This window comes from Manis pentadactyla, chromosome 17 (assembly GCF_030020395.1).
Source record: "Manis pentadactyla isolate mManPen7 chromosome 17, mManPen7.hap1, whole genome shotgun sequence".
Lineage (NCBI taxonomy): Eukaryota > Metazoa > Chordata > Mammalia > Pholidota > Manidae > Manis > Manis pentadactyla.
Window position 1 is genome coordinate 43,058,267 of NC_080035.1, and position 144,179 is coordinate 43,202,445.

Genomic DNA, 144,179 nt, shown 5'->3' on the forward strand with positions numbered 1-144,179 from the left:
CAAGTGTAATATCATTTTCATATGACTGTTTAAATTTAGAATCAGTGCCCCCCCCATTCAAATTAATCAATTGTCAAAGTGAAATCTTTCTCTGCTGCCTTTCTATTTAATCCTAATAAAGAATCAAAGTGAATAGCACAATTTCTACACTGTTAAACTCTAATCTGAGCTTTTGAGAATTTTGTATGGCAAGGTCTTCATAGTTTTCTATTCTCAGCCATAATACTCCTTTTTTAAAGAATGAATATGAACTATATTATCAGTACAACTATACAATTATATTTGAACATGTGTTTTTTCTGGGTATCCATTCTTGCCTGTCATCAGTATTAATTTGTATGATTTAAACACATTTTACATTACTTAGGGCCTTGAAAATCAACTGCGCATGCTAAAATATGGCTACTTGTAGAGATTTTTCAAGCACTTCCTTTGCTCTTATCTGGCTCTTTGATTTATCTTTGATGCATTCTACCATTTATATAAAATTTAGAAATTGATTCATCTGTTAAATTTCTGAAGGTGGTAAAGGCAGCTCATTTTTCTTTTGCTTAAATGTGTTAGATCCACATTAAGATCATTTTCCATTTCTCCTGGGCCTTTTAAACTTGTATTCTAAGGTGAGAACAGTGAATTACCTGACAGAGAAAGGTTTTACCTGTCCTGACAACCTTCTACGCATGATAAAAGGATCACACGCAGTTTTTATGCACCCATAATGTCTGCTGGCAGGCAACTGTGACAGACCTGGGCCAGACATCACCTTTTCTTCACATATCACACAAGAGCTAGTGAATCAGAGAAAGGGATGAAGTGAAGGATGAGAACTGCAACTTACTTCATTCAGAAGGGAGATGGCTTACATTTGTCTTTCCACCTTTGAAAACTGCAGGGTTGCAGTAAGCCAAATTTTCCAAAAGTGGAAATGATTTGAAAAATTACTCAAACCAGCAAGAACTGTGTTGGAAGATTAAGAATCTTGCTCTATATAATGAGTTTAGAATGGGCCTTAAAAACATGGGACTAAATGAAAGAAGCCAGATAAAAGGTCATATATTCTATGATTCCACTTATATGAAATTCCCAGAATAGGCAAGTTAATATAGAGAAGAAATAGATTTAGTGGTAGCCAAGAATTTGGAGGTTACTGATGAGTATACGTTTCTTTTTGGATTGGTGAAATTTTTTTAGATTTATGCAGTGGTGGTTGATTGTATAACTTTAGTGAAACCAAATGAATTGGACACCTCAAAAGACTGTATGTTATGAAATGCAAATTACTTTTTTTCTTTTAATTGGCCTTAGATACACTTTGAAGATGTTAGAAGCTAAAAAGTCTGGATGAAAGAAAATACTGATTTGACCAAATACTAGGTAGTCTAAATTTAATAAGAGCATATATTCTGAGGTTAATTATTTTCAGAAACATGAAATACCCTTAAAGTACAATGTAAAATATTTCAAACAATAGGCAAGGCACGAGTCCGACAGTTTTCAAATATATTTCTTTTTATAGTGAGCATGAGATTGGAAATCCAGGAGTCCCTAAGCTTGTAGCCTTGAGGTACTAAGGAATTTGCCTTCATAAGACACACATAAAACACAGCAAGAGATTAAAATATAAAAAAGAAAAAGCAAACTGGATCAGGATCACAGGTTAGTATTTCCCTTTATTCTAATTTTACTTTCTAGTATAGAGATATATTTCTATGCTAATTGTGAAGTAGAAAAATCTGTGAGAGAAAGAATTTAACTTTTTTCGCCCTCTCTTTCTCTCTTTTTTGGAGATATGCAGTATAAGTAACTTTGTTTTAATGAAATTAAACATTAAAATAGCTTTTTGCAAAATAAAACCATTAAGTTTATTTGCTAATATTCTAGCAACTTAAATGTACTGTAGTTAAATATAATGCTTACTGAAAAGCAATTGTGTATATGGCTTACTGAAAACTTAATTTTTCCCCCCGTACACATTCGTATGCAACTGAAGGCACAGAAAAATTTCGGCAATGTAGGGAGTCTGGCCAAAAATGCATAATGCTTATACAAATTCCTACATCATATATTTCTCAGTAGTAAAGAATGTTTCAGTTCAAACAAAGGCATCTCATCTTCCGGACTTGCATTAAATACAAGTTGAATTGCATATGAACAAATGTTTTACATTTTGATTTTCAGTTACTTATTATTTGCTGAACTATCTCTTTAACAACTTAAAGTGGAAATGTGATTCATTATCATGCAGTTAACAATTTAACATTAATAATGAAGTCAGTGTCCAAGTTGGTGACATGAGAAGACCCTGAACTCATCCCCTCCCACAGATATACCAACTCTACACCTACATATAGCACAATTCCTCTTGAAGAAGAACTGAGGCTGATTGAATAGCTTCTGCACAAAATTAGTATAGAAAGGCCACAGAGAGAACAGCAGGAGAGATGGAGACATGGTAACAGCAGGAACCCTACTCCTAATGCTGTCAGCTGCAGTAGGGCGGTATATCACTGAGGTGCCCATGTGCAGATTCACCCCTGCTGCAACACAGAAAACAAACAAACAAACATGGTTTGAAGAGCAGCTAGAATATAAGTGAATTAAAACCTATTTCCTAACTCTAGCACACTCACCAAACAGTGGTGGAACTGCTAGAACTCTCTCCAGAGTTGGAAGTGTTGGCAAACACCATTATTTACATACCCCCTCTACCTTGACAAATGCAGACAGGAGCCTGGTCTTAGTATTCAGGCTGACCTGTCACTTCAACAAAGCCCAGGCCGCTACACCACACCAGTTCTGGCTGCCCCCACTGCCACTCTCACCCAAGCTCTAGTTGTCTCATCAAGGCAGCACCTGAATGGCACACACAGAGACACCTCCAACCTCTGACCATTACAGCTCCAGCTGTCTTGCCAAGGTGCCCACTGCACAGAACACCTCAGGATCCCCTGGCCCATGCCCACTTCATCTCTAGCCAGCCAGACACATTCAGTCTACATGGGGAATGTTTCCACATGAGGCCACAAGTTCAAGACTAAGAGGTGTAGCTGTTTTGCCTAATTCATAGAAACAGACACAAAAAGTCAAATAAAAAGTAGACAGAGAAATATTCTCTAAATGAAAAAACAAGGCAAAACATCAGAAAAAAATAAATGAAATGAAGATAAGCAACCTACCTGAAAAAAAGCTCAAAGTAATAGTTACGAAAATGCTCACTAGACTCTAGAGAAGAGTGAATGAACTCAATGGGGACAAGAAAGGAGATAGAAAAGATAAAAGGGAACCCAGTCAGAGTTCAAGAATGCAATAATTGCAATGAAAAGTCCATAAGAAGGAATCAACCCCAGATAAGAGGATGAAGAAGACAGATCAGTGATCTGGAAGACTGGGTAACAGAAGGCACCCAAGTCGAACAGCAGGAAGAAACGTGAATATTAAAATGAAGATAGGTTAAGGGACCTCTGAGACAACAACAAGTGCAGTAACATTAACATTACAGGAGTCCCAGAAGGAGACAAGAAAGAGGGGCAGAAAATTTATTTGAAGAAACAATAGCTGCAATCTCCCCTAAGCTGGGAAGGAAACAGACATTCAGGTCCAGGAATCACAGCCCCAAACAGATGAACCCAAAGAAGTCCACACCAAGACACATAATAATTAACATGTAAAAAGTAGAGAGAATCTTAGATGCAGCAAGAGAAAAGTACCACATTACACACAACGGAAACCTCATAAAGGCTATGATCTAATTTTTCAGTGAGCTGGAGAGGAGTAACATGATCTATTCAAAGTGCTGAAAGAAAAAAAAAGCAAGCAATATTCTACCCCATGAGGTTATCATTCAGAATTGAATGAAAGAGAGTTTCTTAAACAAAAGGTAAGAGAATTCATCACCACTAAGCAGGCCTTACAAGAAATATTAAGTGACTTCTTTAAGTAGAAAAAAAAGGCCATAACTAGAAGAAAATTATAAAAGGAAAAATTTCACTGTTAAAAACAAACATGTAGCAAAGGCAGCAGATCGGTTGCTTAAAAGCTAGTGTGAAGGTTAAAAGACAAAATTAGTAAATTACATGTAAAAATGAAGGGATTCACAAAATAAGACATAAAATATGACATATGTATATAAAATATGGAAACAGAGAGTAAAGATGTAGTGTTTTTAATGTGTTCAAACTTAAATGACCACCAACTTAATATAGACTTGCTATGTTAGGATGTTATATATGAACCTCATGGTAACCACAAACCAAAAACTTGTAATAGATATACAAAAAATAATAATAAATATAAAGGATTACAAGCATAACACTATATAAAAAGATAGTCCATGCAAATGAAAGCAAAAACAAAAGCTGGGGTAGCAATACTAACATCAGACAAAATAGACTCTAAAACAATGACTTTAACAAGAGACAACGGAGAGAATTACATAATGATAAAGGGATTGATCCAACATGCCTATGATCTAACAATTATAAATATCTATGCACCAAACAGAAGGTCACCTAAATACATAAAGCATATATTAACAGAGATAATGGGAGAAATTGACAGTAAACAGAAATTGCAGGGAACTTTAACAACCCACTTATATGAATGGGTAGATCATCCAGACAGAAAAATCACTAAGAAAACCATTGGCTTTGAATGACGCATTGCATCGGATGCACTTAACAGATATATACAGAACATTCCATCCTAAAACATCAGAATATGCATCCTTCTCAAGTGCACATAGAATGTTCTACAGGATAGATCACATGTTAGGTCACAAAATTATTCTCAGTAAATTTAAGAAGATTGAAATCATATTAAGCATCTTTTATGACAACAGTATGAAACTAGGAATTCTAACTAAATTAAAAAATAGCCATAGATTCATAGACACCAAGAAGTGACTGGTGGTTACTATGGGGGAGGGTTTGGGTAGGGGAAGGGTTGAGGGAGGGGATAAAGAGGTACAAAAATTCTCAGTCATAATGTAAGTTGGTCATGGGGATGACAGTACAGCAAGGAGAATACAGCCAATAAGTCTGTAATGTCTTTCTATGCTGACAGATAGTAAGTGAACTAGTTGGAGTGAGGATTTAATGATGTGGGTAACTGTTGAACCACTGTGTTGTATACTTGAAACTAATATGAGATTGTATTTCAACTATACTTCAATACAAGAAGAAATTATGAGTAAAAATTGAACAACACAAACATGCAGAGGCTAAACAATATGCAACTAACCAAACAATGGGCCAATGAAAAATCAAAGAAGAAATAAAAAACCTGGAGACAAATGAAAATATAAACAACTCAAAATCTTTGTGACACAGCAAAAGCAATCCTAAGAGGGAAGTATGTACTTATACAAGCCTTCCTTGAAAAACAAGAAACATCTAAGTTATACCTAAAGGACAAAGAGTAATAAACAAAATGCTGAAGTTAGTAGAAGGAAGGAAATATTGAAGATCAGAGAGAAAATAAAGACTAAAAAGTAAAAAAACAAAGCAGCAGAAAAGAGCAATGAAACTAAGAGCTGGCTCTTTTAAAAGATAAACAAAATTGGTAAACCTTTACTTTGACTCATCGAGAGAAAAGAGAGGGCTCAAATCAGAAATGAAAGAGAAGTTACAACCAACACCACAGAAATACAAAGGATTATGAGACTACTAGGAAAAATTATAGACCAACAAATTCTTCCTAAAAAAATGGATAAATACCTATAAACATACAATCTTACAAGACTGAATTAGGAACAAAATCTGAACAGACTGATTACTAAAAGCAAAATTGAATTGGTAATCAAAAAGCTCTCAACAAACAAAAGTCCAGGCCAGATAGCTTCAGAGGTGAATTATAACAAACAGTTAAAGAAGAGTTAATACTCTTCCTTGTCAAACTGTTCCAAAAAAATAGAAGAGGAAGGACTTTTTCTAAATACTTTCTATCAGGTCAGCATTACCCTAATTCCAGATACCAGACAAAGACACTACAATAGAAGAAAATTACAGACTAATATCACTGATGAACAGAGATGTAAAAAACTCCTCAACAGAATATTACCAAACCAAATTCAAAAATAGATTAGAAGCATCATTCACCATGACCAAGTGGAATTTGTTCCAGGGATGCACAAGTCAATGTTATATACCACATTAACAAAAGGAAAGATAAAAATCTTATGATTACCTTGATAAATGCAGAAAAATCATTTGACAAAAGCCAACATTTATTCATGAGAAAAAACTCTTAACAAAGGTGACTACAGAGGGAACATATCTCAACATAACAAAGGCCAATCAATGTATGACAAACTCACAGCTAACAGCATACTCAATGGCAAAAAATGGGAAGCTTTTCATCTACGATCAGGAACACAACAAGGATGCCCACTCTCACCACTTTTATTCAACATAGTACTGGAAGTCTTAGCCACAGCAATCAGCTGAGAAAAAGAAATAGAAGGCATCTAAACTGGTAAAGGAGAATTAAAATTGTCACTATTTGCAGATGACATAATAGTATGTATAGTAAACCCTAAAGAAAGACAAAAAAACTACTAGAGTAAATGAATTCAATGAAGTTGCAGGATACAAAATCAGTATACAGAAGTCTACTGTGTTTCTATGTAGGAATAACAAAGTAGAAGAGAAATCAAGAAAACAATCCCATTTACAATTGCATCAAAAAGAGTAAAATACCTAGGAATAAATTTCACCAAGGAGGTAAAAGATGTGTATTCTAAAAACTATAAGATGTTGAGAGAAACTAAAGATGCAAATGGAAAGCTTTTCCATGCTCATGGATTAGAAGAATATTGTTCAAGGGTCCATACTACCCAAAGCAATCTATAGGTTTAATGTAATCCCTATCAAAATATCAATAATATTTTTTACAGAATTAAAACAAATAATTCTAAATACATATAGGAACCACAAAAGACCCCAAATAGCCAAGGCAATTTTGAGAAAAAGCAAACTTGGTAGTACCACTGTCCTAGATTTCTAACTGCACTACAAAGCTACAGTAATCAAAATGTATTGTACTGGCACAAAAATGGACATATATCAATGGAACAGAATAGACAGACAAGAAATAAACCCACACTTACATGGTCAATTAATATACAATAAAGATGATGAGAATATACAATGGGGAAAAGACAGTTTCTTCACTAAATAGTGTTGGTAAAACTCAACAGGTACATGCAAAGAATGAAACTGAACTACTTTATTTATAGAAAACAAACAAAAATAAACTCCAAATGGATTAAAGACCTAACTGTGAGACCTGAAACCATCAAATTCCTAAAAGAAAACATAAGCAGTAATTTTTGCACACCAGACTTAGCAATGTTTTTCTCAATCTGTCTTCTCAAAGGAAATAAAAGCAAAGACAAACAATTGGGACTACATCAGACTAAAATGCTTTTGTGCTATGAAGGAACCCATCAACAAAGTGAAAAGCAACCTACTGAATGGGAGAAGATATTTGCCAACAATATATCTGATAAGGGGCTAATATCCAAAATATATTAAAATACTCATACAACTCGACAGTAAAAAATTAATCTAGTTAAGAAAAATGGACAGAGGACCTGAATAGACATTTTTTTTCCAAAGAAGACTTACAGATGGCCAACAGGCACATGAAAAGATGCTCAACATAATTAATCCTCAGAGAAATGCAAATGAAAACCACAATGAGATATTGCACCAGTCATAATGACTAGTATCAAAAAGACAAGAGCTAAGTGTTGCAAGGAAATTTAACAAGCAGAACTCTTATGTGCTTTTGTTGGGAATGTAAGTGGACCTGCACAGTTCAAACCCATGTTGTTCAAGGGTCAACTATACAGTGGAATATGAGTTATAAAAAAGAATGAAATACTGTCATTTGTAACAACAGACATGCACTCAGAGGGTATTATTCTACATGGAATAAGTCAGAAAGAAAAAAGACAAATGCCATATGATTTCACTGATATGTGGAATCTGAAAAACAAATGAACAAACAGAAACAGAATCATAAGTACAGAGAACAAGCTGGTTTTTACCAGAGAGCATGGCGGTGGGAGGATGGGTGAAATAGGTGGAAGGAGTAGAGAGGTACAGACTTCCAATTATAGAATAAATAAGTCACAAGGATGAAAAGTGCAGCATAGGAAATGTAGTCAGTAATATTGTAATCATTTTGTATGGTTATAAATGGTAACTACACTTAAGATAGTGAGAATTTCTTAATATCTATATAATTGTTAAATCACTATGTTGTACACATGGAATTAATATAATGTGGTATGTCAACTATACTTCAATTAAAAATCAAAAATAATAGTAAAAACTAAAGAGTGAAACATCAAAGGAGAATAACAGAATGTCACTATTTTCACCTTGAAAATATAGAAATGGTTTTAGTACCATTTACTGAGCAAGCATCTATTAGAAACTAAATTCTGCTTTTCACAATATAACGTAATCCTTTCATCTTACCTCCAGCTCATCAAAAAAACCCAAAATTAAACAAAAATCAAAAAACCTGAATTATAAATTAGTTAAACTTTCCCCAACTCACACAATTTAATAAGTTAACATTTAACATCTTTTTACGTTAACATTTAATGAGATTAGAACACATCAGTCTGAATATATTCCACAACATACAACTGATTATAGCACATTCACAAAATAAAAAATAAGAAACGTAAGGCATTAAAATAGCAAAAAAATCCTTGTGACCATCTAAATGGTACAACTATTTGTAAAACATTCTCTGTGAAATGGTTATATAACATTATTTTGGAGCTATTTTGTAATCACTATATTAACTGACACATATTTAAATTACCCATCTGTTAAGAATAAATAATTATGTTCAAGTCATCTATTACCTACAAAGTTGGTGGAATGTAAAGGAAGTTACCATAACAATGACACAAACCACCATGAAACACCATGGGTGGAACATAGTTACACAGCAGGTTAACATTAAAGCCACTTACTTCAGGTGAGGTAGCTATAGACATGCTGTTATCATAATTTTTGTGAAAGGGACAATATTATATAATAAGCCATTCATTAATGAGAATGATGGTAGTGTTATGTAGAATGTACTCATCAAAACTGAAGGAAAAAATTCCATCTTTTCTAGAAGTAAATGTATTTCTTTGCAAATATACTGTTTAGAAGCACATTTTGATGACATGTAGATTCTAGGTATGTATACATATTCTGCCTTAATATTATTTGTGGTAAAATATAGTATCCAACATTCTATAAAAAGATGCCCTATAAATTAAATATATTACACCTTCCTCACAATCTGTGTAAAGTGTAGATATTGACAGCAAGTTTTGTGTGTGTGTTTTAATATATTCTTTCATTATTATTCTTAGGACATTAATGGTACATTCTGCCATGGTATGGTTTCTTTAAATATCCATTAAAATACTAAGAAAATTTCTTTTTCTGTGTATATTACCATTAAAAAGTTTTGCTACATCACTACTTTCAATGTATTTGTTATACAAAGCCATTCCAGAGTAAAGAATGCTAATGGGGTTTTGATATTAAGTTAAAGTTACCTATATCAGATTTTGCATGACTATAGTACAATCTTTATAGGCAGAAAAGAAGCAAAGCCAAACTAGTCTCAAAGCCTGGTAAACATAGTGTTCTTTATGTAATTGTAGATAGATTAATGATACCAAAAAAAAAGAACACACACAAATCAGCAACTGGATAATATAATACAGGAAAAAAAATTTAAGAAAATATGTCTTTAAATTGTACATATATATATAAACCTGTGGAAGTGAAATGGTAAATGCCATTTCTTTCAAAATGTCATTTGTTTTTAAAATTGATTGCTGTGATTTGATCTAATAATGGAGACATTGACTTACTCTAGGATTATATCTTTATGGACAAAATGGAGGGCAGAACATTTACTTATTGTGATGTTGGATTTATTGGATGTAAATCATATTTAGTTTATGTCTACATTGGTTGACTAAATTTTAGTCAAATGAATGTATTCTTATTTCACCATGAGAAAGAGAGGTAAAAAGGCTAAGAGAAAGGACAGAGAAAAAAAAAGGAATTAAAATTTTAATAAATTCCATTGAGCTAAACCTAGAGACCTTATTGTAAACTATGTATTTTTCTCCCAATTTAACTCAAAGAAACTAGTCAAGATTTGCTCTTTATTCAAGGAAACCTAGAAAATTAGAATAACAATGTCCTTCATGTTTATAATAAGGGTAAATAATAAGCTCAACTAATACAAATCAAAGGTAATCAGGAAATGTTACAATAATTTTTATTGATTTGTTATTTTTGTCTCCTGGGAACGAATTCTCCAAGCCTGTAAGATATAACCTTTAACCGAAGAAAGCAGCTAAAACATGGAATAGAAAAGAATTTTCTTAATTTATTTGCCTTTTCCAGTTCCAGCAAGGAGCTGCTTGTCCCTGGTCCTTTGCAACTTTAATCACAGTAAGAGGGACTACATGTGAAAGAGTTGCCAATGATGGCGAAGAAGCCATCCTTACTGAGATGGGCCAGAACGTTAAGTGCATTCAACAATGAACCTCAGAGGGCACTCCTTAAGTGAATGTGAAATAAGTCCTGGGGCTCCTTATCAAAATTTGGTACACTGTTGTCAAATTACACTTGTCTAATTCTCTCAGCTGTTCACTTAAACAGTTTTGTAAGAGTACAGTATATGTAGACATAAATTTTAATATTTATTTAAATAGTATAGGAATTTTGAAATTCACTAATATATATCTCTATTTTTGTTATATAATATTTATATAAAACTTTTAAATTCCCAATTCTGAGCCAGACTAACATTTTAAATATTTGACATATCATTTTATAGTTTAAGTTAAAATACTCTTTGTTTTTATACCTTCTATTTAGTTAAATAGAATTGCCTATTGTAGTATCAGAAGTTTATTTAATATGAAAAGGTTATTTTATTTTGTTACTGGCACTATTTCTGTTTCTTTTTATATTTGACCATTTCTTTTCTAGCTTACTTTCTCTTAGCAATTTTCATTTAATACACTGTTGGCTTGATCTCCAACATGAGCCTGATGTTCAAATTTACTCACGCACTTCATAGGCTAGCCTTAAGAAAATTCCACGTCATTTAGAGCCAGTTTAGTTGTTAATGGAATCTCAGGGAGTGATAGAGATGAATTCTCTAGATAACATGATTTCAAGAATAGTTATTTCCGTACAAGAATGCATTGTGTCTAAGGAGAAACATCAAGATAAGAAGGAATTCCATGACTGCCTGCTTTGCTACACACAATGATTTGCATTCCTGAAGATAGCATCTTTTTCCCATACCTTGATAAAAGATTGATTAATGGTGACTTTGGTAGAGCAGCTGCCAAATGTTGTCCACTACCTTCAAGTAACCTCATAGTAAAACTCACTGACTCACCAAGCTGGACTTCTCTGGGTCATTCTTTGACTTGTAGGGTTCCCCCACAATTCAAGGGATGGCATTTCTTTTATGTCTTTCCAAAATTCATTTAACAAAAGACCTAATATAAGACATGAAACCATAAAACTCCAAAAGAAAATATAGGCAGTAAAGTCTTGAACATTAACGTTAGTAATTTTTTTTCTGGATATGTTCCCCCAGGCAAGGGAAACAAAAGCAAGAATAAACAAATAGGACTGCATCAAATGAAAAACCTTCTTTATGGCAAAGGGAACCATCAGCAAAATTAAAAGGCAACCTACTGAATGGAAGATTCTATTTGCAATATTATAAACTATAAGGGGCAAATATCTAAAATATATAAAGAACTTATACAATTCAACACCAAAAAACAAAATGTGCAGAGGACCTGAATGGACATTTTTCCAAAGACATACAGATGGCCAACAGACACATGAAAAGATACTCACCATCACTAATCATCAGGGAAATGCAAATCCAAACCACAATGAGCTAACACCTCGTACCAGTCAGAATGGCTAATATCAACAAGACAAGAAATAAAAAGTGTTGACAGGGATGTGGGGAAAGTGGAACTCCTATACATTGTTGGTGGGAATGTAAACCAGTATAGCCACTGAGGAAAGCAGTATGTAAATTCATTAAAAAACTAACAACAGAAATACTATTATGACCCAACAATTCTTCCTATAGTAATTTATTAAAAGAAAGTAAAATCACTAATCCAAAAATATATATGCATTCCTATGTTTTATCACAGCATCATTTACAATAGCTAAAATATGGAAACAACCTAAATGTCCATCAATAGCTAAATAGGCAAAAAAGAAACGGTATGTATTTGCAATGGAATATTAATCAGCCAGGAAAAAAGAATGAAATCTTGCCATTTATGACATGGATGGACCTAGAGATTATTATGCTAAGAGAAATAAGACAGAGAAGGAATACCATATGATTTCACTTATATGTGGATTCTAAGAAACAAAATAAATGAACAGACACAACTAAGATAGACTCAGACACAGAGTAGAGACTGGTAGTTGTCACTGAATGGGGAATGGGGTGTTTGGTGAAACAGGTGAAATAGGTGAGAGAGAAAAAATAGTAAACATATTTGATATCTTGATCTGGTTGATGTTTACATGAGTGTATACATTTGTCAAAATTCATTAACTTGTACACTGAGATTTGTATTTTATTGTATGTCCCTTAACGTAAAATAAAATATGAAAAAATTAATAAAAATGTTGGAAACAGAGTAATATGACTTTTAAATAATCCTAAAAGAAAGCAGTCCAATGACTTTTTGAACTTCTTTATAAAAGAAACAAAAATAATTGTTTTATGTAATGAAAACAGTCAATTTATGGATTTTACCAGATGGCATATTGGACATACTAAAAGCACATCTTATTAAAATACATGAAGGATTGTAAGAAATTTTTCATTCACCTTTTAATAAAGGGATACTAAGCAAATTAAAAAACATTATGCAATAAAATGAAAAATAATAAATTGTTAAAAGGCACTGTCTTCATATTATGTTAAGATGGCTGATTTTTCTTTTCTACTTTATGCTTTTTTTAACCTTTAAATTTTGTAAAATTAATATGACTTATAACCTAAAAGCCATATCATAAAATGCCCATTTCTATTTACTCCATGATTCTGGGACTGGATTTTATTGTGTATAAAAAACCTAATACCTGTTTTTTACCATGGTATATTTATAATAGAGAAATCTGATGAACAATCAAGGAGTACACGATATGCATCAAAAGAGTGCCATTGCAGTGATTTTTTACAAAGGGTTTATAGTAACATAGTATCACAACCTAAAATGAGCTTAAAAATTGTAATTTTTCTTTCACCATACTTTTTACCAGTGTTGTGTGTCCTGAAATGATAGCTTGTTATAAATGAACATTTTAAATGAATAATATATACTTTTTTTGAGAAACATTCATGAAATATCAAGTAACTCATATGCTGATGGTCTATAAAAGCCCACATCAGAATAATGTATTCATTGTTCCATAGGAAGGTACATAAAGTTTTACTTTCAGGGTAAGAATATGTAGGAAAGGTAAAGACATTCCAAAGTCTCAAGCTAGAAAAAGGTAGGGATTAAAGGATGCTGTGTACTATTTAATGAAACTGCTTCCAAGCTACTTATAGTTATTACTTTTTTGGAAGGTAACACATCTCTGTCATAAGGGAATGGAGCTTGGGAAAGTTACTTTTTATGTTTAATTAGCTAACAGTATCCTTGAAGTGGATATCTCTTGATTCCTTATTAGATATAAAATCAGTCCTAATTCTGTTCCCCATATCTTCTTTATGATAACAAACAGAGGCATGCAATCGCCAGGTGGATGGCCTTGGTCTGGAATCTTGGTGTACTAACTATTGTTCCTACATCAGAACACTCACAATATGGGAAAAATTTTCATAATGAAAACCCCATGCTTGAATAAGTTCAGGAAAGGAGAAGAATCTATGCCTCTTTGACTGCTGTACTCCAATTTATAGACTTCTGTTTGTAACAGCTCCTAGCTAGGTTGGGATGATCCAGATACACAGTACTTATTAGTTACACAGTAGATGTTTCCTATTGAATGCTGAAAGTGTCTGGATTGATTATTTGGTGAGATGACCTAGCACAGAGGCCCTGGGTGAAAGTATGTAATTCCAGTCATTTTGCCTTTCAGTTCTGATTCATCTGGGTATGGTTTTGACAAGGCATTGAGAAACACTACTTCTATCGCAGTGAAACTTGGTTCTTGTTTCTGAGGAATGCCTCAGGGCAATGAAATGGCTGTGTCTGGGGATAAAGCCAGGCAGTTTCTATGGATGTTAAAATCTGAAAACCCTGCTAGAACAGTGGTTTTCAGCATGCTGCATGGAGGTCACCTGGGACTTACAGGAAATGCAAAACAAAGGTCCACCTGCTCCATCAGAAACTCTGGAGGTGGTCCTCAGGAATCTGTGTGTCAGCGAACTCTGGAGCTCGTTTGCTCCATAGGAAAGTCTGAGAATGGCAAGTATAGCTAGAACATAAAGGGGTGACTCAGTGTAGTTGATATGAATGTTGGACTTAAACTTACCATAACAGTAAATAAAATGAGTAACTGAATGGGATGTTAAGTTCATCATAGTAATTCTGCCTAGATGAATTTTGTCTACAAATAAAAAAACTAGTAACCAGTCCTTACAGGATCCTCTATTAATAAAGGTCTACAGCACTGCTATAACTAGGCTAGAGAACAAAAAATGGCTATTTTAAATTTATCTGATGCTTTTCATATTATTTAAGCTTCTCTAAAGTTACTATTAAATTTTATCCTCAAATTTATCAAGAAACTTATCTAAAAATATATGCACTTTTTATGGACTAGAAAGCAGATTGAGGCTTATGGTGAAATGACTTGCTTAAAATACCATGGCTAAGAATAAGTGGAGCCAGAAATTATGACTTTGAATTTTGTGTTCTAATATGTGTATTTTAAGAAAAAATGGAGGGAAAATGATTTTTGCTTGACAGACATAATCATTCATGAATTTTAGCATGTATTTGTGTGTGCCATTAGATTTCCCACCATTACAGAAAAGGAAACAGCTTTTACATGGAATTCAGAGTTATAATTAAAACAATCAAATCCAAGATCTCTAAAAAGATTCTGAAAAGAATGTAGATTGCTTAAAAGCAGACTATAATCAAGCAAATCCAGAGAAGATCTAATAGAAAATTCTCCTGTCTTATTATAGGTACTACTTCAATAGAAAGCCTATAATAAATGGGGATCTTTTTCTTTTGTTTTCAGGAGATACTCATTACCTTGCCATTTGTCATAAATATTTATCTAAAAATTTGTATGTGACAACCTTATAACATTTCTTCCTGTGCAAACTATCTAAATTTGAATTGTCCTTTAACAACAATAAAATGGGTAATCCAAGGTTCATGACTATCTACGTTTAGGTCTGTATCAAATAGTAGGTGATATAGACTGCTCCCTTAATTACCACCACTTGACCCCCACAAAAACAAATCCAATTTGTTTCAACTATATAGATATAGAAATATGTGAGCCAGGTTATAAATTAACTGCACTGACCATAAATTATTCATCCCTCTATTCACATATTACCTTGCATATGTTTGATTCTCTTTTCAATTTAGCTCCAGTGTCCACATCAAAGTATATAGAATTTTCATGAAAGAAAAAGAAATTTAATTGACCTGGGTATCTATTATGCCCGTCATCATGCTAGATCCTAGGAACTCCATGGTAATAATAAAGATATTGCTCTCCTTGGGAAAGAGAAGCAATTAACAAAAAACTTTAAGTGTAATAAATGTTGTGGATGTCAAAATAAAAGAGGACTATGATTTAACCTAAAAAGAGAAAGAGGTAAGTTCTCCCAGAGCATGTTGCATTGGAACTGAGACCTAAAAGTGAGACTGTTAGAAAATCAAATGGAGTGGAGTTATCAAGGAAAGATTTCATTCAAAGAGAAAAGCATGTCCAAAAGCATAGATAACATGCCTTATTCTCAGAAGAGATTAAAAATAAACAGGTGGGAGTGAGACATGCTAACAAGGAGGTGACTTAGCACTACATATGACAGGGATCTTAGGGATAGAGCTCAGTGGGCAAGTTCAAGAAAGACACTAAATCGTGAAGTGGGAAGGTCTTGATGATTGCCTAGAATTAAAGAATTAAAGATTTTGACTAGTTACTAGAGTGTTAAGGAGAATGAATTATTAAGGAGGAGTCCTGGTATGAGGCTTGAAAAGTGTGGTAGATAGATGGTTATGTTAACTGCAACAGGAAACTAGTGAAAAAGCAGGTTTTGTGTGAAATGCAGAGTAATCCCATTAGGTACATACTGAATTTGAGATGCTTGTGATGAGAGAATAAGTACTCCGTTCTAAAGTGGGGTATCTGAGAAAGGAAGTTCCAGGGTAGTTATTTCCATTTAGAAGTAGATGATAACAGAAGTAAGTGTAGGATAAATTTAGGAAAAGAGAGAAGTCAACCTGTCAGAGTCATGAGGACATCCGTCATTTAAGGGGAAGAATTAGCAAAGGATAAAGAGGAGAAAGAGCCCTAAAGACAGCTGGAAAGCCAGAAGAGGGCAGTATCTTGCTATTGAAGTGTATGTTAAGAAGGGAGGGACTGTGACTGGGTCATTTACTTCTGAGAAATCAAATAATTCTCATAATTATCTGTTTAACTGATGTGGGGGACATCCATGACCTCAGCAAAAGTTAGTTGCTCAGTGAGAACAAATTGAGGAGAAATAGAAAGTTGAGGACTAAAGACAAATACAAATATTTCAGAGAATTTTGTTATAAAGGTAAATTTACATTGGATGGAAGGGAAAATCATACAGAGTTAAAAACAAATGCTTATGTTAGACTAATAGAGAATCATATAAGGTGAAGACCAGTGAGGAAAAAGGGCTGAAGATACAGGGGAGAGAGTGGATATGATTCAGGTTCCCAAAGAAGTAGCTTAGGAGGGAGGTGAGATTTGGGCTGAGGTACTTGACAAGGATATTTAAACTGACAAGGTTAAAAAAGTGAAAAGAGAGGCAAATAGGAAGAGAGAAGGAGAAAAGGAATGTTAAAATGTATTTTGAATAAACAGAATATACATTGAAAAAAAAAACACTGAACAGGGATAAGAGAATAGAAAAAAGTTGACAGGTTCTGTGGGATAAATGAAAACAACTATGAAAACTTGAAGAGGAAGAAAATCAGGCCTGGGAAAAGTGGGGAATGTAGATATCAGTATGGGAAAGTCCTCACTAAGGTTTCTGGAAACAATGGCAATAATGCAATAATGTGTTGCACGTAATATGCAAAGAAGAGTTGTGCATGTGTCTCTCTTTCTATATATTATGAAATCATCTGTAATAGTAACTTCAAACTTAATTAAAGGAACATGTTTGGTCTTTTCTCCTTGTTTCTATTCTTTTCTGTTTTCTCATCCCATAAAGGATAGGATCTCTTTCTACTCTTTCTAATATTGATCTACAACTGTTTTCAATTTGCAAACTTTTTCTTCTTGTGAAAGTAGTCCATGCATCCTAATTTAGTAGAATTGAAAATACATTTCTTGATAGTTACTATCATACATTTTGGAACCATTTCTATTATATTTAGAAATGTCTTTTGATCAGAATCACAAAAGCAAGATATTAAAGGGATTAATGGGGGAGATTCTAATTCATTACCCTTCACCTGTACAAATACAGAAATGCTGCATTGCAGTAGATGGAATTTGGAGCCAAAGAAACCTGAGCCTAAATTCCAGCTTTATCAACTTGGGCAGGTTATTTACACTTCTTATCTCTCAGTGACTATATGAAAAATAAAGAAAACAATACCTTCTTTTAAGATAACATATACAAAGTATATATCATGTAACAATGCTCAATGCATGTTGTTTTTCTATACAGTATATTTTGAACTAAGTTTCTATTGTTAGTTGTTCAATACTATTTGAGAAAATTATTAAATTTCAAACAATATGTCCCAAAACATTAATAATATTAATTATTGTCATTAATCATTAATTAATAACAAAGGATCACCAGATTCAAGAATAGAATACCAAACATTGGGCTATTTTGCAGACATCATTGTGTGTAATTTAGTGACTTGAAATGCATTTTAAGAAGTTAAAGAAGTCTTACTAAAAGGGGGAGTGATATGATATTCCTGGAGTGTCTGGTATGTGCACTGTATGGGGCAATATGTGCTCATTATCTTCTCTAAATCAGAAGTAACTATTATTATAGCAAGCCACAGAGAAGTAACTAATACCTCTAGGGTTTGAACTGCCCATCCAAGCTCAATCACCTCAGACTTACTGGAAAGGAATTTTAGACCGAGGCCTATCTGGTGCGTTAGCCCATCCTCCTACATTTCACAATATCATAAATAAAGAAAATTAATTATGCAAAGTTTTTCAATTCAAGAGAAGATGCAGAAACAGGAACTGTGTACCAGAAACTTAAGAGATACCCTTCCAGGAAATATAGCATGCTAAGTTACTTTGCCCACAAGTCTATTAATGAAGTTTCTGTTGTCCAAAACCTCAAGATCCTTGTGACTGATTTTTATCAGTAGAAAATGAACTTATTTACATGCCTAATTAAGTCTAATAATTTTTCCTCAAAAATTATACATATTATTTAGAAGATGAAGAAGCCCTAGATTGTGGTGATGTTCCCACTGTGTTCTAGGAGAACTGGGAACAGATATCTAGGCTGTAGAGTCTATATTTCAGAAAATACTCAACATAAAATAAATTGACTACCCACCAAATTAATATGCTGCAGTAGTAGTCAGGGAAAGAATCAATGGCACATTTGATACTACTGGTTCTCACTGAATTACATGCAATACTCAAAACTCAGTATTGAAGATCTCATATGTTCCAGATGGCTCTCAGACATCACTAGCAAGTTACAAAACCAATATACTGAGCTGATATAGAATATTTCTGGCATGTTAGACATAAGGGAAAGTAGTTTCCATTTCACTGTTATCTCTCTGGAAACTATCAAAATGATAAAATATAACTTTCATCTCAATTATTCTGTGACCTACTTGCTTTATTCAATAAAGAAGTGTAAAAATCATTACATATATTTTATAATCTAGTGTTTGAACACAGTTGCAACACCACCAAAATAGCAGATGAAGTAGACTGGAAAATCCATGAAGAATCCTATATACTTTCCCTCTCATTTGGGGCTGTGTCTATATTATGTATGAGAGAAGCAGGTGTTTGCAAGACCCAAGTTCACATACACACATGAATTTTTATTGGTATTAAATAATTAAATGGTTACGTTTGGTATGCAGAACATAGAGCACAGATGAGTTTGCAACATTTAGCATTTGGACTGTAGAATTACATTATGGTATTCATGGTGTTGATGGATTTTAGTTGGGGAACAGGGAAGAGTTGACTATACTGATGATTTTCAGAGTTGCACACCCCTGCTATTTCTCATCTGCTCAAGTGAAAATCATAATACTGCAATGAAGTTGAATATTAAATTCTTCAGTTCATTTGCATTCACCTCTCCCTTGGGGCCTATTGTCCTATTTTTATTTTATTGCACATGATTAATTTATCCACTCACATTTATACTTGAAACAAAGTATAAATTTAGGAGAGAAAAGTTGTTTGAAGAAGTGAAATGACTGACTCTAGATGATGTGCTCAGCCTGATATTTAGTGAACAGTAAGAATTTTATGGTATTTGAGTCTTGCATATTGTAGAGTATCTACAAGACCATTTGTTGATTGTGTTTGCGTGTATATTTCTATAAAGAAAGACATTATTTGATCATATTTCTAAATACATGACAACTATATGTTTGACTAGGAATTACATGATTTTTCTAAAGCTTTAGCACTTTACCCAAATTTTTCATAATGTATTTGCTGTTAATTTGAAGATTCTAGCTCCTATATTATTACTTGATCATTATAAGCACCATTCAATAAATATGATTTTTAGTTGAAAATAACAGCATATAAAAGTTAAACCTTTGTAAAATATTATTTTTAGGAAAACAAATCTGAAATGAATTTTTACTACAGCAAAATAATTTAATAATCATATTTAAACTGAATGATAAGTGACAAAATTATAAAGTAAGTGTCTTCATGTAGTTCTGAATGTTTTATGAAGTTTATCTGGGACTCAAGAGATCCTGTTATTAATAATGTTTATCATTCTTCATTCCAATATATGAAAATGTGTGTGAAAATTCAGAAGAGTGAAGGTTTATATATCAGAGACATACATATATACTTGTACTTAATATAATTTATAGCTAAGTATATATACATTTACATATATTTTTTGAATATATATATATATGCATTTCTTAATGTCTTTCACAGAATGCATATTATAGCAATCACACATAAAAATCACAGCCAAATAATTCCAAAATGAGTACCTTGATTATAACTTTCATCCAGACTTATTCATTGGTATATATTCTGCTGTCTTTCAGATAGTATAGATTCTGGGAATACTAAGTTATTCTGAGATGTATTTCTTACTAGGGTTTTAATATTCTCCTGAAATCCATCTCTAATGAATTCTACCATTTTTGTGCTTTCTGACTAATGTTCTTTTTCTTCTTTTTTTTTCTTTTTTATAACTAGAGTGACTCATCATTCCTGTACTATTTCAAATAGCATTCAAAGTAGACAAACCTATTGGCATCTTGCTGGTAGTGTCATCTACATTGTGAATTCTATGGTTTTACTGACAAATATTAAAATAGAATTGTCAGGTTGTCATGTAGTAAAGCATTTTGATTTTCCTCATAACATAGCACTTCCTTCTGATAGGACTCCTAAGGACCACTACTTACTGCTGCTTATCTCTGCTTGCAGTTATTATATACAAGTACAGAGATTAAGTATAGTTGCTACTGAACAACTATCACCCTCTTCAAAAAGGTCATTTGTCAAAGAGCAGTTTCTAAATAACCACTATGCTGGAAATGTCAGTGGAGGAAACATCTTGTGCATGCCTCTAAATGTCAGCAAGAACATGTGCGGTGGCAGGAAGGTAGAGGGCATCAGGGAATTCTTCAAATCAGGCTCATTTGCTCCTTTTAATGTTCTTTCTGTAGTGTTCCTTTTTGGGTTTTCTGTCTAAAACTATTGGATATCTGTTTTCCCACTAAAGTCCTCCAGAATTAAAGGGAATTCTCAGGATTTGGAATTACAGAAGCAAAAAAAAAAAAGATTTTTTTACAGAATTTCTGAAATCCTAAAACAATCATTTAAAGTAGTAAATTTCCCCTCAAATGGAACTTTTTTCCTTTTCCTTTCCCAGTTTGAGCAATACTTGGGTGCAAAAATTTTCCAAATTCCTGCAATAATGCTTTTTGCTTGTTTGGTTCATTTCCACTGTTGAGTGTGGTGCCACTCACTTGATGTATGCAAGAACTATATCTGATTACATATTTCAGAAACAAAACATCATGGAGCAGTCAGAAACTTTTAATCAGGAAGTACTAAAATCCAATGTGTGGTTTTACGCTCTTAATTTTTGACGGTGTGCTGATTTTGTAAGTGAAGGAGTTTACCTTACAAGAAGCATCTCTCTGTTGATAGATATTTTAGCACAGAAGACACATACATCCTTATTTATTCATTTATATACAAATATAAGATTATTATGTAATATGAATTCAATACATGTTTTAAACACATAAGATTTTCTAATGGGAGAAACAGTTTCTCTACATAACAAACAAAACTCCTTGTATTTCTTTTCATTTTTCATGGTACCATTGAATACAATCTTAGCATTAAATAGGATTTAGATTAAATTAATCCCAAGAACCCATTTAACATTTGTCTACTAATAGATACCCTTGTTTGGAGAAGGCAAGGCTTGTGACATTTTTATTTATCTGTACTCAATATATGCATTGAGCATCTATTTTGATCCAGGCACAGTACTGGTGATTTAGACATGGATAAAACAGACAGATGCTCCTCCCCTCATGGAATTTGCTACATGTTCCCTGTGAAGTTCAGAGGGTGTCCTCTGCCAAGATAGTGACCTCTCTGTGGTTCTAGCAGAGCGTCCTTTACCCGCCCTTGCTCCAAACCTTTTGCATTTTAGAGACAATTTTTGTTATGTTGTTTTCTATAATAAATAGAAATAATTAAATTAAAGTATTAGAAAATGTGAGATTGTAAAATGTGCCTTTTTATTATCTGCTCCTACCATATTATATTTAGCCAGGAAATTTCAGAAGAGTGAAGGTTTATATATCAAAGTAAGGAAAATGTACAATTCTCCTGGCAACCATTGATAACCACTTATATAATTTCCCCAGACTGATTTATAATGTAACAAACTATAGGAAAACTTTTCTAGACAAAAGTTTTGAAGAACACTTTTCTAAGACTTATTTTCTCTTTTGACAACAAATGCTAATTGCATTTGCTAGTTAGGTTAACTATTAACCTACTGATGTCATTAACTGACATCAGTACAAACAGAAAACTTTTTCCTATTCCCACTGAAATCCATGCATTTCCTAGGACTAAAGTTATCTGGTCTTTACTTAAAAGTCTTAAATTGCACCATTTTCATCAGCAACAAATTGCTCAGCGGCAGTGTTCCCAGTAGTCTCTTTACCATATATCAATCAACATGATTAATCCTGCCATAACTCAAAAGTAAGAAAGAAAAGAGCAAAAATATGACTGCCCTGCCTGGCTTAACTTTGTAGTTCAAATTATTTGAAATCTCCGTATTAGCAATCATTGTCACCCTAGGAATATTTAGAGAAAAGTAGCCTTGAAGTTAAATTTATTAAAAAAAAATTCTGTTAAGAAAAATCTACTTTCATTTTCCTAAGTACCATTTTCTACAGCAAGTTAAATAGATGGTGATGAGCTGCTGAACTTCAATTTCTAATAATGTAGACAATGCATAAGTGATTACACATGATATTTAAGAAAAAATACACAGGCAAGCTGCCCCAAACTTTTACTTTTTTCTGTATTCACTCTCATTAAACATTCTCTCTCTGTAATTTGCATAAAATGAGATCATTTTCTAACTTGTAAGGATAATAAATGATTTGCATAAATACCATAATGTCTTACAGATAACTGTTCTAGATGATTATCTTAAATTTCTTCCAGCTTTCTTCATTAGTACTATGGTACTAATACTTAATAATGCTGAAAGAATACAGTGAAATAATACTTTGCCATTTTTACCTAATATTTATTTTTAGTTCATCAGTAGACAATAGTTTTTAGTATAATTTAAAATTTATGGCTTAAAACTTGGTGTAGCACTGGAGGCCATACTTAGATTTTTTCAAGATCAGATGACGTCATGGGGAACAATGAACACAGGGGGACTCTTTCTAAAGAGAACTCTGCAAATGGCTCAAAGAATTTTCCTTTCCAACACGGTGTGATATGTGAATGAATGAAGTACATAGTCTTCTCTATTCAAAGTTTTAAAAATGAGATTACAGCTTTTAAAAGTTCTCTATAGTATACACATATATTGGGGATGAGTAAGCTAAATGTACATAGAAGGCCATAAAGAAAGATCTCTGTATCTGAAGAAGAGGGATGTATATTACATTAAGATCTTGGACATGAGACTCATTTGTCTCCTAGGGAGATTAGAGTAAGCATTTTTGAAAGTAAGAAGTATATGTCAGGTGACTACAGCAGTAAACAATAGAAGATATTTTCATTGAACTCCACAGACATTCCTTCTCCAACTACTCACCCACACTGCTCCTATTCCCTGCTTTAATATAGATGTTGGATGGGTTATGTATAGTCTAAGACTCTAATGACTATCTCATGCTCCTTACCATTTACTGCTCCAAGGACCCCAGCCTATATCAGTGAGCACAAAGTATTCTCATAGTGAAAGAAATGATTACAGCAGAAGCTAGTGAGAGTTTATCCCTGACTTTCCAGAGAAGTTTTACACTTTAAAATTCTAGGGAACAGTCATCCCTTTCCTACTAAATAAAATTGCTAATGCTTCCAGAAATCATTCTAAATCTATCATGACTGCCAAAGGGTGACTTACTGGTCCTATGGAAAGAATATGCATACATTTTGATATTACGGCATATATTTTGATATTACAGTGCCATTAAATCATCAGACCTGAATCCTATGTTAGCTGTAGCCTTCTGTTATATGGTTAAATATATATTAATATTATTCAAGCAATTTGAATTTTCCACACCTTGCACCTGAAAACATTTTAAATAAAACATTGTCTAAAGGTTTGATTGAATATCAGCTTGATCTTGATTTAATAATTTAGTCACCCTTAGTAGATATTTAATAAATGTCTAGTTTCAGTAAAGACTACATTTGGCTGCAAATAAGTGTCTTCTATGTTTATTTCTCTATTGCATAACACTCTGCCAAGTAAGTGGTCCAGAACTGGCTATTCTGTTCTAAAATCTTTCCAGGGAACCAAGGACTTTCATGTTCAGAAGGTGGCCCTCCAAACTCATGTTCCAAATTGGAGCATACACATGCCAATAAGTGACAAGGAGGAAGGGATGGAAAGAAGGCCAAAGTATGTCTGACAGCTCCCTTTTAAGGAAGATTCCTGGAAGCTTCCAGCTGACGTTTTTGCCCATATCACATTAGACCTTAACTCAGCCAGAGTCACACCTGACTTCTTAAAGTCATGTGCATTCTGAATTGGCTTATACAATTTTGAGAGAATGGGAGATAGATACTGAGGACAACTAATAAACACTGCCACATCACTGTGTTTCAGAAAATGTGTTAGATATTGGATATTAACAAAATGCATAATTTACAGTAATATCATGATGAATATATTACCAACAGATAGGATGACCATGAACTTTATTGTAAAAACCACAAGAGTTGTAAGAATGAGAGCAGACACAATTAAAAATTATGCTAGGAAAATCAATATGCTTTGAAAGGGCCATGGACATTTTATATATTTATATTTATGTTTATGTTTATATTTATACTATTATTTATTTATTTATTTATTTATTTGTATAAAGAATTTCATTTAGTTATCAGAGCCCTACATTTTCTACTTAATTAAAACGTTTTACATTTCTTCTGTAATTTGGCCTATACAAAAACATACTCCTGGTGTTTTAGAATTTAAAATCTAAAATAAAGTATCTTTTATTAATGACTAAATGTTATAAGGAAATTGATTTTAGACATTGGGGACATTTTGAAAGCTATAAGTGAATATGTCTCTACATGTTTTATTCTGTATGATTATATTTTAATAGTTCCTATGTTTCTCTTTTTGAGTACTTATTTTCCCTCTATGGTTAAGCTTTTATTAATCTTGGTTTCTACCACTGTGTTTTTAGGAGTCATTGTAACACCCCATATAAATTATTGTTCCTGCACTATACAAAGAGAAGGTGGTAGAGTAGGAAAGCAAGGCATAAGCCTCCTCCCGCGCACACACACACCAAGGAAGCAACTACAGCAAATACAACTAACCCTGAAAATGACCTGAAGACCACAGAACAGAGAACCTGTACCTGGTGAAGAAGAGAAAACTGCACAGAGAAGGGTCAAGTGGCATAGCCACAATCAATCAGGGACTCCAGGCCTTCTCTAATCACAGCCCACTAGAAGGAGGAATAGGAACAGAACAGTGAGCGGATAAGTGTTCAGGAACTTTGCACACCTGACCCTGAAATCTGTTCTGGGAATGTGAGTCCACACTGCATCAGGCTTTGATGATTGGTGGGGCTGGACACCAGGCCGAGTTTGAGCACTCTGGGAGTCTGAGACTCCTAGCTCTTGTGGAGAACAGGCACACTCCGTGGGCCTCACTGAGACCCAAAACAGAGGAGGCAGTTTGAAAGATTTAACAGCAGTGAGAATGATGCAAGAGGGGCAAAGGCTGGATGGAGCTCTCTCTGCAGGAGAAAGGGCAGGTAGATGACACTTTACCAGCCCTCTCTCAGCCCTCCCTTAGCCCAACAGTTCAGGCACTCATGGGAACCCCAAATGCTCCATCCCCCTTGCCGGTGGCTCAGTCCCAAGGCACTTCTCTGCCCACCTGCCTGCCCCCCCCACATAGCCAGCTCAGCCCAGCAGAGTCAGACTTCGCTGCCTGACAGGCAAAGGGAGGCTTTACCAGCTATCTCAGCTCTATCACAGCCCAACTGGGGAGGCAACTGTCAGAGCCAGCTCCAAGCACTTCTATCCCCTCGCAGGTGGCCTATCCCACCCAATACTATGTGTCCCTCAGTTGCCACAAGACCACAAGCCAACTAACACAACACACAGTGCCACCCCATGACCATACGACCACATGCCCTGCTATTGCTCACCTGTGTACCAAGCCCCTAGATGCAGGGTGCCTGCTCCAGAGCATTGTGACTGCCCTGCATCTTGCTTTAGCTCAGCAGCACTGCCAACTGCATAGGCAGGTAGAGGACAGCCCCACCCACAATGATCCCAGCAGAAGCATAGCTGTTCTGCTCACAGAAGGCTGGCTGAGGGGAACTACCATACATGGCTGACTGAGACAGACCACTGATGGCAACAGACAGAAAGGCAGCCCTGCCCACAGCTTATCAACAACAACTGAGGCTCCACTGCAAAGGGGAACCAGGAAATGGAGAGTAAAGAGTCTAGCTTCTGGGCACCACAGGATGCCTTCTTCATAAAGCCATTATGCACAAAACCAGGAAGCATAACATATTCATTTAATACAAAGAAAGAAACATATAAACTCTGGCTAAAAAAAGGAGGCAGAAGAATATGTTCCAAACACAAGAACAGGATAAGACACTAGAAAGAGACCTAAATGAAACAGAGATCATCTGTTTTCTTCATAAAGATTTCAAAGGAACAGTCATAAATATGCTCATTGATCTGCAGAAAGTATCCAAGATCTTAGGGAGGACTTCAGAAAAGATAAGGAAGAGTTGGAAAAGAGCCACTTAGAGTTGAAGAATACAGTAACTAAGATGAAATATACAATGTAGGGAATGAACAACAGATTGCTGCAAGTAGAGGAGACAATGAAATGGAAATTAGAGAAAAGGAAAATAACCAAGCTGAGGAACAGAGAGAAAAATGTATCTCTAGGAATGAAAGAATGCATAACTCCAAATGAAACAGTATTTGCATAATAGGGGTACCAGAAGGAGAACAGAGACAAAATGGCATAGAAAATCTCTTTGAATATTTGCTGAAAACTTTTTCAATCTGGGGAAAGAAATAGACACACAGTTCCTGGAAGCACAGAGAACCTCTAACAAAAAGGAACCATAGGAAGACAACACCAAGACATATAATAATTAAAATGACAAACATTAAGGATCGGGAGAGGGTTTTGAAAGCAGCCAGAAAGAAAAAAAATACTTTTAAGGGAAACTTTATATCAGGCTATCAGCATAGTTCTTAGCAGAACAATTAAAGGCCAGAAAGGAGTGGCATGAAACATTTAATGCATTGAGATATAAGGAACTTCAACCAAGAATCCTCTACTCAATAAAGTTATCATTCAAATTTGAAGGAGAAATTAAACATTTCCCAAATAAATGAAGACTGAAGAAACTCATCACCATTAAATTGGCCTTAAAGGATATGTTAAAGTCCTTACAGGACTTCTGTGGATGGAAATGTATTTAAGCTTAAATAGTTTCCAACAGTGAAAATAAACCCACAGTAAAGGTAGTATACAAATTACTTATCAAGCAAGTAAGATATTAAAACAGAACAAAAGCTATACAACCAAATATACACAAAAGCAGTCAAGGGATACATAAAAATGCAGATTATGACATCTGATACATACAGTGGAGGAGAAAAAAGAAAAAGGAAATACTTTTTGATTGAAGTAGAGTGATCATCAATTTAACATAGACTGCTATATAGTTAGTAAACTATCCTTAAACCTTCTGGTAACCACAAACCTAAAGCCTATAATTGATACACGGAAAATTAAAAAAGAGAAATCAAATTACAACACTAAAGAAACCCATCAAATAACAAGAGAACACTTATATTATAAGAGAGGAAGAAGGGAACAGAGAGGAACTGCAAAAACAACCAGAAAACAGTTAAGTAAATGTCAATATGTGCATACCTATCAAAAACTACCTTGAATGCATCAATCAAAAGACATAGTGTGGCAGAATGGATAAAAAAACAATACCCATCTACAGGAGATTCATTTCAGACCTAAAGACATACACAGACTGAAAGTGAAGGGATGGAAACAAAAGCAGGATTAGCAGTACTCACATCAGACAAAATAGACTTAAAAAAAAAATGTAAGAGACCAAGAAAAACTGCATAATGATAAAGGGATCAGCCCAACAAGCATATATAACAGTTATAAACATCTATACACTTAACATAGGAGTAACTAAATAGGTAAAACAAATACTAACAAAACTAACAAGGGAAATAGACAGCAAATCATCATATTAGAGAACTTAACACAGCACTCAAATCAAAAGACAGGTAAACCAGAAATAAAATAAACAAGGAAACAGAGGCACTGAGCAACACACTAGATTAGATGGACTTAACAGATATCTACAGAACATTCCACCAAAAAGAAGGATATACATTTTTCTTAAGTGCACATAGAACATTCTCCAGAGGAGATCACATACTAGGACACAAAAAGATCCTCATCAATTCAAGAAGGTTGATACTGTATCAAACAACTTCTCAGATGACAATGGTATGAAGATATAAATTACATAAAGAAAACAAAACAAAAAATGTATAAACACATAGAGGCTAAACAAGATGCTTCTAAATAAACAATGGATCAATGAACAAAAAAAACACAGAAATCAAGCACTACATTGAGAGAAATGAAAATAAAAATAAAACAGTCCAAAATTTGTGGGAAGCCACAAAAGTGATTCTAAGAGGGAAGTATAGGCCTGCCTCAGAAACCACAGCAAACAAGAACAATCACCATTAGACTAAATTCAAAATTAAAGAAACTAGAAAAAGAAGTATAAATGAAACCCAAAGTGAGTAGAAGGAGGGACATAATAAAGATCAGAGCAGAAATAAATAAAATAGAGAAAAGAATAAAATAGAAAAAAATCAATGACTCCAAGGGCTGGTTTATTGAGAAGATAAACACAATACACAAACCCCTAGCCAGACTTATCAGGAAAAACAGAGTATACAAATAAATAAAATCTGAAATGAAAAAGGAATAGTCACAATGGATACCACAGAAATACAAAAAAAAATTAGAGAATTCTATGAAAATTGATATGCCAATAAATTGGATAACCTAGAAGAAATGGACAAATTCTTAGAAAAGTAAACCTTCCAAGATTGACCCAGGAAGAAACAGAAAGTCTGACCAGACTAATTCCAGTAATGAAATTGCTAATTTAAAAACTTCCAAGAAACAAAATTACAGAACCAGATGGCTTCACAGCTGAATTCTACCAAGCATTTAAATAGCTAATACCCGTACTTAATAAAGTATTTGAAAAAGTAGGAGAATCCTACCAGACTAATTCTATAAGGCCTGCATCATTTTAATACCAAAGCCAGACAAAGACACTACAGGAAAAGAATTATAGACCAATATTGCTGATAAACAGAGATGAAAGTATCATCCACCACAACCAAACGGGATGTATTCCAGGGATTGCAAGGGTGGACAATCTTCATAAATTAATCAATACAACATACCACATTAACAAAAAGAAAGATAAAAAGCACATGATCATCTTAGATGCCAAAACAGCATTTGACAAAAATCAACATTTTTTCATGATAAAAACTCTCAACAAAATGTGTAGAGAGTGTACACACCTCAACATAATAAAGGTCATATATGAAAAATCCACAGCTAACATCATACTTAACGGTGAAAAGCTGAAAGCTTTTCCTCTAAGATCAGGAACAAGACAAGGATACTCCTCTCATTGCTTATATTCAACAAAGTACTGGAGGACCTAGCCACAGTAATCAGACAAGACACAGAGTTAAAGGTATCCAAATTAGTAAGGAAGAAGTTAAACTGCCACTATTTGCAGATGACATGATATTATACATAGAAAACCGTAAAGACTCCTCTGAAAAACTATTAGAACTAATTAACTGGATTCAACTAAGTTGCAGGATACAAAATTAATACATATAAATATTTTGCATTCTTATATACTAATAACAAACTAGCAAAAAGAGAGATCAGGAAAAAAATTCCATTTACAAATGAATCAAAAAGAATAAAATACCTAGGAATAAACCTAACCAAGGAGATGAAAGACATGTATTCTGAAAACGATAAGACACTCAAGAGAGAAATGAAGACAAAAATAAATAGAAATCTATCCTATGTTCATGGATAGGAAGAATGTTGTCAAAATGGCTAGCCTACCTAAAGCAATTACAGATTTGATGCAATCCCTATCAAAATACCAATGACATTTTTCAATGAATTAGAGTGAATAATCCTAAAATTCATATGGAACCAAAACAGACCCTGAATAGCCAAAGAAATCCTAAGAAGAACAAAGCTGGGGGGATTATGCTCCCTGACTTCAAGCTATACTACAAAGCTACAGCAATCAAAGCAGGATGGTACTGACATGAGAATAGACCCATAGATCAGTGGAACAGAATAGACAGCCCATATATAAACCCACACATATGTGATCAATTGATATATGATAAAGGAGCCATGAATATGCAATGGGGAAGGGACAGCCTCTTGAACAACTGGTGTTTGCAAAACTGGACAACCACATGTTAGAGAATGAAACTGGATTACTGTCTAACTCCATATGCAAAGTAAACTCTAAATGGATCAAAAACCTGAATGTAATTCATGAAACCATAAACTGATAGAAGAAAACATAGGCAAACATCTCTTGAACATAAATATGACCAACTTTTTCCTGGACATATCTCCTCAGGCAAGGGAAACAAAATAAAAAATGAACAAGTGGGACTATATCAAACTAAAACACTCTATACAGCAAAGGACACCATCAACAGAACAAAAAAATCAATGTACAATATGGGAGAATATGTTCATAAGTAATTTATCCATAAGGGGTTAATATCCAAAGATATATAAAGAACTCATACTTCTCTACAATAAAAAATAATAATGACCTGAATAAAAAGTGGGCAGAGGACCTAAACAGTCATTTTTCCAAAGAAGAAATGCAGATGGCCAATAGGCCATTGAAAAGATGTGACTTTGTTAATCATCAGGGAAATGCAAATCAAAACCACAATGAGATATCACCTCACATCATTTAAAATGGACATTATCCAAAATACAAGAAATAGTAAGTGTTGGTGATGATGTGGGGAAAAGTGAACCCTCTTACACTGTTGGTGGGAATGGAATTTGGTGTAGCCACTGTGGAAAACAGTATGGAGGTTCCTCAAAAAACTACAAATAGAAATACCATACAACCCAGTAATTACACTTCTAGGAATTTACCCAAGGAAAACAAAATCCCTGATTCTAAAAGATATATGCACCCCTATGTTTATTGCTACATTATTTACAATAGCTATAACATGGAAGCAAGAAAAGTCCATCACTAGATGAATGGATAAAGAAGAGGTAGCACATATACACAATGAAATATTATTCAGCCATAAAAAAATAAATCCTGCCATTTTCAACAACATGGATGGACCTAGAGACTATTATGGTAACTGAAATAAGTCAAGTAGAGAAAGAAAAATACTGTATGATTTCACTTCTTTGTGGAATATAAAAACAAAACAAAATGAATAAAATAGGAGACTTATAGAAAATGATAAGTGACTGATGGTTAACATAGGGGAGGGGTTCAGGTGGGTGGTTGGGTAGGGTGTGGAGGATAAAAGGGTACAAAAGTTCTCAATCATAAGTTGGTCATGGGGATAATAATACAGCATAGAGAATATAGTCAATGATTCTGTAATAACTCTCTATGTTGACAGAGAGTAACTGCACTAGTGGGGATGATAATATGGGTAACTGTTGAACCACTGTGTCGTATACTTGAAACCAATATAAGATTGGGTATCAGTGATACTTCAATAAAAAAAATAAAAATAAACCTTGTGAGGAATCAAGGATGCAGCAGGTTTATTTCTTCCACACATGCTTTTGGAAGAAAATTATTATAGCATTAAATCAATGTGTCAAAAATCTTAACACTGTAAGATTCACTAATGTAGAAAAATTATAATAGGTATTGCTATTAGTGAAAAATACTCGATTTGCAAAAATATGCAAATAGCTATTTGCCATATAATTTATATTAAATAATCACACCACTATCTAGTAATAGTTCATATTAATTGCTCTACCATGTGTTGTGCCTTTAAACATATTCTTTTATTCAGTCCTCATAGTTTCATAAAATTAGTATTTTTTCCCTATTTTATAATGAGTAAATTGGGTTTTGATGTAGTTAATTTTGAGAAATAGAATTCAAATACAAGTAGTCTAATACCAGTGTCATCTTAATCAGTATGTTATGAGATTGTTTCTAAAAAAGGTGGGAAAGCATTTAATATCTTCAATATTAAATAATAGGGGTAACATCAATAAAAATCATAAAGGGAGAGGTCCTATAGATAGCATTAGGAATGGCTCTAGTTTTTAAAAGTTAAAAAGAACAAAGACACTAAAAAGCAAAGGATTATCAAAATTTTATAAGGACATAAAGTAATTAGTGCATGATATATTTAATAAATGTGTATATATATATAGAAGCAGAAGAGAAAAAATCTAAAAGAAGGTGAGCATATATGGGAAAGTAATTGAGTTACATAAGTAATCTAAACTATAATATATCTAAAATAGGTAACATTTTTGATTGCTTAATGTATCCAAATGCTTCTACTTCTGTGAAAGAGTAAAATAACACTTTATTGCACATGTGAAAATAAGTTTGAGAACTCAGTTAAGATGCCTTGGCAATTGCCTGTAACTTTTTTAATTCTCCAATTTCTGGTGTAGCTCTTAACACCTTTTATCCCATTCTCTTTCTTTTTCCCACATCCCTGTATTGCCATGCCCTTACTGCAGGTGACAATTAGGTTAGAGTTTGCAAAGACATGTCAGAAGGATGTTGTTGTTCTGTGGCTAATTGGTCACTTCACCTAAGAAAAGTATTGTTATTTTTATGATGATAAAGAGAACCATCAATAGAAGGCTAGGTGTGGGAAGCCCATCTAAAGGAGAATACATAATCCTGTCACATTCAAAACTTTTTCTTGCTAATGACTCTTTTTCATCCTTTTCTCCAGAAATTGCCTCTCCACGAATTCTCTAAACTCAGAGTTTAGGTAATAGTTCTTTGTTCTTCTTATGTGTACCAGAGAAAAGTTCTCAACCTTTAGACTACCTTAGAATCATGAAAGATGTCCATCAAAAAAAATTGCAAACCTCTAGACCCTTCTGTAGAATCTGATTCAGAAGATCTAGCTCAAATATTTGCATGTTTAATACCCTCTCTGGGAGACTCCTAGGTAGGTGGTCTTCTGGCTGCATTTTGCTCCATAGTCTCACTAGGAGTTTCCTGCTATTAATTATTTAAATATTTCTGATTCAAAGCTTTTAGTGATGTCTTATTTTTTTTAACAGTTAAAATATTAAATGCCTTAGCTTGGTATTCAATGTTGTATGTATTTAGCACCATAAAGTTAGTAATTCAATTGTTCATTCATCCATCTACCAATTCTTGTATTCATTAAACAAAGAAGTAATAGGATTTTACTATCTGATGCTTTATTGTAGGTTCTGGAAATACAGTGATGAGTAAGACAAGGCTCTTGACCATGAGGAACTCTGTTGGCGACTATATTGTTTTTTTCAAAGATTCACTGCCCCCATTTCTGTGACATCTCTTCAGTATGCCTCCCTAGGGGATGAATATACCCACCCTGCTCCACTGACATCAGGGTAGGCCACAGAATTTTCTCTGGACAACAGGATGTAGGAAGAAGTGACATATCACATTCAACCAGAAGCTTTAAGAACCATTGCGTGGTTTTGACACTGCTTATTCTACCCTCTGCCACAAAGCAGTATATTCCAGATACAGGCTGCTGCGTTAGCCTGCGTTCTGGAATAATAAGACACAGAGCAGAGCCACTGTGGAGGACATAAAACATGAGTGAAAAAAACCTCTGTTGTAAAAAGAGAGTGGAACTTTTGGTGATTAAAAAAAAACGTTTCACTTATAAGCTAGAGAAATTCATTTCTGACCATTCTGGAGGCTGGTAGTCAAGGCACCAGCATGGTTGCACTACGTGGCATAGGCCCTCCTCCTGGCTCTTGGCTGGCACTTTCTCACTGAGTCCTCACATGGTAGAAGGTGATATCCTTGTTTTTAAACAGCAGGAAAAAAAACCACAGTAAAGTTAATAGGGCAAGTCTATATTTTAAAAAGTCAAGAAAATGTAGGGATAGGAGTTAAAAGATAGGCTCACAAAAAAGACTATAATGGAATCAGATTTGAGGCACCTGTCCTTGGCTCTAGGAATGGGGTTGATGGAGACATGAAATCTGCTGAGCTGGTCAGAGAAGGATCACAAGGGATGTCATATTTAAGGTAACATTGGAATAGATATCATTTATAAGATATTTCTCTTTTTGATAGAATATATCAGTTATTATATCACAGATAGCATTTCCCTTTTTCTTCTTTATCCTCTTCCTGAAATACTTTAGGCAAGAGATAATTTATGTTTAGACAAATTATGTCCAATTTTGGCTTAAAATCTTTCTCCTTTCTAAAACTTCCAAACAATTGCAAAGGGAATCGGGTTTTCCATTTTATAATTCTTAGAACACCCATATTTGTAGAATTTAATTTTCTGTTTTGCCTAGCTTTATTTTCTTAATATTTCAAGGTTGTCTCTTCATGTATATTTTATATTTGGGGAACATGGGCACCAAATATTAGGCCTGGCTATATCACAAATGCAGAGCAGATGCAGAACAATGCTTGCTGGTTTCTAGGAGATTAGAGTATAGCGTCTTGCCTCTTCCCATTTATTACTTCACCCACCCACCCACACAAACAAAGGTGCTGATGTAGCTTAGGGTTTGGTAAGCTTTTTCTGTAAAATGCCAAAAGTAAATCATTCTTTGCAGGCCAAACAATCTCCGTGTATTCTGAACTCTTTCATTATAACATAAAAGCAGCCAAGGGAAATAGATGATTAAGTGCAGTTGTGTTCCAACACATTTTATTTAGGGATACATTTGAATTTCACATAGTTTTCACATGGCATGAAACTTTTTTTTTCAGTCTTTTGAAATATTAAAACTATTCTTACCTTGTGAATTTACAAAAACGTACAGCGGGCCTTAGTTTGCCAACCCCAGCTACAGCTGATTCAAGTTCAAGACAGTCACTAAGGTATGATTGTTAGAGTGGAACTTTCTATGTAATGATGGAAAGGGAGTAAATGATGGAGAGGGAGTACAGCTCTGCTTTCATTCGGCAGATAACACTCTGTTGAGAATTTAGCTAAGCTAGTCCATGGTCTTGTTGTCTCAGGATCCATTTTGTATGGCCAAGCAGCCTGCAGGGGCCTTAAACTGACACGAGCTCCCTCATCTAAGCACATGTCCCAGAGAGCAGCCCACAGAATCACAAGCACATCTTAGTTCCTGATAACAACTTTTCCAGCAACTCTTTTGATCAATTGACCAATCCAGCCCTAGCCTGGGAACCTCAAAGTACTCTACGTACAAACACTTAAAATCATGTGCTCCAGGTCCTTTCTCTCTTTGTGTCTGTATTTTGTTTTGACCCTTCTTTATTGCCCATCGAGGCCTGTCATGTACTTCCTCAAGGATGTGTTAGTAATAAACTTCTCTGTTTCAGTTTCTCTTGTGGTCTGCTGTTGAACCTTGGCCCGCTATCTGGCACTCTCTGTTCCACTTAACAAATGTTAATTTAACAAAGTCATCACACCTTCTGGGTCTTTGGAGCACTAGGACAATTTCCTCTTCAGAGATCATGACTCCTCTTTAATGGCTGATATGGAAGGTTAGAAGGTGTCGTTCTACTCTTACTTGGTATAGGGCAAACATTGTTCAGTTTTGCATGTGGCAGTCCTTATATTTTTATGTTACCTGACCAAATGTGTTCTTCTTGGTACCTCCTAATCCACTAGAGAACTACACTGGGATTAGCAGAAACAGCCATTTAGTAATTGTGCGCATTTCCAGGTATGATTGCTTCCTAGTTCATTAAGACCCTTACTTAAATCAGTGAAAAATGCTTACAGGTATAGGAGTTTAGAAAGTTTAATTTCTGACCAAATAATCACATTTATATGAACATATCTTACTACATTTTTAATTTACTAACCTATATAAATATTCTATACCAACAGAGTATTAAGACATTACATATTTTCAGCGTATCAAGACATTTAACAAAGTTTATCATTATAGTTTATGGCAAAATGAAGAAATTTGTGTGAATTATAATACTTTGTTATATAGCTATATGAAAATGTATATCCCTAAAATGTTGAGTAATAGATTGTTTCAGACTCAGGGCAGGAGGTGTTGGGAACTGTCTTAAGGGTATGTGACAGAGTCCTATCTTTGGTCCTTTTCGCTTCTCATCTTTAATGATAAAAATAATTCATTTTTATCAATGTCTTTGATAGAGTTATATTTGTTCTTGATGACGCAGATCGACCAAAGCCAGAGAAAAAATTAATATCCTATGAGTGTTGCATTTCAAACAAATTGAATAAGAAGGTCCATCTCAAAAACAAAGTAAAATGAAACACATACAATTACACATGTGCATATACACACACAGGGATAAACACATTCTACATAGATTGCATTTCTAATTTAGTTATCTAAGGAAATAAAATCATAATGTAAATGAATTTTCCAGTCCTAAAGAGATGTAGCCAGATTCCTAATAGGAGAAGATAGTTGTCTACAGCACACTCTCCGAACAATGTAGGATTTTGTTAGCCTCCAAAATGTCAATTTGCATCATAATTATGACCGTTTATGCATGGAACTTTAGCTGACATTTTGGAGGATCTTAAATTTCAATCAATGTGTTGCTCTCAAGGAAATGTGTAGAGGTCTTGAACCAAACTCTGCATCAACAAAACCATACCTTCCTACATGGAGAAATCATAGTTAGTGTCCGAATGACTCTGGAAAATATCTCTGCCTCCAGCTTTCTCAAGAAATTTATTTTTTCTTTTATTTTTACATTAGTACAACTAGATCTTCAAAAGCTGATGAAAAATGTGAAATAAAATGAACAACCTAAAATTTAGCCACGATAAAAGTAATGTCCATGTTTAGACTTAAAGCTCTACTATAAAGATATAAGATAGATAAAGAGACAGGAATAACTTTGGTTTTATCATGGTGAAATGTTCATCTCAAATATATATGATCTTGTATTAATGTTTGCTAACTTACTAAGCATCTACAATATTAAATAACCATACAGTACTATACTTCATTAGAGTTATTATAGAGTAATACAAAAGTCAAAGAAAATATTATAAAAGGAATGTAGGAATATTCCCATTGGAAAAGTACATATCATAACCACCTTCAAATACTTGAAGAGCTTACAGATGGAAAAAAATTACAGAATTTATTTCATGTGTGTAGGACCAGAGAAAATTATAGGAAAGTTGATTTTTAATGAATCCAAGTGAAGAAACTAAAACTAGAAGAATCCATAAATAGGTATAGACTGTGTCACAAGAGAAACACAGTGACTTTTTCAAATAGTTTAAATATCTGCAAACAATTTTTTGAATAAGGGATTAAAATGACAAAATCACAAAACCATGTCCAAATCTAGTAATGAGAAATAGATTTTAAAATGTAGGTCTGAACATTATGAAAAATGTGTAACATTATTGTGTAGTGGAAGAGTGCCCAGGAAATAGATCCATATTACCTACATTATAGGCTAACTTTATCAACATCCAGCTCATTGATGTCTTGGCCTAATTTGTAAATGCGTATGATATTAATACAAGGTCATCTGTGCCTAAGGCTCTCAACCATGGCTACCCATTAGAATCACCTGGAAGATTTTAAAACTTATCAATACCCAGGCCCCTGTAGTCCCCAGATATTTTTTATGTAAGTGTTTGGATGGATACTTCCAACATCATTTCTTCTAAAAACATCCAAGTGATTATACATGCATTCAAGACTAAGACCCACTGAAGTGTTTTAAACTCCTTATAGTGGGAGTAAATGGCAGTGTCAGTCTCATCAGGTAGATTTATACCATTTCCAGTATTTATAAGAAAAATATTCTCATTTTTTTATATATTAAATAAACACTGAGTCCTGTTGCTAGGACGGAGAATATAAGGAATGCTAATGTAGCTCACTATATTCCAGATGACAAAGACATAAACAGCTAACTACGAGATCGTATGACTATAAATAGCAGAGAGAAATGAATTGGAAGATGAAGGCGCAAGATGCAAATTATAATCTGAAAGGATACACATCCTGAAATGATCATTTGGGTTTGAATATTGGTAAGCTGTTTAGGATAGAGGGGTTTACTGAGATCAGCTTGGCCAGAACCACCTATACCCCAAGGCATTTGAAAGTTACCCTAGAACCAAATGTGGGGATATTTAAGACAGGGACAGGAGCTCACCTCCTGCCTGCCTTTTCCCACTCATTCCTCTTTTCAACCCATAGACATACAGGAGCAGTTTTTAATTAGTCTTTGACATAAACTAGATATTCAGAGCATCTAAATTTGAAATTCCCTTCTTAGTCCATTGTCCGAAAAGCCAGACTAGAGGCTGAGATTACAGGAAGATACGCAGGGGGTGTATAGAAACAGGAAATGTGGAGCTGGGGACAATAATGGCCTCAGAAGAGACTGTTTGAACTGCTACATTTCACAAAGGAAGAAGATTCAATGAATAAAATCTACTAACAAAGTTGAGTTATTTTCAGAATTTAAGACATTAATTTTAAAGTCTATACATGTGTTTTAATAGTAGTTATTTCAATAAATATTAAATATATTATTATATTATAGCTAATGAATACTTGGTCTTCATGCATGCCATTCACTGTTACAATTACATGATATTATTAACTGATGAAAATCATAAATAGCAAATTAAATTTAAAAATAAGTTATGTATTTATTAGATTATGTCAATCACTTGAGTATCGGGATACATTAAAATTACAGTGGACAACAGAGGAAGTACTAAGTAAAATACATATGCATGATGCTGTTGATGCTGAATTAAAAATAACCCTAGAAATATGCCACATGCTGCTTTCAAATAAGGTCACGGTCTCAATTCCAGGCTCTGTAAAATACATGTATTTCTAATCATTGGCATCCCTTGTTTGTATGTGCGTGAGAACGTACACGTGAAAGCAGTGATTTGATAGGATTATGCAGGCATATGGCAAGAAGCTGGGCTTCTGGCATGTTTTGGCAGAATAACTTCAGTGATTTCTGAGTTATAAGTGAGCAAAAAAAGACTTTTTAACTTTGTAAAACATTTGGATTTTCATAACTCTATATAATCCAAAATAACAGCAGTTATAAACTTTATACTTGGCAACCTTTACATTCTTATTTCAAACCAGAAGAAGCTTATGTTGTGAAGTCTATGGAAATGTAATCATCTGAGTCTATTTTCAACACAGGCAGAAGAGTTTAGTTTAAGACCATATTTAACTAAATAATTAAAATCTTTGCAGATACTCTGATTTGTTTAGCAGTATAGCTAAAATGAGATACGAACTAAAGATTTCTAAATTAATGTACTTGTTAATTTACTCATGCTCCTTTCATGCTATCACTTCAGAAAATTTTCAGTTGAATGATATTCCATAATGTTTTAGAATTTTTAATCTAGTTTTTGGTAGCAATAAGAAAATTATTGGTGATATACTCCTTGTTACTCTGTTGTTGAAAAAGACATGCTATATTTTTAAACCCTTAATATAAAGACCATAGTGGATAATCTCTTTTAAAAGCCTCAGTGTTAATGGTTTCTGAGAAGGAAAAACAAAAAAAGCAAAACAAAGAAAAAACATGAAGATTTTTTTTAATTCTGAGGATCCATTCTAAAAGCATTGTGATCATGTATTTAATTTGTAGTTCCTATATAATACAAGAGACATTACAGTTCTATACTGTTGGTGGGATATAAATTGGTACAGTCACTATGGAAAACAGTATGAAGTTTCCTAAAAAAACTGAAAATAGAAATATATGGTCCAGTAATTCCCTGAAGGATAGTTATCCAAAGGAAATGAAACACTAACTTGAATAGGTGCATTCACTCTTAACGTTCACTGCAACATTTACAATAGCCTAGACATGGAAATAACCTAAATGTCCACCAATGGATGAATGAAGAATGGGTGTGATGAGGATAAAGGGACACGAAAATTCTCAGTCATAATATAAATTGATCAAGGGGATAGTAGTACAGCGTGGGGAATATAGTCAAAGATTATGTAACATCTTTCTATGTTGACATATAGTAACTGCACTAGAGGGGGTGAGGATTTAATAGTATGGGAAAGTGGGGAAAAAAAGAAAATATGGCGCATGCACACACACACACGTACACACACACAGGGATATTACTCAGCAATAACAAAGAAGGAAATCTTGCTATTTGCAACAACATGGAGAGATGTTGAGGGCATTATGTTAAATGAAATAAATCAGGCAAATATTGTATGATCTCTTTTATAAGTAGACTCAAATAAACTCATAGATACAGAGAAGGGTGGTAGGTGAAATGGGTCAAAGGAGTCAATAAATACTAATCGCCAGTTATAAAATAAATAAATCATGGGGATATAATGTACAGCATGGTGACTATAGTTAATTATATTGTATTTTATACTTGAAAGCTGTTGAGAGAATAATCTTAAATGTTCTAATCATAAGGAAATAAGTAAGTGTAGCCATGTGTGGTAATAGATGTTAACTAGGCTTACTGTGGTGATCATTTTGCAATATATACAATTTTTTTAAAGTTATTACAGGTAAAACTTCGTTATCACAAGCACAAAGTAACTCTTTAAAAACTATTGTTAATATTGTTGTTCAATTATAAATGTGCTTTGAAAGTTTTACAGAAATGTTGACCTTGTTATAACGCACTCTGACTCACACATGGATGCAATAATTGCTTGTTTACCTTTCCTATAAAAGGGAAACAAGAGAGATTTCTCTCACTCATAACTATTATGCAATTATAAATTGAGGATTTTAAACACTATCAGATGACACATGGAAGTTTTGTCTTCTCTTCCCTTAACCAATTCCTACCAAATGTTGCATATATCTATTTTTTCAAGGTGAGAGATGGACTTAACTCCTGTGATAGATGTTGCAGTTTACCTTTTATAGAAAAAAATCCAGAAAGTAATATTTTTCAATTTTGCACTTTCAATTGAAGAAGAAAAAAACTGTGTGTTAGTACATATGTCTGTATAAGTATATATAAAGGTATAAATATATGCATTATATATTTGTATGTATATAATCCACAATTATTTCAAAGTTATTTCAATCCTATTTCTTTGTAAAGAAGTATCAATATTGAATATTTGCATAAAAAATTTCAAATTCTTATTTTGGTGGGGAGTATTATACATGGTTATTCACTGTTATGCTTGAGAAATATTTTTTTATTGGAGGCCTATCAGTTTCTAAAAACTGTCAGGTCTAAACCCAGTGAAATTTGCCAAAGCACGGCCACCTATGAGATTGGATACTGAAAATAAAGGCTCCAAGTTTCATTCCCAACCACTGTCACTCTAACCATGTCATATTACTTTATAATATCTTTCAATAAATGACTTCATTTCATTTATAACAGAATTTGAAGTCTGTATAACAGTGATATTAGTTGGAGGAGGAACTGTTTTTAAAATAACATTTCACATTTTAGTATAAAACTTAGAACTTTTTAACATAGGTAGCTATTTGGGTTCAGTTTGCGTTAGGAAAAAAAATCCCTTTTCTGACTAAACTGACAGTTTTGAGGTTAAGGTTTTTGTCAGAGAGAATTGCTTTTTATGGTAACTCTGTGTCTAAGGCATTGATGGTACACTAATTAGCCTCCTGTCCAGGCTATTGATGCAAAGAATACAAAATACGTGCTAGTATTCATGAAGGTGCAATTTGAAGCTGATGAAGTCAATTCAAATGTCATGTATGAGATTTTTCAGGGAGACAGGAGAGGCCGGGGATAGTGACAGAGTGTTCCTCTATGAAAGAAGTGTTTGTGCCGGCTGCTAAAATGAACTACTTGTTGCTGTGCTGAGCTGGCACAAATCCACAAATTTTAGACCTCACGTGTTCTTAGCATCCCTTTGTTGGTATACTATACTGTATTTTTAGCAATTATGAACATTCCTGACATGCTTCAAGCATCCAAAAACACAATGATGTTATTTTTGTTATTAATCCATTCTAGCAGAGTTAAATTCCATTATGCTTAAGAGCATGTGGATATATTGTAGACACTAGCGTGAAATTAAAATATATCTTTTGCACTGATCATTTTATTTTTGGTAGAAATGCATTTTTCTTTATGTTAATATAATGCATGTTTATCATTAGTCTCTTTTCTCTATAATATCTTTTCAAAATATAACATGGCAAGGTTGTACATTTCATAAAATGGTAAAATTTCAAAAGAATTTTTCATCAGAAATTAAAAAAATAAAGTTAGTCTTTTTTACTCAAAAACAGATCCCAAGCAAATCCATATGCACTCTTAATTTAGCTCCAGACTAAAGCAGAACTAGGCTGTGTTTTAATTAGAAATGTGTGTGTATGTACGTATGCATAGTTGTGTGTGTGTGCCTTTTGAAAAAATTAAAAAAAAACAGATACCAATCAAGGCTAGAGATTAAATCAGACATAAAACATTTTCAAGAAGCTAATGTTAAGCTGCTTATGATCAAATTTCAAAAGTGATAGAGATCTTCTTTAAGCTAAATATGGGTCAATTATGAACTGTTAAGGAATTACTGAGCCAGATATACTTTCGGGAATGTGTTAATCTTTTTACATTGTCATTTTGAATTAAACATAATTAAAATTACAGAAATGCTTAAATTTTTAAAGGAAGATTACAATAGTTTAAAGGAATTTTAACAGAATAGCTCCTCAATTGAACATCTTATTAATATCTCAAATAATCAGTAAGTAACAACATCAATATAAATATACAAAATGAGAAATTTCATCTGGAAAAAGTAATATAAAGGTTATGAACTATCTAAATTATTAAATAACACTGTATGTAACATACAGGGATATAATGTTTTACTGAAAGATCTAAAGTATTTTTTTAAGTTCAGTCAGCTATTAGGGAAATGATGTAATGGTATACAAAACCACAACATTTTCATTAAAATATTAAAGCTAAATCTCTGTAATTCTTTTCCTCAAGGGAGTCAAAATAGAAAAATGAATCAATAGTGATGTGTACTAAAACCATTTGGAAGGCTTGTTAAAAGACAGATCACTGGGCCCCACCTCCACGTTTCTGATTCAGTGGGTCTGGGATGGGCCTGAGATTTTGCATTTCTAACAAGTTCCACATGACGCCAATGCTGGTGTGAAACTACATTTTGAAAACTCCTAGTCTAATAAGGAAATACTGGCATACATAATGAGTAAAAATTCAAAGCCAAATTAAATTTCCATTATTTTCAAGACTATGATTTCATTTTAGTTTTCATTTGTTTGTTAAAGAATATGAACCAAGTGAGATACAAACATTCAAGTGACTTTATATCCCTTCATCCAATCATGGGCAGATGGTATAACTTTACGGTTCTTGTCAAATTTGAAAAAGTCAGGCAAGTTTAATCAAGTTTAATACAATCTCATTTCTAATTCAGGGTTTGTCTTCTATACTTTTCCACCTACGTCAAACTTGACTCTGTCCCTAGTAGACCTCATGGGGTAGGTGGTACAGGTGCCTTCTCACTGCTGCTTTTTCTTTCCTTTGGATCCCTCTCTTCCTTACTGGCTCAGGATAAGAACAAGGGAAGTAGAAAGGAGCAAGCATCTTTTGGGGGCTCATTTTCCCCTCTTCCTTAACCTAGGTGAGCATTGATGTCTTGTGTAACCACAGTCTGAAGGCTGGCTCTCTCACTGCATCCAGTGTAAATCTGCAGACGGGACAACCCAAAGAGGGGGAGTCCTCTGGCTTGTCTTCTCCAGCCCTTCTCCAGGCACCATCCAAGTCATTCGTTCACTTGGCAGTAAGCCAGCCTTCCTGATTGGCATACTGGCAACATGCCTAAAATTGGATTTTCATGTACTCTGAGTACAATGGAACTTCAAATATCCTTCCCACATCGAGCGATGGTTACACTTACTATTCCCCCCTGCAATTTGGTCCTGCTTAGGATTGTCACTTCAATTCCATCCCCCACCCTGGTTTAAATAAGTGCATGTAGCTGATAGTGTGATGGAGGAGCAGAACCTTCGATGGGAGAAAGAGGGCAACCCTAAATCTCTATGAGTAATTTTCTTGGAAGCGTCTTACTTGGCTTCAAATGGAGGGCTCAGAAACTGGACTAGATTCGGGGTAGCAGAGCCAATTCCGCTTCTCTTATTATTAAGTGCTGAGGTGGGTGTCTGGCCTCCAATTGCTTGTTGCTCAATGCTTCTCAGTCCCCAATTCTGGATCTCACCAGCCAATTCCAGGCAGCAGTAAAAGTGCAATCAAGCATTCTGTTACAATATTAAAAGAACATGATAAAAATGCAATCTGAGCCATGTTGAGAAGAAAATCGTGAAAATCGAATTCAATGTCCCAGAAAGTTTTGGTAGGAGAGACAGAAGATTTTAGAATGGCTTAAAATCAGTGATTTGATGAGGACGTGTTGAAATTCAGGTACAATCAAAAAGGAAATTCAATGGCGGAAGTCATCTGCATAATAGCAACATGGAATACATTTTCCACAGCAAAGCTGACTGTGGAATAGGAAGAAGCAAATGACCTTAAATAGACATTATGGAGGAAGCCTGTTGCTAACTGGTGTAATAGACTTTGTAGACAGAAATATCTGGTTCAAGGAAGAATTAGTAACTGGCTTTCTGGGTTACTGGGCTATTTCTGGTATTCTAGAACCTAAGGTATTCCAGTTTTAAGCTTTAAGTGATTCAAGTTATTTAACTACTCATCTCATTTCCCAAAATGTGAAATGGGAATGCACCTGTCCATAGGACTGGTGTGATAATTAGGCAAGGTGATACATATGATGTGCTTGCAGAGTCAATATGAGGGCTATTGTATAGTCCAGCAGGATCTAATGGAAGTCGATTAAGAACAGAGTGAAAATATTTGGCCTGAATTTTAAAAGGATGAAGAAAATTCATAGACACGTAAAGACCAAGAAACTAGGACTAAAAATTCACGTGCATAAGAATCACCTGGGTGGGTCATGAAACTGTAGACATCTTCATGGCTAGAATGAAGCCAAAAATTAGATCAAATCAAAACCTGGATAATTTTTTAAATCACAGTTTGAAAAATATGGGAGAGGGGTTAATGTTGATTAGTGGAATAAAATGATAGAACAGAATAAAAGCATGGAAATGGACTAGAGATGATTATTACTAGAAATTGTAGCATTAGCCATAGATGTGTTATAATTCAAAATTGAAGTGCACTTGTCATCCTCCACATATTTTGATCCACACTTTCTTCCTCTATTGCCTGCTTTATTGTCCTTGAGAGTTACTGGATGGTTGTTATAACTGTTGTTATTTTATAGTGTGAATCTGCTATCTATATTGCATTATGTTTTTGTCACAGATTCTACTGAGGTTATGTTTTTAAAGAAGAGGCACATTTTAATAATGAGGGGGGGGCAGAAAAGAAAACCCATTTTGTATAGTCCAGTCACTTTTTTTTTTAAGACAAACAAACTCATTAATTGAATATACTAACAAGTGGAAAAATTGTTAGAGAAATTGGACGTGTTCAAGTAATGCAACAAAATTCACTTTTTTCAACTGTATATAAAAAGATGATTATCATTGTTGGTTATTTTTAACTCACTCACTTTATCATAGCTTAATAAAAATATTCTAATTATTAATATAATCATGAAATTTCAAGCAGAGTATTTGCTCCTAATTTAGTTCCACCTGAAATCAGGAATGGAATAAGTGAATTCAATGAAGTTTTAATTCCTACATATAGCAAATATGTAAGAATTAAATTTCACTGTGGAGAGAAAATTCTAACAGAAATTCTAAGTTTTCCTGTTGATTATATACTCTTCAGTTTAAGGCAGTCTACATTCCTTATAAAAATCATCATTAAGAACTGACACTTATTTAATGCTTATCTATGTTTAGTCAGATCTTGTGAAGGGTCTGAAATTTTACCTTATTTACAAGCAGCCAGTTATCCTGGTGGAGTAAGAACACAAGACCCCTGAGTCAGAAATAAAGACAGTTTATGATTTACAGCAAAAAGAACAACTAGAGCAATACCATATAATGGTTCACTATGCCCCAGTCTGCACAGGGAGACCCATCAGGACTTGTTACCACAGGGGAGGAACCCTCTGGATTTTAGATTCTGACCTTCATCAGAGTTGTTTGTGACCTTCCCATCCTCCCTTCTAGAAAGAGATCACTCATTATCATGCAATGTAAGAAAATTTCTTTCATGGGAGAATAGTATGCCATCTCAAGATTATTGCCTCATAATGTACGCATGTTTAAAGTGAGGCGACGGATGACTCCAAATATCTCCAAAGGGATACACTATCTCTAACTTCCAATTCCAGTTGCTATTCCAACATGTCTTTCACTCAGAAGTCAAGAGAACACACAGAGATACAAGGAACCCGTGGAGAACTGTAACCTAATAATGTGCAGCAGAATCTTAATATGTATTTTCTAATTTTAACTCCATTGCTGGTAGCTTTTTACCATATTATAGGTAAAGAAAACAAGAATAAAATTAAATCATCATCAGAAGATCAAACAGTCTTCATTTTACCTGTATCTCCTGTGTTCTTTCAGCAGATTCAGTACCTGATAGGGGCTGAATTTGTCCCTCCAAAATTTAACCCCAGTATCTCGGAATGTAAAATTTGGAAACAGGGTATTTTAAAGATGTCATTAAGCTTAAATGAGAACTTGAAGATTGTCTCTAATAAAATCTGACGGGCATCCTTAAAGAAGAGGTTATAACATACACGCAGGATGCACACAAAAGGAAGACCAGGTGACACACATCAAGAAAGTGACCTCTGCAAGCCAGGGAAAGAGGCTTTAGGAGAAAACAACCCTGCTGGCTCCTTGATCTTGAACTTTCACCCTCCAGAACTGTAAGAAAATACACATCTGTTGTTCAAGCCCCCATTCTGTGGTATTGCATTATGGCACGCCTAGCAAAATAGCATACTACCCTAACCTCACCAAGCTTGTTCTTCAGACAGAAATATTTGTAGAAATTTAGAGATGGAAATACTGGATATGTCCTATAAGAAAAAGTGGCTACATTGTTGGGAATTTCAATACGTAAACTCAAGCAGTTCCCTATGTTCAAGATTCTCTGTTGTGATATTCCAGACCATTATTATCAGAGTCCAAGGGTGTTTAACCTGAGGATTATCCTTATGTGATGTTCTTTATTAAAGAGTAATCAAATATACAATTATGTAGACCTTAATAAATGATATTAACTAGCAACAAGAAGTAGAAAGATCAGATTTCTAACCACCAGTGCTTTGACACTGACTGCAGTCCAGGCATTTTTTTCTGCTCCCTGAGACTTTCATTTTAGCTCATGCAGTGCCTCCCTAAGAATGTGTGCAGTAAATCCATGAAGACAAATAAAGACTTTTGCTAACACCTCTCAGAAAGGCTCAAGCAAGCCGTGGCTACATTATAGAATAAATGGTGTTCATACCCTAGAGCAATTAAATAATGATTTCTAGGTGGGGCATAAGCATTATTATGTTCTAAGACCTCTCTAGCTATTTCTAATGTGAAGCAAGCATTGAGACCACTAGGCTCAAGTCTCTGTATTCACATACATTTCTTCTAAGTCAAGTGTTTCCGTAATATCAGAGGCTGCTTTTTTTCCAGGACATGGTGATATTTACATTGCCAGTATGCACATCTAGTTGAGGACTTGCTTTGAAATATGATCAATCCAGGCCTGATTGTCTCTTATTCATCAGAGAATGTAGGGAATTACTTTCTTTTGAAAAGCCTATTTCAAATGTTGCAGGAAGATATATACTAACTGAAGTGCCTTTCTCCCTTGTATCTGATGAGTCTCTCAAATCTGGCCTTGAGATATGAGAACAGCATTTCCTGGAAAAGAGATTGCAAACAGAAGAACTGGTAAATACAGGGCTTTTAAATTAAAGGGAAAAATCTACCATATTATTAATTGTAAAGCAGAAAGATATAGGAAGTTGAATCTCTGCTCCCAGGCCATATGCTTCTCTGAACTGTGAAGAGAGAGGGCAGGAGGGTGTGTGGAGCTATAGTCAGAACAAAGTAGATATGATATTTAGATTATAATTTCTACTTCTTTTCTTTTTTTAAGATTTGGTCTTTTGGAGTGGGGTGTTATAGATGGTACAACTCTCTTGATGTTTGGAGAAATGATTTTAAAGAAGACCAGTGCTGCAACTTCAAGTTAAAGCCTTCTCCTGCTCATTACAGGGGCACCATGTGTCTAAGCCCAAAACTACAATTCCTAAAATTCCTGCAGCAACTCAGTAGTATAGGATTAGAATGGAAATTTACAACAAGAAAAACTTCATAGGGACTCTCCCCATCAGATGGGGGAACACAGCAGCAGAAGTAATGGAGGGAGCCATCCAAGCTGGGATCTGTCAAGGGCAGTGATAACAGCTCCATGGATATTGTGCTAAAGGATTCTAAGACCTCTGCAAAGGGAGGAATGGGGTAGGATGATTCTTTAAAGAAGAAATGTTTGTGAAAAATTACAAAAGTGAGTAAGGTTGAAAAAAAAATTGTATCCAAAGGGATAGGGAGAAATTCCAGTTATTAAAAAATAAAAAGGCCAAAAAGTATCTTCCCAAAAAGCAAGTTTATAATCTGAACAAAGTTATACCAAATACCCACTTAAGATTCTAGGAATTGGTTAAAGGCAAACAAACACAAAACATGCACTTTTTTTTTTAATGAACTATCAACGAATTTCAGGTAACAATGATGGAGACTGGTGCCATTACTGGTGGGCTGCACCATGCCCGCTTTCTGCCCTCTCAGTCAGCAGGGCAGTGCTGACTGGGAAAAGTGGGAGCTTCCCTGGTAGAGAAGGCTGACTTAATTTGTTTCAGAGAGTGGGAACTTCCAACCTCAATGTTGTTACTAATAAAAGTAGTAAACACAATTGGGAACAAATACAGAAAGCCTACAGCTCTGTTAGCTTAATGTACTGATTGTGACTGGAGTGAGTGGACTTCCACTGCTCAATCCAAACTTGTGACAAAGTGATATTGGAAATAAGAGCCATTGTAGAGTTAGATGGGCTCTTCCATGTTCCGAGATTAATAGGCAGCTATGTGTCCATGGAGAACAGATTCCAAAGAACTCAAGATCTTCATAGCTGTGGCTGAACGGGAAACTGCACACAGGTGGCCTGGTGGAAAGACTTGGAAACTGCCTGGATTTTGGAAATACAATAAATCTGTGTACTGGATTAGAGAATAAGAGAGTGGAAGTCTTACTGGTTTTAGATGTGAGCACCTTTTGTCACCAGTTGTTGGCTGTCTACTTAAGCTATGCAGACACAGGTATGACCATAAAGAATTGAGGCTGTATAAGTAAAATATGAATAAAAACAACTAAACAGAGGAATCAATGACCATGCATGGCAAAGGAGAGTGAGTCCATAGATTAAACCCAGAAAAATTACATATAAAGCAAAGCAAAACAGTGAAAATTGGCACAGGCAACACTTCCCAGCTTAAAAAAAATCAGAATCCAGAAATGCTACAATAAATTATATAGAAGGTAGTTTGCCACAAAATTTGGGACATGTAAAGAAATAAGGGTGTAGGGGTTGGAGCCAAGATGGCAGCATGAGTAGAGCAGTGGAAATCTCCTCCCAAAACAACATATATCTATGAAAATATAACAAAGACAACTCTTCCTAGAATAAAGACCAGAGGACACAGGACAATATCCAGACCACATCCGCACCTGAGAGAACCCAGCGCCTCGCGAAGGGGGTAAGATACAAGCCCCGGCCCGCGGGACCCAAGCGCACCTCCCCCCAGCTCCCGGTGGGAGAAGAGCAGGCAGAGCGGGAGGGGGACGGAGACCAGGACTGAACACCCAGCCCCAGACACCCGCACCAGAGCACAGACACAGTGCGTGCGCGGGGCCCTGGATACTAGGGAAACAGGGCAGCAAGAACAGTGAGTGGGCACCGGAGGCCTGGCACTGGAGGACATGAGAAAAACGAGCAGCCTTTTTTTTTTTTTCTGTTTTGTTTTGGCGAGCACTTTTTGGAAGTCATAAAGGGATAGGGACCCCAATACTAGGGAAACAGGACAGCAAGACTGGTGAGCAGAGGCCTGAGGCTGGCGCCAGAGAATAAAGAAAATCAAGAGGCCATTATTTATTTATTTATTTATTTAATTAAAAAATTTTTTTGTGTGGGTGCTCATTGTTTGGTTTTGGCGGGTGCTTTTTGGAAGTCTTAAAGGAGCAGGGTGGGACACTTAATCCAGAGGTAGGGAATCCGGGGATCTCTGGGCACCTTAACCCCTGGGCTGCAGGGAGCAGGGAGGCCCCTTACGGAGATAAATAGCCTCCCAGCAGCTCCTGCTCCAACGCGACTCCACCATTTTGGAGCAGCTGCCCGAGCCAGGCCACGCCCACAGCAACAGCGGAGATTAACTCCATAGCAGCCGGGCAGGAAGCAGAAACCCTGTCTGCGCGCAGCTGCGCAGCACAAGCCACTAGAGGTCGCTGTTCTCCCAGGAGAGGAGGGCCACAAACCAACAAGAAGGGAAGTTCTACCAGCCATCACTCGCCCCAGCTCTGCAAACTATTCCTATCACCATGAAAAGGCAAAACTACAGGCAGACAAAGATCACAGAGACAATACCAGAGAAGGAGACAGACCTAACCAGTCTTCCTGACAAAGAATTCAAAATAAAAATCATAAACATGCTGACAGAGATGCAGAGAAATATGCAAGAGATATGGGATGAAGTCCGGAGGGAGATCACAGATGCCAGAAAGGAGATTACAGAAATGAAACAAACTCTGGAAGGGTTAATAAGCAGAATGGATAGGATGCAAGAGGCCATTGATGGAATTAAAACCAGAGAACAAGAACGCATTGAAGCTGACACAGAGAGAGAAAAAAGGATCTCCAGAAATGAAACAATATTAAGAGAACTGTGTGACCAATCCAAAAGGAACAATATCCATATTATAGGGGTACAAGAAGAAGAGAGAGGAAAAGGGATGGAAAGTATCTTGGAAGAAATAATTGCTGAAAACTTCCCCAAAATGGGGGAGGAAATAATCGAACAGACCACGTAAATACACAGAACCCCCAACAGAAAGGATCCAAGGAGGACAACACCAAGACACATAATAATTAAAATGGCAAAGATCAAGGACAAGGAAAGAGTTTTAAAGGCAGCTAGAGAGAAAAAGGTCACCTATAAAGGAAAACCCATCAGGCTAACATTAGACTTCTCGACAGAAACCCTACAGGCCAGAAAAGAATGGCATGATATATTTAATGCAATGAAACAGAAGGGCCTTGAACCAAGGATACTGTATCGAGCACGACTATCATTTAAATATGATGGTGGGATTAAACAAGTCCCAGACAAGCAAAAGTTGAGGGAATTTGCTTCCCACAAACCAACTCTACAGGACATCTTACAGGGACTGCTCTAGATGGGAGCACTCCTAAAAAGAGCACAGAACAAAACACCCAACATATGAAGAATGGAGGAGGAGGAATAAGAAGGGAGAGAAGAAAAGAATATCCAGACAGTCTATATAACAGCTCAATAAGTGAGCTAAGTTAGGCAGTAAGATACTAAAGAGGCTAACCTTGAACCTTTGGTAACCACGAATTTAAAGCCTGCAATGGCAATAAGTACATATCTTTCAATAGTCACCCTAAATGTAAATGGACTGAATGCACCAATCAAAAGACAAAGAGTACTAGAATAGATAAAAAAGCAAGACCCATCTATATGCTGCTTACAAGAAACTCACCTCAAACCCAAAGACATGTACAGACTAAAAGTCAAGGAATGGAACAACATATTTCAAGCAAACAACAGCGAGAAGAAAGCAGGGGTTGCAGTACTAATAACAGACAAAATAGACTTCAAAACAAAGAAAGTAACAAGAGATAAAGAAGGACACTACATAATGATAAAGGGCTCAGTCCAACAAGAGGATATAACCATTCTAAATATATATGCACCCAACACAGGAGCACCAGCATATGTGAAACAAATACTAACAGAACTAAAGGGGAAAATAGACTGCAATGCATTCATTCTAGGAGACTTCAACACACCACTCACCCCAAAGGATACATTCACCGGGCAGAAAATAAGTAAGGACACGGAAGCACTGAACAACACAGTAGAGCAGATGGACCAAATAGACATCTATAGAACTCTACATCCAAAAGCAACAGGATATACATTCTTCTCAAGTGCACATGGAACATTCTCCAGAATAGACCACATACTAGCCCAGAAAAAGAGCCACAGCAAAACCCAAAATATTGAAATTCTTCCAACCAACTTTACAGACCACAAAGGTATAAAACTAGAAATAAATTCTACAAAGAAAACAAAAAGGCTCACAAACACATGGAGGCTTAACAAAATGCTCCTACATAATCAATGGATCAATGAACAAATTAAAATAGAGATCAAGGAATATATAGAAACAAATGACAACAATAACACAAAGCCCCAACTTCTGTGGGACGCAGCGAAAGCAGTCTTAAAAGGAAAGTATATAGTGATTGAGGCACACTTGAAGAAGCCAGAACAATCCCAAATGAATAGTCTAACATCACAATTATCGAAATTGGAAAAAGAAGAACAAATGATGCCTAAAGTCAGCAGAAGGAGGGACATAATAAAGATAAGAGAAGAAATAAACAAAATTGAGAAGAATAAAACAATAGCAAAAATCAATGAAACCAAGAGATGGTTCTTTGATAAAATAAACAAAATAATAAGTTTGGCTAGAGGCTTATCTAAGAGCAAAAGAGAATCAACACAAATCAACAGAATCACAAATGAGAACGGAAAAATCACGACAGACTCCACAGAAATACAAAGAATTATTAAAGACTACTCTGAAAATCTATATGCCAACAAGCTGGAAAACCTAGAAGAAATGGACAACTTCCTAGAAAAATACAACCTTCCATGACTGACCAAGGAAGAAACACAAAAGTTAAACAAACCAATTATGAGCAAAGAAATTGAAACGGTAATCAAAAAACTACCCAAGAACAAAACACCCGAGCTGGACGGATTTACCTCGGAATTTTATCAGACACACAGAGAAGACATAATACCCATTCTCCTTAAAGTTTTCCAAAAAATAGTAGAGGAGGGAATACTCCTAAACTCATTGTATGAAGCCAACATCACCCTAATACCAAAACCAGGCAAGGACCCCACCAAAAAAGAAAATTACAGACCAATATCCCTGATGAACGTAGATGCAGAAATACTCAATAAAATATTAGCAAACCGAATTCAAAATACATCAAAAGGATCATACACCATGACCAAGTGGGATTCATCCCAGGGATGCAAGGATGGTACAACATTCGAAAATCCATCAACATCATCCACCACATCAACAAAAAGAAAGACAACAACCACATGATCATCTCCATAGATGCTGAGAAAGCATTTGACAAAATTCAGCATCCATTCATGATAAAAACTCTCAGCAAAATGGGAATAGAGGGCAAGTACCTCAACATAATAAAGGCCATATATCATAAACACACAGCCAACATTATACAGAACAGTGAGAAGCTGAAAGCTTTTCTTCTGAGATCAGGAACTAGACAGGGATGCCCACTCTCCCCACTTTTATTCAACATAGTACTGGAGGTCCTAGCCATGGCAATCAGACAAAACAAAGAAATACAAGGAATCCAGATTTTTAAAGAAGAAGTTAAACTGTCACTATTTGCCGATGACATGACATTGTACATAAAAAACCCAAAAGACTCCACCCCAAAACTACTAGAACTGATATCGGAATACAGCAATGTTGCAGGATACAATATTAACACACAGAAATCTGTAGCTTTCCTATACACTAACAATAAACCAATAGAAAGAGAAATCAGGAAATCAATTCCATTCACAATTGCATCAAAAAGAATAAAATACCTAGGAATAAATCTAACCAAAGAAGTGAATGACCTATACTCTGAAAACTACAAGTCACTCTTAAGGGAAATTAAAGGGGACACTAACAGATGGAAACTCATCCCATGCTCATGGCTAGGAAGAATTAATATCGTCAAAATGGCCATCCTGCCCAAAGCAATATAGAGATTTGATGCAATCCCTATGAAACTACCAGCAACATTCTTCAATGAACTGGAACAAATAATTCAAAAATTCATATGGAAACACCAAAGACCCTGAATAGCCAAAGCAATCCTGAGAAAGAAGAATAAAGTAGGGGGGATCTCACTCCCCAACTTCAAGCTCTACTATAAAGCCATAGTAATCAAGACAATTTGGTACTGGCACACTACAGAGCCACAGACCAATGGAACAGACTAGAGAATCCAGACATTAACCCAGACACATATGGTCAATTAATATTTGATAAAGGATCCATGGACATACAATGGCGAAATGACAGTCTCTTTAACAGATGGTGCTGGCAAAACTGGACAGCTACATGTAGGAGAATGAAACTAGACCATTGTCTAACCCCATATACAAAAGTAAATTCAAAATGGATCAAAGACCTGAATGTAAGCCATGAATCCATTAAACTCTTGGAAGAAAACATAGGCAAAAACCTCTTAGACATAAACATGAGTGACCTCTTCTTGAACATATCTCCCGGGCAAGGAAAACAACAGCAAAAATGAACAAGTGGGACTATATTAAGCTGAAAAGCTTCTGTACAGCAAAAGACACCATCAATAGAACAAAAAGGAACCCTACAGTATTGGAGAATATATTTGTAAATGACACATCCGATAAAGGCTTGATGTCCAAAATATATAAAGAACTCACACGCCTCAACAAACAAAAATCAAATAATCCAATTAAAAAATGGGCAGAGGAACTGAACAGACAGTTCTCCAAAAAAGAAATACAGATGGCCAACAGACACATGAAAAGATGCTCCACATCGCTAATTATCAGAGAAATGCAAATTAAAACTACAATGAGGTATCACCTCACACCAGTAAGGATGGCTGCCATCCAAAAGACAAACAACAACAAATGTTGGCGAGGCTGTGGAGAAAGGGGAACTTTCCTACACTGCTGGTGGGAATGTAAACTGGTTCAACCATTGTGGAAAGCAGTGTGGAGGTTCATCAAAATGCTCAAAACAGACTTACCATTTGACCCAAGAATTCCACTCCTAGGAATTTACCCTAAGAACGCAGCAATCAAGTTTGAGAAAGACCAATGCACCCCTATGTTTATCACAACACTATTTACAATAGCCAAGAATTGGAAACAACCTAAATGTCCATCGATAGATGAATGGATAAAGAAGATGTGGTACATATACACAATGGAATACTAGTCAGCCATAAGAAGTGAGCAAATCCTACCATTTGCAGCAACATGGATGGAGCTGGAGGGTATTATGCTCAGTGAAACAAGCCAAGCAGAGAAAGAGAAATACCAAATGATTTCACTCATCTGTGGAGTATAAGAACAAATGAAAAACTGAAGGAACAGAACAGCAGCGGAATCACAGAACCCAAGAATGGACTAACAGGTACCAAAGGAAAATGTACTGGGAAGAATGGGTGGGTAGGGAGGGCTAAGGGGGGGAAGAAGAAGGGGGTATTAAGATCAGCATGCATGGGGGGGGTGGGAGAAAGGGGAGGGCTGTACAACACAGAGAAGACAAGTAGTGATTCTACAACATTTAGCTATGCTGATGGACAGTGACTGTAAAGGGGTTTATAGCAGGGACCTGGTATAGGGGAGAGCCTAGTAAACATAATATTCTTCATGTAAGTGTAGATTAAAGATAACAAAAAAAATAAAAAGAAAGAAAGAAAAGGGGGATTACTCCATGATAGTATAAAACTAACTGTAAATCAACGATTAATGCATGCTTTAAATATCCTTAATTTTGATCATTTAAAGGGGTCAGATGATTGGCTATGGAGGTACACTTTTCTGATAATATTCCTTTCTCTTAAAAAAAAAAAAAAAAAAGCAGTTCCTGTGTGGTGCCCTCCAATGAGTTCTACACAATGGTATAAAGGGCAGATCAAAGTGTGGGCAAAGGGTCTGTTTGTGTTCATACAGAGGATCAAAGCCTAATTTGGCTACCCAGAAAATGAACTAAGAAACGATATGAAGAAGAACTTCCAACATCAGCACTCTCTGGAAGAGTCATGCCAGAAGATGATCATCAAAAAACCTCAACAAAGATGCAGGCGATGCTGCAGTTGTGGCTGCATTCATCCCACCAGTTCCTGGATTTGCCATGGGAATGAAGAAGGAGATGTCTGAGCTGGCCTGTGCATACAGTAAAACAACAAATTTGACTGGATCTACACTGTTGGAACTCAACTAAGAATTAGGAGAAGTGCAAGTTGTAGTGCTCCAAAATCTTACAACTACAGACTATCTACTGTTAAAAGAACATATGGGATGTGAGCAGTTCCCAGGAATGGGCTGTTTTAATTTGTCTGATTTCTCTCAGACTGTTCAAGTACAGTTGGACAATATCCATCATATCATAGACAAATTTTCACAAATGCCTAGGGTGCCTAACTGGTTTTCTTGGCCTCACTGGAGATGGCTGGTAATTATAGATCTGCTTTGGTTATGTAACTGTATTCCTATTATGTTAATGTGTGTGTGCAATTTAATCAGTAGTTTGAAACCTATACATGCTGAAGTTACTCTACAAGAAGATATGTCAAAGAAATAATCAATCTCCCCATGTTTTCTTCCATCTACTACCTCTATAGCTTTTCTTTTTCCTTCCTAATTACAACCCTTAAATAGAATTCGTGCCTCATATCGAATCTACCGAATATCATAATTCCTCCAAGTGCTAAAGATACCTCAAGACAAATGCTGGGCATAGAAGCCACAGGGCATAAATCTGCAAAGAAGTAAAACGCTAACCTTTTCAAACAATATGGCTTCTCTCTCACTTACCAACTTTACATCTCCCTGTATGGCCCCGGAAGATGACTGGTTAGCCAGAGATGGTAAGATTCCTCAAGGGAGGAACAACCTAAGACAGGCACAGTCGCAGGGGGACCATCAGGTGAGAAATTGGGGATCAACATAGGTGAGGCTTAGGACCTCTCTCCCCCTGTTTTGAGAGAAATTTTCTGCATCCGTGGATGTTTTATTGCCCTTGTCTAGCTTGGATTAACACATAGTCTACAGGCCCACACCTGATCATCTACATTTGCTCTCTTACAACACTAAACTAAGTTTGCTGCCTTTATCTTACATCTACCTACCACTTCAGCATTTTATTAAAGATAATAAAAATAATAATAATAAAGGGAGAAATGTGGGATCCACATATAAATCAAGTATAAAAATCAAACGAATATTCATATTTGACCTGATTGTTTAGGGTTCATAATGCGTGATCAAAACCAAAAGTTTCTGTGATGACTGCCCTTACACTGTTCACCATGTAAGAACTTATTCACTATGTAAGAATTTGTTCACCATGTAAGAACTTGTTTATTATACTTTAGAAGATTGGAGACTGTTGAGAATTAGACTTGGGGTTGATTAGTGATTGTGCATTGAGTCCCCTATACAGAATTTTATTGTTGTTAACAACCATTTGATCAATAAATATAAGATATTCCCTCTCAAAAAAAAAAAAGCAATTAATTGTTAGAATAAAAACTATAACCTAAAAAAAAAATAAATAAATAAGGGTGTGAACCTTACTCAGAAAAACAATTTGTTAATAGAAACTGTCAGAAATGGACCAGATACTGGATTTTTATAGACAATGAGTTCAAAACAGCTGCTGTATCGATGTTCAAAGAATCAAAAGAAACAATGTTTAAGACTTATATAAACATATGAAAATGTTTCATCCAAAAGGTAATATCTATAAGCAATAGAAATCCCACATATACTAGTTAGAAATTTCATTGTGAAAAGTAAAAATCTAAAATAGTTCCAAGATAGGCTAAATAGCAGGTGTGAGATGGCAGAAAAACAAGTCAGTGAATATGAATATAAATTGAAGGAAAGTGCATAATCTGAATAACAGAAAAAAATATAAAAGAAAAATAAACAGAACCTCAGAGACCTGTAGGAAAAACCATCAGAAATAGCAACACATATGAATTGATAGGCCCCAAAGCAGAGGAGAGAACAGAGCAGGGGAAAAAATGAAGGATAAAGACATATAATTCCCCAGGTTTGATTTTCAATATAACACCAAAGTAGCTCAAAAATAAAGATATCCACACCCAAACATAGAATACACAAGTTGCTAAAAGCCAAAAACAAAGGAAAAATCTTAAAGGGAGCAACAGAAAAATAATTCACCACATACAGAGCAATAACAAAAAGATTAATAAAATAAAATTAGTGAGAATGTTTGATATCTTGATATAAGCAATGGTTACATGGATATATACATATGTTAAAATCCAGCAAACTGTACATTTGTTCATTTCATTATATGTTCCTCAATATAAAAAATTTAAAAAATGTCTAGAGTCTGAGCTCTCATCAAAACTACTGAAGGCTAAAAGGCTATAGGATGGCATGTTCATGATGCAGAAATCATCTGTCACACCTCTCATTCAAGATATAGTGAAGGAAATTGTCATGCTAAAAGGAAATTACACCAGATGATCACACAAATACACAGGAAGAAATCAAGAACACTGAAAATGATAAATATGTGGGTAAATGTAAATTACTTTTAAAATATTTAACTATTTTCCTTTATTAATTTCTTTAAAAGATGCCTGGTTCTTTAAAGCAATAATTATAACACTGTATTTTCAGATTACCAAATATATAGGTGTAATATGTATAAAAATTAGAGTATGAAAGAGAAGAGCAAGGTTTCTATATTTAACTGAAATTAAGCCTATATTGTTAGGAGACAATTCAACGTGGATCTCTCTCATGTCAAATATCTTGTCAGCAAAACATTTCTGTCTCTGTGGTGGACTACCTTTTCAAGGATATTTTATACTGAAGAGCCTTGAAGATAGAGATAGTGTCTTCCCACTGGAGCAAGGCACAGGCAAGCTTATTGTTCTTTATACAAGATCCGAGTGAGGGAACCTCAGGGTTTCCTTCCTTTAATGAAATGCACTGTGTGTGCAAGTGCCACTTGACCCTTTGCAGTTTTTCCTGTGGGAATTAAGCCTCAGGGAACCAGAGCATGAAAACATGGATCCTTTGGCTTTTGATTTGCTGTTGAGTAATAAAGTCTGCTCCTTCCCCATGAGTCACATGCCTTCTACGAGTACCCATGAGACTGTTGCAGGCTCTTTGTTATGTAAAGGTAAAATCCCAACTTTTTTTACAGTTGTTGAAATTACTGTTAAGTAGATTGTTACGAAATATATTTTTTTAATCCTTAGAACAATCACTAAGACAAACACAAACATATATTGTTTAAAACTCACCAGGGGTCCCATAGGTCAGTGGAATAGAATAGAGAATCCAGATATAAACTCACACATTTATGGACAATTAATATACAATAAAGGAGCCATGGACATACAATGGGGAAACGACAGCCTCTTCAACAACTGGTGTTGGCAAAACTGGACAGCTATGCGTAAGAGAATGAAATGGGATTACTGTCTAACTCCATACCCAAAAGTGAACTTGAAATGGATAAAAGACCTGCATGTAAGTCATGAAATGATAAAACTTTTAGAAGAAAACATAGGCAAAAATCTCTTGAATACATATATGTGCAAATTTTCCTGAATACATCTCCTCAGGCAAGGGAAACAAAAGCAAAAATGAACAAATGGGACTACATCAAACTAAAAAGCTTCTGTACAACAAAGGATACCAACAGCAGAACAAAAAGACATACTACAGTATGGGTGAATATATTCATAAATGATATATCTGATAAGGGGTTAACATCCAAAATACATAAAGAACTCACATGCCTCAACACCCAAACAGCAAATAACCCAATTAAAAAATGGGCAGAGGATCTGAAAAGGCACTTCTCCAACGAAGAAATTCAGATGGCCAACAGGCACATGAAAAGATGCTCCACATCACTGATCATCAGGGAAATGCAAATTAAAATCACAACAAGATATCACCTCACACCAGTTAGCTATGGCCAACATCCAAAAGACTAGGAACAAAAATGCTGGCGAGGGTGCGGAGACAGGGGAACCCTCCTACACTGTTGGAGGGAATGTAAATTAATTCAACTATTGTGAAAAGCAATATGGACGTTACTCAAAATACTAAAAATAGAAATACCATTTGACCCAGGAATTCCACTCCTAGGAATTTACCCAAAGAAAACAAGATCATAGATTCAAAAAGACAAACACACCCCTATATTTATCGCAACACTATTTACAATAGTCAAGACATGGTAGCAACTTAATTGTCCATCAGTAAATGAAAGGATAAAAAAGAGGTGGTATACACACAAAAGAATATTATTCAGCCATAAGAAGAAAACAAATCCTACCATTTACAACAATATGGATGGAGCTAGAGGGTATTATGCTCAGTGAAATAAGCCAGGTGGAGAAAGACAAGTATCAAATGATTTCACTCATATGTGGAGTATAACAACAAAGCAAAAACTGAAGGAACAAAACAGCAGCAGACTCACAGAACCCAAGAATGGACTAGCAGTTACCAAAGGGAAAGGGACTGGGGAGGATGGGTGGGAAGGGAGGGAGAAGGGGGATTGGGATTAAGGGGTATTATGATTAGCACGCATAATGTAGTGGGGGGCACATGGAAGGCAATGTAGCAGAGAAGACTCTATAGCATCTTGCTTCACTGATGGACAATGACTGTAATGGGGTATAAGGTGGGAACTTGATAATAGGGGGGGAATGTAGTAACCACAATGTTGCTCATGTGAAATCTTCATAAAGTATTATATCAATGATACCTTAATTAAAAAAAAAAACTCACTAGAGGAATGAAATGGATGCTATATATTTAACAAAATAAAGGAAGAAAAAAACTGACATAAGAAATACAAAAATAAACTATAGATAGGAATCCAAACATATTGAAAATTAAGTGAGTTTTGGATAATTATCCAATCAAATTGCAAGATGAAAAAGCAAGAGTTATTGCATACTGTCTCTAAGAAATGTATTTAGGTCAAAGACACCTATTCGTTCGAAAGTCAAAGGATGGATAAACATGCACATGCAAAATAGTGACCATAAAAGAATGAGACCAGCTCTACTGACATCAAACATGATAGAATTTAAGAAATATCAGTAGAGACAAAGAGAATATTTTATGATAAAAGGGCCCATACATTCATAATAAACAATTATAAACATGCACGCATCCGAGTATGTCTCAAAATACATGAAGCAAAAACTGATAGTAGAAAGGATATATAGTCAATTCAGTAAATATGGTTGGCTATTTCAATACCATATTCTCCATAATTACAAAAACAACTACATAAAATAAATCAGCATGGAACAACACTATTAACCAGCTTGACCTGTCATTTTTACAGAATACACGTCATTTATAGAATGCATATAGAAAAGGAAAATATATATTCTTCTCAGTGCACATAAAATATTCTCCAGTATGTGGCATATACTCTTATAAAACAAGATTCAAGTTCCAAAGGATTGAAATAATTGAAAGTATGTACTCCAAACATGATAGGATTAAATTAGAAATAAAAGGAACAGAGAAATCTTCAAATATCTGGAGATTAAGCTGCACTATTTTGGATATGCACACAATTAAAAGAACAATAGCAGGGGAAATTAGAAAATACTTTGAACTGATTGAAAACAAAATCAAAATGTATTGGCTCCTATTAAACAGTTTTTAGATATGTTGAACTTTGGAAAAAAAGAAAGATCTTTATTCAATAATATAAACTTCAACATAGCAAAAACAGCAAAAAAAGGAAATAAAGAAGGTGAATTCAAGCAGAGCAGAAATGGTAAATATCTAAGGAAATTCAGGAAAGCAATGGAGAAAACCAATGCAAACAGGATATGATTTTGAAAAAAGAATGACAAACCACTCTTTAAAATAGGCAAAGTAAAAGATAAATTTTTTTTTAATTAGACATTTAAAAAATAGTTACTCATAGCCCTACAGAAACTAAAATTATTGTAAGGAAATTAATAAGAATGATTTTATGCCAGTAAGTCTGACAACTTAAGTGATATAACTTAAAACAAAGAAGACAATTATCAAAACTGAAGAAGAAACAAAAAAATCTGAATAGACATATTACTGGTAATGAAATTGAATTAATAATTTTTAAAAACCTCTCTTGAAGAAAGTTCCAGGTGAGTTATGATTTACTTATGATTTACTGGTGAGTTTTATCAAATAGTTGAAGTAATAATACCAATCTTAAACTCTTAGGAGCGAAGAAAGTGGGAACACTTTAAAACTTCCTCTGAAGACTATCATCCAGATCTCAAAACCAGGCAAAGACAGCATGAAAAAACTATGGTAACTACATGAACATCTATGCAAAGATTACTGACAAAACATCAGCAAATTAAATCCCACAATATATAAAAAGTACTATATTATCAGGACAACAAATTGGAATTTTTTTCCATAACACAAGTTTTTTTCAAACTCTAAAACTCAGTTTAAGTAGTACACCATATTAATAAAGGATAAAAAAAACATTATATCATGGTTAGAGAAAAAAAATACCTATTAATGGTAAAAAATTATAACTACGAGTAAAGAGGAACAAATGCATCAAATGAAAACCTTTATGAGAAATGTCTGTATAATATTGTACTTGATGATGAAGACTGAATAATTTTCCTCTAGGGATCAGGAACAAGGAAAGAAGGTTTGCCTTGGTACTCCTATACAAATGTCGTACTGGAGATCCTACTCAGAATTTAAAGAATAAAAAAAAGGCATCCAGACTGGAAAAGAAGGAAACCTGCCTTTATTTTCAGACAACATAATCCAGTATGTAGAAAATTCTAAAGCACCTACAGAGAGTCTACTAAAATTAGTAACTACATTTAACAAAGTAACAGAGTACAAGATCAATAAATAAATTTATATACTGGTAACAATCCAAAAATAAAATCAATAACTCCATTTACACTGGCATCAAAAAGAATAAAATACTACAGAACAACTTGAAGAATGAAACCAAGATCCGTATATTAAAAACTGCAAAACATTGTGGCGAGAAATGAGAGAAGATCAAATGAATGAAGAGAGATTTCAGTGTCCTAGCTTGGAGTACTGAATTGGTCTTCTCCGCATAGTCATTAGCTATTTCAACGCAACCCTTTATAGAAATCCCAGCATTTTTTCTTTCGCACAGTTGACAAGCAAATCCTAAGATGTGCATGGAAATTCAACTGACCTAGTATATTAATAAACTATCTTTGAAATATAAGCAGTTTTACTATAAATCTACATTAAATAATATAAGGGAGTTTGGCCATAAAGGTAGATTCAGAAATCAATCAAAATGAATTGCAAGTGTAAAGAGAAACCACTGTATTTATGGCCAATTGTATTTCAACAAAGGTGCAAAGACAATATATTGGGCAGATGACAGTTTTTTCAACTAATTGTGCTGAGAAAATTAGGTATCCATTTGCAAGGATATTTACCTCACATCATAACAACAATAAAAACTCAAAATAGGTCAGATGCTTAAATGCAAGCACTAAATCTATATTTTTAGAAGAATACAGAAAATCTGTTTGACCTTGCATTGGGCAAAGAGAGTTGCTAGATCTGAAAACAAAATCACGATCCTTAAAAGAAAAAGTGATAAACTGAACATCATCAAAATTAAAAACTTTTGCTGCTCAAAAAAGCATTGTGAATTTTAAAACAGCTACAGAGATAAAATACCTGCAAATAATACGTATGACTAAAACGATTTAATCAGAATATGTAAAGCTTCTTACAACTCAATTTTAAGAACACAAACCAGTTCTTTTTAAAAAGAAACAAATGATTAATGAAAGAATAGACATTTCAACAGAATGACTAGTAAGTATATCTTTAAGAAAATGCAATTTAAAACAAAAATTAAATATCACTTTATACCACCAGAATGGCGATTATCAATAAGAGTTATGATATCAAGTATTTGTACAGATGTGGAAAAACTGGGACCTTCATACATTATTGGAGGAGATGCAAAGTGGTGTGAATAAAGAGGTGCATAAGCAGAAATATTACACATAGTAAAAAGGCCAGACACAAAAGAGGCCAGATTCCCTTTATAAGGAAATTCCAGAAAAGGCAAATCTTTAAGGACAGAAAGTGAATCAGTGGCTGCCTGGTGCTAGGAGCAAGAACAGGAATTGACTGCAGATGGGAAGTCTTTGGGGGTGAAAAACTATATCTGGATTTGTGGCGCTGATTGCACAACTTTGTATGTTTACTAAGTATTATTGAATAGTACACTTAACACTTGGGTGAATTTTATGGCATTCAAATTATACCTCAATAAAATAATTTTTAAAGAAAAGGAAGAACAGGCACTCATGGCTGCATCTTTAGTTAAATGAGATATTTTAAAATCATATTTTAGATTCACATGACTAAAAATTATGCCAGTGACACCACTAAAACTACCATGTCATGCCTAATATCCTTTGGTGTACTCAGGATGTAAATCCTGGTTATGTATCATCTCTTGTTAATTTCTGTCCCATACTTCTCATTAGTTCTGCTTCTCTAACACAATATTCACTGGACAACACTTACCAAAAACTTATGATGATTCCCCAGGAGGCCACTATTCTGTACATAGAACTCATATTCAGAGCCTCTTCACTGAGGGATCTTGAATCTCCTTGCCTTCACTGAAAATGTGTTTTCCCGTGAGGGTCCTTGTCTCTTGTGTGTTCCTCTGAAGTTAAGGAACCTCTTCCTCCCACACCCCAGATGTTCCTTGCTCCCTGCCACAATCACCCTATTAGTTTTATGTTTTTATGCAGTTCTTTGAGGCCTATCCATGCTGTTATAATTCATATTATTTTACTGAGAAAACCAAAAAATCCTTACACACCTTTTCTACATTTGTCATTAATCACACTGACTACAATATCTACATGGGGCTTCAACTTCATCAATTATTAGCACTCATGATTTTTGTGTTTTCCTATCGTCATCTCCCTTTCTTTATATTCAGATTATACCCCATTTCCATTATTTCAACCACTGACCTGTCCTTAAGCTCTGGTAGCTCTGTGCGTTGCCCTTTAATCAATCTCTCTCCACCCTCAGGAAACCCTAAACCTGAAGAGGACAAATGATTGGCCTCACATTTACCACCTGAGAAAAATAACCCAACTTTACAGATCAGTGCCATCTTTACAGATTTGTTTTCTAACATCACCAGGGTTCTCTATAATGCTGAACCATCCTTCCAAGTTATTGCCTATTCCCATTCTCCAGAGAAATTGTTTCAAACATTACCTCCCATTGTCCTTATTTTCAACAGAAAATCTTTCCTTCAAATTTGCAGAGCAAACAGAAATGCTCAACTTTCTGCCACCATTAAGTAACCTTATTTCCTATTTATTAAAAGGGGTTATGTTTTATAGCAATGATAATTATACCCTTTTCTCCTTCAGGTATATTTCTCCACTGTATCTTATATTCAGCCACAACCTTTTCCCTGGATCCTTTCATTGACTATTAGGACATACTTGATTTTTCCTTCTCGTTAACGTATCATCCCGGGATCTCACATAAGCTACATAACCCCATCTATTTTCTTCCCTGCACAAACTTCTTGAACTTAACTGACTTAATTGTCACCAGTTCCATCTATGACAAAACCTTTTAAATATTTATTCTCTGAAAAATCTAATTATCCTGAAATGGCAGGCTTTATTTTTCTAAAACAATTATTAGATATGCCCATATAAGTAACTGAAAGACATTTAATCCTACTAACCATTCATCTTCAGGAAAACTCTATTCCCCTGATTTCCTTCCTCTGGTCACTATCTTGGCTTCTTTTTCAGCCTCTGCCATCTCTATCTCTCTTTCCAATGTCATTGTTCTTCAAGGTTATGTTTTCTGTTCTCTTCTCCCCCCTCCTTCTGTTCTAATATACTAAACAGTTACCATCATAATTAAGCTTCCTAAACCACTTCTAAATCTCTTTTCAAATAGCCAAAGACCCCACTTTTGACTTACAAGTAAAAAAAAAACCAAACAGGAATTAGGGTATACTTATCTTGGCATCTTATTTTGCAATTTATGTGTGTGTGTATATTGTACGTATGTATATACAATATACACACACATACACTTATCATTTCTCATATTTTTTATACTGCAGGAAAGTTGTGTAATCTGGGTGCCACCTACTCCTATTTTCCAAGAACTCTAATCCATCAATCATGTATATACTTTTCGTTTCATCCTACAATTATTTTCCCTCATTGGGACTCTCTGTCACCTTAGATTATATTCTTCTCATTTGAGTTTCAGAAAGCCACCCTCCACCTTGAAACTCTCTTTATCAAACACAAACATATCTTGTTTTCTTCACTGATAAGTTTTTCAAGACATTTTCAACATGCTGTATCCATTCTTCAACTTTAATTTATATGCAGACTCACAGAATTTTTGTTTTCACTCCCCTCTCTTCCCTAAACCTATACCCACCATGATTGATTTCACTTGAGAATTCAGCAGTATCTGAAAGGCTAGGTCTTCAATGTTTCTCTCCTTTGTACTGAGTGCTTTCCAATGTTCAATCTGTGTTGAGAAGTCTTTCTCAGTCTCCTTTACACACTTCTCTCCCTTTACTGATTCTTCATATATTAGTGATATCAAGATTATGTTTTCTTACCTCCTTATCCAGACTCTACAGTATATATCATGCATGTTGATGGTTTAAATGCATCATTTATTGCTGATTCTTCACAAACTCATGATATTTTGATATTTATGTTACATTTATGATCCATACTTATAACGGTCTATTGAATATAATCAGTGAATATCCTGTAGTACAGGTATTTCAGATTCACTATGTCTCAAGTTATGGTTTGTTCCTTAAAATATGCTCGTTATTGCTCCAATTTTGGTTAAAAGTGCCATAATATATTTTAAGAGTCATTTTTAATTTTCACCAATATATTATTAGCTTTTCAATATATAAAGAGAGTGCACTATGTAGCAGTTACTATGGTAATTTTTATAGCACTATGATGAGATATATGTATATCATATATATTATATACAATAAACATGTAAATTATGATATGTTAAACGTATGTTCATACACACAGTCACTGTACTTTATTGTTAATTTAGTTTATAAAGGTCTTTCTCACTCCAGCACTCACATTCTTTCCTCTATGACACTGCTTCTCCATATTGCTGCAATGCTTTGAGGAGTGATAACATATGTTGTAATTCAAAGTTCGAATTTTAGGACATGATACAGTGTCAGGAGATTATCATAGGACAATTTTGTTTTAATAACATTGAGCTGATTTCTTTTTGGTTAGAATTAATCTAATAAATGATGCTGTACAACATTTATCTCCCTATTGTATCACTTTAAAACTAAAATCTGTTTACTGACATTTAGGTAGTAATGACATTTTTAAGTGAAATGTGGAAGTTGTAGCTCACCCCAGTTTTTTAATAAGGAAAAGAAGGCTTTTCATGGTTATGTTTACTCCAAACTCAATGGCTTTGCCTCACAAGAAATTAATTATGTCAGATTATTTAAAGCTAACTAGTGTCAAAGTATTTTGTGATTATAATAATAATAAGACAATTAGTAGATGATAGAAATCTATGACTTAAGTCCATTCCTATTAATTTTGTGAAGTGGAAAGAGGAATTCGGAAATCCAGTGGCATTTTCTATCTATAATCTATAATAAGAATTTGTATTCTTTAAGGCTGCTAAGACTGCAGATACATATAAAAATGATAGTTTTTTTTAATCATTGGGTTACAATTTGGGCTTTAACTATGTTCTTTTAAAATTCCATTCACATATTACCATTGTTGAATATGCCTTCTATATATGCCAGAAATCAAAGGCCCATACTTTGTGCTCTTAAATACTGGATTACAAAGGTTCACACAAATGCCGTTTAGCTATATCCATCTACTTTACACTAACAAATGACAGTAGCTTTGCAGAATTTAGTATGGTTTTTATATTGCATTAGTTTCCTATTTCAAACAAAATTATGCGGTGCTACAAAATCCTCCAAATTAGGCTAGATGCAATGTTTAATCTGAAGTTAATACCCAGAGTTAGAAAACTCATCAGGAATATATATATATATATATATATATATATATATATATATATATGTAATCATCTGTGCAAAAAGGAACTAGGAATCTTCCCAGCTACCTAAATCTTGACATTCTTCTGGTGGTATTTAAACCTACTTCTCACTTTAAAGAGCAAAAATGACTAACATGTCTGACACTATAGAATATTTTAAACTCAATTATGTCCTGTGCCCACATGACTTTCACATACCACACCAAAGCCACTATCCATCACTCCCACAAACTGCACACCTTACACCCCAAGATCTTTCCTTCCTTTCCAGATCCCTTTCTTTCCTGTATTATCTTCTCTCTTTGCTTTGAGTAATAATCAAGATCTCATTATGCTTTGGTTGAACTTGCAGATAAGATGGCAATTGGGTTGCAATCTTCCTTATTTTTCCTCCACCCTTGTTTTATGTGTGTGTGTGTGTGTGTGTGTACAAATAATGTGTATATACAATTTGCATACATATATACATATATAATTTACATATATATTATTAAACTCAACATCTAATTCCCCCAGCTTTAAAGCTCAGTTATTTCTACCTCACATATTCCACCTTCTTGCTTATATCTACGTTCTCTTAGACCTTCCTTTAGTCTTTTGTTCAGGTCTTGAAGTTTCTGTCCAAGAAACATAAACTGGACTCACTGGAAACAAATGTGTACTCTAATTAATATCCTGTTGACTCATGCTTTTTCTCTATCCAGGCAATTTACCTGGTCCTGACATGCAGAGCAAGTTAGCAATGTTAAAGTCACCTGGAGTGTTATCAGATCTTGAAAGAAGGATAACATTTTTCTTAAAAAAATTTGACAAGCATTCCAATTACTTTTCTGTTCTAAACTAAATCCTGTTATATTTCTGAAAAACCTTGCTAATTTGAGGTAATACAGGGTGCTCTCAAGACAGCTCTTATTTCACCAGAATCCTCAAGACTGATGAAGTATTTGTAATTGTTGTTAATGATCATTCTCAAATCATCTTCTCCTCCAATGGGTTATATGCTATTTCTGGGTAAAAATCTATTGGTGTTGGTCATCATTCCACCCTTTTGTGCTTGGCATACTTAATGAACTGAAGTCAATAAGAACAACTACCCCAAGATTAAAACATAGGAAAATAGAACATTTTGAAAAAAAATGTTTTAAATACACTAAAGCAGATTCCCCACGAGTTGATCTTGGAAAATAAAAATATAAAAATATTGCCATGTGATTCCTGTGACTTCAGTCATTGCAAATCATAAGAACATTAAAATCAGCCATATTAGAAAATTAACCTGTCAAAGTAATTAAACAAGGAAGTCATTAGACTGAGGCAGCTCCGATGCCTTGGTAGCCTATACAGGCAAAACCCAAGCCAGAGTTAGTGCACTTGAATCTGAGAAAAATAAAATGTAACATCCACTAACAAAGAGTCAATTAGACTTTCCCAAATAGGGCAACTTTTAAGCTTTAGCCAATCAAATAATGTCCTTTCTTTACTTCTGCATCTTCTGTATAAAAACCTCCCCCTGACTCCTGTCAGTAGAGCTCTCCCAACCATCTTTGGTTTGGTGCTGTCTGATTCCAATCTATGTATGTTCAAATAAACTTGAAAAAATATAATGCGCCTGAAATAACCTTTTAAAACATCTACGATTTCTGATCCTCAAGCTGGCTTTTTTTAATTCAGTATGCTTCCATCTTCAAAATCTCTCAATAATTACAATCTAATAATTGTCTTCCTTAAATCTGAGAAATTCTTTCATAGTATTATAAATACAACTTCAAAATCCATTAAGATTTTATCCCCAAGATTCATACAAATTTGGTCTCTGAATTCCAACTGCATAAGTCAGAGTGATTCAATCTGATAATTATTATTTAAAGTTATAGCCCCAAAATAGTCTTCCAAAAATCTTTCATTAGACTATTTATTTTATTATTATTTTAGTTGGCAGAAATAGCAAATTTTTATTTAACTCAGAAGTTCTCAAATCCCCAAGCTGCCCTAGGATAAGCTTCATGGTTACCAAAAATAAATAAATCATTGTTTGGTAGAATAGAAGAAAATTAATATCAACTTTAAAGCCAAAATGGCTTTACAGAGTGTGATCATAACAATATTAATGGAAAGAAAGCTGGAAATAAAAAACAAGTTGCACTGAATCTTTATCCTTAGAATTATTAATTTGATCAGAAAGAATATTGGTGTTAGAAATATTTTTCAGCACTGGTGACTTTTGTAAAACCATATGGTTATTTTTGGTGAGTTATTTACTCAGATTTGTACTTAGTACATACACACACACAATTCACTTAACACAGAATATTTCCTATATGCCAGGGCCTATGCTAACCTCTGGAGATGCAAATGGAAATAGGTATTCATAACCTCTACTTTAATTCTGCTCAAAATCTAACAGAAAGGACTGGCCTTCAGATTCAGCTCAGAAACCTCTGATAATATCTTGATACAATGATGAAAATAGACAGATGTAAAGCCAAGTTCTACAAGTTTCATTTTACTCCACCGGCCTCTCAAACACAGATTTGGAAAGAAATATGAAAACTGAAGAGAAAATTGCTCATTTTCAAATGCTAATTAGCATGGTATAGTCTGAATAAGAAGAAAATTGAAGAATTGACAAATTCGTCATATTGTTTGGTCAAATTAAAACTAATTTTAACATTTTATTTGAATTGTTTAAATAATTCATTTGCAACCATGTGGATTTTAAATTTTCTAAATGTCTCATATTTATGGGTATGAATAAGATGAATAAGAAGGTTATACTTCACATACAAAGGATCTGGAATGACAGTAAGTTTTAAAATAACAACATTGAAGAGAAGAAGGCAATATAGTACTGTCTTCAAAGTTATGATGGCAATCTATCCCTAACACAAATTTTAATCAACTTTGAAGATAAAATAGAGCCTTCTTCAAACAAGCAAGCTCAAAAAATCCTCCCACAGATCATTTTCAAGAACTACTGGGGAATGTTATCTGACAAAACAAGGGAGGAAAGCAAGAAAGAAGATATAAAACGAGAGTTGGAAAAATCCATCAAAGAAAAAAGTAAAGGAAATTTCCAAGATTCTGAAAAAACAAAGTCTTAAGGATGAGAGCTAAATAATAAGACTAGAATGAATTCTGAGCAGTCCAAAAGGAAGAAGGATCCAAGAGAAACAAATACCTCCATCTCCAGAGCTAAAGAGCCTGATATTTCATTTCATTCTTTGGGTTGAGATATTATTTTTAATTTGTGCTTTTATGGATAAATTCAATAGGAAAAAAAAGGAAACCAAAAATTTAGTTTATAAAGCTCAATTGAATGTTATAAGAGGAAATACAACCATATCACACTAACAAAACTTACATAGATATAAAAATTAAACACTAAATAGTTACCCACTAAAAATTCATATAATGTACCGAGAAGATTTGATAAGAAGTGTATCTGGGGATGATGTTGAGGGGAGTTATATATTAAGTTGACTAAATGCTAATTTTCCATTTAAGAGTAAATAGGTCATATTTAAAATTGAAGAATCCTGAAAACACAAAGTACAGTTTTTTGGTGAGAAGAATGAAAATGAATGAAATATGAAACAACAGAGTTGCAGTGGTTGACTCCAGCATGGAAAGGGGTAGCCAAGTGACCATCATTTTGTTATAAGCATTATAGCATTATGTGTCTTTAGTAATACAATTAATGAAATAATAGATATAAATAAAGCAAATAATTTCATATTTAAAAACAAATTTTAAGAAAATGATGTTAGGGCATTCTTATTGGGAAAAGCTTCCTGATAAACAAAATGAAATTATTTATTCTTTGGTAGATATCTTTATTATAATATGGCATATGCTAGGTTATCAGAAATAGAATGAAATGGCCTGAGTTTCAAAGCTATAAGGCAATACTTTATTGTGGAAGAAATGAAATCCTTTAAGAATATGGTAATAAGGCTCCCAACTTGATCAGAGATACAGTTTTTTGTTGGCAATTTGGGCAGAGGGAAAGCAAACTGTATGTTTGCCCAAGTTTTTGTTGGATGGAATCTCACCTACTTTGTATTTAAGGAAAACCCTCAGTGAACCTTGCATGATATGCCCTTTGTGGGATGGTAGATGGAGAGTAAAGGATAAAAATAAAGAAAGAATGGAAGAGAATTCTTCAGTTGACAAATATGCAGATCTGGAAGTGGAAAAATTCATGTGGATTTTCCCTTAGAAACTTACGTCACCGTGGATATGAGGTAGAGCCGGGACATGGGACAAGCATCATGATTAATTTTTCTTACCTTTGGTGATAAATGCCAAGATATAAATAGTATAGTAAGAACAGTAGGGACTCCATCTTAAGACTGAGATTCCATCTTAAAAACCAGGGATTTAGGAGATAAGATTCTTAAGATAGTTTATGGTAATTAACCAACAGTTAACCCTTTCTTAAGGCAGGGCAAGCAATCCTAAATGGTATGTTTCCACTGCTTGAGTGTAACCACTATCTTGCAGAACAACAGTAATATTATATCAGTAATATTATTAACAGTAATAATATTCAGATATTAGAATATCTAGAAGACAGACTACATATGGTGACATTATGTCTCTTACTGGAGATCAACGTCAAGAGGCCACGTGTCAAGCTTAGGCTGCCACAAAACCTCCCACCCCCCCCCACCCCTAGCACTTTGCCCCATTCTTGAAATCTACAAATCCTAAGCCTTTAAGTGCACCTCCTCTCCTAGGCTGCCCACACTCCATTTCTCTGAGTGTATACGTCCCTAAATAAAGCCTTCTTATTGCTCAACTTATTCTATTTAGTCTCTGCCCTTCCTGTGGTGTCTTTGTTACTTTTCTATTTCATTCGGTTTTGTAGACTTAAGCACTAGTTTTCTCTCTCTCTCCGTTCTGTTTCATGCAAGCAACGAAGGGCTACAGAGATTGCTGATTTGGGCTTGCAAGTGCCTGGTGCATAGGTGTTCCAGACGAGACTACCACTGTATGATCATGCTCCTTAGTAGCTTGCCCAAAAAGCTCCTTTCTTTGCTTTGGGAAATTCTTAGAACATAATCTCACTCCATCCAGTGCTCTGTGGCTCCCCCAGTTCCTAGGGTGGTGCGGGCTTAGTTCCCATGCTGTGCGGATTCAAGTGGACAATGGATGCCAGGTGACCCCAGCTTCAGAGTTGGCAAGGGATCTGCCCTATGCTGAGCGGGAGTTAAATGAACTTCCATTTCCTCCCTCGACTCTTCCTTGCTCTCTACTGCTTGCATGGCTGCAGCCATTCATTAGTACTCTCGCTTTTATGAATTACTTTCTTACCTTCACTGGTCCAATCTGTTCAAGAATTCTTTCTCCATCAGAGTTAAGAACCCTCGCACGTCCAGGTTGAGGTTTCACCTAATGCTCAGGGAGAGACCTCCCCAGACGCAGCTGCCCAACAACAGATGGCTGAGCGACAGTGGAATTACATTTTTGTTTCATCCCAATCAAAATTTATAAATAAAAATATTTTAAATATAATTTGTATAAGAATATGCCATTTTAAAATGCTTAATTTCTTCTTTTATACTTTTTTCATATATAAACCATAATCTATTCCCCAGTGTCTAATTCATTACCTGATAAAAAACTAAAAACAGAATGTTACATTAAGTTTTTCAGCTTTTGTTACACATTTGATTAAAAGCAACAGATTCAAGTGCTTGTTACTTTGCCTTTTAAATAGGTCTTGGGAGAAAAAACTCATTAGAAATCTCACTGGAAATAAACTGTTGAAATCTGCTGCTGACTTCTGCTACCCGTGCAATTGCTTGTACGACATAGCAGTGAAAACAAATGAGGGAATAAAATCTGACAGTCTTGTGGGAAACTGAGAGCAGTAATGTGGCATACGTATGTCATAATAACTTTTCACAGTTTACATAATAACAGCTTACAGTGTAGCTTCTCCAGTTTCCCATAATGCAAACCACAAATCTAAAGTATTATTTTCCTAAAGGTATTATTTTCACTCTTTTTAACTGAAGCTTCATGAAGTTAAATAATTTCAAGATCACAGAATTTATGATGTCAAATATGACGCCAAGCGAATGGTCAAACAAGTAATTATACACACCCTGCATTTTAATAGAAGTAATGTTTCTGGCAAAAGAGTTTGGCATATTCTGAATAAATCTGTCAGTCGTTTAAGAAAATTTGGTGGTTTTTGCCCATGAAATAAAAATCACTTAATTTCTTGTATGTCTTATTTTCATATGGAAAATTTCCCAGATAAAATAGTATTACTGCTTCAAGGAAACTGCACATTTGGAGTTTCATGAGCTGTCACATTAGCTGAGTCACCAATGCCGAAGGCACCCATACAGAATCAGGAAAACACATACAGTTCCCTAAAATGGGTGTGCTAATTTTTGCCACCTGACATTGTTTTAATGGATATGTGTAGACAATATACAAAGGGACTATAGAGCAGTCACCGTGGTCATACTGGAGTGACAATACGCTACATAAAAGGAACGACACATGTTAAACCAAAATTTCACATTCTGTGGTATAGCTTGTAGGTGGGGAGGTGTTTTCGTTTTGTTTTGTTTTTTCATTTACAGAGAAGGGTGTTGTAGTCCACAAAAGGGCCAACATTGTGAGCAAAGTAGCATTGGACTACTAGGGAATACTTAAATATTATTGCCCCTTGACAAACCAATCCTAAAAAATGTAGGAATATTTAATTTGAAATAAAAAATATGATGTGCAAAATGTAAAACCAAGAGGAAGACATCATTGTCTCTGTACACTAAATGATTTATGAAGAATTGGAATACTGAATATAAATATAAATCTTAATGTAAATAATTAGAATATCTAAAGCAATGTTGTATGAGTGTAAGCACACCCAAATCTTTCAGTGCTGTGGGATAGACAGCCCAGACAGACTCATATGTAATATATATTCCCATATTCATATGGGAAGCTGATGGAATATAATTGTCACAAAACAAAACCTATTTATTTGAAAATGTACTTCTAATATTAATAAAAATTAATATAAACTATATTCAATTTAAAATGTCTTTGAGAAGTTTGGCTATTTTGGGAGTCCAAATATGGAACTCCTTTTCTCCTTTGTACATTAGAAATTCCTCAATTTTACATGTTGCAAGGAATATTCAAGAATAACAGAGTCAAGAATAACAGTGTATTTATTTTGAGACTATAAGAAAGCATGTTGTTTGGAATTTTTATATAAATTTCTAGAATGTTTTCATATTTCTTGTGACAACCTACCAAGGTACCATAAATATATCTTTTTTTTTTTTACATCAAATGTAGGGGGCATGAGGCACAAACATGATAAAGAGCAGAAGGAATGCACCATTAACACTGTCAAAGCCAAAATCATGAAAGTCCAACAAAAGCCTTTGTGGAAAAGAAGAATCCGTGGGTTCACCTCTAGTTTTAGGCATCTCTGGGGAGATCTGCCTCGGATCGATTGAGTTTTAGGAAGCCTGGTGTGAATGTCATCGAACCGAGTCCTCCCTGTCCCTTTACATGTAACTTGCCCTTGAACACTTGCCTGTGGTACTAGAACCAAAGACAATTATACAGAATCCTCCCGAGTTTCCTAAGGAAAGGCTAGAAGTGTCAAATAGCTTGCTTCTGAAGTACAAATTCTGACAGATTGGTAGTGACTGCTTAAGGCAGTGTATCAGAAGAATTCTTCAGTTAACTCTCTACACAGCTGGAAAAGTGCAGCTATCAATTAGGCAACAGCCGTGCTGTTTACTTGCCAACTCCGAGCTCTCTTATTCTGAAAACTAGAATCCCTTAGAGGCCTTGACAGGAGGATGGAATGGTTAACACAGGAAGGTGGTGCAGTTTTATCTATACCAGATTTGCTTTTCACGTGATTTAGTCAACCTCTGAGCAAAAATCCAGTGGTAACAGTAATATGCTATTTGGAGAGTTAAGACTTGTGGAGAGAGTCAGTTTAGAGGGAAGCTGGGAGCACTACACGAAGATGCAGATAGTGGAACGGAAGAGGAAGTGAGAATAATCGGCAGATCTGAGCCCAAGTAAAGGAAATCTTCCCTCGGGTTGATCTCAAGTATTCCGACTGACCGCAATGGAGCTCAACATTTTATGGAACTCTTTTATCACTAAAATAATCAATCGGCTTTATATACTATTTCATCACATTCTTCCATTATTTAGGTTCTATGTATCTCTAGTCTGTTATTTTATCTCATTTTGACTTTGTTCTTTGATCTCTCTTCTATTTTCTGTTTCCCTTAATCGTTCACCCTTCTTTTTCTATGTGTGGATTAGCACTTAAATCACTCTGCCACCAATATTCTCAGATCCTTTGCTTTTTGCTCTTCATGTCATTCATCCAGTGAAACCACCACTCTAGATTGATAGAATCATTATTGATAACTGGTGCAGACTGGCATAAGGAAAGGACACCAGCAATAGAGACTGGTAAATTAATGTTTCTGATCACACTTAGGATCCCAGTCCTGCCCTATAATTAACTCCTCCAGTCTCTTAACCTTTAAATTGGAGATCTCTTCCCTTCAATCTTTGCCACTTCTTTCTTCACAGGAAACTAAAAAAGGCCATTAGATAAGACCTCACTCAACTTTCTGTTATCAAACCCACAAACCTGCCCTTCTTTAGGAATCTGAGTTGGGCTTTTGGGGGCTTTGAATGCAGATGAGTGAGTGGTCTTGTGTCTTCTGAAACAACCCATCTATTGACTATATTATCACAGTCTGATTGTGGCTGTGTTCCAGGCAGAGGGATGAGGCTGGCAGCATTTTAGCTTTATTTATATACTGCTTCAGATCCCAAACTATGCCGACGACTTCAGCATTCCCACCTATGCTCTGTGAGTGCAAAGAAAAAGAGTGGGGATTGCTGGCCTGGACACAGAACCCAACCAGTGCTTTCTTTTCTTAGCTGTGTTACAGCTCCCATTACCTCTCAGTCACTACTACCCATAGTAACTAAAGCAGTACCTGCCTGCAGTGCATAAAACTGTTCGAATGGACACAAATTGGAAACATATGAAATAATCTGACCACAATGGAGGTGATCATAGTTATAGGTCCTCATGTAAGTGTTTCATGCACTGATACAAATGAGAAGTCCATGTAACATTTAACCATGAAATTAGAAATATGGGATTATCTCAATAACCATTATGAATATCTGTTCTCAAATAAATTGTGTGTAAGTGCAGCAGTTTTCCCATAAATTCTAAATCTAAGCACTTCCAGTGGAGCCTAAACTTTTATTTATATATTTTTATAAAGTCCATATTTTTTCGCATCTTCTGGAGACAGACACTCTCACAAAGGAAGATGGGCTGTACTTATGCTTTCAAAGTCATTAATCTGAATAATTTTAAAAGTTCTCAAGTATATATATTTGAGTGGCTAGGTGGTTAGAGTGAAATCACACAAAATTTTATTTCAAAATTAAATATTTTACTTTCTGCTTTTCACTCAGTAGTACACGGGCACCCAGTATTCACTGTTTACTATTTCATTCCTATATGTATATTAAGATCATAATGAGCAAACATGTATTAATATCAAACTATTAGGAAATAACATAAGGATAATCTAATTTCCTTTTTAACTCAGGATTTATAAAGAAAACGGTTTTTATTCTTTTAAATTTTCAAATCTGACGTGACTTATTAGCAAAAAAATAAAATTTAATTTGTCCTTACTAATATGAAGTACTTATGAGAGTCATTTCTTATTCTGCAGAACAATAGAGGGTAAATATGTACAAAATGTCTGCCAGTATGTGAAAGGTGATCCTAAGGAAATTTCAAAACATATATTCAAAAATTTTAAAATATATAGGTTTTATCTGTAATTAACTTTTACTTTTAGAAAGAAAAAAATACCCTCTTAATGGCTTTCTTACTTATGCTTAAATTATTCAAAATATTACTGCATTCACATTTTGGCAATCCATACTTCTAAAGTCTATTATACATATACTACCAAAATTTCTATCAACTTCTGACCAATTTATTTTATGGTCTTATGCCTGATGCACTGCCTGCTCATTTGGATTTCTAAGCTAACTGAATTATCCTTCACTAAATTAATTCCTGGAGCCTCAGTTCTTCTGTAATGTGACTTGAAAATAAGTTCATGTATTTATAGAAAGGAACAAAGTATACTGCATACATTTCAATGTCAATTTGTACATGCTATGCATATTTTAACTCAATTCCTTTTTTTCTAAAACTACTTGAAAATGCTGGGATTTTCTTGAAAATGACAATCTTAACATAACTGCTAATCATGTGGGTTCCTAATTATGTGGCATATAGTCTTATACAAATCATGAAGCATCAAAAGGAAGGTTTTATTAATACAGTCTCATGTATCAGCTGACTTAATTCCTTGGCATTAACTACTTAATTAATTTCAAATCTCTGACAATAATGTGCTGGTCTTATCTTCTGTTGATACCTGATTTTAGAAAAAGGCAGAGGGCTGGAAAAAAGAAAAATAGAGAATTTGGCTATTTAAAACTACAGTACTAAATGAGTAAAAAACATCTTTGCATCTCATTATTTCAAATAATAGTAAAGTGAAGATGTTTAATCATCAGATACTATATGATCGATTTTTGTTGTGTTGGTCTGGAACACATGGTTATCACTATTTATATTGAAACATTTTAAATCAAAATAACCACAGAATATAGGTCCAGATATTTTTTGTAGGCTAGGTTCCACTTAGAGATGCAGAAAACACAGACAAAAGTAGTCAGAAAATCCCAAGGAAATGTGGGTCCTAGACAAAAAAGGTGTTGTAAACTTCACCTCTACTTCTAATGCTCTTCCTGTTTATTTTCATGGAAACCAGTGCTTATAAGAAAACCCTGACTTAAAATACAATTGTTATATCAAAGTTTGGTGATCATAAAGCAATAGAACAAATGTAGAAATATGAACCTAGGAAAAGTTTTTACAAATTATATTTCTAGATGTCAAAATCACCTTTATAGCTATTGAATGCCTATGATTTTTCCATTTTATGTTATGTGTGATGCTGTATTAATCAAGTTTCTCCAGTGAAACAAAATAAATACAATCAATTTATCTATCTATCTATCTATCCATTTATGAAGAGATTTTAAGGAATTGTCTCACATGACCCTGAGGGCAGCAGGTCTGAAATCTGTCGGGCAGGGCACTAGGCTGGAAACTGGCAGGAGTTGATGTTTCAATCTTGAGGTAGATTTTCTTAGGAACACCTCAGAATTTGCTGGTAAGGTCTTTCAAATGGCTGAATGACCTATCCATGTTATTGAGTGTAATCTCCTGTCCTTAATAGTAACTGATCATGTAGCTGTTAACCACATCTTCCTTCTCAGCAGCACCTAGAATCATGTTTGATCAAATAACCTGGCACTACAGCCTAGACAGCTTTAGAGCTAAAACGTCCCCTCACAGAGTTTATGTATGTATGAGCCATAATAGCATATATAATATTAATAGACAAATGTTCTATTGTATGAAAATAGAAATAGGAAATTTCTATTTCTATCTGTTGCATTGCTTATGACTTTCAAAGGGAAGTATTTTTAATGTATTTAGATTTTGTCATGGCATCACTACTGCATAAACAGAATCTTGTAAAAAATACAGGATGAGCTTAAAAAAACCATTGAAATGTAATATTTTAAAATATAAGTTAAGTATTCTCATTACTAAGCTATCTGAATTAAATTTTAATCACTCAGAACATCTGTATTTTTTATTTTATTAACTGCTGTATTTAAAATGCAATGATATTCATAAGTGCAAAGCATATAATCACTAATGTTTAAATGACTTAGCATCTAACAGTTGACTGATTTCCTCCAAATAGTTCCAAATTAATTTTGTTCCTTTCATTACATACTGTATTTAGTGGATATTTTCCACTGGCAATTGAGAACCTTGCTATCAGTAAATACATCACTATATTAGTTGCAAATTCTACATTCATATTAAGTCACAGCAGTCTGATGTATGTTAATTTTCATGATACGTTTTTGCATTTAAAGTACTTCTAACATGCTTTTTGTTCTCTATACTGGAACCACAACCAAAACTCTATTTTGAGTATTTTTTTTTTCACAAATGACCTGTTTTAGAAAAGATGTTACTACTACTTCATTATTATTATTATTGCTATTTCAGTTTACAAACCCAATGAGCAAGAATTTATTCAAGACAGAGTATCATTTTGGATGTTAAAATAAGAGTTTCATCACCTTTTTGCAAGTCATGAACATGCAATGCAATAGGTATATTAACCTTTCTATTCATTATAACTAATCACGATCATCTGCAAATATAACATTGTCTAAAATTTGCAATCTTATTTCAGTATTTCAGTTAATAAGGATTACCTGTTATTCCCAATATTTATTTATTTATTTTTTAATCCATTGCTATTTTGTTTAGTCAACTATGTCCTAATCTCTCATTGTTTCCAGGTCAAGATGCCTTACTGTTTTAAATTGCAAGTTCAAAATATTATGTAAGTTTTTTACTGGCATTGCCACAGAAGGAATTTATATTCTTATAGGCAGTTTTTCAATTTACCTTTTCATCAGTGCCTACAGGGAGAACTAAGAGATGACCTTGGAATCTAGGCAGCTAGATAGGCAACATGAAATGAAAATCATTTTGAAATTGCAATGGCAAGGTTCTGTGCTCTTAGCAATATTCTGCAACATGAAATAGCAAAACAGTTTGTTGATAAGCAAAGAGGCAGATGCAGAAAGATTTCTGCTGTTGTATATCCAAAAATGGTAGTTTACTGATTCTCACTTGGGCATTTAAGTGAATAAAGAGGACTTTGAAGCATTTTTCCTTATCTGCAAAATTGCTTATTAAATACATTTTTAAAAAGAGAGAAAACCTCAAATGCAATGTAACAAGGTATTTCTTTTAAATCTTTGGCAGAGTACTAAAGTTACTTTGTACTGTGCATTAGGTATTCCATAAAGACTTACCTAATAGTTGACTATTTAGAGGAGGAGGATTGGCAGGAAAGTCTCCGTTCTTGCCCATGATAGCCACAGAACTAACCCTAAATTGAAACATGTTGATATTTGATATTTGGCCACCTTCTACGTTTCCAGATTTAGCTTGTGTATTGTATTTCATATGATCATACTATCAAAATCTGTCATCCTATCATATTTCTACCAACCCACTCACTTAGAATTTACATGGAAATGCTACGAGAATTTTAAAAATAGGATTTATCTATTAGTTGGTCAGATGAAAACTATCTGGGCATAGAAGCAATGAGTGTGAATGGCCAGCTGGTTTATATGAAATAAGATCAGTAATACCAACAATGAGTTGTGTTTTATGTTGCCCTAAATGAGATTGAGTTGTGCCAAGTCAAAATGTTCACCTGCATAACAGGACCCTTTCATAATCATAACTGGGGTCAAATATCCACTGCATGGCTTCCCTATAAGTTTAAGGAAATAAAATTTTTACCGAAGTCAGTTGTCTTGCCAGTGGGTTTCAGCCCCGGGCAATTTTGCTATGGATTCAATGCGACCAAAGAAATTGACAGCAAAACATTCTTTGGGGTGAAAGGGTTTATTACCGGCTTGTTCTCAGCACTAGCGTCTCTGCTTCCGCCCAGAGCTCTGGGCCAAGCTCTCTATATAACGCAATAATAGCTTATTGCCTAAAGGGGCGGAAGTGGTAGCCTAGCAACAGGCCAGTGACATCATCAGGTGGTCTAAGTTCAGTGAGGATCCTGGCCATAGGAACTCCAACTTGCCCACATCAGTTCAACTGAGCAGGTTCACTGGTAACAGCTCTAAAGGTACAGGTTCAGGTATGAGTTTGTCCTGGAGTGGAGGCTTTCTAAGCTCTGACTCTGCTTACCAGGTTTTCTGAATCAGATGTGTTAAATGGGTTATCACAACAAACTGGATCCCAGGCAACTTCACTGTTTTCTACTGACAAGCAGTTTTGAGCATTTCAGTTTTCCCTGATTTCACATTTGGAAGGATATTGCAACATAGTGTATGTATGCCTGTATTTAAAACTGCTTTAATAATATATGTATGAGTATGATTTACATTCTTCATGTTGACACTACTAGAAGTTACACACAATCTTAATATCCTTGAGTACCTTTCTAACTTTCAACCAGTTAACATTGATTCTTTAAATGGAAACAGTTCTCTGATAGAAACTTCTATACTGCTGCATTACTTTTCTGTTGCTTTAACAAATCACCACAATTTATCAGCTTAAAAAGAAGCACATTAACTAACCTCTGTAGGTCAGAAATCCAGATGGGCTCTGATGGTCTTCTTCTGAGGGACTCAGAGGGCCAAATCTGGTGTCGCCAAAAGCTGCATCCCTTTCACAAGGCTCAGGAATGAATGGGCTTCCAAAACCCCTTTGGCTGTGGAGGCGTTCAGTCCCTGGCACTGAGGTCCATGCCTGTGCAAGTCATCAGCTGGGAGGACATCTTTTATACCTGGAGGTTGCCTGCTTTTATTCTCATGCTTTCCCAATGTTTCCAATACTTCTGTGCCTCTCCTCCCACCCCAGACACTGAATCTCTCCAACTTCCCGTCTGCTGTATCTCTGCCATCTTTATCTTCGACCAGTTGGAGACATTTCTCTGATTTTAAAGACTCGTGTGATTAGATGGAGCCCACCTGAATAACTGAGGACACTCACTATCTTAAGGTCCATGCTCTTACATCCGTTAAGTTCTTTGTGCCGTGTAAGGTAATAGTCAATAATTTGGAAGATGAGGTCACTGCATATTTAGCAGAGGGCATTATTCTACCACAGTTGCAGGTCCACAGAAATCGGTTCACCTTCCTGTTTACCTTCACATTTGTTTGTCACATTTTCCCAAAAACAAATGCATTGTTTACTATTATTTAATATAGCTATCCTAAATTGAAGTAGTTTGATGTTATTTGCTGTTTCTGTCTTAACTGTAGACTAAATTACATAATCAATGTTTCAACTGTAAAAAATAAAATAAAAAAACTTGAACCAGATAAAAAAATAAGTACCTGAGGTCTACCAAAACAGTAGTATTTTAGATGTTAAGGTACAAATATCAATCAACTGAATATTAAAATAGAAGACATACTTTCCCTTCCATTTTTCCATTTCCATTTTCCAAGAAAAAAATTACAAGATGGGAAATTCCTTGATGTTTTGTCCTTAGTAAATCCTCAACAATAAGATTGCATTGATGCTGACTGAAATCATTAAATGCGTGATGGAATCTTTTTTCCATACTTAATTAGTATTCTGAATGGGCATTACATTTAAATAATCAGTTCCTCTTTCCAACTTATTCCCTCAGAGAATTTAACATTCTCAGGCCAGAAAAAGACATTGTAATTTGTACCTTTCAACATGTTCTTTCCCCTCTGTAACATAAACACTATTTGTATTCCTGTGTTAAACAGTCTAAGTATTACAATGAAATTTCTTGTCTGTTTATCACTCCAAGTATATCTTTTAAGAATAACATATATATGTTCTGAAAATGGTTGTTTATAAACAATTATTCATGTTTATTTTACTAAAGCTGATTATTTCTTAAAATATATGAAGTAAAAAAGTAACATTTTTTAATGTTTCAGATTGTTTTCTATTAATTGCTCCACTCTTATCCCACTTTCAGTCTCTATAAACTGAATAAACATATGTAAACTTCCTGTTATTTTTAAATCATGAAATTCTTCCTCATGTATGCTGATGATTACTAAGTTCATCAATAAGACAAAACTTCAAATGATACAATATCTTGTATCTGAAATTAACAATAAGAAATTACATGCCTCTATTTGGGGATTTAATTTCTTTTCAGTCTGTCCCTTTAGTACCTAGGACATTTCTGGAATGATGGATATTCTCTAAGGAAGGCAATGCCAAGCCTGCTGACACGCCTGAGCACATTGTGGTAATTTATGGCCTGCTTCGTTGGTGCTAATGTAATGAGCTACATCATATTTGAGGTTCAAGAAGATGAAGCTGTCATTTCAGCATCTTGACATATATTGCTATTAGAAAAACAAGCCATTTTCTAAGGATAAAAACCATGCACAATTTTTTAATGTTTTCATATATAAATATAAGAGGAATAAGACTAATCATGTAATAAATTATTATCTAGCACATAACACTTAAAACTAATAAAAAACTTCAGAAAATCAAGAGCTAAGTGGTAACTGATATTTCTTTCTTGTAACAACTATATACTTCTAGAACAGCTTTAAAAGCGCCAATATATATAAAGTATTAATAATATCCAAATGTTTTTAAAATATATATTTTACATATATAAAGCTATTTTTGCATATATATTTACATATATATTACATGTATTCACAGTCACAATGAAGAGATCATATTTGGAATATTTTTTCTGAAGAAGAGAAATCCAGGAAAGCACATTGATAAGTTAGGAATTATGTTTCAGAAGAAAAGCCATATTCTTCAGGTATCTCCCTTTACAAAGTCTGTTAAATATTATAATATCTTTATAATGATTTCTACAGTTAAGGATGTGGTGATGAATAAATACATCCTTTAGCTGCCCAATATAAAGACTTATTGCATGTTTCAAGTGCATTGTCACTTTTTTAGTGCCCAGTTACAATTTTAATTACTATTAAGAAACATGCCCACAGCAAATTGTTTTAGGTGCTTGAATATTTAAACACTCCTCATTCTTTTCTGCTCAAGGATAAATAATCTCCATTGACATACCACTGTTGTAGCTTTTTAGTATAAGGTGGGTTTCTGTTAAAACCATGGTAATTATACCACCAAACAGAAAAAAAAGTTTCAGATGAATAGATATTTCAGTTCATTAATTTTTTCAAAAGAGTACAACCATGATTTAAATACAACTGCTATCTAAAAGTCCACTTACTTCAGAGTCCAAGAAGCCAAGGTAAAGAAAACAACAGGTATTTGTTTAATGTATAGTGAAGGTTTGTTACACAGGATACATTTTATAGTGGGTCATGTGAAACAATTAATGAAAGAAAGACACACTAATATTAGATTTTGACTTCTCTTATTAATGCATATATTCTCATTGCTTTTGAAATCTATAGGTATTCCATCAGTTTCCCACCTCCTAGAATATTTCCATGAGATACCTGTAGGTCATTTCAGCTAAAATCTAATGTAGTTATTGTCTCCTTTCAAAAACCACCTAAAACTTTTAAGTACCACAATTTCCTATGTTACTAAGATAAATCACTATGTGGATGAATACAAGTAAATTCACCTAACATTCTGAGTTTGTGATACATCTAAGCTCCTTAGCACCTCATGTTTTTTTAAAAAAATAGACAGTTTTCAATGATAGAGCTGTACAATTCATTTTTCAGAGTAATTAAATCTTGTTTAATCTCATTGACTGCCCTCCGTCCCTGCTGCTCTCTATTATTTTTTCCCTATTTACCCCTATTTTTCACTGTCTCCCAAGCCAAATGGAAGCTTAAAAGGCCTTTTAGATTGCATCATGGAGTTAACTCTCCTCTGGTAAAGTAATATCCATATATTGGGGAAAAAAAGGAAAAAAATGGAATTGAAGAAAAAATTACAAAAATGTTGGTTCTTCATCACTCTAATTTTAAATACTCCTTTCCCATAAGGAATTAGGAACTTAGCCTCTCAAAAAGTTATTTTTAGAAAATATGTAAATATAGAAATTTATAAATATATAAATATATAAAATATAAAATATAAATATATATATATACATATATATATATATACACACATCCTAGATAAACTTATGAAACAGCTAAAAGTCATTCAGTATTAGTGTTCCAGATTCTTCTTTTCTAAATTCAAGAGGTTATTTCCTGAATTTTTACTATTCTGCTAGCATTGTTTTAGGCAATTTTTTAGGATGCTACCTTATTTAATCTTCACAAAAATATTATCATGTCCATGGTATTACAGAAACAATAATAAGGAAATTATTAACCCCCCTAATGGTCCCAGGGGTTACTGTGGCTTGCCTAAGACCTACAGGTAATACTAGGCATATCTAGCAACCAAATCTTCTGAAACCAAATCAATTAAAGCCCAGCTTTCATGTGTACCAATGCACTTCTAAAATGTTAAATGTACAATAAAAGGTCCACTACTTCAAGACATACAAAGTCTCTAGATGCATATTTAGCTTGTGCCTTGGATGTTTAAGTCAATGACGTGAAATTGATTGTTTCAAAACCACTCTGTCAAGACCTCTGCCTTAGAACAGTGTCTAGAATAAGTCACTCACTAACTTTAGCTGTTATCTAAAATTCACTGAAAAATTCAACAGAACTCTCAAAGTCAGCTGTTGACTCCTTTGCCAGTTTTCAAAAATCCATTTACAAAATTAAAATAGGGGAAAACATTTTGGCTACATATAACACAGTAAGTATGTTTTGCTTCTCTTCATTTTTTTTACATGAAAATACAAAGTCTCATGCATATCATACAAAATTACAAAAGGACTTAGGTTAATTTTAGTTAATCACCCCTAGACTTGTGATGGCTTTTCCTTTGGGACCTTTTATTTTAACTGACAAATTATTACAAATAATTATCCCTAAATTATGCATTTGCTAAATAGTGAGAAATCATTTGCTGCACAACTGGATTTTCTCAAATAACCTCAAATGCTGTAACTATATAAATGGATATGCATACATTTAACATACATGAATCATATTTATATATAGCATTAAAGCACATTTAATTTAAAACATTAAAACCTATTGCTTGCTGAATTATTTTAGGTTATGAGAAATCCTGCAGATATTGTTCAAGAACATCATTTAAAATGAAATACAATGCACATTCTATGTGGTTTTATTCCTAATATAAGGGTCAGAGTATTATATTAATAATAGAAAGTCTTAATTTAATATTAAGTCAAGGAATTATAAGCTTAACAACATTTATCCCAACAGTCTTCTAATAGATAATGAAGACTATTATTAGAATAGTGTAGGTCATAAGTTCCACTTTATCCAAAATATAGATAAAATATAGACATTACTGGACATTTATTTAACCTGATCTTGCTTGCTTTACTTTGTTCAAGTGAAACTTTCACATAATATTGTAAAATATCTATATGGGTTATTACTTTTAAAACCTGAACAATGCACAACTGCCATTAAAATCATTCTACTGAAATCAGAAGTAATCACAGTGAGATACCATGATTCCACACATAACTTCTTCCTAAACAAGACAGGAACTTTAAAACTAAGCAGCAGGGACTTTAATGGGGAGGGTGCTCTGGATTTCCCAATAATAAACAATGTCTCAGAAAAAAGTCCACAGAAGCCTATACAAACTCGGAGGCCTATTTGAATTTAAGCCCCAGCTCCATCATTTCCTTATGTAGGACCTCAGAGGAAGTTGCTTAGCATTTCTGTGCCTAGTTTCATTTTTATCACTACAACGTTGATAAGAATAGTAGGACCTACCCCATAAGACTCCTAAGGAGATTAAGTGGCAAAACAATGCCTGTGTTCGGCAGGTAGTAAAGGTTCTGTGTTATCTGCTAAGCCATCCACCATTTGCTACCATCCATCCATCATTTCCTAGACATGGATAAATCACTTCTAAGTCCATTTCTTTTTACTTTCAGCAAACAGGACTAATAATAACCAATGAGCTAACTTCACTGAAATTTCATAATGGCTTTTACTTTTATTTCCAAAGGATCCTGCTAAGAACAATGAGAATATAGACAATGATTCTGTAACAACTATGTTGATAGATAGTAACAGCCGTAGAGGAGGTTGAGGATTTAATAATATTGGTAACTGTTGAAACACTGTGTTGTACATTTGGAACAAACATAAGATTGTATATCAATGATACTTCAATAAAAAAACGGATTAAGTTTTAAGTGTACTACACTGAACAACATAGTTTTAAAGTGGACTATATTGACACATGTATACATGTTTAACTTCTTTCTGTATTTTATTTTATATTTTATATTTTTTTAGTTTGGAACCTGAATTAAAAGCCTAAATTAAAGTCTCTCTCTCTCTATATATATTTTATTCATTTTATTATCATTAATCTACAATTACATGAAGAACATTATGGTCACTAGAATCCCCCCTTCACCAAGTCCCCCCCACAAACCCCATTACACTCACTGCCCATCGGCACAGTAAGATGCTGTAGACTCACTACTTGTCTTCTCTGTGTTGTACAGCCCTCCCTATGCCCCCCCCACATTATACATGCTAATCGTAAGGCCCCCATTCTTTTTCCCCACCCTTATCCCACCTTCCCACCCCTCCTGACCAGTCCCTTTCCCTTTGGTAACCGTTAGTCCATTCTTGGGATCTGTGATTCTGCTGCTGTTTTGTTCCTTCAGTTTTTCTTTGTTCTTATACTCCACATATAAGTGAAATCATTTGGTACTTGTCTTTCTCAGCCTGGCTTATTTCACTGAGCATAATACCCTCTAGCTCCATCCATGTTGTTGCAAATGGTAGGATTTGTTTTCTTCTTATGGCTGAATAATATTCCATTGTGTATATGTACCACATCTTCTTTATCCATTCATCTACTGATGGACATTTAGGTAGCTTCCATATCTTGGCTATTGTAAATAGTGCTGTGATAAACATAGGGGTGCATCTGTCTTTTTCAAAATGTAGTGCTGCATTCTTAGGGCGAATTCCTAAAAGTAGAATTCCGGGATCAAATGGTATTTCTATTTTTAGTTTTTTGAGGAACCTCCATACTGCTTTCCACAATGGTTGAACTAATTTACATTCCCACCAGCAGTGTAGGAGGGTTCCCCTTTCTCCGCAACCTCGCCAACATTTGTTGTTATTTGTCTTTTGGATGGTGGTGATCCTTACTGGTGTGAGGTGATTTTAATTTGCATTTATCTGATGACAAGCGATGTGGAACATCTTTTCATGTGTCTGTTGTCCATCTGAATTTCTTCTTTGGAGAACTGTCTGTTAAGCTCCTCTGCCCATTTTTTAATTTGATTATTTGCTTTTTGTTTGTTGAGGTGCATGAGCTCTTTATATATTTTGGATGTCAACCCTTTATCGGACCTGTCATTTATGAATATATTCTTCCATAATGAAGGGTACCTTTTTGCTTTTTGTTCTATTGATGGTGTCCTTTGCTGTACAGAAGCTTTTCAGCTTGATATAGTCCTACTTGTTCATTTTTGTTTTTGTTTCCCTTGCCCGGGGAGATATGTTCATGAAGAAGTCGCTCATGTTTATGTCCAAGAGATTTTTGCCTATGTTTTTTTCTAAGAGTTTTATGGTTTTGTGACTTACATTCAGGTCTTTGATCCATTTCAAATTTACTTTTGTGTATGGGGTTAGAGAATGATCCGGTTTCATTCTCTTACATGTAGCTGTCCAGTTCTGCCAGCACCATCTGTTGAAGAGACGGTCATTTCCCCATTGCATGTCCATGGGTCCTTTATCATACATTAATTGACCATATATGTTTGGGTTAATATGTGGGGTCTCTATTCAGTTCCACTGGTATGTGGCTCTGTTCTTGTGCCAGTACCAAACTGTATTGATTACTTTGGTTTTGTAGTAGAGCTTGAAGTTGGGGAGTGAGATTCCCCCCACCACTTTATTCTTCCTTCTCAGGATTGCTTTGGCAATTAGGGGTCTTTGGTGTTCCCATATGAATTTTTGAACTATTTGTTCTAGTTCTTTGAAAAATGTTGTTGGTAATTTGATAGGGATTGCATAAAATCTGTATATTGCTTTGGGCAGGATGGCCATTTTGACGATGTTAATTCTTCCTAGCCAGGAGCATGGGATGAGTTTCCATTTGTTAGTGTCCTCTTTAATTTCTCTTAAAAGTGTTTTATAGTTTTCAGGGTATAGGTCTTTCACTTCCTTGGTAAGGTTTATTCCTAAGTATTTTATTCTTTTTGATGCTATTTGAATGGAATTGATTTCCTGATTTCTCTTTCTATTAGTTCATTATCAGTGTATAGGAAAGCCACAGATTTCTGTGTGTTAATTTTGTATCCTGCAACTTTGCTGTATTCCGATATCAGTTCTAGTAGTTTTCGAGTGGAGTCTTTAGGGTTTTTTATGTACAATATCATGTCATCTGCAAATAGTGACAGTTTAACTTCTTTACCAATCTGGATTCCTTGTATTTCTCTGTTTTGTCTAATTTCCATTGCTAGGACCTCCAGTACTATGTTGAATAACAGTGGGGAGAGTGGGCATCCCTGTTTTGTTCCCGATCTCAGAGGAAAAGCTTTCAGCTTTTCACTGTTCAGTATGATGTTGGCTGTGGATTTATCATATATGGCCTTTATTATGTTCAGGTACCTGCCATCTATACCCATTTTGTTGAGAGTTTTTATCATGAATGGATGTTGAATTTTGTCAAGTGATTTTTCAGCATCTATGGCAATGATCATGTGGTTTTTGTCCCCCTTTTTGTTTATGTGGTGGCTGATGTTGATAGATTTTCAGATGTTGTACCATCCTTGCATCCCTGGGATGAATCCCACTTGGCCATGGTGTATGATCCTTTTGATGTATTTTTGAATTCAGTTTGCTAATATTTTGTTGAGTATTTTTGCATCTACGTTCATCAGGGATATTGGTCTGTAATTTTGTTTTTTGGTGAGGTCTTTGCCTGGTTTTGGTATTAGGGTGATGTTGGCTTCATAGAATGAGTTTGGGAGTATTCTGTCCTCTTCTATTTTTTGGAAAACTTTAAGGAGAATGGGTATTGCACCTTCTCTGTATGTCTTATAAAATTCCGAGGTAAATCCATCTGGTCTGGGGTTTTTTATTCTTGGGTAGTTTTTTGATTACCACTTCAATTTCTTTGCTGGTAATTGGTTTTTTTAGATTTTGTTATTCTTCCTTGGTCAGTCTTGGAAGGCTGCATTTTTCTAGGAAGTTGTCCATTTCTTCTAGGTTTTCCAGCTTCTTAGCATATAGGTTTTCATAGTAGTCTTTAATAATTCTTTGTATTTCTGTTGGGTCCGTCGTGATGTTTCCTTTCTCATTTTGGATTCTGTTGATGTGTGTTGATTCTCCTTTTCTCTTAATAACTCTGGCTAGAGGCTTATCTATTTTGTTTATTTTCTCAAAGAACCAGCTCTTGGTTTCATTGATTTTTTTTATTGTTACATTTTTCTCAATTTTGTTTATTTCTTCTCTGATCTTTATTATGCCCCTCCTTCTGCTGACTTTAGGCCTCATTTGTTCTTCTTTTTCCAATTTCGATAATTGTGATGTTAGACTATTCATTTGGGATTGTTCTTCCTTCTTTAAATATGCTTGGATTGCTATATACTTTCCTCTTAAGACTACTTTCGCTGCGTCACACAGAAGTTGGGGCTTTGTGTTGTTGTCATTTATTTCCATATATTGCTGGATCTCCATTTTAATTTGGTCGTTGATCCATTGACTATTTAGGAGCATGTTGTTAAGCCTCCATGTGTTTCTGAGCCTTTTTGCTTTCTTTGTACAATTTATTTCTAGTTTTATACTTTTGTGGTCTGAAAAGTTGGTTGGTAGAATTTCTTTTTAAATTTACTGAGGCTCTTTTTGTGGCCTACTATGTGGTCTATTCTGGAGAATGTTCCATGTGCACTTGAGAAGAATGTGTATCCTGTTGCTTTTGGGTGTAGATTTCTATAGATGTCTATTAGGTCAATCTGTTCTAGTGTGTTGTTCAGTGCCCCTGTGTCCTTATTTTCTGTCTGGTGGATCTGTCCTTTGGAGTGATGGTGTGTTGAAGTCTCCTAAAATGAATGCATTGCATTCTATTTCCTACTTTAGTTCTGTTTGTATTTGTTTCACATATGCTGGTGCTCCTGTGTTGGGTGCATATATGTTTATAATGGTTGTATCCTCTTGTTGGACAGAGCCCTTTATCATTATGTAATATCCTTCCTTATCTCTTGTTACTTTCTTTGTTTTGAAGTCTATTTTGTCTGATACTAGTACTGCAACACCTGCTTTTTTCTCCCTATTGTTTGAATGAAATATCTTTTTCAATCCCTTGACTTTTAGTCTATACATATCTTTGGATTTGAGGTGAGTCTCTTGTAAGCAGCATACAGATGGGTTTGTTTTTTTATCCATTCAGTGACTTTATGTCTTTTGATTGGTGCATTCAGTCCATTTACATTTAGGGTGATTATCAATAGGTATGTACTTATTGCCATTTCAGGCTTTAAATTCGTGGTTACTAAAGGTTCCAGGTTATTTTCCTTACTATCTAAGAGTCTAACTTAACTCACTTAGTGTGCTGTTGCAAGCACAATCTAAAGGTTCTTTTCTATTTCTCCTCCTTTTTCTTCCTCCTTCATTCTTTATATATTAGGTATCAAATTCCGTACTTTTTGTCTTTCCCTTGATTGACTTTGGCAATAGTTAATTTAATTTTGCATTTGCTTCATAATTAGCTGTTCTGCTTTCTTTACTGTGGTTTTATTACCTCCGAAGACAGCTATTCAACCTTAGGAGCACTTCCATCTATAACTGTCCCTCCAAAATAGACTGTAGAGATGGTTTGTGGGAGGTAAATTCTCTCAGCTTTTGCTTATCTGGAAATTGTTTAATCCGTCCTTCTAATTTAAATGATAATCTTGCCGGATAAAGTAATCTTGGTTCCAGGCCCTTCTGCTTCATGGCATTAAATACATCATGCCACTCCCTTCTGGCCTGTAAGGTTTCTGCTGAGAAGTCTGATGTTTGCCTGATTGGCTTTCCTTTGTATGTGATCTTATTTCTGTCTCTGGCTGCTTTTTACAGTCTGTCCTTATCTTGATCTTTCCCATTTTAATTACTGTGTGTCTTGGTGTTGTCCTCCTTGGGTCCCTTGTGTAGAGGGATCTGTGGATCTCCATGGCCTGAGAGACTATCTCCTTCCCCAGATTGGGGAAGTTTTCAGCAACTACCTCCTCAAAGGCGCTTTCTATCCCTTTCTCTCTCTGTTCTTCTTCTGATATCCCTATAATGCGAATATTGTTCCACTTGGACAGTTCTCTCAATATTCTTTCATTCTTAGAGATCCTTTCTTCTCTCTGTGCCTCATCTTCTTTGTATTCCTCTTCTCTAGTTTCTATTTCATTTATCATTTCCTTGACCGTATCCAACCTGCTTTTAATACCCTCCATCATGCTCTTCAATGATTGGATCTCTGACCTGAATTCATTCCTGAGTTCTTGGATGTCTTTCCATACCTCCATTAGAATGTTGATGATTTTTATTTTGAACTCCCATTCAGGAAGAGTCACGAGGTCCATATCATTTAAATCTTTCTCGGGAGTTTTACTGATAATTTTACTCTGGACAAGGTTCCTTTGGTGTTTCATGTTTGTATATGGTGCCCTCTAGTGTCCAGAAGCTCTATTCTGGAGGTGTTCAGCCCCTGAAGCAATGTCGGGGGTGGCAGGGGAGCGGTACTGGTGCCTGGGGGTAGGAAAGAGCTGTTCCCTGCCTCCTGGCTCCTGTGCCTGTCTCCACTGCCTGAGCCAGTGGGCCGGGCACACAGGTATAAGTTTTTGTCCCAGAGCAGCCAGATATGGATCCCTTCTTTCCATAGGCAGCCAGAATCCCTGTCTCCCCAGGAACTCTGCTTGTTTTAACTTTCCAACCCGGTAGTCATGACAGTCTCATGAAAGCACCATGAAATGTAGGTTTGTGCTCCCAGAGCAGATCTCCGGAGCTGGGTATTCAGCAGTCCCAAGCCTTCCACTCCCTCCCTGTTCCATTTCTCTTCCTCCCGCCGATGAGCTGGGGTGGGGGAGGGGCTCAGGTCCTGTGGAGCCACAGCTCTGGTACGTTACCCCGTTCGCTGAGGTCTGCTCTTTTCTCCAGTTGTGTGCAGTCTGACGCCATCCTCTTTCCTGTTGCTTTCTCAGAATTAGTTTCGCCAAGTATATTTTCTAATTGTATCCAGTTTTAGGAGGAAGCCTCTGTCTGTCCTCTCACTCCACCATCTTTAATCCTCTGTAAAGTCTATATTTTGACAATATCAAATTAAGTGAAGGCAACAAATGTTAATGCCTTATTAAAATGGATATTACTGATATAATTCCTAAATTGAAATAGCTATTGAAATAATTCTTAAATGTAATCATATTTTGCAACTATATTGTCTTCTTTGTTGTCTCAGATGTTTTTACAAACTCAAGTATTTATGTTGGGGTCATGTAATTTTCTTGCAGTGGTTTTCCCTTAGGTAAAACACCTCTGCAATAGAAGAGAGACTTCATACACAGTTAAATGTGACAAATTGAAAATATCTTTTTTCTTCTTTTGAAAATGCCTAGAGAACTCAAATCCATAGGATGCAACTAAGAAAGGGATATTAGACCAAGAAAGCAGAACTAATACTTAAGCTTCCATGCTCAATCAGAGGAAAATAAAAGCAGGTAAAACCATAACTTGCTGTTTTACCAAAATATATATTACCTCAAAGGTCACCTGTTTTAAGGAGTTGATAAAGTTAAGGAGCTGTCCTTTTGAGCATCTGTTAAGTGAGAGAACTGACAATATTTTCTTCCTCCCAGTCCTATCGTTGCAGTCTGTTTAGTTTGGAAGAGAGCACTCTAGTAATTACTTATGGTCTGCTCTGACAATTTCTGTGAATTTTTCAGGTACTGCAGGGACTAGAGTTAACCGGCTATTCTCTTTTACTATGTGCTGTCAAGAGCCACTGTCAGATTACGTTGGTGGCTGTAATTAAGTTGTCAATGAATATATGTAACTGGTATTTTGCTAACCTCTCAACATAGACATGATGTCATAATCAGGTTTCAAATTCATTGCCTTTATATGAAATTAGGAGTGTACTGCTATGTCTCCTGAAGCTTAACCATAGTCTTCAGTTTTATATTTACTTCAGTTCATGATAATAACTATCACTGGGCATCTATCATGTTTCTGGCATTATACTAGTGTCTTCATAAGGTATACAGTGCCTGCCTTCAGGAAGTTTACCTTTTATCAAGGGGGAAAAATACCTTTTCCCCTTCATCCCTCTTCACTTTCTAGCATGTCAAACAACCAATATAGACAATTTTATTTTAATGTTCTCAGAGTTATTATCAATATTAAAGCCTCCCAAACAAGGTTATTGTTAAACTGCTGATAAAATATGAATATAATAAATATTTTGTAGAAAGCTTTTAGAAATCTTTATTAAAATGATAAATGTCCTTCTCTTGAACCCATCATTTTTACTTATATATATATATATATACATAAATACCATGGATTTCCCTAGTTCAAAAATCATAAAAACCGTCATTATTTTAATGTTTCAGCTGAGTATTCTCATAAACTCAACATTACAAATTTACACATATAGAAAGTCATGTCTCAAAAGGTTATTAAACAAGTGAATGCCTGATTTAGGATTTAAAACCAGGTAAGGAAGCTGGTTCCACTAATCTCTGGTGAAATTAAATATTAATAGAATTTAAAATACTTTGTGTTTCATTTTGTTAAAAAACAGTATCAAAATATTTTTTGAGTTGGAGAACTATTAAATATAAAAATAGATTTTCTGAGACCTAATCTAATTTGCTCTCAACTATAAATATTTTGAAGGTGGTCACAAACCTGTGGTCTAGCCCTATTTCTGTCAGTAATTGTGAGCATTTTTAGATTTTATTATCTTTATCTATAAAAGGAAAAGGCTGGATTATATGACCTGATTTATAACTCATAAAATCTCTCAGAGATCTTCAGTTCTATTTTCATTCTTTCAATAAAGGTTTCGGTATTATTATTTTTGCATTTACTCTGGGAGTATGAATATATTGCCTCACTCATTACCTTGCTAATTAGTAGACTGGGTCACTGAGATTGGCTAAACATTAATCTCTCATACAGTTCAATATAACCATTTCTGCAAAAATCTGTGCAGGCTGCAAAATAAGGGAGTCACCTAACAGTAAACTCAGACATTGTTACTATTTTCTTTGTTGAATGATCTTGTTCAACAACCTATAGCAGTTTTGGTTGTAAAGTCTTTGAATTTGCAAATGAAATTTTATGCAGAATCTATCAAACCCATTTGCACAACAGTATGTTCTTGTCAAAGCAGCAGAAGATGAAACTGAGTTATTACACCTGCATAACTACATACAAACATACCTAAAATCCTGAGGCTCCAGGAAATCCAATTTGACAACCATTGCCCAATATTTGCATATTATGTATGCTTTGCATGTATAAGAATGCTAACTAAATCTTCCACTGGTGTTTCCTTAAAATTTCAGGATTCAATATATCACTTCCAAGCTGGCCCTATGTTTCATCATTCATAAACCATGGTTAAAGAGCACAAGATCTTTCTATGTGAATATTCTATGATGTTATGAAGTAAGTATAATTAGACAAACACCAAACAAATATTTAGTGCATGTGACAGTCATTTAGTGTGCTTGATTCTCTGAAATTTATCACAAAATATTCTGAGACTAAATATATGTTGATTATCACTGACATTTCATGTATAGACATCAAGGAGCTTAAAGTTTCTACATGATATTTGTTACTGTTCCCCATGCGGTGGGCTCTTCTCCCAGGGAATGTTGACGTCAGCAAGGAAATGTAAGGAAGAAAGCTTATACTTATTACCCGTGATTACAGCAGTCCCCTGAGGGATGCAAAAAAATGTTCAGCACTGACTATAAAAAGGAATGTGTTCACAAGGCCCAAACTGTTTGCCGTATACTCAAAGAATATAGAGATTCAAGGTTAATTATGTTTTCAATAAACTGTTTTATTTTGTTAGGAAATGTTCCTCCTTTATCTGAGACTGTTTTTCCCAGCATCTTTCAACATGTTAGATCATGTAAGCCATTCTAACTCTTCTGTATCATCTAAAGAACCAATTCAGAAATCACATTGAATTACAAAAGGTGAAATTACAAAAAGAAGCACTTATAATACTTTAAATATTTTAATTATTAAAATAATTTTTTAATCCCACGGAAAACACCCTGGTCCTCCCAAAGAACAACCTCTTTCTCCGATTTTGAAACTTTTACTTTCTTAGTAGCTGAACAAGTGTATGCACCTGGTGCTATTCTGTAACATCCGATTTCACAAATGTTATGCTATTTCATAGAAATATAGTCCTTGTGTGTTCACTTAGAATAGAAAACTTTTTCTGTAAATGGCCAGATAGTAAAATGTTAAGTCTCATGTGCAACTAAGTGTATGTTGTAATTACTTAACTCTGCCACTGTAGCCAGAACAGCCACAGACAAAATGTAAATGAAAAAGCATGGCTGTGTTCCAATAAAACTTTATTACAAATACAGACAATGGCCAAATTTTGTCCTATACCATAGTATACTCATTCCAATTTAGAGGGATCTTTAAAAATCTATTTTGTATCATTCTTCTATTAATTTATTCATTCAGAGGTGCAGATGAAGAAAAGGGAAAAGTATGATGTGAAGGGAGTAATGTGGACTTGAAATAAATCAGGTCGTCGAAATTGTGTGGTATAATAACACTTCATCAGGGATCTGAGGACATAAAAGACTGAAGGGAATAGATTTATGGAAATTAAGTTTGCCTATTTCAATCATATATACACAGGAAAAAAAATTTAGAAATCTATAAAATCAATCAGTGTTTTCCTCACAGTTCACTCCATTTACCTTTGCATGAGGTAAACAGTCCATTCTTCAACCAATATCAATCTATGGAAAAGAAAGGCAATGTCCCCAGGTAGTGCCAAGCTGCATGACACAGTAGCATGTTATATACTCTCTGTTTTCTATTGGCAGTTGTTCTAGAATCTGGCAATCTCTCATTTCCCTGGGCTACAACTTTCTTACCTATGAAAGGAATAAATGCTTAAGATGATATCTAAAATTCCTTCAAGTCTTAAAATTCTATTATATAGCAATCCATTTCTCAGCTGATATCATCAGAGATCACAACAGAAATTCTCTGTCCCTTTTGTCTTTGTAATAGCAAATCTCATGGCACATTTTGCCTTATGCCTAATGCTGCATTTCAACAAACCAAGGCTGGCTACTCGTTTCAATTCTTATAATGTTTCTATTTTTAAGTGTCTTTTTTTTTCTGTTGCCAATGTAAACTCATAAAAGATTAACCTTCACTTCTCAAGTAAAATAAGTTTTTAAATTATGCAACCTGGGAACTTTTTCCCTCAAAAAATATCCCATGAATGAAAATTACATTTTCTTTTTTAGTTTTCCTCTTTGTTGAACTACTTTTTGAATCTGTGGAGGAACATCAACAAAGGAGGCAGTCCTTAAAGCAAAACAATTGACAAATAGCTCCTCTAAGCAGCTGACAAAGACGCTGTTGTACCATCACACAGCAGTTGGGAAATTTAATGAATAAGAGAAGTAAAGAGCCAAGTAATTGACTTTTTAAGAAACAAATCCCTTGAAAATTATGAGGAAGTTGTGGCATCATATGTTGTGCACTTACTAGGTTAACAGCATTAACCTATTAATGACTAAAACCAACCTCTTAATAAGGAGAAAAATTTTCAGGCTTTAAAGTACAGGTAAGATATTTGCCCAATTTCACAAGGGCAAATATAAAAAAAGGGGCTGGATATAAAAATAAGAGGACAGATTAAAGAATTCAATGTACATTTATAAGGACACTTCTATCATGGCTTCAATTATAGAATTCTTGTGGAAAAATAAACATCACCAACTACAAATGAAAATTTTTCATATATTACTTTATGAACTTAATTAAAATTGTTTTCACATCTGGCTCTGTTATGACTAGCATGAATTATATATTTCAAGTGGAACAAAAAGGACAATGGACAGAATGAACTCAATCAAGGACATACCTAGAATGAAAATTCCAGTCTTATGTACTTTCAAATACTGGGATGAGAGACATGACCCAAGAGACACATAAGCACATTGAAGATTGTTTTTAGACATGATTGGTAATCCTGAAAGAGTGCCAAAATTAGCTTCAGAAAGCCTTACTTCAAATTCTGGCTCTGTCCCTTACCAAACACTCAACTTTGTAAAAGTTATTGAACCTTGAACTAGCTATAAAGTTGGACTAATCATCTGCCTCTCATACGTAACAATTGCTGTGAAGTTCAAAAGAGATCATGTATATGTAAGAGTTCAGAAAATGGTAAAATGTTATAAAATTGGATATTAGGCTCCTCTCCAAGTGTAAAAACAAACAAATGAACTGAGAATCTGCAGAATTGCTCTAGTTGCCGGTCCTGGTTCTGCCTCTAATTAACCAGATGACTTTGGGAGAGTCACTCCCCTCCCCCTGGATTTTAGATTTCTTTGTGAGAAAACAAGAGAAATGTTGCTTTAGATGGTCTCTATGCCCACTTTGGCTCAAACTTCTATTATTTATACCAGAAAACTTTCTTTCAGGGTCTTGTTCCTCTTGTCAGCATTTGTTCTCCCTTAGTGAACTCGTCTACTCCTGACTCAGCATAACTGTTTATGTTATCATTTATTTTTAAACTATAGTGTTTGATTTCTATGTTATACAGGCTATTGAACCCTAATCTCTATCTCCAGTTCCAAAATTTTTCCAAAGGTCAGAAATCATCCCCATGCATGCTAAAAACATATCAAATACTAAATGCGAAAACAAATAGCTATCTCCTCCATCTCCAGAAATTAAACAGAAATATTCTTCCCTTACAATCCCTCTTAATTTGTGGCACCAAAAGCCGTTTTAGTAACTTGGTTTTAAAAAAGATAAAAAGAATCAATCTTGACATTTCCTTTTCCATCATTTCCTAAGCCAATTAATTACAAGCTTAAAAAACAGTTCTTAAATATTTATTAGTTCTACACAGACTACATTTTCTAAAAGATGGTATCATAACAAGCCACTTGGAAAAACTTATAAAATACAAACAAGTAATGTAAAAAGAGAAATACACCTATAATCCCATCTCTCAAGGCTAAATCTTGTTAAGTTTATATTATGTCATTATTGTCTATGTATTTATAAATATGTAAGTATAATTACATTAGAAATCCAAATAATATTTATAATACCTGGTAAATTTCATATCTCATATAATAAAAAATGAAAATATTTTTTAGACATATATATGAATATATATTTCCTAATTCTTTTTTAGAAAAGCTACATAGTAATTCATCCTGTAAGTGGGCATTTAGATCGCTTATCATTTTTATAACATTCAAAAATCATTGGAATGGATATATACTTTTTAGGACATATTGAGAAATAAATATATACACAGTCTACTGATATACATAACACACATTGGTCCTTTGTTTTTTAGATGGTAAAACTTTCACTTTTGAAAAACCAGTCTTTCCCTCTCACTCACTACTGTCCTAATTCAGAGACTAATATTATCTTTTCTATGTCACCATGACAATTTCTTAACTGTTCCTAACGACTACAGGCTTTGCTCTTTAAATCTCTTCTCTGTATCACCAGTCAAGTGCTTTATTTCAAGCGGAAATGAAAACACGACTGGTGCTCTGCTTAAATGCATAATGTCTTCCAGATCCCCACGGATAAAGACAAGCTTCACAGATTGACTACAAACTCTCCACGATCTTGTACTTTTAATAACAGTTAATCTCAACTCTCTTGCTGCTCTCTGACTCCGAATTCAATTATAACATAACTCATTGGTTTGGTGTAGAGGAGGTACATTTACACATGCCTAGAATTTCCTGCATTTTTTCTATCACCTTACTTTCATTTAGCCTCTCAGTCTTAGTTCAGATATGTTCATGAGAAGCCTTTTGGTAAACCCTCAGACTGGGTTATATACTCACTTGATGCATCCTTCACTTCCAAAGTCCTATTACCACTTTACCCTTTCATTTTAAAAGTTCTCAAAGGACACAGCCTTATATGTCAGGCCTAATCTATAGCATTCTGCAAAGTATCAGTAATAGCCTACTGAACTTAATGAAGTTTTGGAATATATTACCACATGGAATTCCAGAACTGCTACTCCTGAGGGCATGTCTGTGAGTTATTTTTAAAAACTGGGAAGTTTTCTGAGAAAATTACCAATACAGATAAGCCACCCAACATGTATAGCTGATAGTAAATTCTTTAGACTATAAGGTTCAAGGAAAGACCTGGGATCTTAGAATGTCTCCCAGGTAATAAATGTCCTATTGAGAGGCCTTTCAGGTGACAGGAAAAACTTGGTTAATTTCTATGCTATCATCATAGTTAAGGGTGCGAAAATGTATTACATTATTTGTTGAATATAACAAATAAGATAAATAAGTTATCAGAAAAAAAAAGACTTCTTGCCATAAGAAGTACCATCATGATAATAAGTGAGAAATACATGTTTCTTTAAGTTTGTGGCTGTACTTATATCCAAAAATGTGCCTTTAACTTTCTAATTACATCCCCAAGTTGTCACAGAAAGAGAATGAAGAGATGCTCATCTTATCCACAATATATGAGTTCTTTATTTTTGGTCTATACTGAATCAAAGACACTCAGTGAGTAAAAAGAAAAATGAAGAATTACCAATCTCAGGAATAATGACTCTGTGTTAGAGTGAAAGAAAGATATTCATCTGAGACATCTGTCATGGTAGTACATTTGCTTTTGTGCCTGGAGTAGAGAGTGATTTTTCAGAGTTGCATAGAGAAATATTAAGATTAAGAAGAAACATCTGCAAATTTTTTAGTAACAAGGCAAAACAAACAAACCAAATACCCAGAGCACTACTAAGCGTGCTCTCGTAGATAGAACTCTGCACGTGGTGGAATAGAAAGCTCTGGGCTTGACTTGACTTGGCTCCAGGCAAGCCTTTTATATTTTGTGCCAGGTTTGCTTCTGCTAAACCATCTTAATTTGGCCATTAAAGAGATGTAACACACTGTGGCAAACTTTTGAATATTTATATGCTTTTACAGTTGGAAGAAGCTTCCAACACTGAACAATTTCTTGAGAGATTTACAAGAAGACATTCCTTGAGCAGAAATGGAAAATCGAGGGCCTTGACATGTTATTGGAGGGGATTATTGCTTTGTAAACTGAGCTACTTGCAGCTTCAGAACGTGATGGTACCACACGGTAGGTAAAACAATAGGAATCTTTTCTTAAAATATTAGAGGAAACGGCTTCTGGAATCCAATGTTCTTTGTAACAAGGACTAAAATCATTGCAGGCATTATTTATAAAACAAGCTTTGTAGAGAAAAAACCTTTCAAGTACTTAGCAGCGTTAAGTAGTACAAAATAACGTTCAAATCTATGTCAAGTGTTCCAACATTATTAGTGAGAAAATCATTGCAATAAGTAAAATGTCTTGATTTCTGAATAGTTGTAATGTTAAAAGTATTCTATATTCCAAGTGTATAAAGCTATACCTTGTATTAACTAACCTAAATATTCCTTGTCAGGCTTGGTACCATAGCACTGAGGGCTGCCAAAACTGTAATTGTGTGTCCTGAATTTGTGCCATTTCTGAATGCAGTCTCATTAGCATATTCATAAGTCACAGTTTTGTGCAGGTGCCAGAATGCTGCAAAATGTTTTGTGACTATTTGTTGCAGCAATAGAGGCAAATAGTAAATTACCCTTAAAAAAATCCTATTATATACCATAAAACATAACATGCAATGTTATGAAATAACTGCTAAAGCTTTTTAGCAATTATTCCACAGGAAATGAGGCAATACTTTTTTTCTGAGCAACGTAAATTAAAGGGACCCAGAGTAGAGGAAATAAAAGTAAATTCTCTTACATCAGATGATTTAGAGGTATGTTTTAGTTTTGTTAAATGATCAGCTAACATTTTCTGGATATATGGTATTCCATGTTCAAAGGGAAAATGAAAATTCAGAAATTACATTCAGAAAAACCTTTAATTACTAAAATCGAAGTCTTAAAAACCTCATTTTTTAAAATATCATATTTCCACAAAATACAATGGTAAAATATGATTTTTAAAAAATAAAAATACTACCCAACATTCAGTCCCCCTTCTAGTGCATATGTCCACACACACACACACACACACATACACACACACACACACACACACACACACACACACACACACACAGCATTGGTTTTGTTGATGGAGAAGATAAAGTTTTTTCACCTTACCCACTTACTTCAGAAAAAAGCTGGTCATGTTAAAAGAAAAGGAAATGGTTGTACCCAAGGGGCATGTGAGGTTTTAGATCCATCACATGTTTTTGAACTCTTAACGTCTCATCAACACACATGCACACATATTCATGCACACTTATGCACATAATTGTATTTTCTGTTCTTTGCAATTATGGAGTCTTAGCTACTCTGACTAAAACTGAAATACAATTTTGTAGGGGGGAGCCGTTGCTTTTTTTTAACAGGACAAACCTATAAGAAATCACACCAGTCAGCTTGGTTAACGCTAACATTTCAGTCTCAAAATATAGCAGTACTCTAATATCTCTACAATAAAGATAAAAAATTAACATTTGGATCTTGACCATTTGTGTACATCTGTGTGTGTGTTGATGTGTTTGAATATATACCTATAATCTTTAGTCTATATGTAGATATATATCTATAATCTTTATCTATACATAAATGTATACACATATGTCTTCAACACATTTTAACACATATTATACACATACATATATATGTATTCATATATTCAGTGATACACCTAGGTGACATCATTTAGACTTTTATACTATAAGAAATCAGTTTCCCAGCTGAAGGAGAATATTAAAAAATATATTACAATAGAATGAAATAACTACAGTTATAGTTGAGGACATTATGGTTATGATTATACTGTAATACCTAAGTTTACTACACATTTTAATATTTAATTGGAGTTTGTATAACCTGAAAGATTTTAGAAATTAAAAGAAAAAATATCAACATTAAGATCAACCTTTTTCTCGTACAGGCATATTGTACATTTGTTTTCATGATCTTTTACTTAGTTGAGAGCATTTCAACAAACATCTATTAAATACCGTCTAATGTGTGAGATACTATTAAATGCTCTGGGAATAAAAGATGAACAAAACTCAGTCTCTGAAGGAGCTCACAGTTTAGTGAGGGAGGCAAGATAATTAGCAAATTTCAAAATAATGCAGCACATGCTATGATAGTTATGCCTGGGGAATGACTGTCTTTATTCTCTCTTTTCCCAGTTCTAAAAATGATCATCTTAATTTGAAAGGTTATATTAGGAAGATCAAACTCCAGGCAGACAAAAATGAGCAGCTTAATTTGATCATTCCATCTTCCTCAAGTTTGCGTCACTGGACTGCAGAAGGGTACAAGCAGACAAGGGAACATCTTAAAATAAATGTCAGTAATAACTGGATTTTTCACTGGCAATAAGCCAACTAGGTGTGAAAGACAGAAGAATTTGTGAACCTCAATGTGCATGATCTTCAGAACTAGAATTTGTTTTGCTCAGATAACCAAAACAATAATGAGAAAAGATCCATTTTGGTAACATAACTTGAAAATTTTAAACTGACAGAGTATTTTCCTCGTTAATCTAAGTACATTTCACTATCCATTGTTTGCTACATTCTTGGAATGAAAGCAAAACAGAACATATGAACATATCGGCACTTTTCTTTGACTCCTGTAATAGTCTCTTTCCCTTCTCTTCTCATCCCAGAAATAGTCACCTTAAAATTCCTACAACATACTCTTGTGAATTTCAGATTCATTTTCAAATGAGAAAAGTAAATAGCATTCTTACCTTGTAACTGACTCATCTTTTTAATTGGATAAATGGGTATTGAGGGGAATATGGTATTTTGTCTTCTCTCTCTCTCTCTCTTTTATACATACACAGAAATACACATACACATCCCTACACAGCTTTGACACAATAGAATGAAAAACAAATGGTAACCACCTGTATAATGAACATGATCTGTTTAGTCAGCCAGTAGGTCCTACATGGAACTTAGGAACCCAGTCTAGTATACAGCTTTTGCTTATATCCACAATCAAATTGATTATTTTCTTGATTTCATGTATCCTTCATGTCTGAACTTTAGAAATGGAATTCAGACAAAAGCTAAAAATATGTAACTAAACATTTTTGTCTGTAGCTAAAAATTTTGTCTATTTTAATAAAGGAAATTTTTCTTTGAAAAATTCTGATGGACAGTACAATAGTTATGTGATCAAATTTAGTTGAAAAGGTAAATGCTCCATTTTAATACTGACCATCTCCTTAGCTGGATATAATTTCATTCCTTGTTTCAGTGGTCATGTAATAGACAATATCAAGATAAGTCTACGAAATGTTCTATCATGTGTATTAGAATACAGATCAGAACTGAAATGCAAAAGTTCATTTTTGGTTTAAAAGCTGTCTAAAGCACATAGATAAACTTTTTCTTCAATTAGTTATGTCTTGTCTTGACCTTTTAAGCAGACTCAGAATTATATCAACATATTTTAAGGTTCATTTTTTTCTATATCCTCTTCTTGCTTATGAAAATTCAATTTTAAATTGGTAATTTAACATTACGCATTCTCTCTGTGTTTTGGAGAAAATAACCTTTTAATTTTTTTTCCCTTAGACAACAGAACATTAATTCAAGATCCTCCCTATTAAATACATTATAATAGTCTACATTTCTTTATGAGTAATATAAATGCAAAACATGAATCTGCCACATCTCATTGATTCTCTTTCTTATTACCATTGACCTCCATGTGCTTCAATATCTGCTGCCACAAATCAAAAATTCCTAGAGCAAAACATTTCTGCAAGAGTAAAATAAAATGAACAAAAATGGGACGTCCTATTTTTTCTACAGAGAATAAACTCACACACTCGCACACACACATGTATATTTCTCTAATTGGAAATTTGTACTTGATGAATGTTATGAAGAATTGTCCATAAAAATCAGAACTAAATGACTGTATACAACATGGAGATCTTTTCCTGGATTGTATGCTGTCCTTCAATGGTAATGTGGTCACCTAGTCGGGTCTGGTCACCTTGTTGACAGGCTTTGGGAACACTGGAGATTTCTTCTTAGGATTTGAAGTAAAGCTAGTGGCTGACTGATGATATTATTTGCCGTGCAGAGATCCACACCTCAAATATCTTTCACTTAAAGTAGCTTTCTTTATCTGTATGATGGAGATAAGTTTTATATTAAACAGTTACTAGGTTTTTTTTAAGAGTGTTTTTCATTAAAACCTCAGGACAAAGATGCATATAATAAATACTGAAAACCATTAGGAATTAGATCCTAATTTAAAGCAAAAGGAAATATCAGGTGTTGATGAGAGGCAAATGACTCCTTTCCACTTAATCTTTGGAATCTATTCATTCTTGCTTTCATCAAACATTATGGAGCATCTACTTTGCTTCCATCCTGGTACTATACCCAGAAATTAAAAGATATCAGAACATAGTATTAAGAGAGTGGTAAATATATAATAATGCCATTATAATATAAAAATGTAATAAAAAATGTTATAAAGCATTATTAAAGAGGGCAGAAATCATTTTCTATTATCTAGTTTCTATGTACCAGGAAGTATACAGATTACTTTGTAATCTGTACATCCTTCCTTTGATCAGCAATAATCTCAGTAATAGTGATATTATTATTTCCATGCTTGAGGAAAAAAAATTAAATCTCAGAGAACTTTAAAAGTGGAAATATGTTTCTTGACCAAAAATGGTTAAATCCAAATTGAGCCACTCAAAAGTTTCCTTTTCTTCTTCTTCTTTATACTCAAAAGCCGAGTAGGCTTGGAATGTTCACAAAAGATTTCGCAGAAAAGATGATGAGTAAAATGATAAATGATCCAGGTCTTGGGGACAACTAGGATTTTGCAATATGGTTAAGGTGTCGAAGGATATTCCAGGCCACATGAACAGCAAAGTGATGTGTCTGTGACTCACTGAGTTCTGTGTAGTTCTAGCTGCAACCTGAAGTGAATTTGGAGAGTTGTGTAAAGGCTTGGCAGGGCATGCCAGAGGTGGCTGAAGTTGTGTTGTATTTAAGGGTGGAAGGATTTTTTAAAGAGCTTAGGAATGAATGAAGGCCAACATAAGGAATCGTAAAGAAGCATTACTATCAGTTAAGTAACTATTAAAATAGACTTGAATTAGGGCAGCAAAGGAAAAAATGGAGTGGTACAGAGACATTAAAACATGTTTTTTTCCCCCACAGATACTTTGAAAAGCACTGATTGGGGGATTTAGTCCCTGATTGGGTGTGGGTATTGAAGGCATAAGAACATTGAAGATACTGAGGTTCCTAGACGTGGGGCTGCATGAATCTTGTCATCATTATGAACTGCAGAAGGATGGGAAGGGGAGATAAAATTATTCAGTTTGAGCCATGCATTGTGATGGCCATACAGTACATGTAAATAGAGAAGCAGAAGAATAGTAGACCCAGAAGAACATAACTGTTTAAGCTGTGTGCAAATGGTATAAGGTTTCAAGTATTTTTGATGAACAAGTTCTATAGATCCACAGTACAATACTGTGCCTACTGTTAATGATATGATATTGTACACCTCAACACTTGTTAAGAGGGTAGAGCTTATGTTCAGTATTCTTATGTCAAAAATAACTAACAGAAAAGAGACCCAGGAAACTTGAGGAGGTGTCTGGTATGTCTATTACCTTGATCGTGGTGATGATGTCACGGTGTTTGTACATGTCCAAACTTATCAAATTGTACACACTAAATATGTGCAGTTCTTTGTACATCAGTTACACCCCAATAAAGCCATTGAAAAATATTTTCTGATAGACACGGTCAACAATATCAAATACTATAAGAACCCAAAAGCATAAAAATCAAAATAGGCCAGTGGATTTAACAAAATGTAGTCAAAGTTTTTATAAGAATGTGGAAAAGTGATAAATTTATTCAATGTGTTTGAGACATAGGGTGAAAACAGAACCCTTATACTATAATGAAAGATGAATCAAATTTGCGGAAATAAGGACAGATATAATAGTGTATCATACCAAAAGGTATGTACAGTAAAAGAAAAGAGCAAATAGGCTTAGAGGGAAGGGCAATAAATCAGAAATACTTTCACTACAGACATACCTCAGAGAATTTGTGGGTTTGGTTTTAGTCCACTACAATAAAGCAAATATTGCAATAAGGCAAGTTAAATGAATTTTTCGGTTTCCCAGTGCATATGTAAGTTGTTTATGCTAGACTGTAGTCTATTAAGTGTGCAATAAATACATGTCTAAAAAAAACCATGTGCATACCTTAATTAAAAAAATACTTTATTGCTAAAAAATGCTAACTATCATCTGAGCTGTCAGGGAGTCATAACCCTGATCACAGATCACCATGACAAATATAAATATGATGCAAGAGCTTGAAATATTGTAAGAATCACCAAAATGTGGCACAGAGACAGGAAGTGAGCAAATATGACTTGCATCATGTGGGGTTGACACAAACCTTCAATTTGTAAAAACATACAGTATCTGCGAAGCCCAATAAAGCAAAGTGCAGTAAAATGAGGTATGCCGGTATTTGTTTATACAGCACAAATCTTAAGATTTAAATAAGCTTAGGAAAAGAGTTAAACAAGACTGACCTCTTCAATCCAGCAGCTAAAGCAAAAGGGAAAGAGGAAAAATGGGAAGGACGAGGGGTGGAAGGACACATGGGAGAAGGAAAGAGAGGAAGGAATGCAGGGAAGGAGGAAAGGATATGAGAGAAATTAAGTTAAGAAATCAACTCTCATATAAGGCAGTGTGGGATGGGATTCAAAACACAGGTGAAGAGATTGTTCTGGAAAGAAGATTAAAAGAAGGAAATCTCTTGCTCTAAGCCCAGAAGGAATAGCATAAATATTGTATTAGTTCTAAAGGCAAAGAGGAAAGTCAGGTTGAAGGAACTCTGATCATCTGTATTTTTCTCGGTTCTTTGAAAGATGGTCCTCTGCAGAGATAAAGGGAACTTGAGGTACAGTAGAAGTCCAAGGAGAATGTAAACGAAATCATCATTATGAAGAATGAGGGAGGGAGAAGACCAGAGACAAATACAGAATAAACAATCCAGGTGAAGCTAGAGGGTATTAGCTCCCTGGATGTTCCACCTGTAGACACCAGCTAATAGTTTTTATTTACTAACTCAGAGCTCTTGATCATGAAATACTGAATTAAACATTTACTAGACAAGTACAAGACTGAAAGAAAAGGTCACACCTTTCTACTACATCCCTCTTGTACTAATCAAAGTGAATGCACAAGACAACAGTTGTCTATCTTCACACAACATCCCTTAATGCACTCATGAGGTATTTAGTACATACCAATTTCATTTTAGATGGGAAAGATCTCTTACTTTTAACTCATGTGTACAACTGCTCACCACAGCCTGCATATTCCTGCCTGTTTCTGACGTCATCTGCTTGCACACTCTCCCTTACTGGCCAGCCACATTGCTGCATACTTTTCCACTTTCACAATTTAGGATGTTGCTTAAAACTCTTTACACACAATCATCCACACTTGTTCTTTTTCTTCACCTTTCAGGTTTCTGCTCAAATGCCATTTTCACCAAAAGACCTTCTATGAGCATAGCACCATTGTTAAATACACTCATACCTCACTGTATCATAGTCTACCCTCTTACTCAGATGTATTATCTCTATATAACACTCTGAAATCATGTTATATCACACCAAATTTATTATTGTGTTTTTATTTATTTTTTTATTGGCTTGAAAGCTGATGTCATGAAGTCAGAGAATTTGAACATTGTCTTTATTCAAGTATCTGCAGTCCCTAGAATAATGCCTCATGAATAATATGGCTCAAAAGAATTATTAATGAATAACTGAATGGATTGAGAAGACTACAATTTCCTGAGACAGTGTCTCTGACCTGAGTATGGAGTCAGCTCAGTCCCAAAACTAATAATGAAAGAAGAAGGTGGATGAGGAAGAAGAAGAAAAAGAACAAGAAATAGTTACAGATTAGTTTCAGAAACATCTTATGGAATCTTTTTATACATATTCTAAGGAATAACTATATCCAATACCAATCTCCAGAAGTTTTAGGAAGGAGACAAATAGGTAAAAAAAAAATGGGTACATAACTGAGTGTTACATCAACTTGCATTTTATGAACTTCAATATTTTTTTTTATAAATTATGGGTAAAAGTTTAATAGGGAAAAATGTTATAAAATATTTAAATGAGTCATCTGTAAATACACATTTTGAATATTTAACTCTTGACTTCTTATCCTCCAAGAGAATCAAAATTAATTATAATGCCGTTTAAATTTTACTAAATTCCACCACCAACTCTTTGGAGGAAGTGCTGGAGTTCTAAATCATCTTCATCAAATAAAGTGTTATCTGTTTATTAGCACATATTATTTCTTAAATATTATTAACTAAATTATCTTAACAGTAAGTTATATATGACAAGAGTAGATACTTAGTATGCTAAAAGTAAATAAAAAATTTTGCTAATTTGAAATGATAGCAAAAATTAGTGGAATTTACTTTCTTATCCCTTTTATTGCCCCCATAAAGCAAATATTCTACATGAAAAAAAATGAATGCAACTTTATTTTCCTTTAACAAACTTGAGCTTTCTGAGTGGAACAGCAGAAGTACAGCATATTAATTCTGGTAAATTCTTGAAATTTGGGAAAGAGCATGCAATTTTGTAGTTTTTCCTAATGTGATGATTGGAATATGTCCACCAAACTAAGATCATATTGACCTTGGCAGTATTACAGAAGTAAATAGACTTTGAAAAAAGCCTGCAATGCATTTTCTATAAAACAGATAAGTATTTGGTTTAATATCAGTTTTGCATATATTGTATATTGCATATCATTCTGTGTTCAAAGATGATACATAAAATCTACATTTTTTCTAATTTTTAAACTCTGTTCAGCTGAGACCTACCTACTAATAGCACAATATGAGTGCCCCGTATTCTCTAATTTCCTTGGACTGCAAGTTTTTCATTCTGTTTGGTTTTAGTTCCTATAAATTTCACTGTTTTTCCTGAAATAAAATACCTGTTAAAAATATAATACAGTTTATCTTCCTATCATCTATCTATCTATCATCTATCATCTATCTATCTATCTATATGAAAAAGTACAAAAATTTAAATAGGTCACAGTTCTAATAGTTATTGTTGACCCAGAGCAATAGACACTGCATTTAACCTCTAAGTTTCCTTGTCCAAATCATGAGAATAATCATTGCTACTACCTAGTTGAAATCTATGAGGAAGAAGGCAAGTAGATTAAACAAGTAGGTTTATAATTTAACTAATGGGTCAATTTGAATTTTAAAAACTTAACATTTTATGCTATAGAAATATGGAGTAAACAATTTTAGGAAAAATAGTTAAAATGTTTAAAAGTAATGCCACAAATAAGCACATATAACAGTATAGAAATTTTTAAGTTACGAAATGCATGTGCATATTTCTTTCAAAGAAGAGATTCTGACCATTGCTAATAATGCTGGCACTTGACCTAAAATCGAGGAATTGAAAGAATCTCAAATAGCTCTTAGTACATTTTCACTGTGACCTAAAATGTCTGTAAAGCTTTTACAAAGCCTTCTGCATACCTCATTTCACTTAATCCTTGCAAGGACACTGTTCATTGGGGCACATTTTTAGGTGGTAAGGAGAGTGCTCTAGAAGTTATTTGTTCAAATATGTATGTAATGGAGTTAGAATTAGGATCTAGGACAGCTGACGTTAATTCATTATCTTATTTGCATGGTCAGCAAAAGCTACTCTCATGAAATGACAGTTCATTCTATGCATGATATATTGGATTTCCAACCGCTTTACCAATTTCACAGATTGTGTTTCATTGTATGCCAGGATTTTCAAGCCACAGTCTTAATTTTGGCTTCAAAAAATGATGAGATTCATATTTGTGTACTTTAAAAAAGTCTGTCTAGGAATATCTCAGGACACGTCATCTCATTTGTATGTAGGCCCCCTACGTTTGACTAAATAAACTCTCCATCTGATAAAAGGACTATTTGAAGTATGAAGATTTTAAAGTAGGGTTAAAATATAGGTAATCTGCTGAGATTATAAGGAGGTAAAGGTATTTCCAGCAGAAAACAGCTCAAGCTATTCCACTGTTACTAAAAATGAAGACGTGGATGAGATTAACATGGGAGTTTGAAATGAAACAGTAGGAATATGTCCAAGTTGTACATATTTCAAAAATAGGTATAAGTTCAAAATGTATGAGAGAGTCTTTTGATTTTCTACACATGTGCGCTAAGCAAGGCTGATCTAGTCAAATCAAAATGTGTACTTAACAATACTAAGGACAGGACATCAAGACAAGGCAAGTGTGGGCTTTAACCCTAGCTCTATCGTTGTTTCACTGAATGAGGAATTTAATATTAGCTTCCATGTCTATAAAACAAAGATAATAGCTCTTAAGTTTAAGAAAATTGCATGGAATCATATGTGTGAATGCCCATTGTATAAAATAATACATAAAGCATTTATAGAAATATTATTGAAAATAGTTTGGATACAGATTATAATAAACTTTTTTGAAGATTTGAGATTCAAATCACAGAGGCCTTGAATTCTTAAAGTTCTCCAACATATTTTTCTTTTTTAATCAGAGGCTGTAAAAGTAGGTTAGCCTCCATTAAATTACTGGATAAATTTCCATCAACTTGAGAATTGCATCCTAGGAACAATTCATTTAAAGGATTACCAACTTAGTCAAATTTTCCCCCTAGTTTCTTATATGTTGATGTAGACCATTGCCAAGTCGTATTACATCCAAAAATTCTTTAAATATCTCAATTCCCTTGTAATTTCTCAAACTGCATGTCAGATTACCCTAATGTGCAACTATACAAGAATCAAAACTTTGAACTATTTGGTCTCAGTAGCATACTTGAGGCAACTATGTAAACCCACTTTAAAGCTATCAGAATTGTAAGCAGGTGCATTGGGAGAGGACAATTCCTTGCTTCCAATAAGTAAGAAAAATTCCCTTAGAGTCTTTTTTTGCTAATGAGTCATATTGATGATGACTTATTTAAAAGGAATGAGACTATTACAAAAATTAAATGTATTAGTATGATGAGCATATGTTAGCCTCAGAAAATGACTGATAAAAAAAGAAGAAATAAAATATTTATATTGGTCTCTAGCCTATTACATCATATGTCCTATCTCAAAAAGCAGGCAAAATATAATAATGTTTAATGGAAGATAAAATGTACTTCCATGTATTTATGTCTCAACTGGAGACAGAAAAAGAACATACAAAGACAGCACCATGGAGAGTCAAATTAATATGATACAGGACTGACTTAGAAGGTGGGAACTTTTCTGTTCATACCCTTGCTTATTTCCTCCAAAGTGTTCTATGTTTTGTTCAACAAATTTTTTGTACTAACAGATTTTAGTAATGTACCTTACTTCCTTTAGGTGACGATTCTACAGACTAGTGGATTTTATTGTCTAGAAAGTAACATTGGAACATAGTCAATTTGTTCTTTCTGTAATTTGAAGTACTTGTTTCTAATTTGGTAGTTTGCCTATCTGATGCATCTGAGCAGGGACTGTATCTGATGCCTGTATTTAACGAGTGCACAGTAGACTGTTATTGGTTATTATTTCTTTAAATTGAAGGTCTATTTGATATTAATTAATGAAATTTTTAAAAATCAAAAGCAACACAAAAACATACAAAGAGGCTTCCCTGAATTCCAACAGCAACTACTATAGCAGGATACATTGCTATATCTTTTCCAATTATATTAAAAAAACACCCTATCTCCATTCTATGTCAGATTCCTGAGTCTGCCCTAGGAATTGTCAGGCATCATAAAACTCTGCTGAATGGCTTAACATTCTGCTTCAGTTTCTCCTTAAAGCACTTACTTTGTTTACTTTGCAGTCTTTGAATGCTTCAGCAGCTTTGATGCCCTTATGTCACTAACCATCCCCAAGCCAGGGCCTGCCCAGGGCAGAGCCATTGCAATAAGTATCATTTCTATGCAGATGGAACAGTTGCATTGCAGGCTTCTTTGTTCAGGGCTCCACTTTGTCAGTGAGTGTCAAATTGCTTGGAGGAACTGAAGATAAACTGTTCCAGAAGCCTGATTGAATATCTATCTTGAGACTATGTTTCATAACCATACAATTTGTTGTATGCTAACACTTCTCTGAAAAACATGAATCTGAGTCTGCACCTGATTGAGAACACAATTATGAGATCAAATGTCTACATAGCTGAATCTTAAAATAAATGTGAACTTTCTACTTCTCTTTTACAATCCTGACTACATGGCTTACATTTCTATATAATGAAATGCTAAACCATTATCTTTTCAGAGAGCTAGGATCTGAAAAGCTCATATTTCATTTCTTAGAAATAAAATGATGGTCTTATGTTTCCTTTCCTATGAAAAGGCAATGTTTATGGTGACTAAGCTAAGAACTGGGTGTAGGACATGTGCTGTCTGAGGCATGTGGTTCTGCATAAAAAGTCATGCTGGACAGTCCAGCCCATTTTGTGATGATCCAGATGCCCATTTTTAAGTTGATCCTGAGGGAGAACAAAATATGGGGCCCCCAAATAAGCCACTTTTGCAACTGGATGATTTTGAGCTGAAAGCAATCAAGATAAACTTTAACCTCTTCCTTAACTACCTGAAAGAAACTAGAGAGGGACCTGTTCCAGAAAAAAAGCTATTACCAGAGATAGAATTTTACCAGATAGATCTGCCGTATGGCAGGGCAAACATATAATTATCAGACAGCTTCTCTTCTTATTATATTGTGAATTACTTCCTCCCTTTTGAAGCCCCAGGCCCTTATCCAACTCCTCAGCTCAGGATGGCATACAAGCCTCAATTGATCAATATGTCCTGGGGTCTTGTTTTATGATGCTCTTGTACATGCATAATTAAAATTTTCTACTGTTAATTTCATTCATGCCAATTTAATTAATAGACCAGTCAAAAGAACCTAAAAAGTCAGAGGGAAACTTTTTGCTTCCCCTCAGTTGCTGACCCAGATGGGACAAACTTCACTGGCTGGACATTGGTCTCTCCAGGGATACTGCCGCTGAAAGATCCTGACACCTATGACAAGCACCACAGAAGTTAAGAATTCTTACCATATTAGTCTCTTGAATCTCTACCTATAGGATCCAGTGGAATCAAGAGTAGGGAAAGTCCTTTTTGCTTTTCTAACTTTAGATTAGAATAAAATCATCTGTAGAATGGTTCTTTGGGTATAACAACTCTGGTAAAGATTTTATATGAGCATTCTTTATTTTTATTGATCTTTTTCCTCCCAGAGATCATCACTATTTTTCTTCGTCTCTGCTTGTTGCACTGTTTGTCATAAGGAGGAAAATCATAGGGTAGAAAATAGGCATAAGTGTCCCTATAAGCCTGATGTTCAAGCCAGCCTCACAGACTGGTGAGTTCATGGTTCTCACCACACCGGCATCTGTTTAGACAAACTTTGCTGTGGTTTAATGTGTACATGAGGTAAAGTCTGTCACTAAGGAACATCTTCGTTAAACCTGCAAAACTGGTGGGCATGGGTTGAGCACGTAAGAGCTCTTCCACCTAACCCGTAGACTCCCATGTTAGGGTATGGGTGAGACTGACACCAGGTCACTCACCAAGCTCAGAAAATTTCAGTGCAGTGAGGTTCTCTGTAAAACACTACACAATACCCAACCCAGAGGCACCTCCCTCTTAGGCATTAGTTTGACTCTGAGACCCAGACTTGCTAAAATTGTTAATATTTTTTCTTTCATCTTGTTTTATGGGAGCTTGGCTCTATGATCCATGACAATATTCTCTCTGCTCTCCACCAACCAGAGCATGCATGAACTGGTGTACATCTGCTGGAAAGCTGAATAGGCCATGGATATGAACAGATAAGAGATCATAGACAATGTTCTCTTTGTCCAACTGTGCCAAGTTTCAGGGTGTTTGTCACAATGGGTCCATAAGGAACTTTATTGTCTCAACCCTCATTGTCTTGTTAGTGCTGGAAAAGTCCCATTCTAGTAGCATCTGCCTGGTGTCACATATTAGCAGGTCTGTGACTAGAGGCATCTTACTTTCTTGTGGGAAACCAGAGACACCATTTACAATACACCATCCTTGTTACTTGTAACAATGAAGTCTTTTCTTTCTTGGCTAATCTGGGGATGAACTACCTGGATCTTATAAAGGCTACATCTTTTACACGTTGCTTTGGGGACAGCTTTTGTGTCCATGGTTAAGTGAAAAAAAAAAAAAGTTATGGTTTGAATCACTGTTGATTAAAATAAGATACTCATCATTGGCCAGATGATGGATACTTTGAATTGAACATACTTATATATTTGAAAAAAATCTTTTTAGTGGGTTATCATCTTTAACAAGTGTTGTATTAGTACCTATGAAAAGACCAAATTAAAAAGTGGATACCAATGATATAGGGCAGAGACAGGAGACAGGCATCATAGTTAACTTTTCCTGCCTATGATGAAAAATGCTGATATATAAAAAGTATAGTATGAACTTAAAGCTAAGATTCATAAAGCTAAGATTCCATTTTAAAGACTAGGAAGTTAGGAAGAAAGATTCCCAACATATTCCTTAGCAAACACAGTAACAGTCACTTTGGGGGCAGGGTGGGCAGTCTTGATTGATATGTTCCCAGAGAGGAGCTTCTATCCTGGAGAGGAACTGACCAATTTATTGTGTTAAGTTAATTTTGCAGAATTAACCTGGAGGACTGATAATAGAAGAAACTTAATGTCTCTCACCAGAGACAAGCATTTTGAGACCACTTTGGAAGTCTATGCCCACTTGCCCTTTGAAAAATGCTTAAAAGACAGAAACACCAGTCTTTTAGAGCACCTGTTCTCTAAGGACACCTGCACTTTTTCTGTTTAAGTGCATAACTTTAAGCTTTCTCAGGCTCACTTTAGTTGCGTTTTGTCTCTCTGAGCTTTTCCAGTGGTTAGCATCTTTGTTTCTTTGCTATTTCATTCTAAGTCTTCACTTAGTCTCTGCTTTACTCCTGATAAGCAGGGAGGGGCTGCTAAAAGTTCAGATTTGGGCCTGCAATTTCCTGTCACCTGGGTGACCCAGAGGGCATTGCAGCTGCCTGAAAAATCTCCCTTCTTTGGGAAGTTCTCAGAACATAATCCTACTCCATCCCATGCTCCATGGCTCCCCCAAATCCTGGGGTGGTAGGGGCTAGCCCGCATGCAGTGCAGATCCAAATAGACACGAGACACCTTTAGGAGATGGCAAGGGAATCTGCCCTATCCCAAGAAAATGTCTAGCAATCTTGTCCTCTGCACTTCTGCATTTTCCTCCTCTCAGCTGTCTGCAAATACCACTGCCATTCATTTTTACTCTCACTCTAATAAACTCCTCCCTTACCTACACTCTTCTGACCTGCTTGAGAATTCTTTCTTGTTCAGAGTCAAGAACCCTCTCTTGTCCAGGTTGAGGTTTCACCTGGTGCACAGGGAGAGACCTCCCCAGATGCAGCTGCCTGGCAGCACAAGTATGATGGCTAGCTTCTGGGACTCCTTTAATAAGATGAAAAACATAAATTTGGCTCAGAACAAAAATTAAACTCCACATCCTATGTAAATCTCACTTTTTAAATTTCCAGTCCCATGTCCTTAGCAAATTCCCTTGCCTCCCAAAACTCCTCTACCTTCCCCAGAAAATCAGCCAGCTACCTGTTTAAGCTTCCTTTTCCCTGTAAGATTTACAGAGATTATACCAGCCTAATCTCCATGTCCAGGATATAGAGGTTACTCAGGTAAGAATTAAAAGCCAGGAAATAAGTTTAATAAATTACCTGGGACAGACTATAACACTCAAGACCCAAGGCTCATTTTGCTGGTCTCTATAATCAGGTTTTGTCAGCTTCAGGCCTTCCTATGAAATGTCCTCTGCAGATACATCCTACATCTCCACTCAAAGAATTCATGACCTCTGACGGCAGCAGGTTTTTATAATTATAAACCCCTTTTACCTCTACGTTTACAATATCCTACTAAATTCAGAGAGGAATTAGAAAGATTAGTGGCCTTTGACAACTCCCATCAGAGACTGTGATTGGCTGCTATAGGATGTTATTCCCTCCCATGATTATACTGTAGTTATCAGACAAGCCAGATGGCCCCCTGGGGGGAAAAACCTTCACAGAGAAAACAGATGACCAGAATTTCTCCTTAGCCCTCCTACAAACGATCTTCTGAAGGCTGATGTTGAGAGACTGATAGAGAGGCTTTCCCCTTAAAGCGAATTGATCCAAGGTTGAATTGCACACTCAGAAAGAAGGTCTTTGTTAGATGCTTTATATAGAACTTTACAAAGGAATAAATAATGCATTAATTTCTAAAAATGTTTCCTGTTTGTCCCAGCTAAAAACTAACAAGATTTTTAAAAGAGTTCTTTTTAATAATTCTGCAGTCAGATATCGACCAGATTGGAAGCTGATATTCAGAGTCTAATAGGATTTTTTTTGGCTTCCTCCCCTGCACAAAAATATTAATTGTGCACCCAGAATGAAAGAAAAACCTTCAAAAAGCCCTTTTAAAGAATTAATGGATGGATCAATTTATGATGTCATTTGAGTTACAATCCAATTCTTTGAGGAATTGAGAACAACAGCCTCTATCTTACAAATATTTGAAAAACAAGAAGTGCAACTCTAGACGCAATTCATAGTTCACCTATTCCTTTTCGCCAATCCCCAAACCTCCTTTATTTATCTCAAAATGCTGTGAATATTGTCCTTAAGAAACCAAAGTCCTTCTTCAAGGAACTCGCATTCCCTCCCTTTGCTTTTGAAATGAAATGTTGATTCTTTTCTAGACCATCCACAATTCCTAAACTGAAGAATGAAAGGCAATGGGCAAGAGGCCTTTTAAAATGTAAACTGCTAAAAAGGCAGTCTTGCCCAAACTGAGCTATGAGATCTCTGTATGTGTGTGGCTGTATGTTTATGTATGTCTATGCATGGTATTTTTCTATCTCTGAGAATTTGGCAACTCTTAAGTATCTTTTTATGGCAAGATATTTATTTCATAAATTCAATGAGAATTTATACTTATAAGGGACCCAGCTGTAAACATTGGTTATATTACAAGTTTTTAACTGGAATTTTTGGAGAGACAAGCATAGACATAGATATGATGAGACAAAACTTAGGAACTAAGTTTGACTTATGGAGCCAATAAAGCCCTTTGGAAATAATGGCCTGGTACTTTGCATACAGGGTTTCTCACAGTCTTACTAGATGAATTAGGAAGGTCACTTTCTGGAAAGCACAGAAATTGAGGATATTTTGGGGATCTCAAGAAGAGAGGAATTCACCCAAATCTATAGGCATTGCAGGTGCAGTCTGATGTAAAGTCTTTGGCTTGACAGCCTAGACTTGAGAGGCTTTTAAAAGTCTAATCTGAGATTTCTTATGAAAAGTTCCAGCAAAGCAGATTAAATTAGTCTATATAAACAACACTATTCTTGTGCACTTACGTAAATAATCAGGCCAAGTGCATTGAAACTAGACTTTATTTGCAAGAAAATTTATCTTACTATAATTATTTTTTATAAAACCGAGGGTAATTGAGGAGAGAAAAATTATGTTTCAGTAATACACCTTTCTGGATATCAAATTCCAGGGCTGTTAATTGTCTTTGAGGTTCTACTTGTAAACTGGGCTAGACCCTGAATTCTTCTAGTTTTCTCCAATATTTGGCTACAACTCTCTAAATTAACATTTACAATTTTCTTCCAACCTTCTGACTTGAAATGTTTGAGAACTAATGCTGCTCTTTTTCCAAAGTTGTGCAAGCAAAAGATGGATGACTTGAAAACTTTAACGAAATCAATACAACCACTTATGTCTTGACAATCTTCATGCCTGTGGCTGTATGGACCACTCAGAGAGACAACCAGAGACATTAAAACGACAACCTGGGAAATCTATCAGAGTGCCACTGCCTGCTCTCAATCTGTCTAAAGATGCTTCAAGCCAGACATCTAGAAACCTTGACTGACTGTAAAGAATTCAGAAACTAAGATTATAATTTGTCTCCATCATTAACTATTTTTTCTCCTGTTTTCATAGAAATGCCTCTTATTAAATACCTGATTGCCAGCACCATAGGCCTAAGTTTGGGAGCCCACCTGCATCATGACCTCCTAAAATTAGACAAAACTAAGAGACTGGTTCAGTGAAATGAAGCAATCTACCAACTCAACTTGTAGACTGAAACTTCTTGGGGATGTTTTAAAGGTGGGGCTGAGGGGGAGCAAAATACATAACCCCAAAATATGTCACTTTGGCATGTGGATTATTATGAGCTAGAGGCAATCAATATCTATCAGACTCAAGACAAACTTCTACTTCTCTGTTAACTACCTAAAAGAATTTAGATAGAGGGGTCTGGCCCAGAAAAAGAACTATTACCAAAGATAACTTTTTATCTGAAAGATCAATCTGTACGGTTGGGCAAACATCTAATTACCAAATGCCAGCTCTTATTGTCCTGTGAATTATCCTCCTTCCCTTTGAAGCCCCAGGCTTCTGTCCCATTTCTTAGTGCAGGATGGCATATAAGCCCCAACTAAATGACTTATCCTTGGATCTTATATTTTTATGGTACTCCTGTACATACATAATTCAATTGTTTTCTGGTGTTAATCTGTCTTATGTCAATGTAATAGACCAGCCCGAAGTATTTAGAAGTTTAGAGGAAAACATTTTTCTCCCGCACAGTCTCTGAAATTGTCCAGGTTACTAAACTAATTAGGTTCAGGAACCTAAATCCCTAGGACTATGGTGGCACAATTAATGAGTCATTCTCCTGATAGAATAAGGACTGGTACTTAATACAAAGCAGGGTCACAAAATTACCTCCTTCTGGGCATTGTTAGAGCACATCTGTTTCTTTTAGCCTCTCAGAAAACTGAATCTCGGAAAAACTTGGTCATGGTTAGTTTCCCAGTACTGACCACTTTTTATGGATCCTTTCCCTTAAAATTTTCTCTTTCTTTTTTATCTATTTTGGAATGCATAAGTACCTTATTAAAATGATTTATTTTCTTTTGTGGTTGAGGTTGGGGTGGAGTCTCAAATTCTTTTCTGTTTTATCTTTGAATTTTTCATGATTATACTATATGTGAGTCATAGGTGTCCCTGAGTCCTGATTATGCTGCACAAAAAAACTATGAGTGTATCAACTTAGCAATAGTTGATGAATTCAAATCTCTTTCTCCTAGCTTAAGATTTATAAATCTCCTTTCTTTTAAAATCTATTTCTTAATTTTCTCTTGTTTGTACTTTTAAGTCTTTCCTCTTTCTGTAAAATTCTCTCACAGTCAGCATTTATTCTTACCAATAGCTTCTTAGTATTTAGTAATCTAATAATTTTCTTTACTATAAGGCTCTCTAAAGTCCTAACATGATATTAACAATATAGTAGGCATTTTGAAATACCACTCTTTCTCTTACTCTTCAATGTATCAATGTAGTAGTTGCCACAGACATCTCTACCATAAAATTTTTTTCAGTCATTGAATCAAATATCTCAGAATGTCAATAGATTTTACAAGTGTTTTCTTTTAGGACTTGCACTTTGTAGTTTTGCAATAAAAATGATAGATTATTTATGAAAAGTGGTTTTACAAAATGTATTAGTAGTTGGAAAAAAATATCCTATTTGCAACAAGTATAGTTCAATTATCTTCCTAAGGAAGTAATGAGATAGGCAGTTAAATATGTATCCACAATGAAGCAGAGTTAGAAACAGTCTGAATTCTTAGTAATGTTTAATTATACTATGAACCCCTGAAATAGAGTACTACATAATTGATAAAAATATTTTCAAATAATTTCATATTATTTTTAAAGGGACAGAATTGTAAATATAATGTGTCTGAATTATATGAATATATATACACACCCATACACATATGCATTAAATACCTTGAGAAAGAAAACTCAAGTGTTAACAATGGATATATTTAAGTGGTAAGATTGTAGAGTCTTCTACTGTCATCTTTATCTGTTTGTGCTTTCAAATTTTCCACAGGTATATATCATGCTAATAAGCAAAATCATCTATCTTTAGAAACAGAAAAAAAATGTTATCCTTTTTGTAAAGAGTAAAAAAATCTATCCATTAGGCCTTTTCAATGTCTGTTCTCATATGGGAAAAAGCATTTTTTTTAAATAAATCAATTTGCACACGTGAAGTAACTCTATTCTAGTCTCCCCTCAATGTTGCTCCTAGGAATAAATTAAAGAGAAGTATGATTGCTTAACTCTTCCAAGAAGGTAGGTGCCATTCAGTGTACCATTTAGCTTGAAATGGATCCCCTTGGTCCTAGATCAAGGCAGCATGCAGGTCTCCTACTCCACGGGCATCTAATACATAGCATCCCCGTACATACTTGAAAACGCCTAGGAAACATCTGTGACAGAAGCCAATTAGGCGACATGTGTGCCCAACAAGCAATGCTCCTGACTTCAATAGCAAAAATAAAAGAGGGACAAAGGAAGTTACTTCCCTAAAACAAGTCTCCAAGAACATAATCTGGACCACTTTACTCCTAATGTATTGCCTTTGTATACATTTCATTGTTTTTACAAGTATTGACTCAAAAATTCTAAAATCTCAGACTTCCAAGAGATTTTACAAGACTTCCGTGTCTCACATTTAAAATCCATTAAGAATGACCTGGAGATACTGGTGAAATAAATTTCTTGGGCACTACTCTAAGAAATGCTGATTTGATGGTAAGAGTTTATATTGTAAAAAGCATACCAGGTGTAACTAAGATTTAAGTTGCCCATGGAGCATATTTTGTGGCCCTAAACAATGATTTCCATACCTGTAAAATCCTTTGACAGCATAGTTAACAAATGCTGTCATTTGCAAAGGAGGCAAAAGAGAATAATCATTAGCAAGTTTAAGTTTACATATACATCTTTACATCTATTTTGCATCAGCAGGTGATATTCCACATCCAATGTCATGTTCACATCATTCCACTTTGAGAAAATAAAATTTAAAAAGACAAAAAAAACAAAAACAGAATCACTCTAGTAGATCAGACAAATGCACTCAATACTAACTGCTTCCAGAGACCCCACATCTTTTGCATCCAGGAGTACTAAATGTTTTCAAAGAGGAAGACAAGAAACTGAATTGGTGTGTAACATGTTCTAAAGCAGAGGAAATGGACCCTTTAGGCACAGTACCAAAGGCCCACACTACTTTTAACAGCCCATGAGCTGCTTTAATGTCTTATGAACTCAGAAGAAAAAGTGAACTTTAAAGTAGAAGAAATGCTTTAATGTGTATCATTTAAAAGAAGTATGATTTTGTTTTTTGCTTATTTGTTTTTCCCCCAAGAAGCCCTGAATTCTGGTTTGTCTCATTCTGAACAGGCCATATCCATTTTAAATTTTATATAGTTCTGGTCAATGAATTCTAGGTCAAAGTATCCTTAGAATCTAGGTCAATGCACTTATAGAAAAAAACTAAGTCTGAGTTACAAGAAGATATTCACCAAGAAAAAATACCTAATAAAATGAATCACAAGTATCCAGAAGTGCAAGAAAAGTGATAATGCCTAAGTTAATAACGAGGGTTGTGATCAACTGAAACATGCATTTTCATATTCATATTTTTTCCATTCCACATATTTGCATTATTTCCTGGAAGGGATTAGGGATGATGAGAGAATAGATGTTTGTTATCCTAGGGTCTCCAGTAAATTGACTGGAGAATGAAGCAATTGGAGTAGCCTGCTGCTAAGATTTCTCTCCTGGTTCACTTTTTATCTTTTATGAAAATTAAGGCAGTCACAAAGCTAGCAACAGAAATGGAAAAAGATGTCAACATATTCTCTAGATTGTTTGTAATACAGTAATAACTAATTGCAATTCTGAAACTTGTATAATTATTAACAAATAATATAATTATTGTATAATTATAAACAAAACCAATCTGAAAATAAGCAAAGAAAAAATGTATTTGGCACTTATATATAGGAAGTGACAGAGTGTGAGCAGGAGTACTGCCTTTTTGAATAAGCCCATCCACCATCTCAGAGAGACCTAGGCTTCATCTTACCCAGGCCACAAGCATTCTCTGGAGGACACGTCAGAAAGCCACAAGCCCACCGTTTCCCTGACCCCTCCCTTCAAAAAGCCTGCCAAAAAAACCTGGCCATAAGAGATAACTTCTTCATTCTGCTGCCCAGCACAGAGGGGTCCCTCTCAGGCTCAGCAACTTGCTTGGATTATTGAGTTCCCATCACTTCTTTTCCTTTCAGGATGATTACAATCAGGTTTTTTAAATGCAAATTACCTATACCAAGAGTTTTAGAAACCATAGAAAGTAATTTTAGATAAATATTTAGGTAATTTCAAATTCTTTTTTACTTTCACATGTTTTCCAAATTTATATATAATGAAATTTTTATTCTTTTTTATTTTCATGTTTCCAAATTTACATATGAGACTTTTTTAATACAGGAAATAGAACCGACATTAAAATAGTGATGTGACCACTAGTTGAGAAAGGGAAAATATAAACATAACAAATAGAAGATTCCATTTTTAATAAGGAATAAACAATAATGTAAACTATTCAATTTGCTTTAGACTCCATCAAAAGGATGTCTAAAAGTCAAAATTAATAATTAGTGTATGATAAAATTGGTCATTTCCAATGGTGATATCCTGCCTTTTTAATTATTTTAAATTCTCTCCTTTCTTTCATGCAAGTTTTTACAGTGCTATGTTGTTCAATGGGTATGCTGTCATTCGGTACATTCATCTACTTCTAAATTACTCTGCATCAATTATAAGAATTATTAATACCAGTTCCCCTTGCTTCCTTTGAATGAAGAAGACATATCCCTCCATCTGAGGTGAAGTGTTTGCTTTTCATAGGTGTCTGAGAAGTAAATGGAAGGGACAATTCCATGGCTATTTGTATGTTGAGGAAAAGTTGTGATTTCAATATATCCCATGATGATCTCCTTTAGGTATCAAGTTCTTGCCCACTGTTTCAAATACCTAGGCTTGCTTACTCGATAACTTCACTGCCCTGACAGACATTTAATTCACTGCTTGCAATCCTCTATTCCTAAAAGCCTTCCAACCATACATCTTTGTTTGTGCTTCCAGTCAAGCTCAGCTGATTGGTGCCACTATAAATATGTGTTAATTAATTTATTTGGGCTTCACAGGACCTGTCCTGAACTCTCAATACCCTTGTCAGTCACTTTGCTTCACTAGCAATCCATAACCTTACCCGTTTTCTTCAAGTTCCCATTCTTTTCTTGGCCCTCTATTCCCTGCAGACAACATTCTATCATTAAGGTATTCAAAGATCCCAAAACAATGTTCACCTTTCTATTTGGGTCCCTTCCTATGCATAATGTTTATAGCTTTAACCTTTCCTTTTTCCTTCCTCTCATCCTTCCTACCTCTGAAGAAATCCTTTTTGGAAAAATCCCTCAATTCTTAAATTTGTCCCTGCAGAATTACTAATTACCCTCTTGCTATCTGCCTGCCTTTCTTGATAACTCTTCAAATATATTTATTCTCAACAATTCTTATTCATTCTTTTAAATCTCCTTCCTTATCTTCCAGTTTACGCCAAAGACCTGTGTGTGCTTTCTAACCTTTTTTATCTGCCTGCATGAAAGAACAGCCTATGTGTATATCAACAGTCTACTGTGTATTCATTATATTTTAAAATTATATTCAATTTATATTCATTATGTTGCCTCACCATTCACCCCATAGTCAGCTAATATTTCTAAACTAACTTTGTTGATGTTCAGGCCTTGGAGTCATTTCTGACTACTTCTTCTTCTGCATTAATATATGTAATGATTTTCCAAATTCAGAATATTCTTTACCCACAATATATCTCCCATATGTTCATGTTTTCTTTTGACCTCTTAAAATTAGCATGAATATTACTGTGAAATATTAGCATAATCTAGTTGTTATCCTTCCCTTCATTTCCTCATGTCTGATCTATTATATATATAATACCAGAAAAAATATAATTTCAGCTTACTGAGGAAAGAAGTAAACTAGAAGTGGAGTTTTAGGAGGTAAGTGAAAAAAACTGAAGAAGAGAAAAATAATGATGTTTCAAATGCACTTGGTAATCCAAGTAAGATAGAACTGAAAATGGCAAGAAAAGTCTACAGTGTGATGATCATCAGTAACCTGGAAAAAAGTAGTTCCAGAGGGGTGATAAAGACAAAAGCCTAACTGAGGGGTTTAAAGGGAAAATGTATCAAAGACAGCAAGTAGCAAAACCCACAAGATGCTCTGTTTTCAAGGGGAGGAGAGAAATGAAGTAATGTAGTAGTATAGATGTGGGTCAAGGGAGAAAGAGAAGAGGTTATACTGTTTTTAAAAGAATATGGGGAAATTACAAAAACAATTATCTCCTCATTTTCAAATATTCCATACATGTTATATTTAAGTTCTTAAACTTAGCAATAATCAGGTCAAGATACACATAAAAAAAGCAATAATAGAGGATTATTCTGAGTAAAAGCAGTTTACTGTTGGGCAAAATAATTATCATATTAAAAATGTCATGAACTAGTTAGACTATTACATGTTTAACTTAGAAAGTTATTTTTAAAAATATTGATCAAGAAATACATATTAATCAGAATCAAGCTAAGAGAACCAAGATGACGGTGAGCAGAGCAGCGGAAATCTCCTCCCAAAACCATATGTATTTCTGAAAATACAATAAATATAACTAATCCTAAAAGAGAGACCAGAAGACACAAGACAACAGCCAAACTACATCCACACCTGCGAGAGCCCAGCGCCTCGCAAAGGGGGTAAGATACAAGCCCCAGCCCGGCGGGACCCGAGCGCCGCTCCCCCCAGCTCCCGGCGGGAGGAGAGGAGTTGGAACAGGAGGGAGACGGAGCCCAGGACTGCTGAACACCCAGCCCCAGTCATCCGCACCAGAGCACAGACACAGTGCATGCGCGCGGCCCTGGTTACTAGGGAAACAGGAGAGTAAGACCTGTGAGTGGGTCCCTGCAACCGGCGCCCCTGGGACAAAGAAAAGCGAGTGCTTTTTGAAAGCCTTAAAGGAACAGGGACCCCACAGCTGGATGGAAGCACCCTGGGATGCTTAGCCCAGCAGCTGTGAATCCCAGGGACCTCTGGGTGCCCAAATCCCCGCAGCACAGCTTGGAAGCCCCTCTCGGAGATAAACAGCCTCCCGCCTGTTCCCCCTCCTATGCAGCTCCGCCATATTGGAGCAGCAGCCTGAGGCAGGCCACACCCACAGCAACTGCAGAGCTAAATAAACTCCATAGCGGCTGGGCAAGATCAGAAGCCCTGTCTGGGTGCAGCTGCCCAGCACAAGCCGCTAGAGGCCGCTGTTCTCTCAGGAGAGGAAGGCCACAAACCAACAAGAAGGGACTTTCTCTTACCCAACACATGCACCAGCTCCCCACAAATATATGTATCACCATGAAAAGGCAGAAGAAATTGATACAGACCAAGAACACAGAGGCAAACCCTGAGAAGGAGATAGACCTAACCAGTCTTCCTGAAAAAGAATTAAAAATAAACTCATAACCATGCTCATGGAGCTGCAGAGAAATATGCAAGAGCTAAGGGATGAAGTTCGGAGGGAGATTACAGACTTCCGGAGGGAGATTACAGAAATGAAACAATCTCTGGAAGGATTTATAAACAGAATGGATAGGATGCAAGAGGCCATTGATGGAATAGAAATCAGAGAACAGGAACACATAGAAGCTGACATAGAGGGAGATAAAAGGATCTCCAGGAATGAAACAATATTAAGAGAACAGTGTGACCAATCCAAAAGGAACAATATCTGCATTATAGGGGTACCAGAAGAAGAAGAGAGAGAAAAAGGGATAGAAAGAGTATTTGAAGAAATAATTGCTGAAAACTTCCCCAAACTGGAGGAGAAAATAATAGACCAGACCATGGAAGTACACAGAACTCCCAACAGAAAGGACCCAAGGAGGACAATACCAAGACACATAATAATTAAAATGGCAAAGATCAAGAACAAAGACAGAGTTTAAAAGCAAAAGGTCACCTACAAAGGAAAACCCATCAGGCTATCATCAGACTTCTCAACAGAAGCCTTACAGGCCAGAAGAGAATGGCATGATATATTTAATGCAATGAAAGAGAAAGGCCTTGAACCAAGAATACTGTATCCAGCACGACTATCATTTAAATATGAAGGAGGGATTAAACAATTCCCAGACAAGCAAAAGTTGAGGGAATTTGCCTCCCACAAACCACCTCTACAGGGTATTTTAGAGAGACTGCTCTAGATGGGAGTACTCCTAAGACTAAATAGATGTCACCAGGGAAAATAAAATCACAGCAAAGAAAGCAGACCAACCAAATACTAACTAAAGGCAAAAAAATAAAATCAACTACCCACAAAAGCAGTTAAAGGAAGCACAAAAGAGCACAGCATAAAACAACCAACATATAAAGAACGGAGGAGGAGGAATAAGAAGGGAGACAAATAAAGAATGACCAGACAGTGTTTAAAATAGCTCAATAAGTGAGTTAAGTTAGACAGTAAGATACTAAAGAAGCTAACCTTGAACCTTTGGCAACCACAAATCTAAAGCCTGCAATGGCAATAAGTACGTATCTTTCAATAATCACCCTAAATGTAAATGGACTGAATGCACCAATCAAAAGACATAGAATAATAGAATGGATAAAAAAGCAAGACCCATCTCTATGCTGCTTACAAGAGACTCACCTCAAACCCAAAGACTATAGGAACAAAGAAAGACTGAAGGAACAAAACAGCAGCAGAATCATAGAACCTAAGAATGGACTAACAGTTATCAAAGGGAAAGGGACTGGGGAAGATGGGTGGGAAGGTAGCGATAAGGGGGAGAAAAAAGAAAGGGGGCATTACGATTAGCATGTATAAGTGGGGGGGGCATGGGGAGGGCTGTGCAACACAGAGAAGACAAATAGTGATTCTACAGCATCTTACTACACTGATGGGCAGTACTGTAATGAGGTTTGTGGGGGGGATTTGGTGAAGGGGGGACCCTAGTAAACATAATACTCTTCATGTAATTGTAGACTAATGACAACAAAATTAATAAATTAATTAATTTAAAAAAAAGAAATACATATTAATCAAAAAATAAATCATAATCTAGAAATCTATGTGATCAATCCTCAGTGTTACAGTCTCTCATATTTTGTTAAAATAGTAATTTTATTATAAGGAGAAGCAGTGAAAAAACTGTAGACAATAATTTCTGGAGAGGAAAGGCACAAGCAAGAAAACCAATCATGCAAATAACATGACATAAGATTACAGTAGTTTGTTTTTTTGGATTGTATCTAATCAATTAAAATTACAGCCATATACAGCACACTTAAAAGAAGTAATACATTTTCAAAACAAGTTTTAGTGGAGAAACAAAAAATATGGAGCTTTATCCCACTACTTCTAATACCCAGTTATGATTACAATATTAAGAAGTGAGGCTTGGAGTGAAATATTTATCTCTTAAACACTGAGTTCTAGAATACTGAAGTGGGAGACTTAAAGACTTATTACATCTAATTTATTATTTCCAGTTACTCTACCACTGTAAAAATTAAACGGACTAAGGAAAAATCTTTATATCAGAGCTACAAATTGAATATTCATCACTTAGTGAGATAGTGTAAAGATGACTAAGTAAGAATGAAACTTTACAATTTGGCATAACTCCCTTCCATCTCTACTTTCCAGTCCCACCCTAAGACTGGGAAGAAGTGCTATAATGAAGAATTTAGAGAGGAATAATAGTATTTTCTCAGATGATCACTTCATCTGGGGCCTAAAGGAAAGATGTAAGCCAAAAGAGTCCATTAGATATTCTCTTGGAGATTAATATGGTTATTCTTGAAATGAATCAAAGGAAATAACCAACCCTAGTAAATCTGATTTAAAGAGGACAATTAAGTTAGAATTATTCAGTTCCAAGAAGTGGCAAAGGAAAATATAGTCTAAAGATACAGAAGTGTATTACTAACAAATTATTCCTTTATATCACTCTTTTATAGAGAAAGCTAAAGCCTCATTAAACTTATGAACCTGTATATTTACTACTATTTCTTACTTAATCAAATTGAGCACCAAAAATCTGTTCATAAGAGAATATATGTCAAATTACTATATAGATTAAACTAGTCAACTTGTTATGGGAAGCAGGATAAAAATCCATTAACTGAATGAATAAAGTGAACTTGGGAAATATTTTAAATAATTTTCCCATATCACATTTATTTTGGATGGTGCACAAAATATCTGGTAAACGTTTATTGGCCTAAAACAATGTACTACACATATTCTTAATGACATTAGCTCATTTTGCTTGGATTTCTGTTTGATAAATGCAAATCCTAAGCTTGCACATTTTTTTTTAGTTGTACAGTAATATATGTATACTTACTTAGGACATTTCTGATGTCAAATATTATTCTATATTGCACTAATAAGAGCTAAACTATGTGTTTTGGCTTTTGATTTGGAAAACATGGCCACCATATTGCTAGACCCCTTTAGAACAGATATGAGATTTTAAATGGTTATTTTATTATAAGCTTCTTAACTTAAAAATGAGAGGGAGATTGACAGAGAGGGAGGGAGAGATTCGGAAGGGTTTGGGTAGAGAGATCACCTTAGAGATTAAAGAAAAAGGGGCCATTAACATTTAGTAAAGTAACCAGAAAGATAGTGTACTTCTTGGAGAATTGCATCCTCTACAATGTCAAGCAAATACAGAAACCATTCACCTTCCAAAGCCAGTTCTATTATCAGTAGTTTTTAAAGCATAAGTATGTGCTCCAGAGAGAAATTCATCCCAATTTTGTCCCATCCTCTCCCAGTTTCAGCACTGAAAATCCTATATCCTGAGAAATTCTTCAGTCCAGGACAAACTGGGAATATTGGCATATGTTGCTGATCTGAAAAGAAAACTTTTCATTTAATTAATTAGTGATCCTAAAGTCAGGTACATATTAAATTGAGAATCCCTTTGTTCAAACAATAAAAACAGACATATTTTAGCTATTGGTATGATAAAGTAAAATATATATGTATATATATATATATATATATACTGAATTACATTGGTCAAATAGATCACTGTCACTTCTAGGGAGGCTTATGAATTTAATCTTCTTACCTGGACGTAGTAACATTTTGCTATATCCCTGTATAGGAAAATTAAGTCAATTTTAGCTTAAACCTCTGTAACAGCTTCTGTCTTTTCTCCATTTACTCCATTAGTTAAGAAAAATGGTTCACAAATCCTGACTTTATCATTCACTATAGTTATAAAACAAATAGGATGATTACATTTTAACACCCAGCCAAAGCATATGATGCCTTCCAATACTTCCTTTTACCTAGTTTGTTTTAATTCCAGTTAAAAAAGTATTGTGTCAATGGATATTATCTACCTACCACCAAGGAAGCTTATTTTCTGATTCCCAGGGGTTCTTTATAATCCTGCCACTATTACTGTAATAATGACATTTCTATGGTCTGCCATCAGTACCTTCACCAAATTGTATTAGACTCAAAACAGTCTTTAAAGATCAACTAACTCTTATATTAGAAATGCCTAGGCCATCCGTACCCACCTCTCCAATAAATGTACGCCATTCTTTATCCATCATGGCAAGATAACCAACTGTTTTCTAAGAGAAGGTGCTTTTTATATTTTCTAAAACGTAGTGATAATTTAGAAAGAAAGAATAAAACAGTGATAATTAAGTGAAAATAATGGGAAAATTTAAGTCAATAAGAAGATAGATTTACTGAGGATGACCTTAAGTCTCTCCAAGCTCAAACTCTATCTAATGCATATTCAAGACCTTATTTACCTAATTGGATACTCATTTAAATATCTCTATTAATCTACAGTAAAGGCTCTGAATTTTATACAATTGAATTTTTAGGTGTACTTTTTATTTTACACAATATATGTGTATTTTAACAATGGTACTGAAATAAATGCTACTACCTCATTAAAATATGAAAATCCACTCCTTATTTGTCATTGTATTTGAAACATGTAAAAATATCTTCGTTTCTCTACATAATGTTTTACTTTTACTGTGGAGTAATTAAAATTAAATACTTAGAGTTATAAAGTTATAAAGTACTGATCAGTTCACAAAACATAAAATCTAAATTTATTTTATATAAATGAGTTCCTTCCCAAGTTACACAGAAAAAAATTTGACCTCATCCAAGTTACACTTAAAATTTTTTGAGTATATCCTCTGAAACACTAATACACACTAATAAAAAATGTCTTTTTGTTTCAAAACATTTGGTAACTAGGTCACAGGAAGAGGTGTTTAAATATTTTAAGACTTTAAAACAAACACATTATATTATGTAGCAGTCAACACCTAATAATACATCATCTAGAACAGTAAGGTTTCTGGAATATATATATATATATACACATACATATTCTTATTTCTTGTTATATATATATATCCTTATTTCTTAAAAATCAAGTAAAAGCCAGAAAAAATGCTTTAAAATACCATTAACAATATTCTATACATAATACATTGTGTTGGAAAATGTCCTATTGTTACAGAAATCCATAAGATGGGAAGGCTATGTTTTTGAAATTGGCTTCAATTGCCATCATAGCTGTCATTTATAAGAGGTTGTTGGGAGATAGTATTTGTTTTTTTACTTTATTGTAGGTCAGACTATGAAGACTGGAAAATATCTGTGAGAACAGACCACATACTATAATGTGTATATGTATGTATGTTTGGGATAGTAGATTGTAAGGCATGTTGATATTTAGAAAAAAAAATTTTGGTTTCCAGTTTTTCTTTAATAATCTCAAAATTCCCTTCACCATACAATCATTTGGACTGTTCATGCCTTAATCTGTTTAGAAAGTGACTAACATTGTATTTGGCCTTTAAAAACGTTTATTTATGTCTGTGATAAAGGGGGAAACTTTCATAAAATACAGAATCAGCAAAGTATTTGTTTTCCCCAGACAGGGAATGGCCTAACGTTTTCTAACACTAGTGGGAAATTGTCTGGATAACAGGATTCGTCTGTTGCTCCTGCACCTGATTTATTCTAGGAAAAATGAAAGTAGGTCAGGTTATTTTACAAAATCCAAACCCTGTTATATCTTCTCTGTGGTAACCTTACCTAGGCATCCAGTCTTTGTGACTATGACAAACTGTTACTAAATATGTCATTTTAGTTTTTAAGTTCAGTCTAAATTTATGACTACTTGACTCATATGAAAAAATGTGCTAGTTTAATTTCATTAGCGAATAAATTAAACTGAAGTGTCTGAATTTTCTTTTTGACAGATTAAGGGAAAACAGAAATGTGTATTTCAATAGCAAAAATAAATTGTATTATATTCACATTTACTAGCCAAAACATTTTGCCCTCACATGATGTGTGTCACTGGAAAGTATAAAAAAATGTCAGTATCCTTAAAATCCATAGCACCACTGAAACTTAATTTGATTATACTTTGTTATTATAGGGGCAGTGAGAAACTTATGAGCTAACTTGCAAAGGACAAATACAAATTAATCCTGGAACACTAGGAAATAATCTGGGATGCTATAAAATAACAGGAACCTCCACAAGGAAGGCCAAGCCCTGGTGATTAGATTTTCCATGAAGGAGTGTGGAGAAATAGAAGAGACAAACACTGGTGTTTAAAGAAGCAAACTTTGTTAACACTGTATATCAGGAATAAAGTCCTTAAGGAATAGAACTATACTTTCCTACCCACAACTTAGATTGCCAGCTTGGAACAAATATTTAACTTTGGGCTTATTTGGGAAAGCATACTGGGAAATCTATCTGGCTGTCTTTAGAGTAAAATTGGTGACTCATACACATTACCTCAAGATATTCACACATCTGCCATTTTTTGCATATAATATACTTATCATTGAAAACATAAATATTTGTTATTTTAAAAGTTATATTTCCTGGAAAATATCAAAAGAGCTTGGGATTTGTTATCTCCCATCAAATAGAGAAAAAGGTAATGTATTGGACCCAGAGCAATTCTTAAGGAGGTCTGGAAACTGACTGCTGCTTTATCTGGGCTTCCCCACGTGCAGAGTGACTCATGGATCTCTCTTTTATCTACTATCTAAAACATCATTTCTCTTTTTCTGCTCCATAAGCTTTAATACAGAGACTATGCTGATGATTTATATTTACATGGAGATAATTTCATGTACATCTTAAACACATACATGTTCTCTGCTAGTCATATCTTAGGCTTTCAGTAATATTTGATAAAGGAAACCCAAAAATCATTCTAATTATTATCACTTTTAAAAAGGCACAATACCAACATCTCCACCACTTCCTCCAATAACAACAAAAAAACTCCAACCCAATCACAGATAAGAAATTTAATAGGTTAATTTTAGAAAAATATATTTACAACTTACACAGTTATATGCAATTCTTGTTGCAAGAATCAATCTATAAAGTTTATTTGATATAAATTATGTCATAAATAGTAGAGAAAATGAGGATAAGTTCATTTACTTTCTATAAGGTCCATGGTATTATCTCTAGTTCCCAGAAGAGTTTCCTTTGAATAAATGAATGCATGTTTAAAAAATGGTAAATTGCATACAAACACTATTTCAAAAAATAATTTGTAAATTCATATTGTTTTTCACACAGGGTACATTTTTGCAAACAATCAATAAAGTTTAAATAACTTAGGTATTAGGGAGGGGGGGAATAAAGATATTTTAGTTGTACTCACAAAACTCCACAAAAGCTAATATAACTTATAACTTAATATAACTTATATCCAGTCTGTACTAGTAATATGTATATAGTTCTATGTATTTTATTATTATTGTTCTGTCAAAAACAAAAACATGACACCTCAGAATAATTGGCCCACTTGAAATGTATCAATTAAGCTATTATTACTATGGGAAATTAAATCGGAATTGTAATATTTCAGAAGTATGTTTCTGCCACTTCAGTAAGATTGGATTTTCTCTACACCTGGCCTTTCCACATGACACCTAAGGAGAACACAGATTCTCCCATTGAAAACCATCACTACTGACTTCAGGGTCTAGCAGAATATAAAACAGATGAGAATAATGGCTGTAAGTACTGGAGCAAAAAGCAGGCTAAACTATAGCTCTCTGCCACTGCAACCCTCTTCTCCTGAGAATTCAAACCTTAGTTCCTGTCATCCACCCTTTTTTTCCATCTGTCAACATGAATAATACTTGTGCCTAGGCAACACCTCTGTTTTCAATACGTATTAAATGACGGAAGTCTCCTCTCTGCTCTACCAAGAATCAAAATGTTATCTCACAACCTTACTAGCCAGAAATGAAATGAATACAAATTATTTTTAGTTAAACCTATAAATTACCTTAACTGTAAATAATGAAATGGAAAAACAGAGAGTGAAGTGAACATTCTCCCTCATTTATTTTCCCACCCCTTATTTCTCACCTATGCTTCCAAGAAATAGAATTTCAAACTAGCAACTAAGAAAGAATCAAGCTTTATGGATAGTTTAAAAACAATTTCTTTATTTAAAATCTAAAGATGAGGAAGTTGGTTTAGACTGATCTCTAAGGTGTATTCCAATTCTATAATTGAATCCCTGCAAAACAAAATGATTTATTAGGCAAATTTCCACTTGGTATAAATTGTGATCCACAGGAAATACAACCCATACCACAAAATGCTGAACAAGTCAAAGAAAAATTCAAGTTATTGCAGGAATATAATTGTTGATGAGGAGGAAAATGAAAACAAATTTATCTCGTTATATTTTTCAGAGTTGGAAATATTCTCTTAAGAAAACAAATGGTATTTATAATACACAATTTCTCACAGTCTTTATATATTTAGATGCTTATTCTATATAAAACATTTGCCTTTAAAATCATGACCATGTTTTCTATATATGATTGCCTCCAAAATATCTTCAGACCATGGTGGTATTTTTTTTTTGTTTGGTTTTGTTTTTAACTCACCTCATGACCTAAAATTCCTGACATCAATTAGTTTTCCACTCCTTCACTGAAACTAACTCATGATAGAAATAAATCCCTATTGCTGGTTGATATGCAGAAACTTTTTATTACTCCTTTAGGATAAGAATTTAATTCCATTCACATGCTTTGGGGGAAATCCTTGAATTCTGCTTTTATAATCATCTCTCTTGGAAGTATAAAAAATTAGGCTGCCTTCATCTTGAAATGGATACAGTGTTTATTTAAATATGCAAGCAATATACTAAATCTCTCAAGAACTATTTTGAGAAATGCAGTCAATTTACTTATAATCTTTTAGTGTAGAAACAACTTCTTCCTTAAAAATCATAAAGGACTCCTGTGATTCCTCCATTTGTTCAGGGGATTTCCCAATTGTGGTTGAGGGACTGTGTGGTTAAGGGTGATGTCCTGTGTGTAATCTCTCTCCAATTCTTTTCAGAGTTCAGAGCACAACTTCAGAAAGATCACTAGGACCTCTAAGTGAAATCAGTGTGAAAATGTACAACTATTCCGAATGTGTGTCGAGTGATTACCAATTGCCCTTTGTACTGAGCCATAGAAGAGAAGTGGCTGCAGAAGCAGTTCATTCAGTGAGCTACAGCTGGGCAAGGGAGAATGCGCTTAAGCTCTTCATCTCTCTGTTTGTAAGATTTTGTATGAAATGCCCAGGCTGCTTTTTGATAAAAAAAATTTTTTTTGATTACTCACTATAGAAGGCAAATTAGCTTTGTTATTTCCATTTCACCATTATACTATTTAAAATTGAGAAAAGTTAGATGACGTTTAGTAGTTAGAAATCCAACTGGCAGAACATACGATTCATCTCAACTCCTAGGTTTACATGTCAAAATCTTAACTTGATTTTTGTAATATAGATAATATATCTCTATAAAGTAATGATACATAACCAGCCAACAGTTAATTGCCTTTGAAATACCTGGAAAATATAATACCCAAGACTTTCACCTCTATTTTACCTCAACCAACTACTTCTATCACCAAAGAGTGTTCCAACTCAGAAATCTAATTCATAGCATCCTCCATATTGACTAAAAAATCCCTTTCTTCAGTTCTTTTAAAAGCTCATTTCTGCCAAATCTGATCTTCAGATTCTTAGAGACCACCATTTTCTTAATTCTCCCAACTTGTTCCGGTCTATTACAACTATTCTTCCTATCTTTCCTCTCCAGTTATGACCAAGTTATTTATCCATTGAGGAACTCTCTATTGAGATCATCTAAAGAATCTGCATCATAACGCTTCCACCAAACAGGTCCAGCAAGCTCATAACTGGGTCAGTATCATGCGTGTTCTTTCATCCAGTTACCTAAGTATGGCTTCAAACACACATGCATGCCATGTGCGTGTGCACACACACATACACACAGACATACACACACATAGATCTCTGCTAATTGGCATCAGTAGAAAACCATTGTTTCCTAACTCAGCTGGACCCTCTTAATCTGTGATTTCTTTCCACCTGCACTTTCTATCTTTATTCACAGAAGATAGGTAATTACAACAACGAAGACTAGTGGCCATAAATTCTTGTCCCCAAAACTAAAGCTTACATACAGCTACATCACTCATAACCTCTCATCCACTAAAGAGTAATCCATGCCCCTTCACCTTAAATCCCTTCTTCCTTAGACCCTGGTCAGTTATCACATTCAACTTAGATCGTTCAAAGCATTCCTCCAAACTGTTTCTTCTTCTAATCCAATAAATATGCTCTTATTTATCCCGCTCAAGACAGATGATGTTCCCTTGATCAAAATACCTGGAAAATATAATACCCAAGACTTTCGCCTCTATTTTACTTCGACCAACTACTTCTATCACCAAAGAGTATTACAACTTAGAAATCTAATTCATAGCATCCTCCATATTGACTAAAAAATTCCTTTCTTCAGTTCTTCTAAAAACTCATTTCTGCCAAATCTGCTCTTCAAATTCTTAGAGACCATCATTTTCTTAATTCTCCCAACTGCCTAGCTGCGCCCAGTACCTTCTTACCTGACATTTATATTTACAGTAATCACATATCCACTTCCATACCTACTATTCACTCATAGACACACTGGCATTTGTCTTTCCTTCCCAAGAAACCTCATTTCACTGAGTTTGGCATAATGTTAATTAACAAATGCGGTGGACATCTGCCTACAGCACATCTGTTGAGCTATGTAACATTCAAACTTCCTTCAGTTCTCACCCATTTACTTCCAAACTAAGTCTTGTCTTACACCACTTGGATCAGGTCCTAAATACCTATTTTACCCACTTCTGTATTATTATCACTGCTCTTTTCAATCTGTACCTGCTTCCATGTTATCTTGATAATTTCTTCTAAGATGATGGTTTTCATTTGTTATATGCTGTAAGTGCTAAATCTGTAACTCAAAACTCTCCCCTACCTTTAGTCTTGATATCAAAATTCATGCAGTATGCCAGTGATGAGTTATCAGTTAGCTGTGCAAAAATGTACTCTCACCTTCCCCCACAAAGCAACAATCCTTTGCTATTTTTTGATGGCATCTTAATTTGTTGAGTAAATCAAACTGGGACCCTGGAAATAGCTTCTTAATTCTCTCTCTCTCTCCCATTTATTCAGCCATCTAGTCATTAGATCCAGACAATGTGACCACATAAATAGCTTATAAATACTTCTCTTCTCTACATATTGGGCAGCGTACTTTTCTCTTTAATAATATCCAAAGATCACCATAAACTAAAGATTCCCATAACAAGCTTGGTCGCGAAGAGGCTGTGTATGACGATTAGAATTGGTCATACACGGTGACAGATTGGTACTTAATATTTCATGTGTAATTGAATGTAGTACAAAATTCTTCTAGTCTCCCCAATATCCATTCTTCATTTTCTCCATAATAAGGTGTTTGGTGAGCAACAGCCACTCAAAATAAAAAATCTACTTCACAGTTTCCAGGAATGTAAACACAGAGCCCTATGGCAGTTTCCAGTAAGCCCATCTAAATGAGAACACTCTCCATCTCCACCACCTTGGTCCTTTCCTCTAATGTCTGGACACACTGAGCCAGAACAACAACAGTTAGCACCCAAGGATGGTGGAGGAATGAACTAGACAGACTCTGGCTTCTTACAGTTTTGGTAAGACAGAATTGACATTCTACCCTAGGATCGCAGTTCTTAGACTAATCTGTGAACAATAAATAATTTCCTTCTTGCTGAAACCTTTATTTTAGGATTTCCTGTTATTTGCAGCTGAACCTAATTCTAATGAATACAACAGATTTTTGGCTATTTTTGAAAGACTGGACAATCTGGTAACTCTATGCCAAGCTTCCCCATGGCAACTACTGGCCAGAGCAGAATAGCTCTAGTGTTATTGCGTTGTCTCCCTCTCTGGATTTGTTTCATTAATAATTAATTTTATTTGCATTTGAATATCAAAACACTGAAACAGAGATACAATCTGGTGTCCTTAATACAATGTTCAAGTTTTGTGGTGATTTGCTGTCAAATCATCTTCTTGATACTCCTTTTTGTGTCTTTTATTCTCCCCCTAAACAAACTACTTGCATTTCCCTATCTATACCAGTCTCTTTCTTACCTCTCCTTCTTGGTTTATGAATTAGCTGTTGCCTAGAAAGGCCCTAGAATGCTCCCCATTCCAAACAGCTCATGTGCTAAGGGAGGCCTTCTCCAGACAGCCTGACATACTCCTTCTTGCAAGAGGCCTTCCAGCCCCACTGGGTTGTGTTACAAGTCCCTCCTCCACACTTGCAATTCCCTGAGCATATCTATTACACTACTATTTTAAAATAAATTTCTGCCAAAGAATCTATTGTTCAACAATATTATAAGTAAAAATGCTTAGGAAATATGTAAGTTGTCATTTTTTAAATATGAGATACTAGAACTTCAGAGATTGTGAATCAGCAAGTTTCTGTGCAGGATTCTGTTCAGGAATCTGCACTTAAAACAAGCACCACTGATAGTTTTTTCACACAGATAATCCAACATACCTGATTTCTGCAGGAAATGGTTTCAGAATGTGAGCCCCTAGAGAGTCAGGGCTGTCTTATTTATCATATTGTACCCAATGCCTAGCACATTGCCTTTTGCTCAATAAATGCTTGTTAACACAAGTATCTTCTGGCACCTGGGAGAATTAGGAATTCTTGTGTGTCACAAGGTCAGTTTAATAAAGCACAGCTAAGATATATAAAGAAAACATCTCTGCACCTTGGCTCAGTCTGACAAACTATCAGTAGAGAAGTTGGTTAGCATCATTTATACCAAACAAAATTGTGAATGTTTAGTGCTTTTTCTGTGTTTTCTAACTCTGGACACAAAGCTCTATCTAGAGCAGTAGTAAAATTGTGCTTATTTACTCAAAAGTAGTATAGATTTGCTCAAAATTGGATGAATTGTCTATGGATATCTGTAAGTGTCAGTATACTACCCTGTACATATTGGCTAGTCAATAATTCTTTGGACTGACCATACATACACTATTTTCAAAATAATGGGTATGTTTCACTTTGTTTTGAGATACAGAAAGTAAAACTATTATGCTTTGCATCTTAGTAATGGAGTAGGCCCTGACTTGACAGAGATTTAAATTAATAAACTAAATGGCTATTTTAACATTAACTTGGTTTCAGGGGCCTCATCACCTTCGACAGTCTCCTCACTGGTCTAATTCACTAAAATCACCTAGAAAATTGTCTGCATTTGTAGCCCAAAGGTTTGGGAGTATTATAGATTATTTTTAAAGTTAAATCTAAATGAGTACATAAGTTATTTACTACAGAAATGCTTTTAAAGAAATAAAAATTTTAAACATATTGATATCTATCACAGTTTTTTTCTATTCAGGTGGAAGATGCTCAGTTTTTCTTCATGCAACTAATTTTTAAAAATCTACCTAACATTAAAATTTGTTCCTAAATAATCAACTTGAGTTAAGAGGTGCATATCTACAGTTGTATACATTGCCATCTGAGGAATAATCATTCTTCAACCATAGATCAAACTGCTCTCTGGATCATTCCTGGCTATTACTTCTCCCTCTTTTAACACTTGACTTTCATGAGGCCTCTTTGTAACTTTTTCCATTACTATTGTTCATCACTTTTCGTCCACGTCCTTGCCAGACTCCACTATACACTCTAAACCACATATGCATTTGAGTTTTCATTTTCCTTCTTAATAGACCTTGAAATTTCCTTCTTAATGCCAACAATTAGTCAAACTGAAGGTTCCCATTAACTGTGCAGGTTTCCTGACTACGTCTCAGGGTGATATATTTTAACCCTGGTCACAATTTTAGAGTACCATAATAAGTATCTTCAACATGGCACTGTCTCCCTTAAATAGGAATTTTTCCATTCTATGGGCTGGTTTTCAATATAACCATAGAGGACAGATACATTAGAATGTTTACCTGTACACACAGAATTAAAGAATAAAATTTTAGGGTTGGCTTAAAAGAAGAATTGCAATTAATTATAAAATTATTCTTAATATGATAGAATATGAATTAAATCATAAAAAAATATTCTAGGCCCCAGGTTTATAAATAATAGATAAACATGAGAATAAATAAGAAATACTCTTCAAGCAACTTCATAACTCAAAAATATAATATAAAATGAAATCACCCTTAATATAAAGGAAGTGCAGCTCAAACATACACTTTACTGGCTAAACTAAACCACAAGAACAAATAACCTTTGCAAACGAGTTGCACTTTCATTAATAAAGAAAAACGGAAATGGTGAAGTACTTATGCCATAATATTAGGCTGATGAAAAATGTGATTCATAGTCATCTATAGTCCCATAGATTTGAACAGCCCAATTTATAAAATGTCTTCTTGCACCTAAATAACGGAAATTCATTTCTTCTCTTTATAACCAGTAAGACAAGAGTCTCAAGCCTTCCTTAGACCAGAAGGCCAAAATAACTGTTCTCCTGTCATTTTTGTCCTGACCCTGGAACGTAAATATGGAAAGGGAGAAATTCTCTCTGCAGCAGCACTCATGCTGCACAGCAAAGGTCAATGTTACATTTAATTTTCTCAAAATGGTATCAACCATATTGCATCACTGGAGTGGAAATATGCAATCTGTGTTTACAACACAATGGCAGTAGAGGTCTCTTACTTGGTTCCTATCAAATCCTTTGATCCCTACAGTACACTATGGAGTTTCTCCACCTTGTCCAGTGAAGTAATGAGCAAGTAAGTGCATACATTTCTCCTTGAAATTTGAGTTCTTTTATATTATTATGTATCTACTTGAATTTTTAAGAGTATTGTGAATCGGCTTATTTTTTCTGTCAAAAAGGATAAACTTCTGTCCAGTGATCATGAAAAATATACCCAATCTTAATTTTGCTGCTGATATGAATCTACCAAAATGTTTTGAAGCCACTAATAAAATATAATAATGCAGGATTCCTTGTAAAATTCATAGGAATTTAAAATTTTAGTATAGTGTTAGTAAACTTATAATATGGTTGTTTCTGCTCTAATAGTTAGAGTCAGAGGTGTTTGTTTCATGGACCCAAATTAGGAAATGCATTTCAAAGATACTAAGCTAGTAGATTTACAAAAACAGTAAATGTCCTTAAAATTTCGTAAGTGAAAGATTTTTAAGAACAAACTAATTTCTTAAAGATAATAATATTTGCCTATAAATAAGACTATTATTTTCACAATAGAAAAAGTTTATGAAAAATTAAAAGATATTACCAAGAAAAAAATCAATAACTAATTCTCTTTAGCCTACAGCAATTTAGGACAAGATCTGACTGAGTTTAGTAGAAACTAACAATTTGTAGTAAGTACTTTTAATGAAAGATTAAATTTGAAATCATCTAGAAAACTCAAGTCTTATTCACAGATGTTTTTGACCCTTATTCAGCATTTTGTGATATGCATTTGGCAAATTTCACATGGTTAAAACATTGGTATCAATCCTAAAACTGACAAGTAGCTTTAGCAAATCTACAGTAAAACTATGCTTTATTCATTCAACACACAATACATATGCACAATTTTCCTTCTTGTAATTCTATCAGACTTGTAAA